The sequence below is a fragment of the Peromyscus maniculatus genome, chromosome 1, assembly GCF_049852395.1.
Source record: "Peromyscus maniculatus bairdii isolate BWxNUB_F1_BW_parent chromosome 1, HU_Pman_BW_mat_3.1, whole genome shotgun sequence".
Taxonomy (NCBI): domain Eukaryota; kingdom Metazoa; phylum Chordata; class Mammalia; order Rodentia; family Cricetidae; genus Peromyscus; species Peromyscus maniculatus.
The window spans coordinates 149,292,913-149,436,285 of record NC_134852.1 but is presented as its reverse complement, the minus strand read 5'-3'; the positions used below and the strand labels follow the sequence as shown (position 1 = coordinate 149,436,285).

At 45.5% G+C, this 143,373-nt stretch overlaps 3 protein-coding genes and 1 long non-coding RNA gene across 8 annotated transcripts; 2 read left to right on the top strand and 2 right to left on the bottom strand.

Moving 5' to 3' along the window:
* The first annotated feature begins 30,739 nt into the window (after nt 1–30,739).
* Bnip3 (BCL2 interacting protein 3) lies at nt 30,740–51,319 on the top strand. The gene is made up of 6 exons (XM_006987574.4): nt 30,740–30,895; nt 41,394–41,541; nt 42,149–42,230; nt 47,887–47,993; nt 48,068–48,217; nt 50,321–51,319. The coding sequence occupies exons 1-6, from the start codon at nt 30,865–30,867 to the stop codon at nt 50,364–50,366; spliced, it is 564 nt and encodes a 187-aa protein (XP_006987636.2). The 5' UTR covers nt 30,740–30,864; the 3' UTR covers nt 50,367–51,319.
* On the bottom strand, nt 51,164–53,628 carry LOC121832449 (uncharacterized). Its single transcript, XR_006076113.2, has 2 exons — nt 53,261–53,628; nt 51,164–52,534 (listed from the first exon to the last, which is right to left on the bottom strand). It is a non-coding gene; the product is annotated as an uncharacterized LOC121832449 (long non-coding RNA).
* A 7,147-nt stretch (nt 53,629–60,775) lies between these two features.
* Ppp2r2d (protein phosphatase 2 regulatory subunit Bdelta) lies at nt 60,776–97,313 on the bottom strand. 3 transcript variants are annotated; one of them, XM_006987573.4, is made up of 9 exons: nt 97,154–97,313; nt 96,979–97,071; nt 76,065–76,162; nt 74,149–74,314; nt 73,506–73,618; nt 70,933–71,110; nt 69,799–69,963; nt 67,797–68,058; nt 60,776–61,293 (listed from the first exon to the last, which is right to left on the bottom strand). In XM_006987573.4, the coding sequence occupies exons 1-9, from the start codon at nt 97,158–97,160 to the stop codon at nt 61,014–61,016; spliced, it is 1,362 nt and encodes a 453-aa protein (XP_006987635.1). In that variant the 5' UTR covers nt 97,161–97,313; the 3' UTR covers nt 60,776–61,013. The 3 variants fall into 3 exon arrangements, with proteins under 3 accessions (XP_006987635.1, XP_015861583.1, XP_076410635.1); XM_016006097.3 differs by lacking the exon at nt 73,506–73,618 and having other exon boundaries at nt 70,933–70,983; XM_076554520.1 differs by lacking the exons at nt 73,506–73,618; nt 97,154–97,313.
* Nucleotides 97,314–97,382: 69 nt separating this feature from the next.
* On the top strand, nt 97,383–110,696 carry LOC102910592 (MAPK-interacting and spindle-stabilizing protein-like). 3 transcript variants are annotated; one of them, XM_016006099.3, is made up of 2 exons: nt 97,383–97,711; nt 109,508–110,696. In XM_016006099.3, the coding sequence occupies exon 2, from the start codon at nt 109,597–109,599 to the stop codon at nt 110,656–110,658; it is 1,062 nt and encodes a 353-aa protein (XP_015861585.2). In that variant the 5' UTR covers nt 97,383–97,711; nt 109,508–109,596; the 3' UTR covers nt 110,659–110,696. The 3 variants fall into 3 exon arrangements, with proteins under 3 accessions (XP_015861585.2, XP_006987634.2, XP_015861586.2); XM_006987572.4 differs by having other exon boundaries at nt 97,383–98,655; XM_016006100.3 differs by having other exon boundaries at nt 97,387–97,473.
* Nucleotides 110,697–143,373: the final 32,677 nt, after the last annotated feature.

The following is a 143,373-nucleotide window of genomic DNA, read 5'->3' as shown; positions in this document are numbered from 1 at the left end:
CAGAAGGGAGGAGAGGGTGACTTTGGCTCACAGTTCAGAGGGGGACAGTCCATCTGGTGGGGAAAGTATGGTGGCTGAAGAGGCTCTTTTTTTGTAGAGGGAGAAACTTCAGGAATGGATTTTTATATCTTGGAGGATTAGAAAACAGAGTTCTGGCCAGAACTAGAGGTGACTATTACCTGCAGGACCACCGGAAGTTTCCATCTGCCTCTGAGACTCCATGTCCAAAGGTTCCACAAGCGCCTAAAGCATCGCCACCTGCTGGAGACAGGGTGTTCAAACGCTGTGGCCATCAGATCCCAACACAACACTGCCTCCCACAGTGAGCGCAGGTTCTGTTACACTGTGATGGGTGGTGAAAAGGGAACTTTCACTGCCTGATTCTAGGGTAGCTGCATAAAGAGAACACTGTTTGCTTTCAGATCAGAGAGAAAAATACCCAATCCTGGGTGCAAAGCAAGAGCAGTCCAGTCCTTAGAGGACAAGCAAGGGCAAGGCAGTTCATTCATGAAGAACTTACCTACATCTTATTTGCTTATTGTTTTATTTATTCATTCATGAGACACGGTCTCATGTAGCCCAGGCTGGCCCTAAACTTACACTCCTCCCACCTCCATCTCCTCAATGTTAGGATTACAAGCATGAATCACCATGCCCAACTACTCCAATTTCCTTTCTTCCCTTCCTCCCATCCTTCCTCCTTCTCTTTTTTCTTTTTGAAAGCATCTAGATAGAAAACAATGAGCATGCTTAGGAAACCAACAACTCACTAAGCAGAACACATGGAAGGCAGGAGGGACATAATCTTAGAATTCCAAAATACAGGAAGTCTCAGTGTTCACCATGGTAGCACTTTGCTACCAAAGTTGGGATGACACATGATTAGCATGGTCCATGTACAAGGAAAACATGAAACCTGTGAAGGTTGTGCATTTTAAAAGGAAAAAGAATTCTTGGGCCAGATGCCTACAATTCAGCACTTGGGAGACTAAGGCTGGAGAATTGCTGTGACTTCAAGGGCATCCTGGGTTACTGGAAGAAGAAAAAGTAGGAATCAGGGAGAGCTGTCAGAAATCTGCATCTAGAAAATCTCCCCTTCAGGAAAGGAAGTGAAGCAAAAGACTTTTTTTAGTTAGGCATGGTGACCCCTTCAATCTAAACACCCAGGAGGCAAAGGCAGGTGGATCTCTGCAAGTTCCAGGATAGCCAAGTTCTACACAGAGAAACCCTGTCTTGAAAAAACAAACAACAAGCAAAGAATAGAAAAAGTGTACTCAGCAATAAAGGCACATTCTAAAAAGTATTTATTTATTCATTTATTGGTTCGTGTGTGTGTGTGTGTGTGTGTGTGTGTGTGTGTGTGTGTGTGTGTGTGTGTGTGTTGTGTTGTTTTGTTTTGTTTTGTTTTGTTTTGTTTTTAGACAGGGTTTGTCTGTGTAGCCCTGGCTTTCCTGGAACTCACTATGTAGACTGGCCTCTGCCTCCCAAGTGCTGAAATTAAAGGCTTGCACCACCACTACCTGGCCTAAAATTTATTTTTTAAGATCTATTTTATTATTTTTATTTGTGGATATATGTGAATCTGTATAAATGTATGCCATGTGTGTGCAGTGCCCACAGAGGTCAGAAGAGGGCATCGGATCCCCTGGAGCTAGAGTTGCAGACAGTTGTGAATTGCTCAACATGGGCACTAGGAATTCAATTAAGTCCTCTGCAAGAGCAGCAAACACTCTTAACTAATGAACTTTCTCTCTCTCCAGCCCTACATTCTATTATTTTTAATTTTTAGGTTTATTTTTTATTTTCTATGTATAAGTGTTTTGCATGTATATCTGTGTACCACATGTATGCTATGCCTGGGCTACCAGAAGAGGGTATCAGATTCCCTTGAACAGAAGTTACAGATGGTTGTTAGCTGCCCATGTAGCTGCTCGAAATCAAACTGGGATTCTCCAGAAGAGTAGTCAGTGTTCTTAACTGCTGAGCCATCTCTCCAGCACGGTCCACACCGCTAAAACTTAAAAGCATCTTGAAAGTAAACGTGAATGAAACAGAGAAAACAAATTGTGGATAAATCCCCAACAATCCTGCCCTAAGGCAGGCATATCTATCTCACCATCTAACAAAATAGACTGAAGTCAACATGCATTTCCAGAAATAAAGATGACCACTCAGTACAAAGAATTCAACTCATTAGGAAGACATATGAATTTTCAATGTATATGTACATGAAGATATAACTGAAAACATAGAGCAAAATTTGACAGAAGTATTAAGAAAAATGCAAAACTCTATAATGATCATGAGAGAAATTAATGCCCCTGTTTCAATAATTATTAGTAGTTGGGCACAGTGGCACTTAGGAGACTGAGGCAGGAGGATCACTTGAGCTCAAGAATTCCAGAGCATTCTGGGCAGAATAGTGAGATCTTATATTTAAAAAAAAGTTATAAGGGGGCTAGAGAGGTGGCTCTATGATTAAGAGCACTGGCTGCTCTTCCAAAGGACCTTCATTTCTAGTACTCACATGGTAGCTCACAGCTACCTATAACTCCAGTCCTAGGGGATCCAAAGCCCTCTTCTGGCCTCCTCAGCCACCAAGCACACACATGGTGCACACATATATGTGCAGACAAAACACCTATGCATACAGAATAAAATAAAAATGAAAAAAACCCCAGATGAACAAATAAGTGAAGCCTAACCACACATAAATTCTGATTAGCATTAACAAACTGACCTGATAGACTCATCTAGAAAGCTGCTGTCAGTGACATAATGTTTTTAAACACAAGCAGAAATTCTGAATACCACCCATATTCTAAACAAGTTTTTTAAAAAATTCAAAGAATTAAAATCACATGGAGCATATTGTCTGACCATAATGCAATTAAGCTAGAAATCAGTAACAAGATAGCCAGAGTGAAGCCATATGCTTGGAAATAAAAAATACACTTTGAATAACACATTTTGGTCAAAGAATAAACATGATGTGTTAGAAAACGCTTTTAAAGATGCCCTGATGAGAACTGTAGTTATAGAGGCGAGATACTGTAAACACCACCCTTGGTGCTGCACAGCCCTAAATGACTACAGAGGGTACAACAAAGTATCCAAAGGCAAGAAAGGGGCTACACAGCCAAGGGCAGAGCTGCTGTTACAAGTGTACACATTTAAAATCCTGATGCCTAGACAGGAGTGGTGACACATGCCTGTCATCCCAGCACATGGTGGGTGAAGAAAGAAGGCGCAGAGATCAGGCCATCCTTCATGATGTACTGATTTTAAACTAGTCCAACCTACTTGAGACCCTATAAGAATGACAGTGATTAAGAAATCAAATGTAGGGGCTGGAGAGATGGCACAGTGGTTAGAAGTGCTTGCTGTTCTTCCTGAGGACCTGAGTTCAATTCCTGGCTCCAACCTTCAGCAGCAGCTCACAGTCTGCAACTCCAGCTCTAAGGTATGATGCCTCTTCTGGCCTCCATTGTTTCTCTTACACACACACACACACACACACACACACACACACACACACACACACGAAAATAAATATATATAAAAAAAGAAATCAAATGTAACCAGGCAGTAGTGGCACATGCCTTTAATCCCAGCACTTGGGAGGCAGAGCAAGGCAGACCTCTGTGAGTTCAAGGCCAGCCTGGTCTATAGAGTGAGTTCCTGGACAGCCAGGGCTACACAGAGAAACCCTGTTTTGAAAAAAAAAAAAGGAATGAGAAAAAAAAGAAAGAAAGAAATCAAATATTAGAGGAAGAGCAACCAAAGAGGTATCTGGATAGAGAGGGCCATTGTGGGGTTAGGGAGAATCTGGTGCCAGGGAAACTCCTGGAAATCTGCAAGGATGACCCCAGCTAAGACTCCTAGCAATAGTGGAGAGGGTGCCTGAACTAGCCTTCTCCTGTAATCAGATTGGTGACTACCCTAACTGTCATCATAGAAGCTTCATCCAGCATCTGGTGGAGGCAGATGCAGAGACCCACAGCCAAGCACTGGACTGAGCTCCTGGAGTCCAGTTGAAGAGAGGGAGGAGGGATTATATAAGTTGGGGAGTCAAGATCATGATGGGGAAACCCAGAGAGACAGATGACCTGAGCTGGGGAGAGCTCATGGTCTCTAGACTGACAGACAAGGAACCTACATGGTACCAAACTAGGCCCTCAGTAAGTGGATGACAGTTGTGTAGCTTGGTCTGTTTGGGGGTCCCTAGAAGTGTAATCAGGATCTGTCACTAGTGCATGAGCTGGCTCTTTAGAACCTATTCCCTATGATGGGATGCCTTGCTCACCCTTGATGCAGGGAGGAGAAGCTTGGTCCTGCCTCAACTTGATATGCCATGCTTTGTTGATTCCCATGGGAGACCTTACCCTTTCTGAGTAGTGGATGGGGGTGGTGGTGGAAAGGAGGTGGGGAGAGGGAACAGGAGGAGAGGAGGGAGGAGAAACTGATTGGTATGTAAAATAAATTTTTAAAAAATTAATTTTAGCTGGGTGGTGGTGGCACACGCCTTTAATCCCAGCACTCAGGAGGCAGAGCCAGGTGGATCTCTGTGAGTTCGAGGCCAGCCTGGGCTACCAAGTGAGTTCCAGGAAAAGCACAAAGCTACTCAGAGAAACCTTGTCTCGAAAAACCAAAAAAAAAATTAATTAAAAAAAAAGAAATCAAATGTTGCAGTGGTGGCACACGCTTTTAATCCCAGCACTCAGGAGGCAGAGGAGTTCCAAGACAGCCAGGACTACACAGAGAAACCCTGTCTCAAAAAACCAAAACCAAAACCAAAACAACAAGAGCAACAACAAAAAAACAACCAAACAAACAAACAAAAAAACCAAGAGTGGAATTATATTATTTACAGGCAAATAGATGTGAGTGGAGACAATCCTATTAAGTGAATTAGGTTACTCCAGAAAGAATAGGTTAGTCCAGAAATATCAAATGTCTTCTTTCCTATGTGGTTCCTAGATATTTAAAGACTTATTTTTATTTGTGTGTATCCTGAGTGTGAGTTTGTGCATGTAAGTGGGTTTGTGCATGTGAGTGCAGTGCCTAAAGAGACCAGAAGAGGGCACCAGACACCCTGGAGGTGGAGTTCAAGGTGACTGTGAGCTGCCTAATCTGGGTGCTGGGAACTGAGCTCTGGGTCTCTGAAAAAAGCAGCAAACACTCCTAACCTCTGAGCCATCCCTCCACTCACCCCAGCCACACGCCTGATTTTATATAAGATACAGAAAATATATACATGAAGTAGAAAGAAGTCTAGGAGAACAGGGGAGACTAATAGGTGGCTCCTGAGAGGTGAGAAAGGAGAGCGGAGAGCTCTAGAGAGTGTGCTCAAGGAGCATTATATGTCTACATGAAAATGTTCTTACATAGCACAGTACCACATACGATGAGGGTGTGCTAGTGGGAACACACACACACACACACACACACACACACACACACACACACATTGAGACAAGGTCTCTAATTTATTTTATTTTATTTTTTCTCAAGACAGGGTTTCTCTGTAGCCCTGGTTGTCCTGGAACTTACTGTGTAGACCACACTGGCCTCAAACTCACAGAGATCCACCTGCCTCTGCCTCCTGAATGCTGGGATTAAGGTATATGCCACCACTGCCTGGCTTGAGACAAGGTCTCTACATAGCTTGGTCTGTCCTGGAAGTTACTGTGTAGACCAGGCTGGCCTTCAGCTACAGAGATCCACCTGCCTCTGCTTCCCACGTTCTGGGATTAAAAGTGAGTACCACCACACCTGACCTTCTCAAATCTATTTTGTTAGCTAGTAGAATAGCAAGATGGTTTTTGGGGCAGGGCTGTTGGTACACCCAAGGATTTTTTTTCTATCTATTTTAGGAACTTAGAAAAATAACAAATCAAACTCAAATGAAATGAGAGGAGGAGTTAATAACTATAAGACAAATATAAATACAAATATTCATAATCATGAAATAGAAGGGAAAGGACAATAGAAAAACAAACTGAGCCAGGAGTCTACTCTAAAAATACCCATGGAGGCTCTATTTTCATGGCAGTCCATGAAGCTCAATATATTTTTCCCAGCCACTGGCTGTCAGACTCACCCAAGCGGAGGAAGAATGAAAGCTTTACACTTTCTGAGAAGTGCATGGCCACAGAAGTAGTTGCTGATGCCCTGGGTGAAGAGTGGAGGGTTATATAGTCCCAGTCAGTGGTGGGAACCACCAACAAGGTTTTCCCAGGAAGCAAGGCTCATGTCTCATGGTAGAGTGTGCCTGCTGTTGAGTAAGGGGCATTCTTGTGTTGTAGACCAAGAAAAACTACAGAGGAAGTGCAAGTCTGGTTATTCATTGTGGATGCTAATCTGAATGTTCTCAATGTGGTTATTGTTAGAAGAAGAAGAGGAGGAGGAGGAGGAGGAGGAGGAGGAGGAGGAGGAGGAGGAGGAGGAGGAAGAGGAAGAACAACTCCTGGACTGACAGATAACTATGGTGCCTTGGCAGCTGGGGCTGGAAGAAGCTATCAGAATCTGAAAGGTTTTCAATCTCTCTAAAGTTGATGTCTGCCGATACGTTGTCAGAAAGCCCTTCAAGAAGGTAAGAAGCCCAGGACCAAAGCATCCAAGGCTCAGTGTCCTGTTACTCCACATGCCCTGAAACACAAATGCCAATGTATTTCTCTGAGGAGACGACTCACTAAGAAAAATAAGGTGGAGTCTGTGTAATGTGTTAAAATTTCGGCCAAGAGAATGAAGGAAGCCAAAGAAAAATGCTAGCAACAGATGGACAAAAGACAGACAAAAGGCTGTCCTCGCCGAGAGCTTCTGCTTCTAAGTCCAGGCAAAAATAAGAATCTTTAAGAGTAACAAAGAAATAATCAGATCTTTAAAAACCCATAAAGGGCTTGGAAGGTGAAGAAGAGCTTGTTGTGTAAGAGTGTGGACCTGAGCTCAGACCCTCACACTCACATAAATCTGTAATGTGGGGCTTTAACACATGGGCTTCTTGGCTATCTAGCCAGGCAAAACCAGCAAGCTCAAGGTTCAGTGAGAGACCCTGTCTCAAAACACAAAGCAATAAAGGAAGACATTCGTTTTGGACCTCTGACCTCTACATGCAGGCATACACACGAGTGGGCACACTACACCCATGGGCAAGCAAATGCCCAAATGCATGCACGAAATACATACATACATACATACAAATATCATTCAATTCACAAATCTCAGATACATTTACTAAAATGTGTCAGATATTTTAAAATGAGAGGTTTTGTAAATTCTGTGCCAATAAATTCAAAAATTAAAGATAAAATGGAAAAACTCTGGAAACATAACAAAATTAGCTTTAAAAAAGATTTTTAGAGATATTGAATCAATGGATTAAAAAATCTTTCCCCAAATAAAATTCTAAGCACAGATGGCCTCATTGGCAGCTTCTACCAACCCAATGTGTAGGGGAGAAGATGAAAATCTGTGTGGGTTTGAGTTTTTTTGTTGTTAAATTTTTTTTATGTTTTGGAGATAGAGTCTCTCTATGTAGCTTAGGATGACCTAAATTCTACTGTTTAAGCCTTCTGAATGCTAGGATTATGGGCATATGCTATCATATGCAGTCCAAAAAGTTATTGAATGCAAAATGTGTACTAGTGTCAAAATACACAACAATGTCAAAAGAATTACACAACCTTGCAGGGGCTCCCAGCCTCTGTGGATAGTAAAAATGTTGAGCCAAGGACAAGGGTGATATGAGTCATGTAACTGGCACTTTAAAGGTCAGAGCTCACCACATGTATTATCTGTGTAACCACCAAGCATCCACTCATGGCAAATCTACTCTCTGAAGTACAACTCAGATCCACACAGCATAGATATGAAGCACAGATGGTACTTTTCTAGGTTGTATGTGCATAAAATTGTTAAAATGGCATGGGGCCTTGTATCAGTCACTTTTCTGTTGCTGTGATAGAGAATACAATTACAAAAAAAGCAACTTAAGGAAGATTGATCTTGGCTTACCATTTCAGAGTCCATAATGTCAGGGAAAGCCTGGCAACAGGCAGGCATGGCCACAGGAACAGGAAGCAGAGAGATACATCTCAACCACACACAGAAACCTGGAAATGGGGGGAGACTGTCAACTTTCCCTCAAAATAGAGACAACAACAGCAAAACCTTACTAACCAAAACAAAAACAAAACAACACCAAAAACACCCCACAAAGAATAACTGGAACAGCCAGGTGGTAGTGGGTGTGGTGGCCACTCCTTTAATCCCAGCAGAGGCAGGCGGATCGTGGAGTTAAGAGTCCAGCCTGGTCTAAAGAGTGAGTTCCAGAACAGCCAGGGCTACACAGAGAAACCCTGTCTCGAAAACAAAAAGACAAAAAACACAAAAAGAATAGCATGAATAGTAAATATGTTATGTTACGTATACCAGTAAACATAATGTATAAAAGTGAAGATATATAGCATTAGATCATATTAAATACAACCTAAAGCAATGCACTAGGTTGTGCAACCATGATTGGATACAAAGAGTGGAATAAGAAGCAGTGGAGAAGGGCTGGGATGCAAGTCAGTCAGTGGAGTGCTCGCCTAGCATACAACAAGCTCTGAGCATCGATCGGTGTGGTGGTGCATGGCAGTTGTCCTAGCACCGGGGAGGTGAAGGCTATGTATAGAGCTTCAGGCCAGCCTGGGTTAACCAAGATTTGTGTGTCCAAGTTTCATTTCAATTTCCGGATCAAATATCCTGATAAAAACAAATTTGAGGGAGAAAGGGCTTTTTCAGTTTATAATTCCAAGTTACATTCATCGTTATCAGGAAATCAAGGCAGGAATGTGAGCAACTGGTCACACCCACAGTCAAGAGCAGATGTGGAAACTGAGGCACACAACCTCTAGCCATCAAAAGCCGAGCTCAGTAAAGCTGATTGGTGTGCTTGTGAATCTATGAACCGGATGGCTGTGCTGAGTCTCCAAGTTCCGACAGTGCTATCCTGTGTGGCTAACTGAAGTCCTGGATGCGAGGCTCATCCTCCTCTAAGGTTTCTTTTTCTTTCTCTCTTTTCTCTTTCTTTCTTTCTTTCTTTCTTTCTTTCTTTCTTTCTTTCTTTCTTTCTTTCTTTCTTTCTTTCTTTCTTTCTTTCTTTCTTTCTTCCTTCCTTCCTTCCTTCCTTCCTTCCTTCCTTCCTTCCTTCCTTCCTTTCTTTCTTTCCTTCTTTCTTTTTTGTTTTTTGTTTTTTTGTTTTTCAAGACAGGGTTTCTCTGTGTAGCTTTGCACCTTTCCTGGAACTCGTTTGGGAGACCAGGCTGGCCTCAAACTCACAGAGAAGCGTGCCTCTGCTTCCCGAGTGCTGGGATTAAAGGCGTGCGCCACCACCGCCCGGCATAAGGTTTCATTTTTGATTTGCAGAGCAAGTGCTCTGTTGCTGAGACACCCCAGCAGTCATTTTCTCCTGTGAGTATTTCTGGTCCTCTGGCTTCCAGTGTGTCTCTCTCCAACCTAATCCACTCACTGCCTACATTTGCTAAGAAACTTAACGCACTTAAGAGCAGCTTCATTTGCTGTTTATTTGTCACTTATCCCTCCAACCTTCCATGTCTCCATCCCCTCATCCCTGCATCCCCTCTATCTCCCCATCTGTCCATCCCCTCCATTCCTCCATTCCCTTTATCCCTATCCCTATATCCCCTTCATCTTTCCATTTCTCCATTCCCTCATCTCTCATCCCTTCATCCCTTGTCCTCTCTATCCCTTCAACTCTCCATCCCCTTTATCCCTCATCCCATCCATTCATCCACCTCTCCATCCCTCCATCCCCTCCATTCCTATCATGATTTTTTCCTTGAGTGGCGTTTTATCAGGGTATTTTATTACAGCAAAAGGAAAATAAAGTAAAACACCGAGGATGTAGGTCAGTGCTCCAGAACTTCCTAGTATGTGTGAGGCCTTGGCTTCAATCCCAGCACTGAAAAAATAGACAAATACGATTTCTGAAAGATTTAGTTTTTAGTTTTGTTTTATTTCATGTATGTGGGTATCTTGCCTGCATGTAGGTCTGTGTACCACATGTGTGCCTGGTGCCTGTGGAGGCAGAAGAAAGAAGTCCCTGGGGCTGCAGTTACAGATGGTTTTGAGCAGCTATGTGGATGCTAGAACTTCCTAGGTCCTTTGGGAGAGCAATCAATGCTTTTAGCAGCTGAACCATCTCTTTAGCCCCCCCCTTTTTTTTCCGTGTGTGTGTGGTGTGTATGCGTGTGTGGTGTGTATGTGTGTGCTCTCGAATGCAGGTACCTACAAAGGCCAGAAGCATTGGATTCCTCCAGAAAGCCACCTGATGTGGGTGATTGAGCAGTATACACTTTCCTGCCCAGTTTTTAGTATTTTCAATCTGCCAGGAGTGTTGACACATACCTAGAATTCCATCACTGAAGAGTCTGAGGCAGGAGGATTGTCATGAGTTTGAGGGCAGCCTATCTGGGCTACAGACCAAGTACCAAGCCAGGGGAAGGGACGAAACAAGATCTTGTGTATTGTTAATTTCCTCATTACTTTGACACCAAATCTGATCAAAGCAGCTTAAGGAAGGGGTGATTTGTTTGGGCTCCCCATTCAAAGGGAAGTCCGTCATGGTGACAAAGGCTGCTGGCTGCAGTGTGCCCACAATCAGCAGGCAGAGAATGATGGAAATTTGTGCTCAGCTCACTTTCTCCCTATCAATCAGGACCCCAGTCTGTGGAATGATATTGACCACAATTACAGTGACTCCTCTCATCTCTGTTAACCTAATCTATATCACAGGCACACCTAGAGACTTGTCTTCTGGGTGATTCTAGAGCCTGTCTAGTTAACTATATTAATCACCACACTGTGTCTTCAACAAAACATAAATTTTCAGTTTGTGATTGATTCTCCCCCACTGATCTAGGGACCGAACCTAGGCCTTGTGCCCACTAGGCAAGCTCTCTACCATTGAGCCAATCCCCAACCCTGCAATCTGTGGTGGACTGGATCCATGGCTGCAGAACTAGCAGATATGGAGAGCTGGCATGTGATCATGCACATGCCAAACTGCTGCCTGCTTCTGTGGTTTGTTCCTATTTATTGATGGGTATTGTGGTTTGGACATAAACTATCCCCAAAGGCTCATGTGTTGAGGACATGCTCCCAGTTGATGAGTGGGCTGTAAGTTCACCAGCAGAGCAATCCTCTGACCAGTCTACAAAAGGATGGGCTAATTAGAGGAAGAAGGTCACGGGGACCTTGAAGAGGTTGTGTTGTTCTGGATATCTCCTCTCTGCCTTTCCTTCCTCACCCCCTTGTGATGAGCAGCTTTGCCCCACACACTTTATGATGCTGCACCTCTCAAGTCCAAAGCAATGGAGCAGGTTGACCAGGAGCCCAAATTCCTCTTTCTCCGGTATTTTGTCAAAGTGATGGAAAGTCGTAACACACTAGATATTATGCTGTTGTGTAGTTACCATTGTTTGCCAATTCTCCTGTGGAGAGACACCAAGTTACATTTTAGTTTGTGTCTGTTCTGAGTAAAATGCTATAGACATTTTTATAGACAGCTTCCAATCTTGGTCACTTTCTTGTGTTATTTTCAGGCTTCTGTGTCTTGGACAGCAGAGGGTGTCAGTGGACTAAAAAATGGCCTCCTGGAGAGCTTGGGGCTCAGATTTTCCCAGGAAGGCGTATCTGTGGTCCAATATTTGCTACCATCTTCTCAGTTCTGAAATTTAGGAAGAACTAAGTACATCAATATGAAGGAATTTTGACCACTATAATAATTTTAAATAATGTTCTTTATTCTTTGAAATTTTCATACATGTATACAATGTATTTTTTATTATATCCACCCCTACTTCCTGTTCTAACTTCTCTAATACCATCCCCCTTATACCCATTACCCTCCTCCTAACTTCATGTCCTGTTTCTTTCTTTCTCTCTGTCTCTGTCTCTGTCTCTGTCTCTGTCTGTCTCTCTCTCTCAGCCATTGAGTTCAGTCAGTGTTGCCCTTATGCTCACTGAGGCTTCCTACTTCAGCAGCTAAAATGCCGGTAGCTCCTCAGCTCAGGGTGGGTCCTCAGGAGCCCCTCCCCCATCCATGCTGAAATATTGCCTGGGTTAATCTTGTGCAGGTAACCACAGCTGCTGTGAGGTGATGTGTGCAGCAGCCATATCATGTCACAGTTCTTTCCTATACTCTCTAGCCCTTGGACAGCCCTCTTCTGAGAGGTCCCTAAGCCCTGGGTGTGGAGAGGTTGATATAAATGACCATCCACAGCCGAACACTCAGTTACTGTCAGAACTTGACCTGGTCATTTTCTTTATTTCTTTAACTTTTTTTGTTGTCTTTTTGTTGTTGTTGTTGTTTTGTTTTGTTTTTTGAGACAGGGTTCCTCTGTGTAGTTTTGGTGGTGCCTGTCCTGGATCTCTCACTCTGTAGACCAGGCTGGCCTCAAACTCACAGAGATCTGCTTGACTCTGCCTCCCGAGTGCTGGGATTAAAGGTGTGCGCCACCGCCCCATTACTTCTTTAACTTCTAATGTGCACTTATTTGCACTGAATGTATCCCTGGGCTGCAGGTTTTTTTGTCTCCTCAGGACACCTTTTTTCTCCCTCTTTAGTCACCAGCCCCTGACGTGGCAGGAGAGCTCTTATGTGGGTATACACATGAGCTCTGTAAGAGGGCTTCGAAATCTCAAGTGCTTTGCCCACCTGAATGTGTCTAATAACCAGAGAATAATCTATGCCTAAACCTGAAAGTCAGCATTACTCTCTGATTTTTCTTTTTTTTTTCAAAATAAATAAGTTTATTTCTAAAACTAATGTAAAGTTTAAAATATTTCTTAAATGTAATTACTAACAAATTGATTCAATTAATTGATTGATTTGACTATAAGTGCATGCTGCAAACAACAGAAATTATGTATTTCATCATCTACTAAATCTGCTTTTTCTTTTCCTCTTGAGACAGACTCTCATTAGGTAGCCCTGGCTGGCCTGGAACCTGCTATGTAGATCAGGCTAGCCTTGAACTCATAGAGATCATCCTGTCTCTGCTCTGGAATGTTGAGATTAAAGGAGTGAACCACCATGCCTGGTTAATCTGTATTTTTAAGCATATGAAGCTTAAATTTAGTGGGCTTTTTATTTTTTGCCAATGATCCATTCTAGCCCCAGTGTTTGGCCTGAGCACACCTACTCATAATGCTGTTACACCTCCAGAATGGCACATACTACTTCTGTAAAGTGACATCTTCAGAGACTTGATGGCTTTTCTGATGTGCAGACCCTTGATGGCCTGGGTAGTCCCATGGGTATTTATAAAGCAAACAAGAGGAACTGACCTCTTGATTTACATAATTTTGTGTTGTTTCTGGGCCAAAAGAGAAGTGAATCATTAACTTTCTAGGATCACTCAAGGTGCTTACAGAAAGATGAGCTGTCAGTGGCTCATCACTAGTGACTGTGCATGAAGTGTTTCATCCTTGGCCAGAGGACGCCCCCAAGGAGATGAGTACAGATGAATCCCTGTGAAGGTCCTCAGGCCCCTGGACTTCACATTGGCCAGCTGGGTCCTGTGTAGTTCTGTTCCATTAACGTCTTCCTCATAGAGGCTGCCGTGGTGCCACTCCTGGGGAGCTCTCAACTATGCTCTATCAGGTCACCCAGATTAAAGTCCTGGGAGACAAACTGCCTGGGCCACGGTGTTTCTCACATCAGATCTTCTTTGGGGCATTGTGTCCCCTGTCACTCCTGATTCCAGAGGCTGGAACGTATGAAGATGGCTTCAGCTGCAGAAAAGAAGACCTGGAGCTGACGGGTTTGACAGCAAGAGTGGAGCAGTGCCTGTGGGCCCAGGATCACCAAACCCTTACTGAAGACTTCTAGACTCTAGACCTGGGAATTTGTCATTTGAACATGTTCACCAGACAGTGGTGCTATGCAGCCAAGCTTGGTAGCTGCTGTTCTGCAGAAATGATAGGATAAAGGGGGAGATTATTGAATTTACTTTTTTTTCCTCAAGATTTAATTACTTTTTTATTTTTATTTTTTTATTTATTTAATGCCGAATGCTGTTTATTGAAGGATTGAATTTACTTTTAAACTAAAAAGCGACTAATAGTCTCAAATAATTTACATTGGTATGGATTTTTGTATATTGATACAAATGTAAGGTTATTTTTCTTATACATACTGTATATATGTTTCTATTCTTATTTCAGGTATTTTTGTAATGATACAAATTTAAGGTTATTTTTGTTATAACATACTGTATATATGTTTCTACTCTTATTTAAGGTATTGTACCTATGCAGCTCATTTAAAAATGTTCTAGTACTTGAAAGCTATTATTACAAACTATTTAGGACAGTTAAGAAATGTGGGTTAGTAGTTACTCATCTATAATAATCAAACTTGTCGTGTTAGGTATGTTTCAAGGTCAACCAGAGATGTAGTTTAGATAGAGATCTAAAATACACTTCAGAGAGCTACAGAATATGGTATTTAAGATGTTTTAGTAAGGCTTTTCATGACAATGAGATATGTCTGCTCCTTACAGCACCAATCTACTTCAGAGAAGATGATGGGAATTGAAGAACCTCTATATGAAGTTTGCTTTCATTGTGGCAAAGTTAGTCACTGGGCAAGAAACTGCCCTTGCCTCAACTGCTGACAGTATGCTGTCCAAATTGGACAATCAGGACACAGAAGAAGGCAACTGCTGAACTTTGCCAAGACAAGGTAGGACAGTCCTTCAGAATTCCTGCTTCACAGAAAAGTCTGTCAGATATTCTAGGCCTGTAGGCCAAAGATGAATGCCCCAATGTTGCAGAGGAAACCTTGGTGACTGTCCAGGCCTCCAGCTATCTCTGTCACTCCTACAGTTTTGGAAGTTTTTTGCTCTGCACTTACTGTTCACTCGGGATAATATATTATCCTTCTCTGATCTCTGATCTCTGATATGGGTTAAAGACTAGATAGTTATACCGTCTTCCTTGTTACTAAATTCAGAAAAGAAAGTTATGAAAGAGATGTAAAGGTTACAAGGTTGAGAGTCAGAAAAGCCTATGTGACTAACCTAAGAAAATGTTTTAAGGTATAAATATATTTTTAGGTTGGTAATACAAGTTATGATAGAAAGTGGTTTAGGTATAAAAATTAGGACTCACAAAGATAGGATAGATAATATTGTATTTTCTCTGAATTTTCCAAATACAAATGGACTGGACATTGTGAATTTAATTCTCACCTGATAATTGTTCTTATTGTTTATAGTTTTTTTTTAGTTACGAATTTATATTCTGCCAAGATAATATATACATATTTTTGTTTCTAAAATATTCACTTCCTGGGTAAAAGTGAAATAAACAGAACACTGTCTAAATCAATAACAAAGTTCTTAGAATTGTCCACAAGATGATATTTAGCATGACAGTGTGATGGAAAAATGGAGATGTGTTTTGATGAAGTAATCAGACATTTAGAAATGTTCTTTAGTTCAAGATGTAACTTTATCTCGTATACTTGTAGGTCTCATACACTTCTTGTCTCAGGACATAAGAAGAAAAGTACACAGTAAATATGTATGGTTTTTGCATGTTCAAGTTTAAGTGGTTAGTTTGTTGATGGTCAGTCTACTCTCGTTTCCTTTAATAACATGGTGTTGTACAATGCATGTACACATGCTGTTACCAGGCATCTGAGCAACTCCACATCTACTGACTTGTGATACTTATTAGGGAGACAAAGAAGAAAGAAGATCTAGCCCTTTCATGCAAGGAGCTGGAACTCTCTACATCTGTCTTCTAATCTGAAAAGCATACAACTTCCCTTACCATGGTCTCGGTCTGTTCAAAACCATTACATTATTTTTTCCTTTGGGCCTCGATCAGAAGGACTTGAGCCCCCCATGAGTGTTTATAGTTTTATTGTGTTAGAGTTAAACCCTTTCCTTTTTATTTAGACAAAAATAGGGAAATGTTGTGGGACAATCTTTGTACACTGTGAAGATATGTCTCTGCCAAGGCACCTTCTGATTGGTTTAATAAATAACTGAATGACCAATAGCTAGGCAAGAAGAATCTGGAGCAAGAATTTGGGGCGTGGCAGGGGGAGAGAATGACACAGACAGGGGATATATAATACAGAGGAGAGGTACGAGCCATGTGGCAGAATTTAGATTAATATAAATGGGTTAATTTAAGTTATAAGAGCTAGTTGGTAACAAGCCTAAGCTAAGGCTGAGCTTTCATAATTAATAAGAAGTCTCTGTGTCATTATTTGGGAGCTAGCAGTCAAAAGAAAAAAGTCTGGATACAGCTCTGTGTGCCTAGTCCATGTATTGGGGTGGGGGTCTCCCTAAAGGCTCAGGGTTCAGGTAGCTCCTATAGAAGTAGTCAGGAGAGTCCTGACTGGTGTTTTTGAGGGAGCTATACCTAAGCCAAGAAGTGGTCTATGGGGCTGATGTATGAAGAGAACAGAGGATAAATGTCAGAGTTAGTGACACAGCTGCCTTTTGTTCTGACATCCTCCACGTCCCTTCTATCACCTGTGGAATATTTCCTTACACTGTGAATATTCATTGCTATGGTTGGTTTAATAAAGAAACTGACTGGCCAATAGCTTAACAGAATAAAGTTAGGTAGAAGAGCGAAGCTGAGAATGATGGAAAGAAGGGTGGAGTGAGGAGAGTCACCAGCAGATGCAGAGAGAAGATGGGCATGTCTACTGAGAAAAGGTACCAAGCAGCCCGGCGGTGGTGGCACACGCCTTTAATCCCAGCACTCGGAGGCAGAGCCAGGTGGATCTCTGTGAGTTTGAGGCCAGCCTGGTCTACAGGGCGAGATCCAGGACAGGCTCCAAAGCTACACAGAGAAACCTTGTCTTGAAAAACCAAAAAAACAAACAAACAAACAAACAAAAAATGCCCCCCCCAAAAAATGCTGAAGGGGTTACAGTGTGCTTGGGAGAAAGAAGAGAAAGCGTATATAAAAATAGTTTAAGAATAATAAGGGCTGGAAATGTGGCTCAGAGGTTAAGAGCACTGGCTGTTCTTCCAGAGGTCCAGAGTTCAATCTCAGCAACCACATGGTGGCTCACTACCATCTATAATGAGACCTGGTGCCCTCTTCTGGCATGTAGATAGAACACTGTATATGTAATAAATAAATAAATAAATCTTAAAAAAAAAAAGAATAATAAACTGCCGGGCGGTGGTGGTGCTCGCCTTTAATCCCAGCACTTGGGAGGCAGAGGCAGGTGGATCTCTGTGAGTTCGAGGCCAGCCTGGTCTACTGAGTGAGATCCAGGAAAGGCGCAAAGCTACACAGAGAAACCCTGTCTCAGAAAAAAACAAACAAACAAACAAAAACAAAATCAAACAAACAAAAAAGGAATAATAAACTAAAGTCTTTAAAAAGGGAGTCAAGTATTATAAAAGAAAAAAAACATGTAAAGATGGAAAACACAGAGTCTGGATCCTGTATGTCATTGTGTTGTCTTTGAAATTTTTGGCTGCTAGGACACACTGGATTATGAGGGCTGTTAGATTAAATCAACCTATGTATTTTGAAAATGTCTTGAATTCAGAATTTAAGTCAAAAGGTGTATTGCTTTGGGGGAGAGGTTGTGCTTTTATTTCCACAGGAAATTAGAGGCTGTGTATTCATTTCCGGTTAAAGAAAATCAGGTTTGGCCGGGTGGTGGTGGCGGCGGCGGCGGCGGCGGCGGCGGCGGCGGCGGCGGCGGCGCACGCCTTTAATCCCAGCACTCGGGATGCAGAGGCAGGCGGATCTCTGTGAGTTCGAGGCCAGCCTGGGCTACAGAGCAAGTTCCAGGAAAGGTGCAAAGCTACACAGAGAAACCTGACTCAAAAAAAAAAAAAAAATGGAAAAAGAAAAAAAAAAAGAAAATCAGGTTTGATCAGGGAAGACTCCCTGAAATCTTGTCTACAGGCATTAAACAACAACAACAACAAAACAAAAACTAGAACTATAAAACACATGACATATATTTTACCTGCTCAAACTTAAAACAAAAAAAAATCATCTTTAACTGACTTGTGCACACCACATATTCCATACTTGTAATGCATGTTACCTTTAAAAGTTCACATATTTTCAGAATAAGAAGAAAAAATGCCAATAAAAACAGATGGCCCAGATTATCCAACATCTCAGAGTGCCTCTGTTACAATTTCCTCCAAATTCTGCATCCAGAACAGCTTCAAGTTTGATGGATGAGATAACCCAACCTCACAGACTACTCCAGCCAAGATTTAACAATTATCCTGATTTTCTCAAGATTCCCCCAAAGGTATCAGCATCTCCAAACAACAGGAAGTTGTCTAGAGAACGACACCCAAATTCCCAAAACATGGGTTATAGATGTTTATTATCACTTAACAGGGGTTGGTTATAAGTTGTTATTGGTTATAGTTAAAAAAAAAAAAAAAGCTTGCCGGGCGGTGGTGGTGCACGCCTTTAATCCCAGCACTCGGGATGCAGAGGCAGGCGGATCTCTGTGAGTTCGAGGCCAGCCTGGTCTCCAAAGCGAGTTCCAGGAAAGGAGCAAAGCTACACAGAGAAACCCTGTCTCAAAAAACCAAAAAAAAAAAAAAAAAAAGCTAAACAAAGGAGTTAAATTAAAAGATCTCTTTCTAAAGAAAAAAAAGGGGGATATGATATAGAAATGATGAGATAAAAGGGCAAATTATTGAATCTACTTTTAAACTAAAAAACTAACTTTAAAATATTTTACATTGGTATGGATTTTGGTTTATTGATACAAATTTAATTTTGTTATACTGTATTATGTTTCTACTCTTGTTTGGGGTATTATGTTTATTCAGCTCATTTAAAAATGTAATACATAATTTAAAAATACAGATTAATAGTCATCTATAATAGTCAAACTTACACTATGTTAGGTATGTTTTCAAGATCATACACAGATATATTTAGATAGATAGATGGTCTTCAAACGCTTGAAAGATCTACAGAATATGACATTTAATACATTTAATAACCTAAGGCTTTTCATGACAGTGACACTTGTCTGCTCCTGGAAAGACCAATTTACTTCAGAGAAGATGATGGGCATCGAAGAAATTCTGTATGGAGTTTGCTTTCTTTATGGAAAAAGCTAGCCATTTGGGCAAAGAAACTGCCCTTGCCTCAACTGCTGACAGTATACTGTCCAAACTGGACCAGCAGGATATAAAAAAAGCAACTGATAAACAAGGTAGGACAGTCTTTCAAATTTTCCTGCTTCTCAGAAATGTCTGTCAGATATACTAGGCCTGTAGGCCAACGTTGGATGCCCCAGTGTCACAGAAGAACTTAGGGTGACTGTCCAGGCAGCCAGATGTCCCTGTCATTAGTTAACATTTCACCCTTCTGGGGGATGAAGTTGAAGACTAGATAGTCAAAGTCTTCCTTAGTTATGATAAAAGGTAAATTAAGTATAAAGTTTTAGTGTCACAAAGATAAAATAGATAGATAATAGAGTATTATCTCTAATTTTGCCAAATACAAATGAACTAGATATTGTAACTATAATTCTTACTTGATAACTTTTTGTTGTATATAATCTTACTATGTTAAAATTAAAACTTTCCTTTTTAATTAGACAAAAAGGGGCAAATGTGGAATATTCCTTTACACTGGGTGAATATATGTTGCTGAGATTGGTTTAATAAAGAAGCTGACTGGCCAATAGCTCAACAGGATAAAGTTAGGCAGAAGAGCCAAACTGATACTGATGGGAAGAAGGACAGAGTCAGGAGAGTCACTGACAGATGCAGAGAGAAGCAAGATAGGCATACTGTTCTGAGAAAAGGTACTGAGCCATGTGGCAAAGTGCAGGTAAGAAATATGGATTAATTTAAAATGTAAGACTTAGCTAGTAACAAGCCTGAGCTATTGGCCGAGCATTTACAACCAATATTAAGTTTCTGAGCGATTATTTGGTAGTGTTCACCAGCACAAGAAAACTCTATCTACAATCATCTACTGTGCTCATACAGGAGTAAACAGCAGAGCAGCATGGTGATGTCTTTTTCTCTTGCTATCTCCACCCATGAGGCTATGCTATGGTTTCCATTTGAGATCTGGCAAACCTCTGCAGTGGCAGGCTCTCTATCTACCCTAAATCTAGCTGAAACACCAGCACTGGCAGCTACTTCCTTCTAGCTGGAGAGTATCCCCAATGCTCAAGGTGAGAGAATGTGTAATGGTATGAGTTGGGGGGAACCATGTGGTGTTTTTATATATTTTCATCATCAGCCACAGCTGCTGCTATTTGAAAAACAAACACTCTGTGAGTTCGAGGCCAGCCTGGGCTACAGAGTGAGTTCCAGGAAAGGCTCCAAAACTACACAGAGAAACCCTGTCTAGAAGAAGAAGAAGAAGAAGAAGAAGAAGAAGAAGAAGAAGAAGAAGAAGAAGAAGAAAACAAACAAAAAAACAAAGTGACATAGTGTTGCACACTTTTAATCCCAGCACTTGGGAGGCAGAGGCAGGTGTATCTCTGCGGTCTAGGCCAGCCTGGTCTACAGATCAAGTTCCTGGACAGTAAGAGCTACACAGAGAAACAACAACAAAAACCTATTGCAATACATAACCATCAGAAACCAGTACCTGTGTTTTTAAGATTTCTGGCCTGAGATTTGAAAAAGTCTGTCCTGTGAAGACTGCATCCTCTTAAGATAGCATATGCCCAGAAATGGAGCTAACAAGGGAATGATGCCAAGGAGTCAGGAGGAAATGCTTACTCTGTGTCTGGAGCAAGGCGCGTCCTGTCAGGAGAATGGGGCCAGACTGGGTGTTAGCAGAGCAGGACAGATGTGGGAGAGCTCAGAGGAGGGCTGGGGTGGAAGAGAAGAGACTGCATCCTCACAGAAGCCTGCACATTGGTGTTCATGGAGGCTGTGGTGGTAACAGCCAAAGCTGGAGAGCATGGAGGTATCCTTCAGTAGGTGAAGGAGTAAGTACTGTGCTCCGTCCAGACAATGGAAGGGTTTTCAAAAATGAGCTACTGAGCCAGGAAAAGGCATAGAGGACCCTTAAGAACAACTTCAGTAGAGCTGGAGAGGACCGGAGTTCAATGCCCAGCACCCACCTGGTGGCTCATTAATTGTCTGTAATTTCAATTCCAGATCTGATGCCTTCTTCTGGCTTTCTCAGGTACTGAATACATATGGGGCACAGATAGACATACATGCAGCCAAAACACCTATACACATTTAAAAAAAACTTAAAAAAACACATTTCTGGGCTTGGCATGGTGGCATACACCTTCAATCCCAGCACTGAGGAAGCAAAAGCAGTCCAATCTTTATAAGTTCAAGGCCAACCTGGTCTACCTAGTGAGCTCCAAGCCAGGCAGGACTACATAGTGAGACCCTTTTTGTAAAACAAACAAACAAACAAACAATACATTATGGAGAGAATCCAGTCTGAAAATGCTATGTTGTAGGCTCCAACCCATGGTATTCTGGAGAAGACAAGTCTGAGGAGACAGGAAAAAAAAAGGTGGGGGCTGCCAGGGGATGGGATGCTGAGGCAGAGGGTGGGGACTTAAATGGTAACCCATGCCATTCTGCACTTGTCAGATCCAGAACATGCACCTAAAACAGTATGAGCTGGAGGCAATGGGTGGCAACGGTGATTCTGTAGGGTTTTGGTTTAACAGAGACACCACCCTGGTGAGGATCCTGCTAGAGGAAGCCTGTGCGTGTGGGGGTGGGGTTGTCAAGGGCATTTTGGAAATCTCTGTACTTGATGCTCTGTTTTTCTGTGAAGCTGAAAAGGCTTTTTTTTTTTTTTTTTTTTTTTTTTTTCGTTTTTCGAGACAGGGTTTCTCTGTGTAGCTTTGTGCCTTTCCTGGAACTCACTTTGTAGACCAGGCTGGCCTCGAACTCACAGAGATCCATCTGCCTCTGCCTGCTGGAATTAAAGGCGTGTGCCACCACCACCTGGCAAAAGGCTTGTTTTTGTAAAATAAGCAGAGGATTGGGCTAGGAATGTGGTAGTATGCTGGAAACCAAGTATCCATAGAGCCCTAGATTTGATCCCTAGCGCCACACCTCTAATCCCAGTACTCAGGAATAGAGGGGTAGAGGTAAGAGGTTCAGTTCATGAGCACCCTCCACTATATTGTGAGTTTCAGGCCAGCTTGAGATACAAGAGACCCTGCCTCATTAAAAACAAACAAATAAAGGCAAGTGATTACTGTACCTGGTGTGGTGGGATCTTGGCACTCTGGAAGATGAAGCAAGAGGATTGACTGCTAGTTTGAGGCCAACTGGGTTACGTATTAATACTGTCACAAACAAACAAAAATCCAACCAAGCAAATAAACAAGTGTGAAAAAGAATGCTAGGAATTTGTCCCAAAAGATCAAGGTCAACTGAAATGTTTTGGGCAGAGAGAAAAAAAGAGACACACAGGGAGGAGAGAGGGTCTGGAAACTGCCCAGTGTCATTTTCCTGCTCACAGCCCCCTGGCACCTCCCTTCCTTCCCTATAAAAACCCTTTCTTCCTTAAGATAGTCGCCTCCCATTTCCTCACTCCATGGCCACCGTGTGGCCCTACAGAGATGGATGTGTGCCTTGAGCCACATGACAGATATGCGGTTGGGCACGTTTCGTCCTGAGACAGTCGTCAACATGTTGGTCTCAGGCCATCTGACTAGTTACTCCACTTCTGCAATCTCGGTGCAGCACGCCTGAAGTTATTGCCTCACCAAGCAAGGACAAATAAACAGCAGCGGCCGCAGCAGCCTAGCACTCCCTGATAGGTCCCCGGGGATACTGTTCAGCCTGGGTATGGCTGTGTCTGGCTTTCAGAGCCCGAGCTGCTTCCTGTTCTGAACATTCTCTGGCAAGTACAGTCCAGGCTTTTCTCAAAGAACACCCTTTCCTTCCCCAGGGATCTCACTTGGGAGCCACCTGGGACGCTGCACAAGTACAAACCTGGGACCTAAAGTGTGTGCATGTTGTTTACAATTCTGAATATTTCATCACGCCAGCTTCTAAAAATAACTTTGTGTGGCATAGGTGCCACTGTGAATTCCTGGAAAAGTGGGTGTTTTCCTGGCGGAGGGAAGGAGCCAGAACAAAGTGGTCAGTACGGCTTGATGCAGGAGAGTCCTGCCAGAAAGGTGGAAGACTCCCAGAAGGCTCCTTGGCGTTAAGCTACCCTTCCTATCTCCCACATCAGAGGCACATCTCTTGGAAACAGCCAGCAGGGCAGGATTCATTTCAGTTACCCACTTCTGATTCTGTACTATGGAGAAACAAACCCTTGTTATAATCCCTTTCTCCCAGTGCCCTGTGACTTCTCCCAGCTGGGTGAGAGTCACGTCTGTCACTTCTGCCACCTTTGGCTCATGCACCGTATCTTCTTTTTGCTTTGGGCTGTCACTATGGTAATTATTATGCCGTGGCCAGTGTGGCCATCCAAACCCTCAATTTTATTCTGGCTCTGTGCTCAGGAAAACTGTACTGTTTGCCAGAGAGGTCTTCTGTGATGGTTAGTTCTATTTTTTATTTATGTTTAAATTATTTATCTTTGTGTATGTCTGCGTAAGAGTCTGCCAGGTGTATGTAGGTACCATTGGGAGCCAGAAGAGAATGTGAGATCCCCTTGGATTAGAATTGCAGGTGGATGTGCCACTGGGAATCAAAACTGGGGTTCAGCAGCAAGTGCTCCAAGCTGCTGAGCCATTTCTCCAAGGCCCTTCCCTTAAAAAGATTTCTTTTTATTTTATGTGTGTAAGGGTGCTTTGCCTGTGTGTATGAATGCAGACCACAAATGTGTATTGCTTATGGAGGCCAGAAGAGGGCATCAATCTGGAACTGGAGTTACAGATGGTTGTGAGCTACCATGTGGGTACTGGGGATTAAACCCTGGTCCTGGAAGAGCACCCAGTCTTCTTAACCCCTGAGTCATCTCTCCAGCCCCAATGGTTAATTTTAATTGTCAACTTGACACACCCTAGAATTACCTGAGACCAGAATCTCAATGAGGAATTTTCTAGATGGGCTTGGCCTGTGTGGAATACCTCGGAGGGATTACCTTGATTGCCTTAGCTGCTATGGGAAGACCTGGCCTAAAGGTGCAAAGCACAATTTCTAGGTTTGGAGCCTTAGACCTTACAAGCATAGAGGAAGCAAGCAGAGTGTTAGGTGCACACCTTCTTTACTCATGACTGTGGCTATGGTGTGACAGAAGCACGGCCCCTGCTTGGACTTCCTGGCAGTGGTAGACCATAACCTGGGATTGTGATCTAAAATAAATCCTTTCTTTCAAAGCTACTTTTTATCAGCCTATTTTATCCAGCAACAGAACCAAAATTAAGGCATCACTCTCTTTCTACTTCCTGTGCCCAGAGTAGAAACAAGCTTCAGTATAAATTTAAGTGTGAGCATAAAGGGAGAGTGAGAAGAGGAGACTGTGGAAAGGATGGCACACCCCACATGTGAGCGTGGAGAGTCACCACTTAGCTTCCACCCTGATGTAGTCTGCATCCCAGTTGCTTGCTCTGGTTCAGACTGTAGACACTCCACGTAAAGGAAAACAGCTCACCTCAAGGCCAGATGTTGTGGTGCAGGACTGTAATCTGATAGGCAGCTCAAAATCATAGTGAATTTGAGGTCAGTCTGGGCTACATGAGACCCTATCTCAAAGCAAAATAAAACAGTCTCAAACATCAAACAAAAAAGATATGCTTGCCTTGGTTATAGGCAGAGCTTCCATAAAGAGGGACAGCCTAGTGGCCCCTCATTGATGTGTGTGTGGAGTTACTGAAGGGCATATAACGGGAATATTAAGGGTCTAGATAAGACTACCCTATGACAGATAACCTTACAACCACCTTAATCTTCCTATTAAATTTTCATTTGTTGTTGTTGTTTTTCAAGACAGGGTTTTTCTGTGTAGCCTTGGCTGTTCTGGAACTAGCTCTATAGACCAGGCTGGCCATGAACTTACAGAGATCCACCTGCCTCTGCCTCCTCAGTGATGGGATTAAAGGCATGCTCCCCCTGACACACACACACCAAGTTAGTTTAAAGATCTTAATTGGCATTGCTATTTTTGGTCCTGAGTCAGGCAACACTTCATGATAACATAGAATAAGTGTGCCAGGGAGCTGGGCAGAGGAGTTGATTTTAAAATGGATTGGAAGGATACAGAAGAAATAAAGCTGATCATGTCAGTTACTTCTTATACTTACTTTGCTACTGTTATGAATAAGGTAGAGAAAAAAAAAAAAAAAGGTCCGCAGGGGCCAGTGAGATGGACCAGCTGGTAAAAAAAAAAAAAAAAAAAAAAAAAAAAAAAAAAAATGCCTGGCTTGAGTTTGATTGCCTAGAACCTATGCACAGTGGAAGGAGAGAACAGAGTTCACCAAGTTGTCTTCTGACCTCCACATTCCATCCTGGCCCTGACAACTATACTGCCCCCCCCCCCCCCCCCCCGTTTTTAACAAAGTCCCTTGTTTTTAACTTACTGAGTTTGGTTTTGCCTTCATGTATGTCTGTATACCATTTGCTTGCCCGGTGCCCAAGGAGGCAAGAAGAGGGTGTGGGATCCCATTAAACTGGAGTTATTGTGATGAGCCTCTATGTTAGCAGTTCAAACCTGTGGGTCTCCACCCATTTGGGAGTTTGAATGACCCTTTCACAGGGGTTGAATATCAGATACCTTTTTTTTTTTTTTTCTGAGACAGGGTTTCTCTGTGTAGCTTTGCACCTTTTCTGGAACTCATTCTGTAGTCTAGGCTGGCCTTGAACTCACAGAAATCCGCTTGCCTCTGCCTACGAGTGCTGGGATTAAAGGCGTGCGCTACCTCCGCCTGGCAAATATCAGATATCTTACATATCACACATTTACATTACGATTGATAACAGTAGCAAAATTACAGTTATGAAGTAGCAACGAAAATAATTCTATATGGTTTGGGGGTCACCACAACATGAAGAACTGTATGAAAGGGTCGGCCCATTAGGAAGGTTGAGAACCCCTGCTCTATGCGGCTCTGGGAATTGAACCTGAGTTCTCTGTAAGAGCAGCCAGTGCTTTTCACCTCTGAGCCCTCTTCTCCAGCCCTCCAACTGCTATTTTCACACGTGTATTCCCTTAGGATAATGCTTTGTGAACTGAGGTCCGGGAGAAGCAGAACCTACGTTCAAGATCCTGGCAATGGCTGACCTTGGCTGAGAGCATGTTGACTTTGGAGATGGAAAGCTGTAAGTCAAGAGCCCAAATGGTCTCAGGCTATCGTTAGCTCCCTTTAGAAGGTATTCACTATCCACCCCAGGATCTGCCCTAACATCCTCTTAGCTAAGGGTAACACTCTTGGAATGGATAGCTCACCTTGCCTGCCTAGCCTCCCTGCCCTCAGGCTCAGAACTTGACACTGATGGCGTCTAAACCCAGATGTTCCCACCATCCTCTGATCTCCCCACCCTCACCTCCTGTCCCTCACCTATGCATTCTGTCAACACATTGATTCTTGGCTTTCTGTTTGGTGACTGTCAAAGTTTCTATAACCTTAAGTGGGTGTGGAAGAGCCATGTTGTAATCCTAGTGTCATGGAGGCTGAGACAGGAATATTGCCATCCATGAGCTGGAGTCCAGTCTTGGCTTCATAAAGAGACCTTGTCTCAAAAACATTAAATAAATAAATAAATAAATAAATAAATAAATGTGCTTTTTTTGTGGTAGAAAGTCATTTAGGATAATTTGATCCTTGTTTCTGGGCGGTTGTCACTCTGTTCTTTTTCTTTTTGTCAGTGTTAGAGATTGAGCCCAGGACCTCATACGTGCTAGGGAAGAAATCTACACTTAGCTATATCCCTAGTCTTCTTTCTTTTTTTCCCCCCAGACAGTCTCTTGTAACTCAGATTTTACTTTGAACAGAAGATCTTCCTGCCGCTACCTCTCACAGACTTCAATTACACGTGTGGGCCACCACTAGAAGATGTGGCCTTGTTGGAGTGGGTATGGCCTTGCTGGAGGAAGTGTGTCACTGTGGAAGTGGGTTTTGAGGTTTCCTATGCTCAGGATACCACCCAGTGTCTCAGACAACTTCCTCTTGCCCACAGGATGTACAACTCCGAGTTATTCCTCCATGCGTGCTGCCATGCTCCTTGCCATGATGATAACAGACTGAACCTCTGAAACTGTAAGCTAGTCCCCTCAATTAAATGTTTTCCTTATAAGAGTTGCTGTCATGGTGTCTTTTCACAGTAATAGAAAACCCTAATAAAGACAGTGTCCTATACGTGATCTTACTACATGGCTCAGGCTGTCCAGATGACTCATCTGGTAAGAGTGCCTGTCAGCAGGGACTCATGGTGTGGAAGGAGAGAACCAACTCTTTTAAGTTGTCCTCTGACCTCAATAAATGAGCACGGCATGAGCATTCCCACACATGCGTAAATAAATACATTTTAATGAATTTATGATCTTGTCTTGGCCACTAGAATGTGAAAATTATAGGTGTGAATTGCGACATACAGTCAACTATAATTTCTTTAAAGAATAAATTACTAGCCCAGTGTGGGGAACCATGCTTTTTAATCTCAGCACTAAGGAGGTGGAGGTAGAGGCAGGTGGATCTATCCTTGTTAACATAGTGAGTTCCAGGACACCCAGGGCTACACAGTGAGATCCATCTTTCTCTCTCTTTTTCTTTTCTTTTTTCTTTTTTTTTTTTTTTGAGACAGAGTTTCTCTGTGTAGCCCTGGCTGTCCTGGAACTCACTTTGTAGACCATGCTGGCCTTGAACTCACAGAGATCCACCTGCCTGACAATCCTATCTCAATAAATGAATAAAATAAAGAACTTAACATTTTCTGAGGTTTTTAATTTAAAAATATTTTTGCATTTATTATTTATTAACATGTGCATGTGCATGCTCTTGGTATAAGTGAAGGTCAGAGGATAACTTATGGGCATGAGATTTTTCCTTCTACCATGTGAATTCTGGGGATTGAACTCAGGTTGTTAGACTCAATGGCAAGGTCCTTTACCTGTTGAGCCATCTCCAAGGCCCTTGTTTTATTTATGTTATTTATTTATTTATCTACCTATTTATCGTGACAGCGTCTCATGTAGACCAGGCTAGCCTCAAACTCACTATGTTGGTAAAGCTCAGCCTGGAACTCTTTCTGGCCGACATCCCAAGTGCTGGGATTATAAGTACACCACAGCTGGCTAGAAGTTGTTAATAAATGTCCCAGATTTCTGAGCTACACTACTGGCACTATTTGTTTAGTCATGAATGGAGGTGAGTGTGTCTGGGGTATTGTGGCAGTTGAGGGAAGGATTCACTGAGACTTTCAATGGGTATGGGGTATGTAGTGGTTTGAAAGAATGTTGCCCCCAAGGGAGTGGCACTGTTAGGAGATGTGGCCTTGTTGGAGTAGGTGTGGTCTTGTTGGAGGAAATGTGTCACTGTGGAGGTGGGCTTTGAGGTCTCATATAGGCTCAAGCCATGCTCACTGTCTCAGATCACTTCCTGTTACCTGCAAGTCAAGATCTAAGGACTTTCAGCTACTTCTGCAGCACCATGTCTGCCCGCACACTACCTTGTTGAACCCTGTTCATAATGGACTAAACCTCTGAAAATGTAAGCCACCTCAATTAAATGTGTTTCCTTTCTAAGAGTTGCCATGGCCATGGTGTCTCTTCACAGCAATAGAAACCCTAACTAAGGGGTAAGTTGGGAATTTCACTCAGGAACTGTAAAGTTTTCCCAGATAGGTTTCTTTTCTTTTCTTTTGACAGGGATTCACCAAGTAACTTGGTTGGCCTGGAACTTACCATGTAGACCAGGTTGGCCTCTAATTCACAGAGATACACCACAAATGTTATTAATAATCATTATAATTAAAAAAATAAGTTATTAAAAAAAAACAAAACCCAAAGTTGGGAAAGACAAAGAGGCTAGACATAATATCTTCAAGAGAGTTTCTGCTACCTAGAACAGACCTTAGGAAATTTTGAGCCTTATTTATTAAATGTACCTAATTCATAAAAAATAATAAACATGTCTACTTATAACATTCCTAAACACTTCTAATCCACGTTTTTTCTATTTTCTTTTTTTAGTATACTGTGTAGAGAATTTCCAGGTCATTTTCTTTTTCCCTTTGTTATTCAGGCACACATAACTATGCAACTGGGGATTGAACCCAGGGCCTTGGGCATGCAAGACATGGTGAGTCTATAGCCAAGCAGCACCACGGCTCTTGTTTCTTTCTTGCATGGTGTGGAGGTATGCCTGTAATCCCAGCACTTCCAAGGTTGAGACAAAGCGGTTTGGTGCTGGAGCTCAGTAGTGGAGAATGTGTTTAGCAGCTGGAAGGCCCTAGGCTGGATCTCCAGCACTGTAAGAAAGAAAAATTTCGGTTGAGAGTGGTGGAGCTGTCTGTAACCCCAACACCTGGGGGGATGGGACACGAGGATGCAAAGTTTAAGACTAGCCTAGGTTACACAGTGAATCTGTCTGAAAACACATCCAACAAGGTCTGGTGACAGAGCTCAGGGGCAGTGTACTTGCCTAGCATGTGCTAGGCCCTGGGTATAATCTCAGCACTCCAAACAAAACAAAAAAGAAGTCAGAGCTGCACAGCTGTAATCCCAGAACTGGGAGGTGGAAGCAGGAATTCAAGGCTAGCTTTTGATACACAGACATTTCAAGACCAGCCTCCATCATGACACCCTGTCTGGAAAAGAAAAACCACCGAAGAAGTTGCTTCTTGTCTGCTGCTAACACTGCTTCTTTTAAGATTCACACTTCCCTTCTCTATCCCAGAACTGTATCGAGAGGGAATTCCAACCTCCAAGAACAGAGGATTGACTGGATAGGGTACAGGGACAGTGCAGAATCCTTCTCAACACTGTCCAACGGTCTCTCCAATTCTGTTCCCGTGCAAAAATGCTCTGTTCTTCCCCGCCTGCAGACTGCAGCTTGCCATGGCACTCCACAACTCGCCATCGTCGCTGCAGCAGAATGCTGGCAATGTTTTTTTTTTTTTTGCTTTGCTTTATTTTAGACAGCTTCACACTGTGCAGCCCAGCCTGGCCTCGAACCAGGGCTTGGACTACAGGCATACACAACCACTCCAGGATTGGGGGTGGTTTCTTAAAAGAAATAGTATCTGTAAGCGTGCACAGAGACAGCGAGACCACCGTGTGCTCCCGTCGCTGGCGCCCGCAGGTTCGGGAGCTAGGGGCACAGAGTGGGTCAACCGCGGGCAGCAGCGGTAGACTCCACACCTACGCCAGCCGCCCCAAAGCCTGGCGGTTGGTTCTCCACGCCACGCCCACCTCAGGGCCCGCCCGTGCCACGCCCACTTTAGCCCGGCTTCAGGCCCCTCCCCTAGCGCCTCTGCAAGGCACGCACCTCGGAGTCCCAACGCTCCGGCATCAGGCCTCGCCCCAAGCCTCTCCCCTACCCGCGCACGTCCTCGTCCCAATTGCTCGAGCCTCAGGCCCCGCCCCCAGCCCCCTCGGTTCCGGAGCTTAAAAAAACAGCCGCCCTACAGCGCACTCCGGCCCCAGGCCCCGCCCCTTGCCCACCCAGGCCCCGCCCTGCGCACGCGCCGCACGTGCCGCACGCGCCCCGCGTTCCTCCTCCACCTGCAAGCCCCGCCCCCCAGCCAATGGGCGCCGCCGCCGCGTGCGTCCCGCCCCGCCCCGCCCCTTGTCCCTCAGCCCCGCGTCGCCTGGCCTCAGAGCTGAGCAGGCTGCGGGTGGCCCTCGTAGCTCTCGGTGACCGCCGCTGAGGCCTGCCCTGCCGCAGTTGGGCTCGGGCTCTTTTGCCGAGCCACCATGTCGCAGAGCGGGGAGGAGAACCTGCAGGGTGAGGCTCTGGGCCGAGGGGGACCGCGGGGGCGGCAGGGTCGCGGGGCCGGGGTGCGGTGGCATGGAGGCCGCGATGCTGTGAGGTGCGGCCGGGGCTGGGCGATGAGCCTCGGTGCATCTTACAGACAGTCCCTTTACAGTCAGGCCGGGCCGAATCTTTCGTGGTCTGTTGTTCACACTGTCAGTCGTTCTGTGTCTTTACAGTCTCTTTCGGTCAGGCAAGCCCCGAACTCCCTGCGATCCCCTTTCTTCAGCTTCCTGAGTCAAGCTCACTTTATTACAGGCCTTCCGCTACCCCTACGCCTGGTTCAACATTGTTTAAGGGAGCCAGAGGTTTCAGGTTGAATTTTCAGTGCTTTGATTGAACCCATCAGTATTTATGGTCGTAGTGCCTCTCACTTTTCCTACTTGGTCCCGGCTATGGAACCAGGTCTGGATGTGCGAGGAAAGAGCTCAACCACCGAGCAACACTACCTGTTTTCATTTTATGCTTTAAAGACATAGTGGCTTTGAACTTGGAACCCTCCTGCCTCAGCCTCTGGAGTAGCTGGGATGAACAGTTCGCGCCCACCCCCATCTTTAGCCCTGGCTTGCTTTGTCATCTCTTCCTAATGGAAGAGGAGGATCTAAGGCTTCAGACCACTGTTACCTCTTAGAGTTAAAAGATTGTTACCTTGCCAGGCGGTGGTGTGGTGGCACACACCTTTAATCCCAGCACTCAGGAGGCAGAGGCACGCGGATCTCTGAGTTTGAGGCCAGCCTGGTTTACAGAGCGCGAGTTCCAGGACAGCCCGGGCTATACGGAGAAACCTGGAGGCGGACGGGCTGGGGTCGGGGTCGGGGGACACGACACGACAGAGAGAGACAGTAGGGCTGGGGTGCAGCTCAGCGTGGAAGAGCTACAAACAACACAAAAGTGGGGTAAAGCGCTTATAATTCTGCTCAGTAGGCTCACTGTAAGCGATGAAGTGATGTGTAGGTTTAGAAGATGGAAGCTAGGCTGGGTGTGGTGAGACATCTGAAATCCCATTATGGGGAGGGTGAGTCTTAGTCTTGACAAGTTCAAGGTTAGGCTGGACTACACAGCAATACCCTGCCTCACAAACAAACAACAAAAAGGCTCTCTTGGCACGAAGCCTTTACCAGACTAACAGCACTGAGCAGACAGCTGTTAGCTTTGCAAGGCCACCCTAGAGTGGTGTGTGCCATCATATATTTCTGAGAGCCACCTGGTGGATCTGAGTGAAGAGCTCAGCCTTAATCCTAAGGACCCAAGAACTGGAGGAGGATCCTGTTGACCTTTGTATTCTCTGAAGCAAGAGTTCACTAAGTAAAATGAGCCTGTAAATAAACATGAGAGAGCCATCTAAACCTTTAAAGTGAGTACTTTAACTTTTTTTCTAATACAGGGTCTCACTATTCCTGAATTGTCAGAACTCTGCCTCCCTAGTGCTGGGATTAAAGGCATGTGCTACCATACCCAACTTAGTGTGAAGATTGTTTTTTTTTTTTTTGTTTTCTATTTTTGAGACATGGTTTGTGTAGCTCTGGGTGTCTGAGAACTTGTGTAGACGAGGCTGTGTCAGACATCTACCTGCCTCTGTCTACTGGAGTGCTGGAATCAAATCGTACACCACCATGCTAGGTTGTGTTAAGAATTTTTAAAAAGCATTTATTAAGATTTAGTGATCTGCATTTATTACTCTAAATAAGATTTTAATACACCAGTTTAACCAGCCTAATACATTCTAGAATCTGTATTTTAAAACTACAACCACATTAGAAAAAAAATCTTGTAATTCAGGTTTTACTTACTCCTTAACGTCGAACAGTGGCAGTTTCTCCTTTGATAGACTGTCTTTTCTCTTAAAAATGAGATCAAGGGATGTTTTATAACATTTGCTGTAAAGTCATGTTTGTAGTTTTTGAGATTTTATTTCTAACACTGTTACTTAGGTTTCATCTCTGGAAGTTTCTGGGTACTCCTGAGAGGTCTCAGTTACCTTCTAATTCCTTGACATACACTTTAGACTGCTGAGTCACTGGCAAAGCGAGGCTGTCATTTGTCATTTCAGGGGTTAAGATGATTTTTGTTTTTCTGCTTTGCTTATTCTATAAAAAGATGGTTACCGTGTGGAAACTCACGCTAAGGATTTGGGCCATTGTTTGGGGTGTACGTGCAGCCCGGCACTGGCTCACCGTCTAGCCGGGGTAGGAGGGGTCATTGGAGTCACATGGTGTATCTCAGCTGCCCTATGAAATGTGAATCCCAGCTTGGAGTCTGAGCTCCTCTGCCTGCCTGTTCTGCTCACTTCTTGTTTACTTCTGAGGCTGAGAGCTGTGGAAGCCTTGTTGGTAGGTGGGACAGCAAATATTCCCCTTAGCAACCTCTGGGACTAGTTTTTCTGAAGGTGTTACCCACAAAATGGATTGATTCTGTTCCTTTTAACCTCTTGTCCATCTTATTGAAAGGCCTTTAAAAGCAGGGCTGGCTTTTTCCTCTTTGTATGACTTCTGGCATGCAGGAGGGCACATAAGCTTCGTGATACTTTTGTGCTTTATCTGCTACCTCTCCCTGAAAGACCCACTATATAGACTCTGTAACGTCTTCACTCAGCTGCCCTGTCTGCAACTGGTTCTGATAAGTGATTCTGTGATTACAGGCAGACTCAGGCAGGGTTGTATGACGAGGAAAACATTAGACTGAAGAGGTTCCTCCTAGGCTGTAGATGAATTCACCCCTGCAAGTAGTCATACTGAGATCCAGAGGTTAAGTGAAAATAGGGATGACTACTTGAATTAAGGACATGCCACAGATTGCTTAGTACCGGAGGGATACCTGGAGGCACCTGACTCAGGATGCATTAGACAGGCACTACCTGGCAATAGGCAGAGAGACAAGTTCACTAGTTAGTCTTAGAAGCCAGTAGCTTAACTGGACATGATGGGAGATGGAGGAAGATCAGCCTGGCTACACGAAGCATGGTCAATAAAACAAGTGTGTGTGACAGAAAAGGAAGCCAGTAGCCTGGATTGTCTACCAGGCAGATTCTGTTCAGAATCATTTGCCAGCCTAGTCTCTTGTTCCCCTCCTAAGTCAAGTGTTGAGACAGCAAAAGTCACTTCTGGAGAAGACCTGTGTGATTTGGGAGCATTGCTTCCCCCAGACTTGGTGCTCCCTTGCTTGGCTTTCTTGGAATGCTATAGTACTTGCATCATTCTCCTCTGGCATTATATTTCTGTTTCGAGCTTGTGTGCTTGCCTGCTCCTCTCTGAGGACCTCTAGCTCTGGTTGGATGCTGTCTCTGCTTGAGCTTGTTAGCATATTTGCTTGAATCTCTGAGTTTGTTTTCAAGTTGGGCTCAGTTTCTGGAAAACCATGGATTGAGTCCAGCCACTCCCAGGAAGTAGGGTGGCCTTGAGAATAGGGACCCTGTGTTTCCTCCACATAGGGGTCTGTTGGCTGTAGTTATTGTTAGGCATTGACAATCTAATTTTGCCTTGGGATATAGAGGGTAGTACACAGAGGGGATTACCTTCCCTGGATTGTCATTATATAAGCAGCCTGGAAGGCAGGCGGGGGTAGAGCAGCCCTGTAATTTCAGTACTCTAGTGGCTGACTAAGGTAGAGATAGCTTTTTTATTTAATTTTTTTTTTTTTGAGATGGTCTTGTATCCCAGGCTGGCCTTGAACTTAGTAAGTAGCCAAGGGTAACTTTAAACTTTTATTCTTCGCTCCACTTCTAGAGCACTAGGATTGCAGGCACATGCCAATACACCATTTATGTGGTGCCATAAAGCGACAGCTGTAAGTAAGCATGCTCTTTAAGTACTCTAGTCAGCTGAACTATACACTCAAGGAGGATCCTAACTTAGATGGCTGACCTAGTTTCACTTCTGACCAAAAACAGGAGAGGAAGGGTTAATTTGGCTTACTCTCCATTATTGAGGAAGTTGAGGGACCAGCTCAATGAAGCTAGTTACATCATACCCACAGTCAGGAGTGGAGAGGATCTGAGTGCACCCATGTTACCTGATAGCTAGTTTTCTATTTAGCTTTCTCTGACTTTTGAACTGTTCAGGACCCCTTGATGAGGGGTTGGATTGTCTTATATCAATTAAGACAAGTGTTCCCTGGATAGACCCATAGGCCAGCCTGATCTAAATAATTCTTCAGTTAGACTCACTTCCTATGAGGCTGGCCAGATAACTTATCAGGTAAAGGTACTTGCTGCCAAACCTGTTGATCTGATTTTGGTCCCTAGAAACCCACATAGTAGAAGGAAAGAACCAGTTCCTGCAAGTTCTAAGTTGTGTTAAGTTGACAAATTAAAACCAACTAACACAGTGGCCAGCCTGGTTTATATAGTGAGATTCTGTCTCCAAAACCAAATGAGGGATTGGTGAGATTGTAGCAGTTAAGAAGAGCACTTACTTGTTCACAGCCGCCAATAACTTCAGTTCCAGGGGAGCTGCTTCCTTGAGCACCAGGCACATACATGATGCACTAACATACATGCAGGCAAACCACTCTTACACATAGAGTAAGAGCATTTTCTTCTTAGGGAACTTGAGTTCACCTCCCAGCGGCTCTCGACGCAGGGCTTTTTTTTTTTTTTTTTTTTTTTTTTTTTGTTTTTGTTTTTGTTTTTCGAGACAGGGTTTCTCTGTGTAGCTTTGCGCCTTTCCTGGAACTCACTTGGTAGTCCAGGCTGGCCTCGAACTCACAGAGATCCACCTGCCTCTGCCTCCCAAGTGCTGGGATTAAAGGCGTGCGCCACCACCGCCCGGCAACGCAGGGCTTTTGGGCCCGCAGCACTGCTCTCTTTCTGTGTTGACTGAGGAAATTGTTTGTTAAAAAGCAATCCTGGCTGGGTAGTGGTGGCATGGGCCTTTAATCCCAGCAGAGGAGGCAGAGGCAGGCAGAACTCAGTGAGTCGGAGGCCAGCCTGGCCTACAGAGCAAGTTCTAGGACAGGCTCCAAAGCTGCAGAGAAGCCTTGTCTCAAAAAACCAAAAATGTTGTTAAGAAACAATCCTGTGCTCTTTTCCTTTTAAAAACGCTTTAAATTTTATTTATTTATTTTCTTGCTTATATAGCCTAGGCTGGCCTTAAACTTGCCCTCAACTTCCAAGTGTTCTGTTAGTATTATAGCTGCATACCCAATCTTTCCTGTTTAAAAAGATGGATGAATAACTGCAGGGTGTATGTAAATGAATAGTCTTCTCTGTTTTCCAGGACTTACACTTCCTATCCAGTCACAGGTTAATGATAAAACTCATTCCTTAGTAAATCATTCCCGGAGATGGAGCTTTTGGACCCAGGCTTTTGCAGCAGATCATTCTAAATGGGATTTCCCTCCCCCCTCGAAGGTGCTGGGCCTCCTGATGATTTTTGAAAGCACTGCAAGACATGAATCTGTCTCTTTGACAGTCGTCCAGTGCTACCAGTGTGAGGACTGCAGGACCAGTGCTCTGCTGCACTGTGATGAGCCCAAGTGAAAGGTCTTGTGCAGGGAACTGGCTTCCTCACAGACAGCAAAGGACTGGAGCTTGGGCTTGCACAACTGTGACGCAGCTGTGAGAAATGACTCCTGTATAAGTCTCTGTGGAGTCGGTTACAATAGTATAGACCAGGACAGAGACAGGGGCTCCCTGCATTGTCAGTTACCCCTGGTGCAGTAACTGCACACACATCTGGCTGTTGGCTCAGTTCCTCTCACAAGCTCCTAAACTTGTGGGATTCCTGAGTATCTGGTTTTTGTTTTTATATTTGGAGATAGGTCTTCCATTATGCACCAGCCTGGCCTGAACTCCTGGTACTCCCAGTGCTGAGACTGACATGAAACAAATCTCTTAGCTAGGGAGAATTTATTTGATCCTGTTACTCAGGTCCATTTTGTAAGGAGCCCCTAAGATTATGCTAGTGAGATGACTTACTGGGGACCCAGAATAGCTAGCCTCAGGCTACAGTTTGGTCACTAATAAGTTATCAGAGGGTGGAAATTTAGGGCCACCAGGGAGGGAGGGAGCTGGAGGATGGGCTGTTTAATATATAAGAAACTGCCACTACAGCCCAGCTTTGAGCCAGAGTGTTCATGGAGCTTTGGAGTTGGCAACAGGAAGGTGGTGTTCCCTGCCCTGTGTGTGTGTTTCATCTGGCTGCTTCTGAACTGTATCACAAACTAAGCAACATATTTTCTTGGGTTCTGAGCTCTAGCAAAGTATTAAATCTGAGGGGTCTGTGGGGATCCTGAATGAGTCTTTTAGTTTTTGTTTTTTTAATTTGTAATTGACTGAGCAGCAGTGTGGATAGCCTGTATTCTACTTGTGACTGGTGTCTGATATGCGGCATCCTTGTAGGTTTCAGCCTTTAATTTATGGGACTGGATACTAATTTTAGGAGATACTGTCAGAATAGTATTAAATCCTTGGACTCCTGATTGAAAAAGTCTATATTTGCCATCAGGGGTGGGTGCTGTGAAGAAGATAACACAACCTCAAACATTTATGTTAGATACCAGAAAAGGTTTGGATAACATTAAGCTTCATCAAATAAATTGGGACAGGCTCAGATTCTGAATACTAGATTGACCTAAACAAAAGGAACTGCCCATAGCTGAAGCTATGTACCCTTCAGTAGACTAGGTTTAGGAGCTTACACTGTAGTCCAGGATGGCTTTGAACTCAGAGTAACATTCCTGCCTTAGTGACTCAGAACTGCAGGGGTTCTGGGTATGAGCCACCATCCCTGGCTTCTGAGTGTCATCAGTCAGTGAAGGGAGGAAGGCCAGCAAATAACATTAGAGAGTCTGGAATTGGAATGTGGGGATTTGCAGATCTCAGAGGGCACTGGGGCCTCTGCCTGTGTGCAGCTGCTGAGAGGCTCTGGACTCTGCCCTTCTGAGTTGGTGTTATGCTTCATGTGGGCTAGACCTGCTTCTCCACGAGGCAATCTGAGAGGCTAATGAGGAAAATTGTGTTTATTTTCAGTTTTGGGTTGTATGATTTGTTAGCTTACTGAGAGGCTGTTGATGGTATAAACTATAAATCCAGTTTATTTCTGGGCCTTTGATTATTTTTTTTTTCCTGATTGATGTGATATTTTCTATAACAACTACACAGGCCAGGTTTCTGAGTGTTAAAACACCTCTTTTTGGTGTTCTGGAAAGTTGTATAGCTGTTCTTGCTCCCAGAGCACATGTATGTGTGTTTTGCTTTTGAGACTCACTGTGTACCTTTGGCTGGCCTGGAACTGGCTGGCCTCAAACTTGCAACAGTTCTGCTTCTTTCTCCTGAATTCTGGGATTGCAGGTATGCCCATCATACCTGGCTTTTTAAGGGGGAGTTTGTTGGTTTTAGAGGTCACGTGTAGCACAGGGCGCAGGCTTCCTTAAACTGGTAGCTGAAGGTGGCCCTGAACTCTTAAGTCCTATCTTTTTTGGATTATAGGTGTGTGACACCATGCATAGTTCCTTTTTCTTTTTGGAGATGTGTGTGTGGGGTGGTTTAGAAACAAAGTCTCAATGTAGACTAAGCTGGCCTTGAACTTGAAGTGACTCTTGCCTTTTCCCTTCCTCCCTTTTGGTATTGGAGATTGAAACTAGGGCTTCTTACAAGCTCTACTTCCCCAACTCAGTGAGTTGATTAGAAGTGGTTCCATTCCCTCCCTCCCTCCCTCCCTCCCTCCCTCCCTCCCTCCCTCCCTCCCTCCCTCCCTCCCATTGGTGTGTGTGTGTGTGTGTGTGTGTGTGTGTGTGTGTGAGAGAGAGAGAGAGAGAGAGAGAGAGAGACAGACAGACAGACAGACAGACAGACAGACAGACAGAGACTGACTGACTCACTGACTGACTGAGTTTCTCTGTTTAACAGTCCTAGCTGTCCTGAAACTGATTTGTAGACCAGGCTGGATTTAAACTCACAGAGATCCTCCTGCCTCTATTACCTGAGTGCTGGGATTAAAGGTGTGCCCCACCACTGCCTGGCCCATTTTTTGTTTTTCTAAGGTAGGGACTGTATATAGTCCTGGCTGTCCTTGAACTTGATGGGTAGACTAGGCTGGCCTCAAACAGATCCTCCTATCTCTGCCTCTCGAGTGTTAGAATTAAAGTCATGGACCACCATGCCCAGTCTACCTCTTATCTATTAAATGATTTTCTTTTTTGTTATTGCCTTGTGTGCGTGCATGTGTTCATGCAACAGGCACCTTTACCCACTGAACCATTTTAATGGCTCAACAAAAGATTTTCTATAAACAAATGGACCTGTGAATCAAAATAGAGAAATCAGCCTGGGCCCAGAATGAGGCTCACACTTAAACATACACTCAGATTCTGCCAAAGACAGACCAGGGGCCAGCAAGATAGAAGGGGCCTGCTGTCAAGCCTGACAACCTGAGTTCAATCCCCAGGGCCCAAATGATAGAAAGAGAGAACCCAACTGTTGTAGGTTGTTCTCTGACCTCCATTTGTATACCGTGCACAGGTGCCCACATATCGATACACAAACACTGAATAAGTAGAAAGCAAGCAAGCACTATAGGGTGGGAAGCAGAGGCAGTCTGCAATAAAAGACGCCCTTGTTGCCAAACATAGCATTCAAATCCAGGAGCATGAAAGTCAGACCAGTAATCAAGTGTTGGCACCGTGTGAAGTAGCACAAACTCATGCTGTGATTATGTATGTGCTGGTTCAACTGTGTCAGAAAGTAGTTTGTTAGCATTAATCTGTTAAAACACTGCATTTCACCCAGTAACCCCATTCATTAGATACATAGTAAAAATGACTATACAGACAGTTACAGGTGGGAGTGTGTGTGTGTGTGTGTGTGTGTGTGTACATATACACACACACATAATTTATTTTTTAAAGATGTATAGTGATATTTTATTTGTGCTGAAATGTGATTTTATTTGTATGTTAATAAATAAAATTGCCTGGGGATCAGAGCTAAGAGCAAGCTATTTAGCAGTGGTGGTGGTGCACACTCTTAATCCAATCACATGGCAGGCAGAGTCTCTGTGTGTTCAAGGACACAGCCAAGTGGTAACCTGAACCATAGAGACCTGGAGGTCTGTATAGACACAGTGATGAGGAAGTCATGTGGTTGGGTTTAGAACCAATGAGAAGGCAGAACAGAAAGTCAATAAAAAGACAGGACACAGGAAGAAGGTCTCTCTCTCAGGGGAAGGACAGCAGTGAGTGGAATGGTAAGATAAGGTGGTCTTAGCTCTTGGCTACTGCTCTGATCTCTGGGCTTTTAACTTTTTATTTGGCTCTGTTTCTTATTTAATAAGACTGTTTAGAATTACATCTCTAAAGATAGGGGTCTTTGTAGCACAAACTGATCTCAAGCTTGGCAGTCCTGCCTTAGCCTTGCTGAATATTTAAATGTGTACCACCATGTCCTGCTGAAAAATATACACATGCACACACACAAACATTTGGCAGTACTGGGCCTTCCTTATGATTTCAAGGCAAGTACGCTGTCACTGAGCTACAGCACTAGCCCTTGTTTTTTTATGGCGAGACAGGGTTTCTCTGTGTAGCTTTGGAGCCTTTCCTGGATCTCACTCTGTAGACCAGGCTGGCCTCAAACTCACAGAGATTCGCCTGGCTCTGCCTCCTGAGTGCTGGGGTTAAAGGCATGTGCCACCACTGCCTGTCTTAAAATATTTTTATAGATGCACTCAGCAGCCCAAACTGGAAGCAAGCCACTGATGTAACAGTACAAAGTGTTCTTTTATTTTTGTGGTGTTGGAAAACCAAACTGTACCCCTGGACTTCCATTTTTAATGTGTGTTATGCTGTACTTCTATAGTGTAAAAGATTTGTGTAAGTGAATACTTGAAAGGTAGATCCCTCTAGTGAGTGAAATGTAACCAGAAATTAACTTCTGTTTCAAAACTCACTAATCTGATTTCTGGTATAAATGCAGACCAACAGTCATAAATGTGAATTTCACAGAGCCTCAGGGCCATATGACCCTGGAATGTGAAAATAGTTTAAGTCTTTGGTAAGACATGTTGACCCATGACTGTAACCCACCTCACAGAAGGGGCCAGACCTCCAGTTCTTTTGCCAGCCTAAACAAGACCCCCCATCTTGGTCCCTGGTAAAGCAACAGGTTTGTAGAATACCTGCATGGAATAAAGGAATGTCAAGATACAGTGCAGTGTCTCAGCCTCAGGAACCTTGCCTACTGGACCTAAGGAGACCAGCAGACCAGAAATTCAAGTGTCTAAAGTGGGATTCAAGTAGGGCCTAGAGTGATGGCTCATCATGTGCCACCTTTGGGATTTCCTGGGAATGTGAGTGGGCAATGCATGCTCATTCTCTCACTCCCCCCCCCTTTTTTTTCTCTTTCTTTCTTGTTTTGGAAACAAGGTCTTACTATGTAGTCCTGGCTGGCCTTGAACTCAGAGTATCTGGACTAAGGTATACATCATCAAGTCCCATGAGTGGGCAGATTTCTAACTGCTTTTTTTGTTGTCTTCAGGTTCCTGGGTAGAATTGCACTTCAGCAATGGGAATGGGAGCAGTGTTCCAGCCTCCGTCTCTATTTATAATGGTGACATGGAAAAAATACTGCTGGATGCCCAGCATGAATCTGGACGAAGTAGCTCCAAGAGTTCTCACTGTGACAGGTAGGTTTTCTGGATGTCTCTTACAGTGTTGATATTCCTAGCAGATGAATAATCACAGTTGTGCATGCTTTTGTGGGTGGGCCTAAGGCCCACATTTGGAAGTAACTTCAGCGCCAATTCTGGTACAAGGAACCCTGGAGTCTGCTGGGAGGGAGTGATCTGGGGCTCAGTCTGGAGGGAACATATTAAACCTAGGGACAAATAACAAAGTCCATTAATATACCCCCCCCCCAATCTGTTCACTGTGAATACTGACTCTGAGCAGTTTCCTTCATGCCCCCCAGCTGGCTTGTTTCCTAGGTAGCACTACTAGGGCTTCAATCCAAGGTGTGTGGCTGAGAGTCAGTGATCGAAGGTCAGATGCTTCTGAGGGCTATGCAACAGATCATGCAGAAGGGTGGAGCTTCCCTCAGAGCTGTCTAGCTGGTTCCTGTATGTTCATTTGAAAAGACTGAGGAATTGTTTGGCCTGGTCTGGTGTTAGGCAGAAGGGAAGAGGCATGCTATTGAGGGCCCTCTCCATCCCCTTTATTGAGGCCCTGCTTGGAATTTATGCTTTTTATGACAGAATTAACATGCTGCTCTGTTTTGTCCATTTCCTAATCAAGCCCACCTCGCTCCCAGACACCACAAGATACCAACAGAGCTGAAATGGACACCCACAGCTTTGGAGAGAAAAACAGCACTCTGGTAAGCCATAGAGAAGAGGATGCTATAAGGTTTAGCACATCATCAGTCTGGTGACTTTTGCATAATATCTCTGTCTCACACACACACACACACACCCCACTACCTTTGCTTCCTCCTTAGTTTTTTAGGGTCTCTCATTGAACATGGAGTTTACCAGTTTGGTTAGACAAGCTGGCAAGTGAGCCCTGGTGATACTCCTACCTCTGCCTCCCAGGGCTGAGATTACAGAACTGTTCCACTGTGCCTGTCATTTTACAGGAGTGTTGGGGATCTGTGTTTTTCAAGTTTTATTTATGCATATATGTGTGTCTATGTGAGAGAATGCTATATATATGCAGGTGTCCAAGGAGTCCAGAAGAGGATATTAGATCCTCTGGACATGAAGTTATTGACAGCTATAAGCTGCCTGGTGTGGGTGGTGGGAACCAAATTCAAGACTTATGCATGAACAGTAGCATTTTTGTTGTTGTTTTTTGAGACAGGGTTTCTCTGTAGTTTTGGTGCCTGTCCTGGTTCTCGCTCTGTAGACCAGGCTGGCCTCGAACTCACAGAGATCCGCCTGGGTCTGCCTCCTGAGTGCTGGGGTTAAAGGCGCGCACCACCACTGCCCAGCACCACCACTGCCCAGCACCACCACTGCCCAGCACCACCACTGCCCAGCACCACCACTGCCCAGCACCACCACTGCCCAGCACCACCACTGCCCAGCACCACCACTGCCCAGCACCACCACTGCCCAGCACCACCACTGCCCAGCACCACCACTGCCCAGCACCACCACTGCCCAGCACCACCACTGCCCAGCACCACCACTGCCCAGCACCACCACTGCCCAGCACCACCACTGCCCAGCACCACCACTGCCCAGCACCACCACTGCCCAGCACCACCACTGCCCAGCACCACCACTGCCCAGCACCACCACTGCCCAGCACCACCACTGCCCAGCACCACCACTGCCCAGCTTTAATAGAGTTTTTAAAAAATTATTTTAAATTGTGTGTGTCTATGTCTGTATGGTATGTGCACATGACTGCAGGTGTCCAGAAGCCAAAGGAACTGGAATTATGGGCAGGAGTCAGCCATCTGGTCTGGGTGCTGCTGGGAACCGAATTTGGGTCCTCTGGAAGATGAGCAAGTACTCTTAACCACTGGGCCATCTTCCTAGCCCCACACAGCTTATATTTTTAAAACCGTCTTTTAAAAATTAGTTAATTTATTGGGAAATCCACTTTGCTAGTGCTGAACTGGTTATAGGTGTGTACAGCTACACTTGGCTTTTGTAGTGAGTGTGGGACTAGAACCTGGGACCTTGTGCATGCTGGGCAAGCATTCTGCAAACTGAGCTACATCCCAGTCCATGAACTCACTTTTCCAATATTAACAGAAACTTAAATGAGCTTTATATACGATGTCCTTAGCATTATTGTAGATAGAGCCTTAGTCAGTGTTCTATTTTTGTGAAGAGACACCATGATCACAGTAACTTTTTATAAAGACAGCATTTAATTTGGGCTTGCTTATAGTTTCAGAGGTTTAGTCCATTCTCATTATGGCAGGAAGCAGTCATGGTGCTGGAGAAGTAGCTGAAAGTTCTACATCTGGATCTGTAAGCAGCAGAAAGAGGAAGAACTATGGGCCTGGGCTGGGCTTTTGAAACCCACATCCACACCTAGTGACACACTTCCTCCAACAAGACCACACCCACTCCAACAAGACCACCTCTCCTAATCCCTCCCAAATAGTGGCATTCCTTGATGACTAGGCATTCAAATATGAGCCTGTGGGGGGCCATTCTTAATTAAACCACCACAGAACCTCAGAGTGAGACATGTAGATGGATTATTGCTTAAGCTGACTGTTCTTATCCATACCATTTCTATGTAGTAGTTTGAGGCAGTGGAATCTTGATCATTTTTATCTGGTAGTGCATAATGTTTAATATGGTGAAGATGAATAACATCTGTAATAGTTCAGCAGCTCTCTTAGGAAGCAAGGTCTCTACTAAAAGCATTGTTTCCTCCTGTGCCGATTTTTACCAGTATCCCATTACCAGAAACCGACTGTCTTTACCTCTAGCCTAGGCTTTCTTCGGGGAACTCTGTTTGGCCCCAGTCTGGGCTCCAAAGGGTTTTGGAACTCACTCAACCTACTATACACTTGAGTGCATGTCCAATTTTGGAGCAGTCATATTTTTAAACTTTTGTATTATTTTAAATACCTTCCACCCCCACTTAAGTACTCAGAATTTTAAGAACGCAAGAGAAAATTTCCTATTATCTCCTATTTTGAAGACCATCTTAATTAGTATTTTGTGCTGTTACATAATTTTTTAAATTTAGCTGAAATTGTAGTCTGCTTTTTCTCAAAAGCATATTTTAAACTAGCTTGTTATAATATTCCACTTACTTAGCCACACCTATTTGATTCATTTTAGAATGTTCTCATTTTCTTCTGCTAGAATAGGTTCTGGTGTTATCTAGGTCCTCATGACATTTCAACAATGTTTCTAGTATTCTGAGGTGGAGCCTTTCCTACTCTATAGCTTAGGCTGTACTTCAACTTCCCCTAGCCCTAGCCCTCCCAAGTGCAGAGACAGAAAGCACGTGCCACCGAACCCTGTTGATGTGGTGTTGGGAATGGAATACCCAGGACTCTTTGTACATGGTAGGTGGGTGCTTACCATGTTGCTAACTCAGCTACATCTCCAGTCCCTAAACCTACTACATTAGCAGATTGAGTAGGACTTGGACAAAGTGGGTGTGTCCATAAAGGACAGCTTGTGTGAGACAAGACTAGGTAACTGTACAGTGGGGGAAAGGGAATAACCAGATATTCTAGGATCTTTTGGATACTGGATATGAATTGATGTTGATTCCAGGAGACCCCAAGAAACATTGTGCTAGTTAAAGTAGGTGTTTATGGTGGCAGTTAATGGATTTTTGGCTGAAGTTTGACTCAGAGTAGGTCCAGTGGTACCTAAGCTCATCCTGTGGTTATTTCCCCAGTCCCAGAATGTTTACTTAGGATAGGTATACTTAGAAGTTGGCAGAATTCTGCCGGGCGGTGGTGGCGGCGCATGCCTTTAATCCCAGCACTTGGGAGGCAGAGACAGGTGGATCTCTGTGAGTTCGAGGCCAGCCTGGGCTACCAAGTGAGTTCCAGGAAAAGGCGCAAAGCTACACAGAGAAACCCTGTCTCGAAAAACAAAACAAAACCAAAAAAAAAAAGAAGAAGAAGAAGTTGGCAGAATTCTTTTTTTTTTTTTTAAGTTTTATTTATTTAATTAATTATTGGGGTTTTCCCTGCATGAATGTCTTTATGAGTGTGTCAGATCCCCTGGAACTAGAGTTATAGTTGTGAACTCTTGGCAGAATTCTTACATTGGTTCCCTGACTTGTGGAGTGAGGGCTGTTATGGTTGGAAAGACAAATTGAAGGCCTTTCAAGTTGCCTCTGCCAGGGAAAATAGTGAATCAGAAGTGGACAGCTACAACATTACAACCCCTTTCTGAGACAACCCTGAAAGACAACGCCAGAGAAGGGAAATCTTTACAATGGGCAAAAAAACTTTGGGCAGTATACATGGTCATACAGTTTGTTTAGAAAGAGAAATGACTGTTTACTGAATTCATAGGCTGTAGCCAATGGATTGGCTGGATGGTCAGGAGTTTGGAGGACATCTCAGGAAGGAGTATGTGTTACAGATTTCTCCAGATGGGAAAAGGATGTGAAAACACTTATGTTCCATGTAAATGCTCATTGAAAGGTGACTTTAGCTGAAGAGGAGTTCAGTAATCAAGTAGATAGGATGACCCATTCTGTGGAGAGTCAGTCTCTTTCCAGAGCCATTCCTGTCATTGCCCAGTGGGCCCATGAACAAAGTGGCCAAGGTGGCAGAGATGGCAGTTATGTGTGGGCTCGGCAACATGAATTGCCACTCACCAAGGCTGACTGGCTACAGCTTCTGCTGAGTGCCAGATCTGCCAACAGCAGAGACCAGCACTGAGCCCTAGACATGGATGGCACTGTCAGAGATCTAGTGGCAGGTTGACTACATGAACCACTTTCTCCATGGAAAGGACAACACTTTGTCCTTCCTGGAGTAGATTTTTATTCTAGTCATGGATTTGCCTTTCTTCTTGCACATAATGCTTCTGCCAAAACCACCATCAGTGGTCTTACAGAATACTTATCCACTACACAGCATTGCTTCTGACCAAAAAATTCACTTCACAGCCAGACAACTGTGACAGTAGGCCCATGATCATGGAATCCACTGGCATTACCATGTTCCCCACCATCTGAAGCAGCTGGCCTGATAGATGGATTAACCTTCTGTAGACACAGGGCCAATTAGGTTTCAGCAGCCTGGAGGGCATGCAAGGTTCTCCAGAAGGTGGTATACCCTTTAAATCAGTGCCCAGTATATGGTACTTTCTTCTATAACCAGGATCCATGGATCCAAAAATCAAGGGGTGGGAAAGGGAGTAGTTCCACCGGTGATTACTCCTAGGGAAGTTTTTTCTTTTGTTCTGTGACCTTAAGTTCTGCTGGTCTAGAATTTTTATTTTTATTTTTTTTTTTTTTTTGCGTGATGGTGGTGGGTGGTTCTGCCAGGAGACACAGCAAACATTCCATTGAACTGGAAGCTTATTTTGTGATTCCCCTTAAGCCAAGAAAGGCAAAATTCCAAGGCTAAGAAAGGAATAAAAGTGTTGGGAAGGGTGATTGATCCAGATTAGCAGGGGGAAATTGGATTGCTTCTCCACCGTGGAGCTAAGAAACATGTCTAGGATGCAGGGGATCCTTTAAAGCTACTATGTCCTGTGATTGAAGTCAATAGGAAACTACAGCAGTTTAATCTAGGCAGGATGACAAAGGGCACAGACTCTTCAGAATTGAAGGTATGGGTCACATATCCCTTCCCCCCCAGGAAAAGAACCAAGATTCCCTGACATACTCACTGAAGGTGGAGGAAATACAGAATGGGTAGTAGAGGAAGGTAGTTCTAAATTTCAGTTGCTAAGGCCATGTGACCAGTTGTAGAAATGAGGACTATAATTGACATGAATGTTTCTGTCATATTTTGTTAAAAATGTGTTTACAGATATTTGTTTCCTTTACTTGATTTAGTTATCATACAATGTAAGTTAAGAGAATGTCAGTGGTTATCATATTTTAGTTTGAGATACTAAGAATGTCCCTCAAAGGACATTGCTACCTAAATGTCTAAATTTATAATGCATTTGCAGTTGTACATGGGATAGTTAATACCATGTTAGGTGTAGTTATGGCCTGGTTATTGTTTTCATTTGGAAATTAAGCATGGCATAAGGAGACAGGATTGTGTGTTAAATTGAAAGGGGTGAAATTGTGATGACTATTCTTGGTTGTCAACTTGACAAATCTAGAATTAACTAAAACCCAAATGACTGGGCATAGCTGGGAGGGATTTTTTTCTTAATTAAATCATTGGAAGTTGCAAGACCCACTTTGAAGTTGGAAGATAAACCTTTCATCTAGATCCACCTTTAATCTGGACCACACCTTCTCCTGGCAGTCTGTAGAAAGGCCTCAACAAGGACATAAGAGACTATGGGTACTCTTGGTGTGAATGTGGGAAGCTCACTTGTTTTATTAATACTTTTCCTTAGTCTGAGGAAGATTACATTGAGAGAAGAAGAGAAGTTGAAAGCATCTTGAAGAAAAACTCAGATTGGATATGGGATTGGTCAAGTCGGCCAGAAAATATCCCCCCCAAGTAAGTGTTTTCAGTATCATGGGCTCTTCCCTTCACAAGAGGACATACTGAATGGTAGTTTCTTTCCACCCCAGGGAGTTCCTTTTTAAACACCCGAAGCGCACAGCTACTCTCAGCATGAGAAACACAAGTGTTATGAAGAAGGGAGGCATTTTCTCAGCAGACTTTCTGAAGGTTTTTCTTCCATCTCTGTTGCTGTCTCACCTGCTGGCCATTGGATTGGGGTAAGTGATACTTCTGTGAGTGCTAGCAGGGTGGGCCTTGGCAATTGTAGACCCCAGAATAGATGTTCTCATTGGTTATTGAGAGAGAGAGAGAGAGAGAGAGAGAGAGAGAGAGAGAGAGAGAGAGAGAGAGAGAGAGAGAGAGAGAGAGAGAGAGATCATAGCTTGGTGCATTTTCACAAACTTACTTCCAAGTCGCTGTTATGTCAAGAAGTACAGAAACTGCTGTGAAAGGCCCTTGCCCCTGTATCCAGCATGTCTTACACAGGAGTTCTCATGTCCAGCCTCTTTCTTGTGCCACCTCTATAGTGGGTGGATGGTTCTGTTGAATTCTTGGCAATAGTAGAATAAATAAGGCCTTCAGGCTTTCTGGTTTTGTATCAAGTTAGACTAAAATAGACCAGGGAATAGAGCTGTGGATTCTCTAGATGAGACCAGTGCTGAAGAGCCAGAGCAGGCTACCAAGGGGACACGAGGGACTGGGACAAATGGATTCCCAGTTGGCCTCACAAGGGTGAGATTAGGCTTCATTCTTCCTGTGTCTACCCCCTGAATGCTGGGATTATGGGCATGTGCCACCACACCTAATTTATATGGCCCTGGGGTTAAACTCAGGGCTTCATACATGGTGGCTAAGCACTCTGCCAAGTGAACTACATCCCCAGCCCTTACTTTCTTTAGGCCTACTGCTACCCTCTCCTCTATCCATATATAAAGACAGTGTGGTGTGGCTTTGAGTTATTGGAATGGCCTGGATGGCACTGTGGGCTTCTGGCCTCGGTTAGTTGGGGATATGTTTTGGGTTGAAGGCTCTGTTGTCTGCTTATTTATTCTTCCCCCTCCCCCAAGGCTGTTCATGTGGTTTATGACACCTGGTCTGTTTCATGTTTGACCTGTTGGGATTTTGTGGGTCTCAGGTATAGCCAATTCCAGTCCTCACTGCCCTTAACTCCTGTACTGCAGACCCACAGATGTATGGACCCTCCTATAGAAATGGCTTCCTGGGTGCCAGAGGCTCCTGAGCTTGCTGGGCTGGAATCCTACCTGCCTTCATCCCTTCCCCATGTGTAGTTCTCTCCTGGTACTTGGTCTCATGGTCAGGTGCATCCAATCACCTGGAACTTTTCTCAGAACTAACAAGTAGTAGGGTTCAGTGGCACTTGGGAGGCAGAGGCAGGGATCTCTGAATTCCAGGCCAGCCAGGGTTACTCACTGAGACCTTGTCTCAAAACACAAAAACAGAACAGAACCAGCAAGGTGTGTGGATTGGGTCTAGGAATCTACATGTTCAGTACCCAAGCTGAGTTTCTCTTCAGGAAATCCTTTCTGCATCCAGCTCCTACTACTGTCTCTGTCCTGCATCCTTCCCAGTCTCAGAGCTTGATGGTGCCACCCTACCTAAGATCTTTTAGCAACTTTCAGTCTTTTGAGATGAAAAGCTCACTGCCCACAGTCTTATTTCTCCCAACTCCGCCCAGACCTGGCCAGCTGGAATTCTTTCCTGTCTCCTTTCCTAGACTTTCACTCCCCTCTACTTGACTGGGAAGGGAGGCTTCATTACTTATTCCTGGGTTGGGCTTTGATGTTAGTAGTGATGTGGATGTGAAGCCACCTCTCTTGGGGGGTACAGCTGTGTAGCTCATTTTGCACACTGAAGGAACTGCGAAGCTCCATAGTGATAACATTTGTGGTTGTTTTGTACTTTGTGTGTGTGTGTGTGTGTGTGTGTGTGTGTGTGTGTGTGTGTGTGGGCGTGTGGGCGTGTGGGCGGGGTAGTCCTGGGGTTTAAACCTGTGTGTTAAGGCCCTTATAGGTACTTTGTCATTGAGTTTCAATCCTGTTATACTATTAGTTTCTTTTTGTACTTTCAGTCTTTTGTGCCATTAGAATATAATTTAAAAAAAAAAACAAAATTAAATTTTAATTTAAGAAAAATTAGACCAATATGAAATACACATTTGATGACTAAAACACTTGATAAAGATACAGATAATCATACTTTATTAAGTATAAGGTGGCTAGTTCCCTTCTGCAAGCTGTAATCACAGTGACCTGCCCTGAGAATTGTGAGACCTGATTGACTGCCATTCCTTTTCTGTCTAGGATCTACATTGGAAGGCGTCTGACAACGTCCACTAGCACCTTTTGATGAAGAACTGGAGCTGACTTTTGTTCACACAGTGAGGATTCATGTCTGAGCTGTGACAGATAACTGAAGAACTAGCATGATCCTTGGGTGTCTGCACTATGTGTGTTTATTTGTTCTGTAAATGCAGTGTTCCTGATTTAGTTAGACAGAATAGACTAATATCATGACCTATAATTATACCTATGGGATCAATTAATGAGCATGTCAGACTGATACCTATTGTAGCATTTATTAGTAAATTTTCTTTGAATATTAGATATAAATAGTATAAATAATTTTAATATAGTAGCAATGGTGTATTTAAAAATGATCTATAATCATAATCCAGTTAAGACACTTTACACTTCAAAAGAATGAGTAAGTGATATTAAAATCATTTAAGGGTTTGTCCCAAAGGAATATTGTGGCCTTATAATCCTATTACATAGTAGAAAATACAAATGTAGTTAATTAAACAGGTGTGTCTGTAAAGACCTCTTACTATGTGAATTAAACAGCCAGGCAAAGCTAAAATTATCCACAAACCCCACTGTGCAGCCTCATTGTCTGCCATCACCGCCTTGGGTTGTCAGTTTTGTTGCTGGCACCTTCACCACTCTGCTGCATTTAATCCCATTGTTTGTAGTTAAATTTTGTGTGCTTTTAAAATCAGCTGTATTGTAAGCAAATCTGTCTTACTTTAAAAGACTGGAAATGAAAAGAAAATACATCTTTGCCAAATCCTTTGGAGATTACTGGATTTGCATATGGGTTAATCAGTATCCAGAGCTTCTGTTAATTCAGGCATATTGTCAGTCTTCCTCTTTTCCATAGCATGTTTTTGAAAGGCTGCCTCCTTGACATGCTGTATATATCCATATAAATAAAAACATGTACTTGTTTCATTGTCCCACACTTAACTCAGGTGAGTTCAATAAAAGTAACATTTTAACAGTCTTTTGTTTATATTTAAATGATTACTGGAAATGGCTTTCATTTGGAGAAAGATGGTGGGATGGTATCTCTTTTTTTGAAATAGTATTACTGTGTAGCTCTGGATGACCTGGAACTCAGAGATCTGCCTGCCTCTGCTTCCCAAGTGCTAGAATTAAAGGCAAGCAGCATCACACTTGACTCCTGAATATTTTATTTTTATTTAAATGGTACACTAGCATATGAGTGCAGTGTCCTTTGAGGCCAGAGAGGGCACTGGATTCCCTGGAGCTGGAGGTGGTTGTGAGTCACCCTCTAGGGTGCTGGAAACTGAACCATCTCTCCTGCGGCACCCTCCTACTGCCTTTCTTTTTCTTTTCTTTTTAACCCATAGTTGCAAAAGGGCAGTTTTCTCATGCTTCAGCCTTCAGGCAGAATGACAGAAATATACTTCCAAATGGCTTTAGTGAAAAGATTTTTTCTTTTTTCTTTGCGATAGGAACTCTTTCTTTATATAGACCAGGCTGGTCTTGAACTCAAGAGAACTCTGCCTTCTGAGTGCTAGGATTAGTGGTATGAGCTACCTTGCCCTGCACACCTTTATGCTTCTAGTCTAGGTATGTATGTTTGTTTTGTGAGACAGTTACTAAGTAATCTAGAATCATTCTGCCTCTGGGATCACAGGCTTGTCCCACCACAACCAGCCTGCTTATATAAAAAAAATGACTGCCTGGGGGATTGAGAGCTGGCTCAGTGGTTGAGAGCACTGGCTGCTCTTCCTGAGAACCCGGGCTTCATTTCCAGCACCCACATGGGTGGTTCACAACCATGTGTAACTCCAGTCCCAGGTCTGATGCCCCTCTTCTAGCCTTTGCAGGCACCAGACACAGAAGTCTTACACAGATATGTATGCAGGCAAAACACTCATCCATTTAAACATAACTACTGCTGTTCAGTTACTGAATAACAAATTTGAAATGTAGCAAAATCCAATTGTTTTGATTCGAAAAACTGCTTTGGCCACTAATTAATGCGGTTGATGATGCAGAACTATACTGACTTGCAGGTTTGAGCTAACAGTGTAGAATGTGACATGGCAGAAGTACAGATGGTTACAACTGTGGAGAAGACCTGGGCAGTACCTTAAAACCCAGGGCAGGCTGGAGGGATGTTCAGTGGTTAAGAGCACTGGTGTAGAACTCTAGCTAGGAGATCTAACACCTTGGATCTTCATGCTTGTGGTATATTTCAAAGATCTGGAAAGAAAAAAAAGAAAAAAGAAAAAACAACAAAAACCCCATCAAGAAGCCAACATAAGCACTTTGTTTTGTATTGCCAGAACTTTCCCCTGAAGACCTTAAGAATTGCAAAATAAGCTCATGACTCCCTCTAATTCCAGCACTTGTGAGCTGAGGCAGAAGGACCACAACATTGAGGCCAGTGTGGCGTAGCAGGCCTTTTGGGACCACCAGACCCCAAATTATGACACAGAGACTTTAGTTATGAATGCTTAGCTTTATCTTATGCTTGTCCCACTAGCTCTTATGACTTAATTTAACCTGTTTTTCTTCATCTATGTTTTGCCTCAGGGCTTTTTACCTTTCGTTTTCTATGTCCTACTTTCCTGCTTCCTCCATGTCTGGCTGGCGGCTGGCGGCTGGCTGGCTGGCCCCTGGCTCTCCCTCTCTCCTTTGAGCCTAGATTCCCCCCACTTATTCTCTCTTCCAGCCCCGCCTATCCTTCTACTGTCTGGCTATTGGCCATTCAGCTTTTTATTAGACCAGTCAGATACCTTAGGCAAGGTGAAACAGCAACACATCTTCACATAGTTAAACAAATGCAGCACAAACAAATGCAACACACCTTTACATAGTTAATATTCTCCTACGGTCTGGCCTACATAGGAAAGTGCTATTAAACTATTAAACAGGTTCAAAATAAAAAAGCACAAGAATATGAACATATTTAAGCCTCTGAGGTACCTGTGCAGGATGAAAAGGCTGGTTCACAAAGCCATGGCACAAGGAGCATGCTGCTAAGATAGAAGGAACTGATTGATTCCTGTGACATAGCAAATAGAACATGAAAAGTGCAAGCAAAACATGACTGCTAAAAGGGTGCTGAAGATGAAGGTTTGATCTAGGAAATCTGATGGTTCTAAAGCAGGTCTACTCTGTAGTTTCTGATGGGTGTGTATGCTCCCTCCCCTGGAACTCTGGAAAAGTTGATGGGTAGGACAAGGACAAAGTGATGTAGCCTAGTTCCTGGGTCCATCCAGATTTAATGCAGGCAGCTGCACTTTTCTATTGGGGCACTTTCTCTTGGACCCCAGGCTCTATACTGGGAAGAAGTCAAAGGCTCGGAAGCTTGCTGGCCAGCTCACCCTGCTGCCACATTCTGACAGTCTTCCAGCTCCAGCTAATGGACCTGGAGTTGAGCCCACACACAGTACTGCTCAACCCAAAAGAAATCCTCATCTTGAGGAGAAAAGAGCTGAAGACAGTGGAGCACGCTTCCTCATTTGTGTAAAAATCTGAGATGAATAAGCCAGAAGTGAATGGGATGTGACGGATAGGAAGGAGTCGGGAGGGGGGAGGGGGAAGGGAAGACATAAGTACACAGGGGTACCTCACTGAATTACAAGTGAATCACAAAAGCATGCTGTCAGAGGGGCTGGGAGACAAGCAGGAGCCCAGTAGCTGGCAAGTAGTGTCTGGACATCATAGTAAACAGGTATTTTCTTGCCTGAGTAAAGTTTGCACTGTGAAACTAGGTTGTGTATATTAATACTGAGTAAAAAAGTAAGTTAAGGGTAATTAAAGCTCAGTCTTTCATCTGTTCTACAAAGAAATCAGGCTGGAGTAGGCTGCTTGAAGCCTATGGTGGGATCTAACTGGATGAAAGATGAAATGGGTCCAGCCAATTCTGCTTAGGGCATCTCGGACACAGTGACACTAAACAGATCCTACATTTAGTGTCACACTCTAACGAGAAAAGCCTGGCTCACTGAGGAAGTCAATAATTAGAGGAAGATAAGTCTGGAACTTGCCAGAAAGGAAGAGCTCAGATAGTAGCCACTGAAGTTGGAGATACCTGTGTGCCCATCCTGAAGGTTCTCAGCTGGCCATGTGAGTTGTGAGGTCATGATCACATACGCTTTTTTGCCCACAGCATAAAACAGGTACCCTTCAATCCATACGTTTGGCCAGGTAGCATTCTTCCTAACAGAATTCCAAGTTAATACAAAAGGAGGGGATGATGGGAATGGAAAATTACCATTAGGCAAACTACAGAACTGCAAGAAGAGATGTTCTGGGGCCAGCAGCATGGTTTAGGGGATAAAGGTGCTTGCTGCTAAGCCTGATGAGTCCTAGCCCTGGACCTGTGAGAACAGATTCCTACAAGTTGGTCTCTGACCTCCACACATGTACCCAGCTCCTGTCAGTTTTATAAAAAAAGATGGTCTCATCTTTTTCCCAATTGTTCCACAGAACAAGTAAATAGTGCCCTTTACTCACAGTGGTCCTGGGCTGGTAGCATCAGAACATTTCTGGAAGTGTAGATTCTGAGATACATGCCCTCTGGTCAGAGCTGTGGCCTTGACTGCTGTGGAGAGAATGGAGAACTGTGAAGTGACAGGTGGAGCTACCCTTACCTAAAACTGGGATGTCTAAAAATCTGAAAACACATTCAAGAAATACACAAGGGTCAGAAGCAGGGGAAGACCTTCCTTACTCCTTTGAGGACTTCAAAGTCTATACAGTACTTTTTAAATTTTAATTAAGAAAAAAACCCATTAGCCAGGTGGTGGTGGCGGCAGTACATGCTTTTAATCCCAGCATGGGGTTGGGGACATAGGCAGGCTGATCTCAAGAATTTGAGGCCAGCCTGGTCTACAGAATAAGTTCCAGGACAGCCAGGGTTACACAGAGAAGCCCTGTTTCAAAAAACAAAACAAACAAACAAAAAAGGTGGAGGAGAGGGAGAAAAGAAAAAACCGAATTTTGCTGGGCATGGTTTCATATGCCTTTAATCCCAGCATGTCAGAGATGCCAGGCAGATCTCTGTAAGTTTGAGGACAGCCAGGACTATAGAGAGACCCTGTCTCAAAAAAAAAAAAAAAAAAAAAAAAAAAACCAAGTCAGGACTATAAAGGAAGAAAGAAAAAAACATCTCTAAAACTGGGCAGTGTGGTGGCACCTGCCTGTAATCCCAGCACTTGGGATATGGAAATGGATCACAAGTTCAAGCCAGCTTGGGAAACACGGCAAGGTAAAACAAGAACTGGGTCATGTAGCTCAGCAGCTGACAAGAGTGCTCACCTGGCATTTGCAAAGCCCTAGGTTTGATCCCCAGTACCACAAACCGGGTGTGGTAACACTCCGGAGGTAGAGACAGGAGGTTCACAGTCATTCTTGGTTTACATAGTGAGTTTGTGGCCTGAGATAAAGAGATGAGTTTAAAGCATTTGTTTTGAGACGGGGTCTCTCTATGTAGCCCTGGCTGTCCTGGAACTCATTACATAGACGAGGCTGACCTCAAATTCACAGAGATCTGCCTGCCTCCACATCCTAGAGCGCTGGGATTAAAGATGTGCCTTCCTATCCCTCTCCCGCCCCGACCCTTTTTGAGGCATGATTTCATTGTATATCATGCCTCAGCCTCCCAAGTACAGGCATGCTTTACAACACCCAATTCACCTAATAACCTGAAAATAAGTACCACTGTGATGGTGGAATTTGGCCAACTCCCTGAAGCTCTGTTCTGTGACAATGCTGCCACCTCTCACTCTTGGCTGTGCCCCTCCCAGGGTGGCATTTGGGGTAGGGCCATTGTACAGTGCCCTCCAGCCACAAGAGCCAGGAGCCATGCTGCTCAGGCCATGGCGTGAGGTCTAAGTGGTGGACACGATTTTGTGCCTGAGTACTTGAACTGTGCAAGACCCAACGTCAGACCACAAGCTTTGCAAAAATCAAAAGCTTTCAAAAGTATTTTCAAACAACTGTTTGGACACTACGAACTGGACATGCTGCCTTCAGTCACTCATCAGCTCAGGATTGCCACCAAAGTCTCATTTCACTTAATCATCATCTCAAAACAGCCACAAAATTGAGTCCAAAAGCTTTCTTTAGAATAATGCCCCTGCACACCAAGATTTTGTTTTTCAACCTAACACTTGACTTCATGACACTTTCAGGAGTTCTAATCCCATCATTTTGATAGCTCAGGGTCCTGTCTGCTCTGGGTATATGTAGGTACTAGTTTCCATTTTTAAAATGTTAGTTTTTTTACTTGACATAAAACCCGTTGTGCAGGACCACTTTGGGGAGAGAGCTCCAGACCACACTGGCTCTTCCTGGACTGGAGACATCACCCTTCTGATCATTTCCTTGTTGCTTTGCCTCAAAAATCTTTCTGCTGGTCCTGAGTGACACATACCTCAGGAAATGCATGTGGGACTTGAGGCAGAACAAGTGATGAAATTACAGGCAGGAGCAGGCAGACCAGGTGGGAATGTCAGGTTTCTAGTTTTAGGGACAGGGTCTCTTTAAGTAGTCCAGGCTGTCCTAGAACTTGCTATGTAGATGAAGCTGGCCTTGAACTGCCTGAGAGCAGCAAGTCCCTGCAAGTGCTGCTGAGTCCCTAGAAGTGCTGCGACCCTGCACCATCCACGTCCCACTGTCACCTGGCAGACAGCTCCCCAGAATGGAATTTTGCCCGTTCTCTTCTCTAGCCATGCTGCGTGCAGAGAATGACCCCTTCGCAGCACCCTTGGGTATTTTCTCTATCTGCAATGTCCAGGGATTAGCAGCTAGCCATCACATTAGCCCACACAAGAACCTTGGCTCTTTAGACTTTAAAGGGATGGTAGCTGGGGCTGGGCCTAACAGCACCGGCACAGAATAATGATGCCAGGCACACAGCAGGCACCCACCATTCCTCCACTGGGTCTCACTATGAGCGGGGCTCCCACTGCAGGCCCTCAGCTGAGGAGAGCAGTGTGTGACATCTGACTAGAAGCCAGCTGCCACACTTAGCTCTGGACAAGAACTTTCCAGGCATGGTAAGTGGGACAGGACCTAAGAGTAACAGCACAGAACAGTGTCAGGCACCCCCATCCCTCCACTTTCGACAGCCGGGAAGGCTGTCCCGGGACCTCTGGGATAGTTTCTACTTGGCATCTGTTTTACTGCCACTGATGAATGCAACTATCAATAGCTTGTCAAATGACATGACTGGTACACAACTGCATCATGAAGAACAACTTTAGAAAAATTTAATTTTTTCAAGACAGGGTTTCTGTGTAGCTCTGGCCTGGCTGGCCTGAAATTTGCTCTGTAGACCAGGCTGTCCTCAAACTCAGAGATCCGCCTGCCTCTGCCTCCCAAGTGTTGGGATCAAAGGCGTGCACTACCACTTCTTGGCAGAAAAAAATTAAAAAAAAAAATTTAAAAAAGATCTCTTATTATCTGTGTATGAGTGGTTAGCCTGAGTTTATGCACATACATATGCCTGCCTGCCTGCCTGGTACTTCCAGGGCACTGAGTCCCCTGGAACTGGGAGTTACAGCAGGTTGTGAGCCACATGTTGGGTGCTGGGAAGTGAATTAAGGTCCTGTGCAAGAGTAGCGGGTGCTCTTAACTGCCGAGTTATTTCTTCAGCCTCTTTTAATTAATTAAAAAAAAAATTGAGACAGGGTCTCACTATGTAATCCTGGCTGGCTGAACTCAGAGATCTACCAGTCTCTGCCTCCTGTGTGCTGGCATCAAAGGTGTATGCCATCATGCTTAGGTATCCCTCCCCCAGGGTCTCATGTAGCCCAGGTTGGCTTAACTCATTATATCAGTGGATGACTTAATACTCCTGCTCCTCCTCCAATGTATTCGGATTGCATTCCTTTAGGCAAAAATGCATGTTTAAATTCAAATGTATAGGGTGCTTGTGGTGCTACATACCTTTGATCCCAGCACTGTGGAGGCAGAGGCAGGAGGATTTCTGAGCTTGAGGCCAACTTGGACTAAGCAGAGTTCTAGGCTCACTAGGGATCGAGACCCTGTCTCAAAATAAAAAATTCCACATGTATGCCAGTGGTGCACTCAGGAGGCAGAGGCACTTAAGGATGCTGTAGTTTGATGTCAGCCTGCTCCAGAGTTCCAGGCCAGTGCCACACAGTAAGACCTGTCTGCCTCTGCAAAACAAATCCACATGATTTTTCTTGTCTAGGTCCTCAGCCCAGAAGCACAGCAATGAAACATTTGACAGACACTGGTCTAGGGTTTCTCTATATAGCTTTGAAACCTGTCCTGGATCTCACTCTGTAGACCAGGCTGGCCTCGAACTCACAGAGATCCACCTGCCTCTGCCTCCTGACTGCTGGGATCAAAGGTGTGCACCACCACCTCTCAGACAGAAACTGCTTTCTTAAAGGCAATATTCTAGAGGAAGAAATGCTAGGCATTCCAAGTTTGAATATAATAAGACCAATTTAAACTTGAAAACTGGAGGATTCTTGCCTTCTTTAGGCTAGGCATGGTGACATGTACCTGGGAGACTGAAGCAGAGGGGTCTCAAGTTTGAGGCCAGCCTGGGCTGTAGCAGTTAAGAATCGTGTATGGAAACAAAACAGGCCTTCAGAGAGGCCTATTTGTCAGAAATGACTCTTTAGCCAACACTAGTAACTGCATCAAAAGCACCTGATAGCCTATACTACAGCAACGCAAAGAGTTCAGAGGTGGGAGAGCCTGGACTCCCTGAAGAGACCACGCAGGCTCAGGGCTGTGAGGGGACAGCTAAGCTCAGACAAGCTGCATGCTCACCTCTACTCTGCCTCCTCTACAAGTGGACGCCATGGAAAGTTTTCCAAATACCCCAGTGCAAATGCAGGTTAACATTGAAATGTATCAAACCTTTTGGCAGAACAGACAGCATACAGTCCTGCTATATTATATTAGGACTGTTTTTCCTTGGGTACTGGGACTGATGCTTATAACTTGGCTTTATCTCAGACACTGTAAGCTGCCACAATCAAGATCCAGGACACTTTTTTTTTTCCCCTTGACAGTCTCACTATACAGTCTTGATTGTCCTGGAACTATGTAGACCAGGCTGGCCTCAAACTCATCCAGATCTGCCTGCCTCTGCTCTCCCTAGTCCTGAGATAAAAGGCGTGTGCCACTTCACCTAGCTACTTTTATTCTTTGAGGCAGGGTCTCCATATGTACCCTTGGTTGGCCTGGTACTAGATATGTAGACCAGGCTGAACTGGAAAACCACAGAGATATGTCTGTTCCTGCCTCCTGCTTTTGGAATTAGGGGCATGTTCCACCACGCCTGGCAGAGAGTGTGATTACTTTTAGGTAAAAATACTTGTAGGTTTTCAATCTTGAACTCAGTGTGAAAGGGAGTGGTATTAACATTAGTTCTGTGATGGTGAGGTGTGCTGTCCAGGCACAGGCCCAGCTCCCCGACCTGCAGGAGCTCATTGGTTGACTTTAAAAAACACTAAGTGCTGATAGTAGACCAGGCTGGCCTTGAACTCAGAGATCTGCCTGCCTTTAACCCCTGCCTCTGTCTCCCAAGTGCTGAGATTAAAATCATTAGTCACCATTGCCAGACCAAGTGTTGGTAGTTTTACTTTTTTTTTTTTTTTAACTTTTTAATTTTTTAAAAAACTTTTATATTTTAACTTCTCCGTTTCTCTTTTTAACTTTTACATTTCTTGCCAGGAAATCTTGACCTGATTTCCAAGGTATTTTAAAATGAATCATAGGTACAGGTGGCATCATATCCCAACTACAGTTGTTGAGGTCTACTGAGATACAGTATGAAATCTAGCATGCATATAATCTTACCAATAATAAAAGTATATTTTCTTCAAAGAACTTAAAAAAAAAGTACATACACACTAAATGTCGTGACTCTGGGGTCTACTTTAAACCAGGTGTTAATCTGTTAGCAACAATTCTGTTGCTCTTTCATGTAATTTTCTTTATCAGAGGTGGACCCAATTATGGCTTCCCAAGATGAGAAACCAAGTGGCAATTTAGGATAGTTACATTTAGAATCTGTACGGACTCAACCATTCTGCCAAAGGCAAAAAGTGCTCAATTTGTTCCAAAGTGCAATATTCTGAATAATTTCATTATGTGCAACTGAAACAAAGAAAAAGGCTGCAATGGCGTTTGGGTTTAAAAACACTTCACAGTGTGTTGTGTTTATTAAGTAGCTCCACAGAGGTGTGATGGCAGGTACAGTGGGTGAGTAAAGCTGCCTGAGCCTGCTCGGGCGGATCCCTGCACCAGTGGTGATGCAGTCCACTGGGGCTCCAGGGCCAGAGAGGAACGTGGGCGGTGGCCACACCATGTCCAGGTTAAGGCCCAGGGATGGATGGCAGAGACAGAGGGGAGAGCTGGAGAGAGATGTGATGAGATTTTTTTCCTCTCAGATGTTAGTTTTTTGGTCTATAAACTGGAAAGGAAGGCTCAGACTTAAATAAATACATTTGAGTAACGGCCTTTATTGAACAAAGTCCACCAATTCAGCGTTGAGTAGGTTTTCCCTTCAGCAGCAGCACTCATCTCTCCCAAGACTCCAGCTGAGACCCTTCTTCTCCTGTGTCTATGAGGGAAGTGGAGGAGCGTCACTATTCTCAATGGAGAGGACAATGCCTTTTCTTTGATAGAAAACGACCGGCTTAACTATGCACGACAACACTTGGTCCTCCAGTCAGTTTCCTTAATTAATTTTGTCCTGGAATATATACAAGTTATTGGTGGCAGCTACAGCAATAATGCTCTCCATGGGGTGCCAGGCTGTGTGAAGGATCTTCTTATTGAAGTCCAAACTGTCCACGCTAATCTCGTCTTTCTTTCTCTTTCCCCCTGTACACACTTTCCGGGGCTTCAGGCTGGCTCGGGGTTTGCTGTTCTCTCTTGAGGCCTCCAGTGTAACATCCCTCCGAGTGTTTCTGTCAAACATTCTGAAGAAGTTGTTGTAGGACCCCGTCATAATGGCACTGTTTGGGAGAGAAAAGAGGAACACTGAGCACCCCGCAGAGCAAGAAGCACCCAGGACAATGGCATGAAGCATGGACGCTCCACGAGCCCCAATTTCTACACTATGAGGAAAGAAATGCAGTGCAGGTTCTCCAGTGAACTTCACAGATTTTCATGTCCAAGTAACAAGTCACGGGCCCATCATTTTAAATACACGCTTATGAAGGCCAGAAGGAAGTGTCAGAGCCCACACCCCCACCCCACCCCTGAGGGTCTTCCAGGAATCGTGAGCTGTCAGACATGGGGGCTGGGAACGGAACTCCTCCACTTCTCCTAATCAAACTAATGAACAGAAAGGGAGGGGAGAGGAGAGGCAGAGGGGGTGGAGTAGAATGTAGGGAGAGTAGGGTAGGGGAAGGAAAGAGAAGAGGAAGAGGAGGAAAATTAACTCTGTCCAAGTCACTTTTAGACTCAGCACTTGGGAGGCAGAGGCAGGCATATCTCTGTCAGTTTGAGGCCAAGCCTGGTCTATATAGAGAGGCCCAGGACACCAAGGTTTATGTAATAGAGACTGTCTCAAAAAAAACCAACCCCCCCCCCCAAACAACAACAACAAAAAAAACCCCATCTGTCTTAGTCAAGAACTGATAGTTTACCTTAAGCCTTAGTGTCTCATCAACAATTTAAGTCAAAGCTGGTCATATGCCAGTCATACTTCCCAATGGAGGTTAACTCATTTATCAAACAATGTGACTAATTTAATTTCTAAGTTTCTTTCAAAGCCTGGTTCAGTGGATGGTGCACATCTGTAATCCTACCTACCACTCAGACAGCTGAGGCAGGAGTCAGAGTAGCAATCTGATCCATGACTTGGAAAGAGTAATTTTTTAAATTTTGGAATGTGCATTTGGTTTGCAAGTCATTTAACTGTATATGTGCATACAGGCCAAGGCTGACAAGTTTCTTCCTTAATTGTTCTTCAAGTTACTTATTGAGACAGGGTTTCTCACTGAATTGGACTGCCCTGATTCTAACTAGTCTATCTGCCCAGGTTGCCCGTGATATTATGTGTCTGTTGTCCCAGTGGGAATTATGCTCCACTGATGGGATTACAAGCAGGTGCCATACAGGGAGGATTTTGTTTTGTGTTATAGAGATAAGATTTCATGTAGCTCATGCTGGCCTCCAACTTGCTATGTAGAGGAGCATGACCACAAACTCCTGATTTCCTGTAGGTGCAAAGAATACAGCTGTGTGCCAACACACCTACTTATACAGTGAATAGAGGCAAGCTTGGTCTACACAATACATAATACTATTTCAAAATCAAAAAACTACACTCCACATTGCCCTCTGACTTCCCTGGCAAGTGAAGACCAACCAACCACACCTGTCCTCTCCTTGGAAAACCTCAAGCTCTCCTACTCCAGGATTTCTTTGTGTAGCTTTGAAGCCTGTCCTGGAACTTGCTCTGTAAACCAGGCTGGCCTCAAACTCCTGCCTTAAAGGCGTGCGCACCACTGCCACCACCCAGCAGGAAGAAGTATCTTCTCATCAGCACGGGTGTGAAACAATAACCAGCAGGTGTCCTTTATGAGGACAGACAGTGCCTGCACTAAAGTAGGCATCTCCTGACCTTCCCAGCACCTGAGGGCAGCAAGAGATTCATGGTAGCAAGTGTCAGGTCTGCCCCTGCCCAGGGACCAAAACAAAGCAGATGGAGCAGAGCAAGGCAGTGCTTCATAGCAGCAGGGTACCAGGCACCGACAGCGACTGTACCAAAGACTACACTCCATTTCACTGGGACCCATGGAGAAGCTTCTGGGCAAGCAGATGGAGGAGAGACCCCCAGGAATGAATGGACTGAGCAAACATTACTAGAACTTTGCATAGTCTTGGGGATGTGTCATCTCTGAGATAGTTAAATTCTACTCTCTAGAAAGATACCTCCCACCGTTCCCAGAAAGGCAATTTCTCCGCAAAGCAAATGGATGTAACTTCCATGCAGATGTATTTTGAATAGTTACAGGTCTTTTTTTGTTGCTGGGATTCCAATTTCAGGACCTCTCCACATTCAGCAGGTGCTTTACCACTTAGCTATACCCTCAGTCCTGTTCCTAATTCTGTGATCCAGGCCACTCTGTTCACTGATGCCCAGTGCCTTTTATTATTACACATAGGTATTTTAGCTGTGTGTTCTCCAGAGGCCACTGAGCAGGCTGGTTGATAACATTTTCTTGTCTTTATATGCAAAATTCTTCCAGCACACTGCTGTTACCTGAGTACTACAGGAGGCAGGGTAATACCATTGGCCATCATTCCCACTTTGTTCTTCTAAAGCAAACTAGTAGTCATTATTATTTTCTGAGGCAGGTTCTTATAGTGTAGCTCTAATTGCCCTGGAGCTCACTATGTAGATCAGTGTGACCGTGAACTCAGAGATCTACCTACCTCTGTCTCCAAGGTGCTATTAAAGCCATGCACACCATACCTGGTGGTCACTCTTTTAAACTTGTAATTCTTCATATATTATGAACATTTATCTCCATGGCTACTATTTTTTATATTTATATGTGCACTTGTGTGTTGGTACATGTGCATGCACATGAACCTGGAGGTCTTTGGTTGATCTCATGTCTCTTTCTCAGTCACTTCATTAAAAATAAAAATTTCCTGTGGGTGCCTGTTCTGCATGTGAGTACATCTGTACATCAATTGTGTGCCTAGTGCCCCTAGAGACTGGAGGAGGGTTTCATTTCAGATCTCCCTAGAACTGAAGTTACAGTGAGCTACCATGTGGTGCTGGAACTGAACCTGGGTCCTCTGGGGAAAAAAAGATAGTGTTTTTAATTGCTGTGTTATTTCTCCAGCCCCACCATTTTACTGTCTTTAGACAGGGCACTGAATCCCAGATGCTGGAGCATCTGGGAAGCCAATGCACTTTAGTTATGTTCCCAGTGCTGAGAATCTAGCTATGCACTGCCATAGTTAGCTTTTAGGTGGTGCCGTGGATCCAAACTCAGATCCTCATGCTTGCACGGAAAGTACTTTACTAACTGAGCTATCGCCACAACAATGATTTTTTTTTTTTTGGTTGAGACAGGGTCTATGTAGCGCAGGCTATTCTTGAACTCACAAAAACCTTCCTGCCTCTGCCTCCTCAATGCTGGGACTGAAGAGGTGTACCACTATTCTTGGCTGGCTCTCCTTTTTATTTTTAAAGTATTTTATTGTTTTATATGTGTGTGTGCATCATACACATGCAGATGCCTGTAGAGAGGGAATTGGATTCCCAAGTACTTGAGTTTCAAGTGATTTTAAGCTGCCAAGTGGGTGCTGGGAACTGAACTAGTCTTCTGCAAGAGCTGTGAATCCTCTTAACCATTGAGCTATCTCTCTAGCCTGTGGCTATTATTTTTAATGCAGTTAAATTCTGTAATGTTTTCCCTCCAGACCTGGGCTTCTGAGGCCTTGTTTCCATCTCCAGACCCTGCAAATGTGCTCTCCTGAATTTTCTCCCCGTCTTTAAACACTCCGGCCTTATTTACTGCAGTGTGGGGAGGGCTCTGGTTTTTGCCTACCCAGGACAAGTTAATACCGTTTCGTCCATAGGGTCACAAGGCATCAACTTTACTTACAACTGGCATCCATGATCACCTAGATCTCTGTCCTGCTGAAGGACACCCTGTGGTGATTTTCTTCAGCTCTTACTCCAGAACTTTCACTAAGTGTACAATGGTTTTCTAACTCCTGAAGTCAGTTAGTTCTGTAGGAACAGAAAGTGAATCTGGCTTTGTTGGTTTTCTTGCGTCCTCTTGCCATGTGATCTCTTTCTCTCTCTGACACCTGTCATGTGATGCTCATTAGAGACTGAACAGATCAAACTATTTCATCTAGGACTTTCAGTCTCTAAAACTGTGGGCCAAACCAGAGGCTAAACAAACCTTTTCTTTATGAACTCACCAGGCTCTTGGATTCTGATGTCACACAGAACAGAGTTAGGCAGCTTCTGTGGAGAAGTATGTTTTCAGCCTCAACATCCACTCTGCATAGTGTGTGTTTTTTTAAGGCCACTTTTAATAAGTCTTTTTAAAAAAATACTTTTTTAAACTTTATTTTATGTACATTGGTATGAGGGTGTCAGATCCCCTGGAACTGGAGTTAGAGACAGTTGTTAGCTGCCATGTGGGTGACTGGGAATTGAACCTGGGTCCTCTGGAAGAGCAGCCAATGCTCTTAACTGCTGAGCCATCTCTCCAGCCCTACTTCCATATTTCTTAACTGTCATGTTTCCCAGCTCTTTGGGCTCTGGAGTTGTATTATGGGTAACTTCTGATCTTCCTTGTAGTTGATCAATCTTTAGTTAGACTGGGTTCTGTTGTATCTTTCATTTCTAGAAGTTGTTTGTGCTAGAAATCTCCTAGAACATTTTAATAGTCTTTTAGTTCTTTGTTCACCTTTTTGGTTCTGCCTTTCATCTGCACCTACTTCAGATCTGTAACCTACTTTATAATCTGTAACTTAGACTTAACTACATTTGAATTCTTAGGCGTTATGCCAAGTGTGGTAGTGGACACCTCTAATTCCATAACTCAGGAGGCTGAGGTAAAAGGATCGTGAGTTCAAGGCCTTCCAAGCTACAAAGCAAGAACCTGTGCCAAAAAGAAAAAAGGGCCGAGGACATAGTGATGTAATTTTGCTGGCAGAGTGTTTGCCTAGAATACATGAAACCCTGGGCTGGATTCCTAGTACCACATAAATTGGGCGAGGTAACACATCTATAATCCTAGCACGTGGGAGGTGAAGGCAGGAGGATCAAGAGTTCAAAGCCATCCTCAACTAAATCTTGAGTTTGAGGCAAGCCTGGGATATATCAGACCCTGTCAATCAAAGTAAAAACAAACAATAAAAAGAAGATTCCTAGAAACTCTATTGTTTCTGTTGCCTGTGACAGCATTTTCCTGAATACACTTGATAAATTTTCCCTGTGAGCTTAACTGATTTCATACTGGTAGAGTCCTGAGAGCTGGGGGTGGGGGGGTGGGGGAACACAACACACACTGTGAAGCGCCTTGCATGCTTTTCATTGAGTTTTAAAATATTCATTAATGCTTTCTACATTCATGAACCTCAAGGAAGAGGGTATTAAATAGAGTCTGCATGCTGTAAAAACAGTAACCAACCCACTTCTCCTCCAGCTCAGGATAAGTTGGCTGCAATGCCAGACTCAGTGCCTCAAGGTTTATGGCAGGCCCACAAGTCACTTTGGCAGCCATGCCAGCACGAAGCTCATGCTGCTTGTTCTAGCCTGATGACTGCAGTGCTTGGCCTCTGAACGTCTAAACTGGCATGCTAGTTAATCTGTGAGCAGTCCAAGAAAAGATTTGCCAAGGATGCTCAGCTCTGCCCCTGGGCAAGCATTTAGCTCTTCAGTGTGAGGTAGGTCTCCCATAACACACAGGTAGAACAGATCTCAAAGTTCTGCAAGGGTACAAAATAGAGACACATTGTAGGGATGAGCATTTGGGGCTGAGGCAGCAATTCTAGTGTGTGAGCTCAACTATTACTTAATGAAGTACTTGTACTGTAGCTAATGTTTCTAGGTATTTAGAGATCATTTTGAGACAGGGTCTTGCTGTATAGCCCAAGCTAGCTTTGAACTGGTGGTGGTCCTGCCTTAGTACAAAATGCTGTGATTCAGACTGTGTGCCACTACATCCCAGCCATTTATGTCGAAGGGCATTTCAGTGTCTAGTCACTTAAATTCTCAACAGAAATTCTATAAAATGATGATCTCAGAGAATCTAATTACATCATCTGCGACATGACTTCTTTTGGGATGATTTCAAAGACCTCTCAGCAGCACTAAAAACAGTTTGATCTGTACAGAATGTGTATGAGATAAATGATGCAGCCTAAGACTTCATTGAGGCAGCATGCCCCAGCAGTGTATAGGAGGGCTGTAGCCTTTTTTTTCCTTCTTTAAAGATTTATTTATTATGTATACAGTGTTCTGTCTGCATGTATGTGTGCAGGCCAGAAGAGGGCACCAGATCTCATTACTGATGGTCGTGAGCCACCATGTGGGTGCTGGGAATTGAACTCAGAACCTCTGGAAGAGCAGCCAGTGCTCTTAACCTCTGAGCCATCTCTCCAGCCCCAGTAGTAGCTTGTTTCTTAAACCCCTCTAAATAGAGGCAAACTGCAAGGTAGCCTTTTGGACTAATAGATGACTCTCCTTCCTTCCTTACCTTCCTTCCTTCCTTCTCCCCCTTCCACTTATCTGTGGAATCATTCACTGAGCACTCTACAACTATCATGAACCACGGTGCACTGTTGGTGAGGAAAGGTCTGCTCAAATGACTGGTTTTTCCAGAGATAGATCACAGAACAAATAAAGCGAGAACACAAACCCATCAGCAACCTGAAACTGACTAAGATGCCCTTCCTGGTAGCACTCAGTCTGAGGGGCTTGCTAGAGACCCTGAAAAGAACCAGCACGGTATGACACCGGCAGCCTCACCTGTCTGAACCATTCCAGCAGCATTCGAACTTGTCAAAGATGCAGTCGTTCTCATACAAGGAGCAGAGCTTGCTTCGTAGGTACTCATGTACCTGGTGGGTCTCCACAGGCCTGCCCTCCATGTTGAGGTCCCATACTTTCACTGACAGATAGTCTCTGGTCATCATGTACCGACCACTGTGGCTGAACTTGACGTCAGATATAGACGAGATAATTTCTGAGAAAAAGGATCTACTGCTGGGGTCTTCTGGCTCTTCAAAAACTGAAAAACAAAGCGAGCACTTTCAGCTACTGTGCTACATCAGAAGACTACCATCCTAAAGTCAGCAGGGGCTGCTCAGAGATAGATCCTGGGGGACTCGGTGTCACCCTCACTCCCTTAGCTTTCTGATTGTCTTTCATCTACCATCAGTGCCCACAGCAAGGTACAGGCCTTCAAATTCATGCAGACCCTGGACCACAGTCCTGTGGGGACCCAGCACCTTAGTATGCATGGGAACACAACTGCAAGTGTTTGAACCCTCAAGGCACTGGGCTGGGGACATGATGTGCTTCCTATTTGACCACACCACAGGAATATATGTAGCACACAAACACAGTGCTCTGGGCCCCTTCAAAGAGCCTGCTATGTGGAGGGCACAGAGCTTGCAGGACTGAGTGTCGCTTAACTTAAGCCAACATCGTGGCTAGGACCAGTCCAGAGAGCAAAGGAGTGTGTCTACTGCAGTGAGTGGCTTGTTCCACCATGATCTGAATGGAAGAGTATCATCGCTTCCTCCGTGGTACTAGCTTTGTCTGCAGCAGCTCGACAGTTCCCTGCACCTGGTACCCATAGCCGAGGGAAGTCTTCTACCCAAGCTACTGGGTCTCCCAGCACACAGCCATGCCCATGCCATATCATGCTTCAGGTTGGGAGATACATTTCCTTTACTTGAAGCTTCTCCAGAGTTTCCTTCATTCTTCTCTGTGTAGGAGTTTGTGATGTTTGCTGGCTCTGCGTGGGACACACAGACTGGAAGCCAGCTAGTGCCAACACTAAGCATTTACTCAATTAACCTAGTGCTGACAAGGTCAACTCTTCTTGGAACCTAAAGTTGTTCACTGAGGGAACCACGTCTGAAGACCCAAGCTACACATCCTGGCAGCGTTTCATTGCAGAACTGTAATAGGAACAGCATTCTATGATACACCTCGGCCTTAGGAGAAGCATTTCTCAACGGATACACTTTGTTTGTTAAGCACCCCTGGGTCTGCACACACTTCCCGGTGCCGCACTCCAGAGTAGCTGAGCAGGAGTTGCTTCCCTGTTTGCAAAAGTGCTCCAGTATGAGAGTGGGAAGCTCTACTGGACAGTTATACATGGTGGTTTTCTGAGATGGTGTACGAGAACAACACAGACCATGGTATGCTTTCAAGTTGGGTCTTACTATGTAGCCCTGGCTGAACTCACTCTATAGACAGTTTGCCTGGAAGTTTGCTTGCCTCTGCCTCTAGAGCACCTTTACTTGAAGCTCCTCCAGAAGGGCGTGGCTTTGTTTTTGCTGGAAAGCTGGAGTACAGGCAGTTGTAAGCCACTTGAAATGGGTAGTGGAAACCAAACTCAGGTCCTCTCTAAGAGCAGTACATACCTTAACAGGTGAGCCATCTCTCCAACCCTCCATCCCCACCCTCTAGTTAAGATCAAGTCTCTTCCTGGCCCTCAGGCATACAGCATTTTATCTCCTGGGCCAGTTCTTTAAAGCTACAGATAACAGAGGTGGAATGTACTCTTGATGGCTATGGCCCAAGTCCTGCCACACAAAAGAGGCCATGATGATGGTACTCCCCTGGATGGACCCAGGTCAGGGGGAACTCAGGGAAGATGCCAAGCTGAGGCAGAGCAGAGGAAAGCTGCTGGAGCAGCTCTTTATGAGCATGCTCCAGGTCTGCAGAGGACATGGAAGATGTCCACCAGTGCAAACAGCTAGTTTCTGGAAAACAAGGGTATTCCTAGGAGACTTACACTTGGCATGCCTGTCACACAGGGCAGAGGAGCGCATGTCACACAGTCTGATGGTCCCCTTGCTACTGCTGTAGACGAACACATTGCATTGGTGTGGGTGGAACTCAGCGGCAGTGATGACTTCTGTCAGCTCCTCCATGTTAGCTGGCTTGATGTCCACAATGTCTGGAGTGCGATGTTAAGGCATACTTGGCCATCCAAGGGAAATTTGACAGACAACTGTGCAGTGAGGCTTAAGGGAAGAGCTGCAGGAGACTGCCACAGAGAAGCCCATAGCAAGGGGCTTCAGGTGGACGCAGGACAGTGCCTGACTATGACAGAGCACATGGAATGACACCTACAAAGGCAAGCAGTGCCATCTACACATATTTCTATCTATAACTAATATAAAACATTATCAAATTACAAATGATTTTGCTTTCCTAATTATTTGACTTTAAGAGCTTGCTTAGGGTTGCCAGAGCAATACAAACACAGCAGAAGTCAATCATGGTGATCAGCCAATGGAAATTAAGAAAAACAAAATGCAATGTATGAGTCTATATTGTATCACTGGCTGCCACAATTAAGAGACAGGAAACCAGAGGGACTAGAGATAGTATGAGCCTCAAGCTGCCCAGTCAGTGTCACGCTGCTGAAGAGAGGGGATCCAGAGTCTGATGACACCCTCAAGTTAAGGAGATGGAAAGCTGACAGAGTTACAGGGTAAAGCACCAGAGAAGCAGCTGGGAGTCAAGGCTCTGAGACCTCACAGAAACTGTGTGATGAGACAGCAAGGCAGCCTGGGGCAAGAATAAGTACTGTGACCTCTACGGGGACAAGAACTACAGTGCTTAGAGCTCCGACAAACCCCTGATGGCAGAGCAGTCAGGCGGGACATGAATGGTTCACCTGAGTGCAAGAGGTGGGAGGCAGATGGCAGTAGCAGAGGCTAATCCAAGGAGACTGAAAGTTTCTCACACGAACGTTCAGGCAGAGATATGTATCTTTAGGAATACCCAGTCACAAAGATCTACTCTAGAACATACTGCATTCAAAAGGTCAGTGTCTGAGGGACCAGGATATAGCTGCCCATGAGAAGTAACTGCACAATAATGATGGAAACAAGAAGGGGCAGTACCTGGTAAAGGATACTGAAGCTTCTATCTGTGATTTCTAAATGCCAAAGGTTAATTCTCAGATCATCTGCAGAGAGATATGTTTCATGATCACTATTTACTGAAATGGAATTAATGTGATATGTATGAGCATTTGCAAAAATTCGTCGCGGACTTGCTTCTACCATAAGGTCCATGGGCTTCAATATTGGAACCTAAAAATGGAATGGAGAAAGGAATTCAAAACAACGGTCACAACAGCATAGCACATGGTATTTAGACAAGAAAAGGGATTAACAGAGGTTTACTAGAGCTGTGCAACACCTCAAACCAGGAGAGCTGCTACAGAGTATATATAGAGTGGAAAGCTATCTGTTCACAGCTATTCCTCCTTGTTCCCATTATAGAGGTAATATGGCCTTGTTGGAAACAGGAAGGTAAACTGCCCTAATCAATGTTCTCCAGGTCACCAAGGCACCATTCTCTTGGCAGTTCTCTGGTGACCAGAGCTGAGTCAGGAGACAGCAACACCTTGTCTTTATAGCTGAGTGCACAAATCTCTGCTCTCATAGCATTGGCAGTCTGCTTCATAGTGTCCACTCATGGGCCACAGAGGTGGGGTGTATGCATATGTAGGGATCAATACACAGCATGCAAGAGGTCCTCTGGGCTGAGAAGGCTCTACCTCCTGATGTAGGGCTCGCTACAGTCTGAATCCTTCATGTAAAGGTCTCAGTGCCACGGTCCCAGAGGCTTCTGGGGTATAAGCTGCTAGGTGCAAAGGGAGAGACAGGGAGAAAGATGGCCTGGCCAGAGCACTTGTGCCCAACACAGGCTTAAGAGTTAGTCTAAAGGAGCAGCACCACATGAGAGAAGAGAAAAAGGCTTCTATCTCTCTCTCATCCAGGGAAGGGAAGCCTAAGGTTCCAGTAAAAGTCAAATGCTAGAGTCATTTTTATTGCTGTAACTAGACACTAAGAAACTTAAAGGCTTAGAAGAACCTCTCAATTGAGTCTTCCCTGTCCAACTCTATAAAAGTGAGCCTGCCTAGGCAAATGTGTAGTGATGCTGTTCTCATTTTAGCCTAGGTTGGTGCTGGCCACACCCTGGGGTTCCCTAGAACACAAGACAGTTCTACAATGTGCAGGGCTAAGACACACACTGCCATGATCCTCTACTGTTTCCAGCTAACCAAAGCAGCAGCAACCGCAATCCTAATTGAAAGGGCTCTTTTAACCACAGTTAAAAGAACTAAAATAACAGGGAAAAAAATGCCTGAAAGACTAATGTCTCCATCTCTTGCTCAGGCCAGATGGTTCACTCTGAGCTCTGAGAAGCAGAAACTCCAATACAGACCTAAGAATATCACAGAATTGCCGGCCAATGATTCTGTCCTCACACTGTGCCAACGCAATATCACCTCTCTCATATGGTTCACTTTGGCCACCAATCAGACAGGTTTTATTCAGGTTAACTCTGTCAAAGAGGCCTGGAATAAAATCACACCGGACCTGGTAGGACCTGAGTTTTCTAAATAAGCACATGAGCTTATAGGCTATGCAGAGGTATGGAATGAGAGGATCTCAGTGTTTGTGAAGGGCTGTGTGCACAAGTGGGGTGGAGCTGGTGGCAGGGGAGGTAAGGCCAGAGTAGGGGTTTCAGAGAACTTGGCAGCAGCACCATACACCATGGGATATTTAAAACAAAATGTATCCACACTAAGTCAGACAGGCAAACACAGCACACTATGTCAAAACTGATCAATGGTATGGAAGAAGGTATCTGAGTTCCTAAGACTTAGACCTGAACAAACAGTGTCTCTTTTCTTGGCCTGGTATCAGACTAACTGTTAGAAGAGGAAAACTGTCCTGGATAATCAGCCCAGCTCTGGCCACCATCTTTGTGCAGGGACAGCCCTCATGGGGCTGTCACCACTCTCTAGCTTTCACAAGCATGTGGGACATCAGAGACTGCATACACTCCAGCTGCTGAGCCTGAGGCATCCTATTAGGAAAAAGGCTGCCACATATCAGCAGCACTGGAGACAGCTACTTTCAACCAACAAAGTCTTAAACCTCACTGAAGCACCTGTAATCCACCAATTTCCAAAACATAGCTGTGCTCTGCTCCTTCCCAGGTGCCACTGTTTGCACTGAGCCCACCATTAAAAGTATCAATGACCAGGTCTAAGAGGGGAAGAATTAAAATAAAAAAACCTACTAGTGTCCTACAGTTAGCTCAGAGGAAATTTCACCAGCTCCACTGGTAATGTCTTGCTGGGTCATTGGTCATCCTACCTACATTGTTAGTCCACCAGCAAGCACTCTGGATTCTACCACAGAAGCTCAGCTGGCCTGAGTCCTCCTTACTAGAAGCTCTGCCAGGAAACCAAACATGAGCCTTTCCCTCAGCACCACCGTATTTCTGAAGATTGTGACCTTGGTGACACTGACGAATGCCATTTTCAACAAGTACACAGCAAGGAGGGCCACTACTATTATTACAGATGAGCCAGGAAGGTAGAGCCTGTTACACTTCAACAGCTGATCTAACTGTTTTGGATTAATTTCTGAAAAGTGCTGGAAAGGTTAAAGAAAATACAGCATATACCCGTAGTGCCGTAATTCTAAATGGGTCTCGAAGTCGTCCATCTTCATCTTTCAAGTTATAACCTTCTGCTCTTTTATCCCGTTCACTTATTTTCCATAATTTAATAGTTTTATCTGAAAATAAAAACCTTATTCTTCATATTAAAAGAAAAACCACCAATAACATGTATCACTATCATTTGGCCGTTCTAGGACATTTTTACCTGCCTAAGCTGGTGTCTAAGCTTGGCACTGGGGAGGTGGCTCACTGGTTAAGAGCGGTTCCTTAGCAAGCATGAGACTCCAGGTTCAAATCCCTAGCCATGTCCCTATAACCCCAGCACTGTTTGGGGTTATTCAAAGGAATGATGGGAGAGTGATAGTGCAGGACATCCGATGGCCTCCAGAAGCATGTGTACATACGCATTCACCACATATGTGCACATACATCATACATATACAAGAACTAAATAAAGATGTAGACAAATATACAAATACTTCTTTTTGCAGAGTTTGAATTTCCTAGCTATTTTTTTCACCTTAGCTGACAATTCACTCTCTCGCAAGTTTAAAGCAGAGACAACCTCTAGAATTATCTGAAATAAGAATCCATCCACACTAAAATTAAAAATAAATTAAATCAAATAGCCTTTTACAATTCTCACCATTTGTAGAGAGTAGAAAATGAGCAGCATTCTGTTGCGGTAACCACCTGATTTTATTAATTTTTTCTTCAATTTCTAGACTTTTCAAATAGTCAAACTCTGGCTCATGACTCTGAAAGGTACTGTAAACATTGTACTCTCCCCTAGAGTGACCGCGGCCTTTATTCTGCAAGAAAACATGACAGCTTCTTTAATGAACACAGCACAATGCAGATACATCTTTACTACTATCAACATGAGCATTAAATGATCCCACATATTGTGAAGTTAATCAAGGTCTCAGTTCAAAACCTCTGAGGAAGCTTACATTAATGCACTGGAAGAAAACACAGAACGCTGCAGGCCTTTCACTGCACATTGTTGTGGAATATTATCTTAAGGTGTGTTACTTTTGTTTATGCTCTGGAACTTTTGTTTAATGATACAAAGATGTGTTACATTTATTTGATTAAATAAAATTCACCTGGGGCCAGGTGGCTGAGTCAGCAACTAGCTGACAGGAAGTGGCAGAGAGGAGCCAGGTGGAGAAGGGCTTTTAAGTGGGGGCAAGGAGGAGCACCAAGGCTTGAGAGGAGGTGAGCAACTTGCTATTCAACCTCTCTGAGGAACAGAATTCCACCTCAACCTGCAAATCTATTCATCCATCCATCCATCCATCCATCCATCCATCCATCCATCCATCCATCCATCCATCCATCCATCCATCCATCATCCATCCATCCAGGTTTTTTGAGACAGGGTTTCTTCTCTGTGTAGCTTTGGAGCCTGTCCTGGAATTCACTCTGTAGACGAGGCTGGAGAATCTTGAGTTCTTTAGAGGGACAGAGATTTAGTTAAGTTCTCTTCGTAGCTTTGAAAGAGTTGGAGGCTGAGACTCTTGCAGCCTCATTGCTGTAGCAGCGGGAGTTGCAGTTGCTGATTTGGACCTCTGTTCTTAAAAGGCAGCAACAATTCAATGAAAGAACAACGCCCAAGTCCTACCTATTGCAGTCCCTGCCAGCTAACCTTGGCCTCCAGTTCCAGTATGCCAGTACAAAAAGAAAGCAAGACAAACACAGGTTTTATGTGGCCACATCAGGGCCTAATGGCTAAAGGCTCATTTATAGGGATATGAGTTTTAAATAGAGAAAAAACTGGAATCAAAGCACAAGAGGTATGCGTAGCCTGGGAGTCTTGTTCACAGTGTTTTTATCTAGTTGTTTTCCATTCTGGTTCCTACTGCTTGTACTGGCTCTCAGGAGATGTTGCCTTCTGCTCCATGGTGCAGAAGCCTTGTCCTGTGGATAATTGCTCATGTCTGGGGTGTAGCCTGTTAACTCTGCTGCTCCCAGAATCCAAGGATAAAAGACAATGACTTGGGTGATGATGGCGCATGCCTTTAATCCCAGCACTTGGGAGGCAGAGCCAGGAGGATCTCTGTGAGTTTGAGGCCAGCCTGGTCTACAGAGCCAGATCCAGGACAGACACCAAAACTACACAGAGGAACCCTGTCTTGAAAAAAAAAAAAAAAAAAAAAAGACAATGACTTATCGTTGTGCTTTAATGTGCTTATAACACAGGAAAGCAGGTAACCCAAAGGATAGTAGTCAAATACAAGTGATCCAGAGATACCACATTTTCATACTCTCCAGCTGTCTTATGGACCCATGTAAGACAGGCATGCTTTTTTAACAAAAATATTTTCTAAGTACCTGTTGCAATAGGATGAAGGCATCGTCACCTTAGGAGTACTCACAGTGAGTAGTAGATTTCTTCTTCATATACCAGGGTAGTGTTTGAAAAAAAAGTTCTACACAGTTATTGCAACAGGACTGAGTGTCAAAGAAAGCCGATACTGAAAACTATGCTTCCTTTCTGGTAAGCAGTATGTGCAGGGTGTAGTGATGCCTTTGATTTGTGGACTGTAAAGCACTGACCTCTTGTTCCCGTTGGAAAATAACAACTCTGCCACCTTTGTCTCCCGTTGCAAGAAGGTCTCCAGAGTAGTTAAACTCAACGGTGGAGATGATGTCGGCTGTCAACAGAAGACAGAGTCAATCACAACTGACATTTTTTGTGAGGATCAAAAAATGAACACATACAAACTCTCTCCCCAGATAAAACAAACATTCCACGGTAAATATATATACACTTGTTGGCTGCGTTTTGGATCTAAGATAGAGACCACCAGTACACGTGAATTCTGAGGGTCTGATTTCACTGATTCAGTACCTGGTGCCCCTGGCATACACCAAACTTATCTAAATTGGGCTGCTTTTATTCGCAAAGTAGGGTAAGACTTTAGGAAATTATTACTTTAGTTACTTATTTAATGTACATGAGTGCTCTATCTGCATGAATGCCTTTAAGCCAGAAGAGGGCATCAGGTCCCACTATAGATGGTTGTGAGACACCATGTGGGTGCTGGGAACTAAACTCAGGTCCTCTGAAAGAGCAGCCAGTGCTCTTAACAGCTGAGCTATCTCTCTAGCCCCTGGCAATTAATTTTTAAAGGGAAACAACATAAAACACTTTGGTTGGTCTTAGAAGAATGGTGCCTAATTTTAAAATGTCAACTTTTAAAATAAATGATATTTTTTTAATGTGCATGAATGTTTGCCTACAGGTATACAGCAAAAATAAATAAATAAATAAAATAAAATAAAATAAAAAATTTAAAAAAAAGAAAGAAAGAAAAAGAAAAAGGTGTTATATTCCATGTGGGTGTTGGAAACTGAGCCCAGGTCCTCTGCAAGAGCAGTCAATGCTTTTAACCACTGAATCACCTCTCCAGCTTCCTATATGTGATTCTTACAAAATAATAGTAGGGCTGTTTTAATACAGGAAGTATGAGTATTAAAATATTTCTATTATTTTGCTAGCCTCTGTAAACACTACAGACAGTACATTTCAGTGTCCTGTACTTCACTGCCTGGATGAAGACCATTCATTATCAGTAGTTCACTTATATAGTGAGGCAGTGAGAATCCTCAAGATTTCTCAAGACATACACATACACCAAGATTTTAGGCATGAGTTTACCAGAAGTAAAGATCATGGGTTCAAAGAGCAACCAATATAAGCACTGAAAAAGTTCTTCAGGGCTTGTGGCAAGCCCTTAGGTTTAGAGAGAATAGGTTGTAGTTGGTTTATTTTTCCTACTCTTTAGGGGCCCGCCAACCCAGTTCCCAAATAAACACATGGAGGCTTATTCTTACTTATGAATTCCAGGCCTTAGCTTGGCTTGTTTCTAGCCAGCTTTTCTTAAATTATCCTATCTACCTTATGCCTCTGGGGTTTTACCTTATTCTATTTCTGTATGTCTTTTCTTTCCTTCTTATTCCATGTCTGGCTGTGTGGCTGGCTCCCAGCCTCCTCCTCACCTCTTCTCACTCCTCCCTCCTTTCTTCCCAGAATTCTCCTATGTATTCTCTCTGCCTGCCAGCCCCACATATCCTTTCTCCTGCCTCACTATTGGCAGTTCAGCTCATTATTAGACCAATTAGGTGTTTTAGACAGGAAAAGTAACAAAGCTTCACAGAGTTAAACAAACACAACATAAAAGAATGCAACACATCTTTGCTTCATTAAAATGTTCCACAGCGTATACAAATGTAACACATCTTAAACTAATATCCCACAGTAGGTCTGAACTTATAATACAGAATATTAGGTGAAGAAATACGATCCAAGGCCCAGCAGCTCCTGTGTCTATGTGGGTGTCCCTGAAGACACTAAGTTCACTGCAAGGCCTATATCAACATTGCCAGGGGTAGCACTGTTGGCCTGGTAGCCTAGCATCACACTCAACCCTGCAGACTCCACCCTCTGCCCTTGAAATAGTGGCCTGGGTTAGGCAGTACACATTCACTGTAGCTGCTGGTGGAGTCTGGCTTTGCCTCCTATGTCAGAAGTGGGAGATTCCCTGATACGTCAGAGGCTACGAGGGAGGCCTGACTCTGGGAGCTTACTCTTACAGCTAAGGGACTGCAGCCATGGGCTGTGTAAGCATAGACACCATGGCCACCCTGTTCAAGATTGGCAAACCGGAAGGCTATGAGCTCTTCCCCAGCTCCAAGGTGTGGGAAGAACCTCTGTAGCAAATAAATGGTATGTGTCCCTGTGGGGGCTAGGGAAGAAACATGCTCCATGCCTGTGAGTGGGGAAAACGCTGTCATCTTTTCCAGAAAAGGATCTAGGCTACTTCAGCTGTGTCACCTGCTGCCTAAATGAGAACAAGGCCCAGACACTCTCTGAGGCAGTCTGGGCATATCCTGTGGAGGGGACTGCAGTTCATGTGGCAGTAAGGACAGCTGATTTACAATACAGTTGCCTTGAGGCCAGTCATGTCGCAGATGGATCTCTGTGCTCCCCACACTATCTACTAAAGCAGGAAGTTTACAGAGATAAATACTATACAGCTTTTTAGGTCAGCTTCAGCTGTCAACTTGACAGAAAACTAGAATTACATGACAAGAGGGGAGTTCAACTAGAACTGCCTCAATGGGATTGGCCTGTGGCCAGTCTGTGAAGCATCTTTTCCTTTTTCTTGGTGGTGGCAGCAGTGGCGAGCAGGGTTGGGGTGGGTGTTGACAGGGTCTTTTCTTTGTAGTCTAGAGGACCTTGAGTTCATAGAGATCTGCCTGCCTCTGCCTCCCAAGTGCTGAGATTAATGGTGTGTGCCACTACCTGGTGAAACATTTTCTTAATTGCTAATTGATATTCAAGGGCAGAGTTCACTGTTGGCCCTGACTATAAGAAAGCTGGCTGAGCAAGTCAGAGGGAGTAAACAAGCAAGCAGCTTCCTTCCAAGGTCTCTGCCCTGGTTTCTTTCAACAACAAACTATAACCTGTAGGTGGAAATAACCTCAAATGAAACTTCCTCAAGTTTCATTTGGTCATGGTGTTTGTCACAACAGACAGGCAGACTGAGAGAAAGCTGCAAGCATCTTCTCCACAAAGGTTGAAATGACGGAAAGAACTCCCAAATGAATAGATGCAATTCCTAAGGGTTGTATGATGAGCTCAAACTGTGCCCTGCTCTAAGTTACTCCTTACTGTATAAAACAGTGATTTTTGAGAAACCTTGTCTCAAAAAACAAAATCAAAAAACTTATTTTTTTAGGATGCCCTGTCCCAAGAGACTCCATTTTATAAGCAGTATTTAATTCCATTCTGAGAATGTAGGTTAACTACACTTGGGTGGACACTAAACAAATGCCATCTGCCTGGTACTGCCCACAGACACAAGCTGGGTTGATAAAAAGTAGAAAGGGTGGCCATCCTGTAAATTTATCAAAGCAAATGAGAACTACAGGAGCACAAGAGCATATTCAAGTCATCACCAGGAAAGCCAAGTCTAGTATGTCCAGACTGGGGAAAAGGTGCAGCTCCCTCAAATGGAACCTATGCAGAGGTAGGCACCTAACACTGTAACGGCCATACTAATCTGTCATCTGACCACCTGGGTGTGCATCAAGGCACCAAAAGCAGAAAACTGACTGTCTCAGGGATTTCAGCTTGGCCTAGTCTATGATGTGATCTGCTCCAACTGCTCGCTCCATTCAACCCAGCACTCTGTCTGGACCTGCCATTCAACCATCTTCCCATAGTTACCTAGATGTGGTTTACACTTTGCCTCTCCAGCCTCTCCACATCTCACTTCTGTGGCTGAACTCTGACCCTCAGGTGGCAGCAGCATTTCCAGCAGGCCCCTGTTTGAATTCTGCTAAGGCCTCTTTAACCCCTTTGGCATTCTGCAGCCCACATACATGTACAGAGCTATTACTAGATGATGTATAATGTAGGATTTGAGTGTTAATATTAGTAATTACAATGGGAACAAAAGGACCAGTGTTTGTCTTAGCTGGCTGTCAAGGAAAACAGGACTATCTGGCAAATTACAACCAATAAAACTCCCACCCCTTGTGAATTTATTGTTATTCAATAAACTTGGACACAGTGGAAAGGCAGAAATTCATCTGCCAGTGTTTCTGAGAGAGCACTCTTAACACTGCACAGTGCACTAATCAAATAGTTGCCAGCAGTTTCTGCAGACATCTCAGAGCTGGCCTGACTGTACAGGTATTGTTTGCTGACCCCACTGTGGGGGATACTTTCCTCAGAATGCTTCAGTTGGATGTGGCATACTAGACCACATTTTCCCGTTTTTGAGAGGATTTCATGTAGCTCAGGCTGACCTTGAACTTCTGATCCTCTTGCCTTCACTTCCCAAGAACTGAGATTACAGGCATGAGCCTCATGATCACCTGGGCTCCTTTTTTCAAGGGTTTCTCTGTGTAGCTTTGGAGCCTGTCCTGGAACTCACTCTGTAGCCTGGGCTGGCCTCGAACTCACAGAGATCCTCCTGCCTCTGCCTCCCGAGCGCTGGGATTAAAGGCGTGCACCACTTTTTACTTTTATTAGCAGCACACACTCCACTCCTATGTAAAACCAGAGCCTCTTGTACACTAGGCAAGTGATCTACTACCGCTTAGCCACACCTCCAATCTATTACCCTTAAGTTACTCAAAATAATTTAATATGCTTCAATGAAATTAAAACTTTTTCTATTGGTCCAAAAAAAAAATCTATGTCATTTATACCCAGAGGATAGACAATATTACATAATTAATGATGTTTTAGCTGTCAATGATTTTTCAGTTTGATTTAATTAAAACAAACCGAATCTTTTAAGAGAGGAACTCCCAAGCCTATCAGTGCCGAGAAATAATTTTCCTTAAGTCACAAATCATGTATGGGCCTAAAGATGGAAATGCTCTTTGTAAAGCCTGGATAAGCTCTAAAGCTAAATGTACACATGAACTAATGTGAACAGATTGTAAAACCAAGAAAATTTAAATGATCAATCAACACCAATTCATTCTGCTGGATACCATTTTACAATAGGAGACTGATGTTAGCATAAACATGGTGTTGCCACAGGAACTGAATGATTTCTAAATTACCATGTATTAGTGTGTCCATCCAGAACTGGCTGCAACTTCACTGTGGTGGGGCAAAGGGGTCACTGAGGCTCTTTTCTGTGAAGTGGTGGTCCAGCTGATACAGAAGGTCTTGCGTGAATGCCTAGATCACCTCACTGAGACAATTCTAGCTAATCTGCCCCAAGGCCAGACAGTCCAGTTAGAGAAGTATTCCCTGGGGCTATTCCCATTTCTTGTTCCTGAGATGCTGGGTGATAGTCTAGCACCCCCACCCCAGGATACCACTCTGAAATGCTAAAGCCCAGAATGCAGACAGTTCTCCAAGGCCACTTGCTCACAAAACTGTCTTCATAGTGGCTCTACTTTTAAAACAAAATGCACAGCCCAGTATCTGCAGATGTGAGAAAAGTCAATCAAACAAAGCAGACACTTGGAGGAAAGCAGAAGTCCACTAATAAAGGATCACAAGTGACCACTAATGTCTGTAGCCCTGCTGTCTACTAACAGCACTCACCGTGCTAGTGTTACACCAAGCTCTTCCTGGGACACATACAACCTGTCTCACCTAGGATGTGCTTTAGGGCTGGGAAGCAGCTACAATCACCCCTGCCTGACTGAGAAGGCAGTTCTATCTGAAATGTAAGCAGCCTAAAAACTGCAAGGTACAATGGGCAACAAGAAGGAAAATACATCTGGAGGATGGGCTCCAGAGGTATATGGCCCAGTTGACAGTTCTGAGACAAGAGAAGGGTATCAGAGGGTTAGGACCAGAGTCTCCTAGGTACAAGAGTCTGCAGGCAGAAGGGCTGATGAGCCCACCACAACTGAGGCATAGGTGCAGAACAAGGACATCCTCACAGAGCAGCAGAGACTCCAACCTCACAAAAGGAAGAAGAATCTGATGGCCACCCAAGGTTGTAGAGAGAGGGATAAATACCATCCTTAAAACTCTAAGGAAAAACTAATTTCAACTTAAGATTCTATACAAAGTTAAGTTTTAATTAAGGTTGAAGAGAATAAAAATGCTTTTGAATATGTAAAAAGCCAAATCCATTTACAAGAAAGTGCTGGAAGCTACAAACTGGCTGGCCTGGAGAGATGGCTCATGTGGTTAAGACTGCTTGCTGCTTTTTCAGAGCACCAGAGTTTGATTCCCATGTGGAGTAGCTCACAGCTCACAGAAGCTTCAGCAGCAAAGGATCTGATACCCTGAAACTTTGTGGGCATGCTCATGCACGTGTACATACTCACATATATCCAAATAAGAATAAAATCTTAAAAAGTTACAATTTGGCCAAATGAGGGGGGGGGGAAACAAGAGAGAGATGGGGAACTGGTTTTGTATCAAAATGAGGCAATCATTAACTCCAGGAAAAATAAAACCATATAAGAAAACATACAAATTAGTTCAGTAACGAGAAACACATTGCAATAAAACTGATAGCCCATTAGCACAATTCTGCTGTTTTAGAGGTAGCTATGGGCTGAAGGTGATGTTACTAAAAAAAAAGCTAAGCCACCAGTAGTGCTTATTGCTCAAAAGCAGGAATCAGAAAGCATCTTACTTTGATAATGGGCTTCAGAAGAAGCCTCAAGGCCAGGAGGGGGCAGGGCAGAAGAGCAGCAGGTGGTAGGGAGCCAGTGACAGATGTGTACTGGGAGGACACACTAGGAAGGGAGGTCCTTGTGGCTGAGGAAAATGAGCAAGGTGATGGTATGCACAGCAGGACAGGACATGAACTGCAGGCCACACCACAGCTTGGTGCTAGCACTTAAGAACATACACATGCACCCACACAGGATTTCCTTTTATTTATGTGTGTGTATCCACAGATGCCAAAGGAAGGCTTCAGTTCTTTTAAGGTTGGAGTTACAGAATGTTATGAGCTACCCAATTCAGGTGCTGTGAATGGAACCCTGGTCCTCTGGAAGAACAGTATAGGCTCTAACCACTAGGCCACCTCTCCAGGCCATGCTTAATTTTTATTTTAACTAATTATTTTTGAGACAAGGTCTCTCCATATAGCTCTGGCTGTCTTTGAACTCACAGAGATCTGCTCTGCCTGCTGCTGAGTGATGGGATTAAAGGCTAATTTAAAGGCATTCACCACCAAGTCCTCTTACTCGATTTTTAAAATCAAAGATGCTGAGTGTGAACAATAAGGGCACAGGCAGTTTAGGGGAACAGATGTAAACCATCTTCCATTATCAGCACCCACCTGTCAGTGAAGTTTACTTTTTAAACTACAGACACTGTTGGGACCACTCTATGGCAGGTATGGCTCTGAGAACATGATGCTCAGGGCAAACCCTGCCTTCATGGGGCTTCCCTTTGGCATGAGAGCAAAGGCTGAGGAGTGGGGGCCCCATGAGCAAGAGGTAGCTAGCTTCCCAGGGCTAGTCAATCTCTGCTGAGATCATAGAACAGCCAGTACATTTAGAGTGAACGGAAAGTTCTCTCATGGTTTTAGAGGCCAAGAAGTCCAAAATCAAGGTGGCCCTACTGAGGCTCTTCTTTCTGTGTCCCTCAAATAGAGGGAACTGGAAGAGAAACAGTGACCAAATTTGCTTTACTTTAGACTCAGACTACTATAAGGACCGAGATTTCCTCATTAATGTAATAAAGTCATCATTTTGAGAACTGTACCAAAAGGAGAAATATCTCAGAATTTCAAGCTGGAATTCTAAACCTAACACAGGGCTGCTAATCCTTCCCAATAGCTTGCTTCTCATTCTCCATCTTCACTAGCATTCACTAGGAATATACACAACTCTGAAAGACTCTTCCTTATACTAAACACCAACATATGTTTAAATATATAGGTAGGAATTCAAAGCTCTCTAAATTGAAGAAACTGTATGACAGCTAAGTTTGCCAACTGATACACATTTGTTTGAAAATAAAAATTTAACAATAACAAGTACTAAAAACAGTGTTACAAAAAGGTAGGTTGAAAACCCATGCTTCAAAAGTCCTCATCAGATCCTGCCATGAAATGGGTAAATCTGAAGGAAGTGCTGATGCCCCCAGCATTGTGAGGGGCCTGGAATACAGAAGAGTTAGCAGAGACAGGTGGATGACTAGTGTGCTCCTACTTAACACACAGACTCCCTAAAGACTGAGTATGCTGGCAGCAGTGTAGCAAAGGGAGGAAGAGAATACTCACAGGCATAGGCTCTGGTGGGGATAATGAAAAACCACGAGGTACAGGCCATGCAAATGAGTACACATGCCTGAAATGCTGCACCCAAGAGGCTGATTTCAATTATGAGACCAGCCTGGGCTACACAGTGAGAGCTTGACTGAAACAAACACACACACACCCAAGTGGTAATTTAGCTCAAGACAGTGGCATGCACCCATAATTCCAGCTACTTGGGAGGCCAACAGGGCAATTAAGCAAGCCTTCTTAAAAAAAAAAAAAAAAGGCTTGAATGCTTGCCTAGTATGTCTGAGGCCCTGGGTTCAATCTCTAGTATCTGAAGAAAAGAAATGAAATGACAATGTACACAATGCTTACTTGTTCACCCATAAATTCTCCCCATTCGTAGTAGTATTTTACTTAGATTACAAAAACTGCACACAAACATACTCATGATGTAAACTGACTACTTTTTAAAAACCACTGAATTCTGGGGGCTGGAGAGATGGCTCAGCGGTTAAGAGCACTGGCTGTTCTTCCAGAGGTCCTGAGTTCAATTCCCAACAACCACATGGTGGCTCTCAGCCACCTGTAATGAGATCTGGTGCCCTCTTCTGGCCTGCAGGGACACATGCAGGCAGAACACTGTAACCATAATAAACAAATAAATCTTAACAAACAAACAAACAAACAAAAAAAACCCAAACAACAACAACAAAAACCCCAAAAACTAACCAACCAACCAAACCATTGAATTCTGAATTCTTTAACAAATGATTAAGTAAACTATAAACAGGGTAAATATTTTCTCAGTGTCTGTTTCACATGAATGTCACTATTTCATACCTGAATTTACCAGGGTTCTAAGGAGAGGACATTATTTCTTTCAAGGATGATCTCTGACATCCTGAATTCTTCTGACAACTGCCTCATGTCCTTTCTGGTATAATACACAGTGGCACAGTCCATACAGAGACATCAGGCACAGAATACACCATGTGGGTCAGAGTTAACAAGAGAGAAGATAAAGAAAGATGTAGGAAAAGGCATAGAGAAAGTGATCCTAGTCAGTCTGCTCAAGCAGAAACTATCTGTGCACCGACTCATCAACTCAGAGGTAGGGGCAAGCTGCACAATGGTCACAGCAGACATTGTTGCTGTGGACAAGGAGACAGAGGTGTACAACTGAGAAATTACGTGTATAGACTTCAACTCTAACTGTGGCTTTAATTTCTTAAAGAAATCCAAACAAGACCAAATGCTGAGGCAGAGGCATTGAGAATGTAGATGCCTGCATTATTCCCATCACTGCATCGCTACAGTGCTTTACTGTCAGATATATAGGGCATATCAAGATGTGACAAATGACCAGTACTCGAGCCCAGGTTCCTACATACAACAACGACGAAACTGAGAAGTTCTGTTTATGTAAGTAACTGAGCTTTTTTTTTTTTTTTTTTCCCCCGAGACAGGGTCTCTCTGTGTAGCCCTGGATGTTTTGGAACTAGCTTTGGAGACCACGCTGGCCTCAAACTCAGAGATCCACCTACCCCTACCTCCTAAGTGCTGTGATTAAAAGCATATGCCACCACTGCCAGGCCTAAAGGAGCTTTTATAAACAGCTGTTTTGTTGTTCTAGATACCCAGAGCAGGGCAATTAAAAGAGAAAAATAAAAACTTAAGTAATTTTAAACATGAAAAAGTAGTAGCCTAGAACAGTTTACAAAAGCCAGTGTGCCTTGGAAATGTGGACACAAAGATCTTCATGGGAGATCTGCCACCTCTTAGCTGTTACCAACGATCTGATTTCTCTGGCTGGTCTTTCCCTCCTTATCACTGTAAAAATGAAAGGCACTTTGGTGTGCAATAAAATAAAAGCAAAAGACCTCTTCAATGACAGTTCCATCTTCACCCACAGATGACACACATTAACTGCCAGTACCATCCTACCAGGCATTCATCACCTTTTATACAGGCTCACTGACTGGCAAGTGCTGTCACTCAGCAGGTCATGTTGCTTTCACCAAGCACAGACCCCTCTAACCAGTTATACACCATGACCCAGCTCACTGCTTCACTGCCCTGAGGCTCTATAACTGCAAAGCACCTCTTGGTGAAATGCCAGCACATTTCTGTAGGATTCCTACACATGGAACCATGGGGTCACATGTCTTTTATTTTATTTATTCATCTAATTATTTCTGTCCCCCTCCCCACAGACAGGGTTTCACTGTATAGCCCTGGTTGGCCTGGAATTCTCTGCAGACAAGGTTGACCTTGAATCAACTCATCAGTGAACTCTGACTGCCTCTGCTCCCTACAAGTGTTGGACTAAAGGCATGTGCTACCATGCCTGGCTGGGATCTCATCTCTTCAGACAGATGGCAATTGCCCTCTAAAACACAAGTAAAGAGAGACTCTAGAATGCTAAGCAAACTGAATTCTTACCATTTTTCATAGCTACTGATATGTGCCTACTTCTCAGTGGATGGAAGTCTAAAAGGTAGGCAGATGAATGGACAAGATTGTCCTGGGGCATCACTTTAGTACTAAGTACAGTCAGTATGATAGATGAGGGTACCTATTGTGGTAGTTTGAATGTAACTGGCCCCATAATCTCATAGGGAGTGGCACTACTAGAAGGTATGGCTTTGTTTAGAGTATGTATGGCCTTGTTGGAGGAAGTGTGTCATTCTGGGGGTGGGCTCTGAGGTTTCCTATGCTCAGAATACCACCCACTGTCTTAGTCAACTTTCTGTTGCCTGCAAGATATAGGGCTCTCATGTCAGCCTGCACGCCGCTACCATGCTCCCCACCATGATGATAATGGACTGAACTTCTGAAACTGTAAGCGAGACACACCAATTAAATGTTTTCTTTATAAGAAGAGTTGTTGTGGTTATGGTGTGTTTTCACAGCAATAGAAACCCTAACTAAGACACCTATATAAAAAACAGAATGCAGCTACCATGAAGGATGACTGGGAACCACAGATGAAGGTGATCTAGCACATCTGATCATAGACAGTGGGTATAACACACCTGGACAGAACTCTTGACTGGAACACCTGCAGCTCTGTAGCAGCCCAAAGTGACCTATTCACTCTTCCTGGGAATCAATTTCTTCACATGTGAAATGACCTTAATGCAGCAGTTACAGCTCAAGGGCCATGGCCAGGATATAAGGAGTCAAAGAGAAAACTTCCTAGCAAGGGATCTCAAACCATACACTAATAAGCAAGCCACAAACAGAATTTACAAGTCCAGGAGAGAAGCTGCTGCTTATAAATAAATTAAATCATAAAATATAAAGATAGATGAGTACAAAGAATGGCTGAGAACATACACACTGTTAATTACAGATGGGGACCTAGGAGGGATTCCAGGACAGTGGGAAAACCAAGAGAGGCTTCATTTTATAGCAGCTCTACCATTTGGTTTTCTATAAATATCACTGTATTTTTGTTTTGGGACAAAAACAATAAAATCTAGCAAGACAAAAAAAAATGTGGTTGTTCTTCAAACCTGCCTTGTCTTGGTCATTCCACTATTGATAGTTTCCTGCATGGCAGAGGTCCTCACAGTTTGGTCTGTGGAACCTTTAGGAACCCTTGGAGAACTCAAGGGTCAAAGCTGTATTGAAATAATGCAGATCTGTGCTCTGCTGGACCAATGTCATCCTCCGTGTGGATAAGTAGAGGCCACTGGCAGCCAGTCCAGCACTATGCTGCAGTAGCATCCTCAAATTCAGCAGGACATCCATGTGGCAAAAGAAAAGGCGAAGAGCCAGTTTTCCTTCGGACTGTCCCTGATCAACACCGGAATCACTGACTTGACTTGCTCCCCATCCTGTGACCAGGTTTTTCTGTGTTTTCACCAAGTTTGTCTGCTACTTCTTCATGCACATCTGTTTCCAGGAAAGGTACCTCCTTGCCATTGTTTTCATAGAATGCTCTCTTCATTTGGAAAGGCTTACCAAGGTTGGTCATTCAGACTTTGACATGTGGTAGATTTTTGAAAATGAGCAAAGTGAGCATCTTACTTTAGAGAAAATTATGAATAAAATCTATTGTCAATAATAAAATTCAGGTTTTCAAGAACACATTAGACTTTGGGGAGCCTGTATCTACTGTTGCTGCTGACCACTTACCCCTGCTGAGAAGTTTCTGAGGAAATCATTGGTAGCATTAACATAATTTTCTTGGGTCAAACATAATGAGAAAAAAAAAAAACTTCAAAAATCAGAATAGCGCCACACACAAATACTCCCACAAGAGTAAGAACTATGGAGTCTGGCCTGACAGGATATACAAGCTCCCCAATGGCCAGGCAGTAGAGGCAGGAGGATCTCTGTGAGTTCGAGGCTAGCCTGGTCTACGGAGCTAGTTCCAGGACATCCAGGGCTACAAAAAAAAACCCGTCTCAAAACAACAACAAAAAACAAAGCAACAACAACAACAAAACACACACACACACACACACACACACACACACACACACACACACACACACACACAAAACCCAAACAAAAAACCCGATGGTCCAGATCCCAACGTTTAGCTTAAGAACAAAGCCCCAACTAAGTAAAGAGCAGAACATCCACCACTCCCTGGAAAGAGTAATTGCTTCTCCATTTTCTAACTACAGTATGAGGCCAAATTTTCTTTGTGAACTTCAACAACCAACTATGACAGACCCAATCTGGGTACAGATCTGAGGATTAGCTGTCTCTTATTAAGCCATTTTTAAGGGAATTCCTAAGTGGAAGACAATAGAATTCTTTTCACTAAACCTGTTTCATAAAAATAGTTTTTCATTAATAGATTAACATATAGATTTATTTTACAGTAAAATTTTTTTTTAAAAATTAAAAATTAAGCTGTTCTAATTTCAAATATAGTAAATATTGAAAGGTCTAAGTCACATGGAAGTTTTCTGGGTCCCAAGTAAGATGCCTAAGAGTCAGGAAGGCCAGCAAGGTATACCTTGAAGGTTTGAGGTCAGCAGGTAAAAATTGGTACCAGTATCTCTGCACAATGCCTTTCCATGTGTCCCACCTTTCTTTACTCTAGACTGGCATCAGGCTGAAGAGACAGGTTTAACACTTGACATAGGGCAGTGGTGGCGCACCTTTAATCCCAGCACTCGGGAGACAGAGGCAGTCGGATCTCTGTGACCAGCCTGGTCTACAGAGCGAGATCCAGGACAGGTGCCAAAACTACACAGAGGAAACCCTGTCACCAAAAATAAAAATAAAAAAAAAAAAACCCAAACCAAACAAAAAACCCCAAAACACTTGACATAGGACACTGTCAAACCAAGTCACACCAAGTGAAAAGACAGTTCAGAGTGCAAAGTCTGAACTATTTGCCATTTGGCTCTGAGGAAAAGTGTACAAATTCCTGAGAGTTTGACTTCCTCCCTAGAACCTGTGCTCCTCTACCCAGTCATACCCCAGAGGCCATGGTGACCTTCATACAGTTAGAGTTCTTTTACTCTTGCTTAGGACCTTCAGATCACAGTCACTCATAGCACAACTCAAAGCCTTTGGCATGGGATTCAAGGTCTGTAGCATTATTACTAGCTGGGCTGGCCTGCCTCTCAGAGCATTCCTGCTTGCCAAAGGACCAAGTTGTGTGTTCTCATACTTCTCAGAAAGCCATGCTTCTTATACCTCTCCTCAAAGCACTCTTTACCTCACATTCTCTTCTTCCTTTCTTGTCATGCCCTGACTTCCTCCCTTCCACCTCTACCTCCTCTGTGCAGTGGTCACTCCTCTCTGGTTCTCCACATGTCCTACACCTAGCAGGGATGCAATGCTCTACCCACTGACCAAATTTCATTTCTGCACTTCTTAGGCCAAGCACGGGCAGCCCTTCAGTGCACTTCTTAAGCCTCATATCACTATTCCTTTTCCATGCCTCCCACAGCAGCACAGGGTCAGCTCCTCTAAGTTGTACCCTAGGTACCAGCTGTGTCCCTGCTTGCCAGAGCTTTCCAGTTTTCTCTGGAATTTCATCAACTCTGTAATAGTTGTAGGTAAAGTCCCCAATTTCTGGATGGGGAAATGGAATGTCCTGCTAAGCCAACACAAAGCTAGCAAGAGGGTAGAAACAGGGTTTGTACCTACATCTCTGCACACTGCCTTTCCATATAGCCTGCCTTTTTGTACTGATTGGCATCAAGCTGAAGAGACCTGCCTTAACACGTGACGTCAAGTCAAAGGACAGTCCTCAGTCAGGTGTGAAGAGCAGCTAGAGCAGGGATCTACCAACCAGGTGCAATCTGATGGAATGAGAAGGATCAGTGGCATGTTGAGAATAGACAGGAAGCAAAAAGAATAACCTTGAACAGGAAAGAAACAGGAGAAATGATGCAAAGATGGCAACATTGTAGGGTAACAGTGAAAAAAAATCAAGATGCCAGGTCCAGAAGACAGGATTCAGTAGACTGCAGAGGTATAAAGCAATCTCAGGTTAAATACAGCTAAAAGCGAACATTTCAAGTTGGTTATTTAACATCCAGATTAGTACTTTAACCAGTAACCAAAGTACTGCACCTTTTTTTTTTTTTTTATTATCATAAATCTTTTGGTGTGATTTCTAGACAATCAAGGGTCTGTAGGGGCCCTCACAACTGATAACTGCTGAATATACCCTGAACCGAGGATCTCCCTTCAAACAAGAAATCTTCACATCAAGGACTAAAAACACAGTGTTCATTTAATGCTAAGGACAATCTTGCAAACTACACCTAATTATGGAACTGTGACCAGGTCAACTCCCTGGTCATAGATCCAACTTCAAAGATGAAAGTGGCCAACGCAGTGAGGATGAAGAACTGCAGGGACCTTGGGAAGAGGCAGTGTCTGATTTCTCCTTCTCAGTTAGTTCCACTGCAAACTACTACTACTGGTTCACTTCACTGATGCTCTCCCTGACACACGTTCCTACAGACAAAATGAAAATGCTGCAACAGAGTGCAGAACTCAGATTGGAAATAATTCACCTTACCAAACACCCTGTGCCACTGAAAAAGAAAGAAGGGAAAGAAGTAGAAAGACCCGTGTTAAGCATCAATTTCCATATGTGGAATCAGTCCTAACACATAAAGACTATGACTAAATATCCCATCCCTGATACCACATTCCCCACATTTAACTGTCTATGAAATGAGATGTAATTTTTGTTTGTTTGTTTGTTTGCAGACAGGGTTCCTTTGCCTTAGCTGGCTTGGAACTCACAGAGATCTGCCTGCCTCTGCCTCCGAGTGCTGGGATTAAAGGTGTATGTCACCACTGCTGGGCTGAGATGCATTTTACATTCAGTGAATCCTAGTTACCTCCTGACTTTAGCCCAACTTCCACGCATTTTGTTACCTTCTGGAGTTTGCTTCTTTCAAAACACTCTGTGACCCAAAGGAGGGCTTATCTTTTTTCTTTTTTTAAATCTTTTTATTTATATGCCAGATACTCAGCTTGCCAGCTCACTTATATAATTCCCAAGGTGTACCCTGGAGTTAAGCACATAGACCTTTAGTTTGAGTTTGCATTATTTCCTTAGGTTAAAAAAGAAAAAGAAGTTAAAAGTTGAATTTAAAGCAATAAACTCCCTCATGGATTAATTAAGAAATGACAGGGTTGGCAAGATGGCTCAGTGGACAGGCGCTTGCTACCAAAACTGATGAACCAAGTTTAATCCCTGGAACCCACATAGATCACTCCCCTAAACTGTCTTCCGATGCCTGCTCTCTAATTATAAAAGTTAAGAACAACAACAGGTTATCCAATTCCAAGTGGTCAGTTCTAAACACACACACACACATAGCAACACTACTAAATAGACTCTATAGGTTGGATTTATTCTTCCTGTGTATGTGAGGTGTGTAACAGTAATAAAAGAGGTCAAGAATCTGAGTAGTAGTGGGGGACATAGGAGGAATTGGAAGGGGCTGAGGAAGGTATAGACATGATATAAATGAAGAAAAAGAATTATTACAACAAAATAAACAAAAAGACAAGGCATTTAATATTTTGAGTTCTGACATGAAGAAACTGGCTGTTATACACTGGCTGATCTTATGATACCAAGCTCAAAAACATCAAATTCAACATAAGACTCTCCATCAGTTCCCCTCATTTCTTCTGGAAAAGCAACGAACACAAAAAGGGAGAGTCCCCGAGGTTCCCTGTGAGTGAACTGACTCCAAGCTTGTTTTAAAAGTAGTAGGTGTCTGCCTTGTAGGGCTCCAGTTACAACTTGTCTGTGAGGCTTACTTTTTGATGTGAGGTTTGAGAAAACGACACTACACTTGAATGCTTTACTTCTGAGACTTCTGACTTTATCTGTTAAGTATCCCCCCACCCCACCCCTCTCTGGTTTTTTTCAAGACAAGGTTTCTCTGTGTAATTTTGGCTATTCTGGAACTCACTTTGTAGACCAGGCGGGCCTCAAAACTCAGAGATCCACCTGCCTCTGCCTCCCAGAGTGATGAGATCAAAGGCATGTTCTACCACTCCAGGTGATAAACATTCCTTTTTAAAGCATGCAGTTTTCCTGTGTTTTCAAAGGCATTTTAGTTCAACGGCTAGTGGGACAATTTCTGCTAACCAACAGATAGATTCTGCAAGGGGTTTCCCCAGGGCTGGCTAAAACTGGTTACTAGAGCAGCAAAGCACACACAGGCCTTGGAAACAGGCAGCCTCTGTTCTAATATGGCTATGGAGCTGAGGTGACCACTCTTTGTGCCTGTTTGTGCATCTGAAACTGGGAAGAACAGCCTCTCAGATGGGTAAAGGTAAAATTAACTGTCACAGGCAGTGCTCCCGCACAATTTCTGGCACACAAAGCACTCAATGTTAGCTATCACCGCTTTATGGCTGGATCCTGTGCAAGGCCTAGGAAACAAGCCTTTAGGCTTGAGGACTCAGTGTACCAAGTACAAACATGCAAAAGGTTGTAATGGCATGCAATATTCACCTGCAGGAAGAATGTTCAGGAATAGAGAGCAGGAGCTGGTGGTTGAATCACTGCACATCACAAAATCTGCCCAAATAATTAATCCCTAAAGCAGTGACTAAAGCCCAGTACTTGGAAGTCCCCTAGGTTTGCTATTTTGATTCTGGCTTCCTAGTCTACTCTCCAACAGGAGAAGGAGAAACAAACAATTACTAATCTCCCTGTGTGCCCAGCTTGCTCCCATTTGCAGGCATAAAGGACTCACCGACCACACAATGAAACCATAGTTTTGAGCAGAAATGGTAACTGGACTCACAGCAAAAATCTCATTCTTATATACATAAAAGTAATCAAAGTGTGCACAGTTCAATACTGTATCAGAGGCTATTAGGTTAAAAACAGGAAACAAAAGCCCTTTTCATCTTGCTCTGCCTGGCTTGTCTATTTACACCCTACCCTCTGTCCCCCATGATCTCTGGGTATTGTCTGCCAGGTCAGAAGACCTCAGACTTAACCTCTAGGACACATCTGACTGCCTATGCCCAGGACCAAAGAAAGACAAGCCAGGAGCAGGGCTACATGGAATTTTGCAGAGCTGAGCAAAAAGTCTCACCAGCTACAAGTTTCAACAGATAAATTTTGCCATATCTTAAGTTCTCAAATCCAAGCATCAGCACATGAAATAAACCCCTTGAAATGCCACCTTTAATTATCTCTCACCAACATTTCTTCAAGCTTGAGTTTGGATAGGACTGGGGCACTGATTCTTGTTGTTACAAGTCCTAGTTGCCAATGACTACCTTTGCCTTTTTAAACCATCACTGATAAATCAAACAATACCACAGCTCTGTCTGACAAAAAGCGATGAAATTATAAATGATGAATTAAGAAGTATGTGTGTTAAAACAGAAAACTGTGAACACATACAATTAAAAAGAAAAATACAGGTAATTATCACAATATTATACACACATACAAAAGACTTGCTAACTAAGATTTTAGATGTACTCAAAGTTTTACTATAATACAAAGGATGGGCAGAGGTGGTGTGCACACGCCTTTAGTCTCAACACAACCTTTTTTTTTGGTTTTTTTTTGAGACAGGGTTTCTTTGTGTAGCTTTGCGCCTTTCCTGGAGCTCACTTGGTAGCCCAGGCTGGCCTCGAACTCACAGAGATCCGCCTGCCTCTGCCTCCCGAGTGCTGGGATTAAAGGCGTGCGCCACCAACACCCGCCCGGCTATCAACACAACCTTTTATGGTGGGAGGTGGAAGCAAGCAGATCTCTGAGTTCAAGGCCAGTCTGGTCTACAGAGTTCCAGAACAGTCAAAGCTACATGGAGAAACCCTGTCTAAAAAAACAAAAAAACCAAAATTTAAAACAAAACACAAGAAGTTCTAATCAGTTTAACACAAGCAACAAAATACTTCTGTCAAGATTTATAAAGGAAAGAACACCATTTTCCAAAGTATAAAGTCAGTTTACTTTCATTTAACTTACCAATGGAAACCAAACCAAACCATACAGAAACCAGAAATTAAGGCCAACCCACCTTCTTACCACCATTATTCCCATAGCTACAATAATCACAGAAGTAAGGCTGACCTGTCACCTACTTGGCACATGCAAAATGAAACACAGTAATACATTTTATGCCAACACAGAAGAAACAAAATCAATAAACTACTTCACATAAAAGTCATCTGGCTTCAATCTCAAACCACGTATCTCTGCAACTTTTCGGAGAGCAGTTTTACCTGGTCTGGTCTTGTCTGTCCCCTGGGACCACAGACCTCCAGATGTTCTCAAGGGTCATGAGTCAGGCCAGACATTGGCAGGAAGAGACAGGGTGAAGGGGGAAACAAGAAGCAGGACAAGACATCTGAGAAGAGGCTGCTAGTGGCAAGGAAGGTGGGTGGGGTGAACAGACTTCTTTTAAAAGAAAGGGAAAGGTCCATGTTTATTAGATCGCTGAACAAGTTTCAATGGTTCTACTATAAAATGCTGATGCTCCAGTCTCTAAGAATCGATTCCACAACCCTCAAGCTCTCTTAGTTCCTTGTCTACTAACCTTCAGCCACAGCACATTTAAAGCTGGGATTAGGGGAAAGACAAAGCAACAGTCTTACAGAAAGCAGGGCATTGTGGTGAAGAGAATTCAAGGCCAAAGCCGGGTGTGGTGGTGTACGCCTTTATCCCTAGCATTCCTGACATCCCACCTTTAATTCCAGGCAGAGGCAGGCGGATCTCTATGAGTTTGAGGGCAGCCTGGTGTACAGAGCTGATTCCAAAACAGCCAGGGCTGTCACACAGAGAAATCCACCTTAAGAAACAAAAACAAAAAGAATTCAAGGCCTACCTCAGCTACACAAGGGGTTTGAGGTTAATCTTGGCTACAAGAAATCCTGTCTCAAAAACAAAACAAAACAAACAAACAAAAACACCCCAAAATACGTAAACAAATTTTAAGGAATAAGTGAGGAGGGGGGCTGGTCAGATGGCTCAGCAGGTAAAGTCACCTGCTGTTAAGCCTGATGACCCGAGTTCAATCCCTGGGACTCATAAGGTGAAAAGAATCAACTCCGACAAGTTGTCCTTTAACCCTGACCTGTGCAGGGTAAAGTACACACACCACACACACACACACACACACACACACACACACACACACACACACACTATAAATAAATAAAAGCGTAGAAAAGAAAGCTAAGTGTGTGCTTGACATCCCAGCACTTGGGCAGGATGGGGCAGACTCGACGGCCTTGGAGTTCAAGGCCGGCCGGGGCTACAAAACCAAGAACTTTTCTCAACCAACCAACCAACCAACCAACCAACACAAACCCCAAAAACCCGAGAACGAAGTCTGGAGGGGTGACTCTGAAAGAGCAGCAGAGGAAGAGAAGACACTCAGCAGTGGAATGCCACCACTGCAGAGCCTCACGACCAAGAAAGACATGGAAGCCCAGGGCTGACCAGTGTCTCTGGCTTGAGATCGGACTGGGCAGACCAGCACACCTACGTCCACTGAGGAGGGCACCCGGAGCACACAATGTCTCAAGAGTTCAGTCTCACGAATGGGCCCCAGAGACCAAAAGCCTTGCATGGATCTCCTTTTCCCTTGTACAGGCCCCAAAGGGACCAGAGTCCACGGTCCCCTTTTATACCACACGGGCCCCGACATCAGTGTGTGAGACATGATTTACCCCACAGGGCCTCAAGACCAACGGCCATGACCCTCCACCCCCCAACATATGGGCCTCCTATCTTACCCTACAGTACCAACTCTTAGCTCAATCCCAGGGCCACGGTCAGAGACCAGTGTCTACAGCCCTGCCTCCCTACAGATTCTGGGGGCCGCATTTAAGACAGTTGTACACCCTAGACTCCAGAGACTGTGGCCACAGACCTACCTACTTTACCCCGCACGGTTTGATGTGTGTCTCCCGCCTTACCTCAAGACTTCCCACAGCCTTCCGAGGCTGGCGTCCACGGCCATCTGCCCACTGACCCCCCGAGGCTGGGCTCCACGGCCATCTGCCCACTGACCCCCCGAGGCTGGCGTCCACGGCCATCCCCCCCAGAGCCTCCCAAGGCTAGCGTCCACTGCCGCCTCCCCAGCAGATCCCCGAGGCGGGCCTCCGCCGCAGTCTCTCCCCACGCAGGCTCCCTACAGCCGCCCCTCCCTCTCTTCGACCGAGGGTCTCACAGGACAGCACCGGCCAGGAGGGCACCGGCGGCCGCAATCGGGCCGTCGGCGGAGCGTGACCTTGCTCCCGGGGCTCGGGGGTCGGTCGGGTCTCACCTTCCGCCACGTCCTCGTCGACAGCGCCCTTCACCTGCGAGAAGCACCACTGGAAGTCGTTGCCGCCCGCCGGGCAGCCGCCTCCTCCGGCTCCTGCAACAGAGCGCGCCGTCAGGCCGGCCCCGCCCCGTCCCACCACCGTCCGTCCACCCGCCCGCTCGCGCACGGCTCTTACCTGCCATGGCGCGGGCGGGACGCGCCCAGCTGAGCGCGGCCGACCGAGGCGCTACGAGCGCTCAGCCTCGGCCGCCGCCGCCGCTCCCGCCGCCGCCGCCGCCGCCGGGGAGGGAATTTTTTCCCTTTTCAAAATGGCGCCCAATGCCCGTCGCCCCGCTGGATGACGTCATCCCCCTCCGCCTCCTCCGACGGCCGGTGCCGCGGGGCCTGCCGGGAGCGCACCGCGCGCCGACTGCGTCTGCGCGAGCCGTCTTGAGCTTGGACACGCGTAGCCGCTGCAGGCCGTGGAAAGAACGCCTCGGAATAGTCCACCGGCAGGTACAGGTGGCCTTCTCGAATCGTGTTGAAGGCTAGGACGCGACGCCCCCAGGCCTGCGTCTTTAAGACCTTCAGACTTGCATCTGCAGCCGGCTGGACTCGCTGCCCGTAGGCCCAGACCCTTCCCCACAGCTGAGCCAACGGAGACGCGGTACCTCCGTGAATCTGCAGATAGAGAGCGCTCGGCAGTGGGCAGGCGGGGCCTCTGAGCCACCAGCATCTGGAGCCCAGCACCTGAGTGCGTAACTTTGCCCATCTCCCACGCTCTCTTGCCCCAGTATCTTTCTTAGCCTCTGCGCACCGTTAGCATCAGAATGCTACTTCAGAGGGGTCCTTGATCTCTTAGTATAGCCCTAGGGAGCTGTTGTCGATTTTTGCTTTTATTGTGGGTGTTTTTTTATTTTTCATTTTTTTTTTTAAAGCATAAAGAGGGATTATTCGCTGGTGGGTTTGACGTATTGGAAATCAACTTTCATAGATACTGTGAAGTTGGCAGTGGGCGTATTGTACCACTAGAGGGCAGTTGTTCCAAACCACAGCATTCCCCACTCCACAAATGCTGGTCTGCCTTTTAGCAGGCTACTGCCTGTTCTCAGTCTTGGCTGGAACGCTGCGTATGTAGAGTTGATTTCATCTGTCCTGGTGGAGGTTACTCCTCAATGGAGAAGAGACAATAAGAAAAACATGGCAGAGAAGGAGGGAAAGGAGGAGGAGGAGCAGGAGCGTTGGCATCTTAAGAGAGCGATTGGAGGAGACAAGAGTGCAAGCCCTGCGAAGTCTTGGGCAGCTGGTAGAAGTGGGAACAGCCAGTGCACACGCAGGTCCACCCAGGCCTTTTCTTTTTTCGTTCTTTGAATTTATTCTTTTGCAATTACACACACACACACACACACACACACACACACACACACACACACACACAAACACGCACTCTTGGTCAGGGTTTTGGCATGTGATCCGAGGCTGCCCTCCACCACACCTAGCTTCCTGATTTCTTTAAGGGGCAGCAAGAAACCAGAGAAAATGGCCGAGGAAGGCTAGTAGTAGGGGCAGGAAGCCATTTTCAGGAGGGTGGACTCTAATGAGACGGCTGGCCGTGGCCACGAGTGGGGAGAGTCATGATGGAACAGTGCCTTCCATCAGCAGCACCCAGGTTTGCTTCGGAAAGAAACTGTCTCTGCGGTAAGTAGGAGGATAAAATGAGGTGCAGGTGTCTGGGTGTGTGAGACTAATGGAGAAGAATAAGAGGGAGACACGGGCATTGAAGGTGTGGGAGTAGTGACGGGTGACGCCCCAGAGCTTCAGGATTGTTAAGAGCACATGCATAATCGTGGGAGCACATGCTGGGGAGGAGCTGACCCTGGGCAGCCAAAGAGACTTGAAGAAGGAATTCCAGGCCTTGGAAGGAGCATTCTGAGACTGCTTGCAGAACTGGGGTCTAAGTTAAGTTTATTTGAACTCCATATAGAGCATAGGTATCTCAAGTAACACCAGGTTAAATATTCCATTCTGCCAAATTGTAGCTGCATGTCTACATGAACAAAATGGCTCTCACTGTCAGATGTGTGTCCGTGTGCACTGGGATGCATCTGTATGAAGAATAGTAGTCTGAATGTGAGTAGCTGCCCTAATAACTAGTGATGGGCAGTGTGTATCAGAAAATGAACTCTTGAGTAAAAAGAAGAGGGAGGAGAAGGATCAAGGAGGAAAGGGGGGCCGTGAGCACCTGGAGGAGGAGATAGCCATCACTACCACCCTTATTGCAACCAACCTGACATCACTGAAGTGAAGAATGGGGAATCACTCAGTTTCTGACGCTGGCACACGTGGCTTCTGCACATTCTATCTGAAGCATTTGGAAAGCAGGCTCTTGCTGCTCTGTGCATCAGCTCTAGCTCTGTCTTGGATGCAGCACTGTGACAATGAGCAGAGATTAAGATCCAGACAGACTGAATGTCACATCTCAGAACCTCAACTTCCTTACCTCTTAAATGGACTGTCCTTACGCACCTCTCAGAGTCCCCTCTGCATAGCTTCACTGTGATCATTGGTGTAGTCACAAATCATTAGATGTTGAAGAATAAGACTTTAATGCTGAACTGGCTCTTGTGGCTTATTTTGAAGTACTGGGTCACAGTTTGACCTCTGTGTTGCCACTGTCTGGGGCTAGAATCCTTTTTTTTTCTTTTTCCTTTTTTTTGTTTTTTTTTGAGACAGAGTTTCTCCATGTAGCTTTGGAGCCTGTCCTGGAACTCAGTCTGTAGACCAGGCTGGCCTCAGAGATCCACCTGCCTTACCTCCTGAGTGCTAAGACTAAAGGTGTGCACCACCACCACCTGGCTTACTAGAACCCTTCTTACAGTGATTTTGGATGAGTTTGACTTTGATGATTTTATTTTCTTTTTAAAAGGCAGTTTAAATTTTTTTTCATTGTTTTGTTTGTTTGAGACGAGAACTTACCATGTAGCCTTGGTTGTCTTGGAACTCTATGTAGACCAGGTTGGCCTCACTCAGAAACTCCTCTACCTTTTCCTCCTGAGTGTTGGGATTAAAGGCTTGGACCACTGTTCTAGTTAGGGTTACTATTGCTATGATAAACACCATGATCTTTGGGGTTGGGAGTTACTTAACTTCCACATTATAGTCCATCATTGAAGGAAGTCATGGCAGGAAATCAAACAGGGCAGGAACCTGGAAGCAGGAGCTGATGCAGAGATCATGGAGGGGTGCTGCATATTGATTTGCTCCTCATGACTTGGTCAGCCTGCTTCCTTATAGAACCCAGGACCACCAGCCCAGAGGTGGCCACACCCACAATGGACTGGACCCTTCCCTATCAATCACTAATTAAGAAAATGCCTAACAGGTTTGCCTACAGCCAGATTTTTTTTTTTTATTTTTTTAAAATTACACTCATGATATTAATTACACTCATGATATTAATCACATTTGTGGTATTCATAGATTACATTCGCAGTATTCATTCAATTATATATATATTAATATATATATATTAAATTTTAAATGCCTAATGTCATTTCTTGAAGGGGGAGGAGGTCTTAAATACAGGCTTACAGCACAATGGGAGGACCCTGGAGGGCAGAAGTTCGCCACTGATGTTTTACAATCTTGCATCTAAGCTGTTAACACCCATTATTCAGGATACACAGACAAGGGACTTCCCTTAAGCATTCAGGAGGGTGAAACCTGGCAGGGAATTAGCATAGGTCAAGGTCCCCAAGCAAGACAACAGTTACCCAAAACGGGGGCCAGGGCCCTACAGGTCCCTCTTTTATTAAAAAATAAGCTTCTGACTTGGGTTGTGTGGGACGTCAGCAGGTCACCTTACCCATCATGGAGACGCCTGCCCAGGCCACACAGGTGCTCTGTCTTAGTTTGGTGAGTGCCCCCCAGGTATTACCCATCTCTGAATACTCATTATCATACAGGCTCAATCGTGTGTGTGTGTGTGTGTGTGTGTGTGTGTGTGTGTGTGTGTGTGTGTGTGTGTGTGCTGCATAGTTAATTGCTGCCAAAGATCTCAAAGTGGCCCTTGGCTTGCAATCTATGTGTTCAATACAGAAAATACCAACAGAGATCCTATCTCACCCATAGCCAGTAGGCTAAAGGCAACTGAGCCATTCCCTTCCTTAACGAGCCATACTGTACGTTGAAGTCCTTGTAAGATAGCATCCCAAAAGCAACTGGAACTTGAGTTTATAAATTTATAATTTTCAAAGCCAATCGAGATGTATATATAACTACTGAATTAAATTTATCGTGCCCAATAGAATGAAAGATTAACTAACGGTGGTAGCTACTTTTGTTGCCAGGGTCTCTACCTACAGCCAGATCTTAAGGAGACATTTTCTCAATTGAGGTTCCCTCCTCTCAGATGACTTTACCCTGTATCAACTTGACATAAAATGAGCCAGCACAGGCCAAATTTATTATTATTTTTTAATGTATGCATTTCTGTGCTAAGGCCAGAAGTTGTGTTGGATCCTCTAGTATTGGGAGTTACAGGAAGTTGTAATTCGCCTGGCATGGGTGCTAGGAACCAAATCAGGACCTATGGAAGAGCGGCAGAGCCATCTCAAGCCTCATCATTTTTTACTGCTTACTTTAATATGGAGTAGGATAGTACCTGCCTGTGTTCCCCACCTCCACTCTATCCCCACTTGCTTCTCTTGTCTCTGTTGTCCTCCTCTAAGTGTGTGGTCCTGTCCTCATGTAAACTCCTGTGGGTCATTCTTTAGAGACCTTAAGTTACTGTGCTTAAGGTCTCTAAAGAATGGCCCATAGGAGTTCTGGCCCCTTTGGTCTTAAGGTCTCCACAGCAATAGTAAGTAATGATAAAACAAATACTGTCTGTTGAGGGAGACTGATTTAGTCTCTGTGCACAGGAGCTCAGAGTCCATTAGGAGCAGGTCATCTTTGAGTCATATCTGTCTGCTGTGTAAGGAGGGGGACAGGAGGGAGTCTGAGAGCTCAGCAAAAAGTAGGGATCTGGGCTTTAGCCAGAAAGGTGGGTGCTGAGGCTATTGGGAGAGCATCAGTGAGCTTGATGGGATAAGGGTTGAGGAAGCAATGAGATGACAGAGAGGGTGCGGGAAGTTCAGTGTCTTTGAAGTGGGAGTGGAATGTCATTCAGATGAGACTTATCTTCTTTGGGGAGCAACATGGAGACCTAAGGAACTGGATCCACCCACACATGCAGGGGAGCATCCTCCAAGAGGCTTCTGCTGCAGGAAATGGGACCTCAGGAGAAGCTATGGATTGTTCTGGTGGTGCTCACCCTGTATTCTCTTCAAGCTCTCCTGTACCATAAATCCAAGGAGCCTGAGAACCTTGAACCTGGAGAAGAAGTCCAGGCCTCTGCAGCACACGTGTCTTGTAGAGGGTGAAACATCAGGGCTGCTACCACTTTGGGCTGTGATACAGACCTTGAGTCCCTATACTGGGTAGTCAGGTAGCCAGTGCAGGTCAGCCACGAGGACCATGGTTAACAGGAGTCTCCAGTTTCTTAAAAGGTTCTGTTTCCAAAGCTCTTTGACTCTGTTAATAGGAATTCAATGGGAGTAGTAGTATTGTCAATCATGGCCTAATCTGGTAAGACTAGAGAAACTTGGTTGACTCATGTAGCTATATGCCAGCACTAACTTTAATTCAGACTTTGGAGCTCCTTGGGGCTGGGCAGGAACCTGGGGGAGAAGGCAGGTGAGCACAGAGAAGCCCTGGGGACAGGCAGGAGCAGGAGTCCTGGGACAATTATACTTTGCTGTATTTGCCTACCCAGTTGCCAGCCTCCTTGCCTGGAATCCCTGAGATTGCTCTTGGCCAGATTCCAGTGGCACTTCTGGAATCTCTAGGGTGTCACCCAAGGTATCAGAAGCAGGTGCATTACCTAATATGTACCCATTGGATTTGGAAGATGTTCCTGGTATCTGTGCATGTGTGTCATTGGCAATTCAGAGGCCATTGAAGAGCTTAGTGTATGAATCAGGCACTTACTGCTAATCTCTCCCCACACTCTAGACATAGCATCCTGCCTAGGAGTGGAGACTCAGCACCAAGTTCATGACTTTCAGGATCCTCAAGTCCTGGTGTCAGTAGAAAGCACTTGCCTTACCACTTACCTGCGTTAGTTCAGGAACTCCGGAGGCTATGATGTTAACCTATGGGAGTGCATCAGCTCCATCTGCTGCCCTCCATGGTGCTGTTCCTCCCATTTCTAAAGGGGAGGCAGAGGTAGAAGCAGAGGGCTAAGACCTGCTGTCCTTGTTGACATAGGGTGCAGCTTGGTTTGTTCATCTTGAGCTGATACACAGATATTCAGGCACGTCTCTGTTCTACATTTTGGAGCAACACAGCAGGCCCTAAATTAAAAGCAGAGCAGACTTCACTGAATCCATGCACAGCAGGTCTCTGGCGTAGAGGCTTGTGAAAACTTTTCCTCTCTAAATTTGGTAGATACCTGTGCATTTTCTATTTTTTTTTAAACTGTCAGCTATTTGATTTTTTTTTTTTTTTGAATTTTTGACTCACATATTTTAAAGTGAGAGAAAAACACTTGCTCATTTTGAGTGCTTTTCTGAAAAGAAAAATTCACAGATGGGGATAACTTCATTTCAAAAATAAAAATACAGCTTCCCAATATTCTGCAATATGGCTTTGTTCTCTAAATTACAAAATCAAGGCAGCTTGAGAGCAGTGCAGAGCCGGAATGGCAGCAGAAGGCATGGAACTGGAGGCACACTCAGCTCAGCGACTTGCAGTTTTTCTTCACTGGGAACCTATTGGAACTTAAATTATGCACAATAAATGTCACATCTTCCCCCATTTATCTTAGTAACTTAGGAATCCTGTATATTGGGAAAAGCTCTTTGTACATCAAAGCTCCTTAACAATGTGAGTTGTCTCATCTTCTCGTGGGAGGAAATGTCAGCTTGATTGATGTGATCTGGGGAGTGAAGGCTGCTCTGAGGAGAGCCCCAGTGCACAGTCTTCTCTCTTCTGCCTCAACTCTGATTGCTTGCTCTGTGGAAAGCCCTTTTAGGGCAGTCTCTTCATATTAGCACCTGACATTAACCCCATGAGTCACTGTTAGAAACACACCACCACCAGGAACAGAACCCACATGAAGCCTAGTGACTCATTGTAGCTGAATCTCCTGCCCATCCAGAACAAGGAAGGGACAGGTATGCAAAAATATGTTCTTCAAAACTTAACCCAAGGTGACCCCATGTCCTGTCCTCTGATCCCTTAGAACTAACACAGGAGCTTGGCCTTAGGAACTTGACAGTAGCTGCTGGGACTTACCCTAATGTGAGTGTCCAGCTGGAGCAGCGCTCCCCACCACCACACTCCAGTGCAGGAGCTAGGTGAATATAGAGGGTGTCACCCTAATGGCCAAGGCCAGAAGCCCAACAAAGTCAGGAACCAAAGCTTCTGCTCCACCAGATTGGAAGACCCACCTCCCTCCCTCTCTTTCTTGTAAGTCTCATGTGGGCCAGTCTGACCTTGGTCTCTATGTAGTCCAGGATGATGTTGAACTCCTGGGCCTTCTTGCCTCTGTATTCCTAATGCTGGGATCACAGGTGTGCACACAGGTATATACTGACAAGTGTGTACCACCAATGCTTCTCTGAACTAGTTTCTTCATCATCAATAGTTAGGAGTAACAGTTCCTAGCTTAGCATAGGGAGTTAGGAGGGTACCAGAAAGTAAACTAAAATTCTACATCAACCTTATTTGTGGCCTCAATGAGAGATATTTTTGTTAGTGAGCTTCAGAGAGGTGGGAATCATTTATGGGTCCTAGTCCACACACACACACACACACACACACACACACACACACACACACACACACACACACCACACCACACCACCACCCCTCCCCCCCCCCACACACACCCCACACATACACAATATATATCCATAGAAGTACCAGATGCCTGATCCAGCCCTTCTTGGAGGAGCTTCCCTAAGCACAAAGCTGGCAGCTGGTGCTTTCTTCATCAGGGAGCTGCTGCCCTCTGCTGGTTGAGACAGTCGAAGCAGCTCAGTGCCAACCTTGGAAGTCCTGGAAGAGACCAAGGTGATGGGGAGGTGATTGGAATTCTGTTTTCACAAAAGCATTCTGGAAGCAGAAATCTCTTGAGATCAGAAACTGAGCCCTACCCCTATAAGCTGACAGAATCTTTACACACTCGCAAACCCACTGTAAAATCCTGGACAGAAACCTCTTATCAGCCTTTTGAGTGGGGGGGGGGGGTGAGGTCATTAGGATGCTTAGACATGCCCTGTCCCTGACCTTTAGCCTTGTCTCTCACCTGCTGCCAGAGATGGGGGAGTGGGAGGAAGAAGAAGGGAGAGCAGGAAATAGTGAATGGAAACAGGGCAGGTGTGTGGTTTTTTTTTTTTTTTTTTTTTGTGTGTGTGTGTGTGTGTGTGTGTGTATGTACAAGTTTGTATTTCTTGACAGACCTGGCCCAGTCACCCTCACAAAGCAGAACAGGTTTTTCTGCCCTATGGGGTTCTGAGGAAAATGCAATGGCTGCCTGTAAGGCATGGCTGATTGTTCTGTGTCTGGCTCAAGGGTGAGACTTTTGGGCTCAGGTCTTCACAGGAGACCCATCTGGCCTTCAGCCAGACATCTTGTTTGTGACTGTGAAGTTTTGATAAACATGACCCTTGGCAAAACATATCCATGTACTCCTTGTGGTTTATTACTATTTTGATGTAGAAATCAAGTCTTAACTTAGAGGAGAAGCAATAGTGTCTGTCCCCTGTACTGGTGAAGCAGGAAACTTAGGCTGACCAAGGCTTTTGGTCTGAGCACGTGGCTATGTCTGCCCTCAGGGCCCTCAGGTCTGAGCTGCCTTGGTTCTCCCAGGGCAGAAGCCAAGCCCACAAGTTCTTTTGGGAGACAGACTCGATCTGGCAGCTTCTGCCCTAGCTTCTCTCTGAGCTGGAATGTCCGGCTGACCCTTCTTCAGTGATCTCTGTCCCCCTCAGCCCTTCTGTCAACCATCTGCAGGAGTCATCATAAGAACCTAGCAGAGGCAGGCAGATCCGAGTTTGAGGGGAGGTTGGTCTATAGAGTGAGTTCCAGGACAGCCAAGGTTACACATAGAAAAATCAAAACGAAAACAAAAAATGCCAGCATCTGTCTGATGCTACTCTTAGTGAAACTTCCCATGATTCCTCTCGAAATGTGAGAGCCTCTCTAAACCTTACCTAGGTGCTGAAGCCAGCCAGGGGGCCTGAGGCCCCCTTATGCCTCCGTGTGATCTCATGCCATTTCTCCTTAGACTAACCCTTTCCCGTGCTGACTGTTGAGGCTGATGTATCTATGCTTCCATTCCCTGAACTGTGAGTGAAGCCTCATTGGGACATGAGGTTTTGGATATAATCAAGCTGAGAGGCTTTTAAAATTATTTATTTATTATGTGTATGGGTATTTTGTTTGCATTATGTCTGTATCACCTATGTGTCTAGTGCTTGTAGGGCAGCCAGGGTTCAGTTAACTGCTGAGCCATCTCTCCAGTCCCTAGTTAAGGATCTTGAGATGATAACATGGTTATCTGGAGCCCCTGATAGCGTGGACAGTAATTTTGTTGAGGTAAAGGGAGAAAAACAGAGGAGCAGATGAGATGGAGACTGAGGGGGCCGCTGCAGTGATGTCCTCTCGTCTCGTTGTCTGCCTCTGAGGCTAGAAGGAAGAAGGAAGGACCTTAGAACTTCTGGAAGGTGCCTAGCTGAGCCCACAGTGAGGCTGGTTGTGAACATCTGGTATCCTGAGCTGAGGGAGAATACACTTCTGTTGCTGAAAGTCATGAAGTCTGGCAATTGGTTACAGTAGCTGGATGACCAGTATACCAACCAGCCCTCTTTCTCTGGGTGCCTCTGTGTTTTTTGACACTGGCTCTTTACCAGAGATATTTTTTTATTTCATTTTTGAGATTATAAAAATTATAACATTTCTCCTTTCCCTTTCCTCCCTCAAACCCTCCCATGTACTCCTCCCCGCTCTTCTTCAAATTTATGGCCTCCTTTTTAACTGTTATTGCATATATATATATGTATGTATGTATGTATATATGTGTATAAATATATTCCTAAATATAACCTGTTCAGTCTGTATAATGCTACCTTTTTATATGTTTTCAGGGCTGACCGTTTGGCACTGGACAACCAATTAGTGTGCCCTTCCCTAGGGAAGACAGTCTCTCCCATTCCCAGCTTTCCTTAGTTGCCTATAGTTCCTTGTGTAGGGTTGAGGCCTTGTGGGCTTTTCTCTGTCCACTACGGCATGTCCATTGGTGCTGTCCTTGTTTAGCTCATGTTTGGGAACTCATGTTGGTGAGACTTTATGGATGTAGCTTCTGATATTACCAGGAGGCACACTCTTACAGCCAACTAAGTTCCTAGTCATCTGGCTCTTACAGTCTTTCTGTCCCCTCTTCCACAATGTTCTCTGTGCCTTGGGTGCAGGAATGTTTTTACATGTATCCACTGGCGGGAGGCTCTACAACTGCATTTTCATTGGTTGTGGTTTTCTGTCTGTTGCAAAGGGAAGTTTCCTTGATGATGGATATAAGGACAGACAGTTGTTTCAATTATTGTTAGAGAGTATGATGGTTTAGTAAATACGTGGTTATAGATTTTCCTCCAGTATCTATAACTTCACTAGCACTTGAGTAGTTAGCTAGGCTTCCAGTACCAGGCATCATTTCCTTGTTTTTGAATGGGTCTCAAGTCCAATTAGAGACCTATTGGTTACTGCCAAGGTATGTGTGCCACTGCTGCACCCTTAGGGTTATCGTGCCATGCTGGGTCGGACTGTTGGTTAACGTCCCTTCTTTAGAAGCTTGCATGGTGTCTTTTTGTACCATGAAAGCTAGCCCTCAAGGAGGGGGTATTTAGGTCAATTCTAGCTCAGGGGTCTCTGGGCCCAGTTTCTGAACAGGTATCTTTAGTTCATGGTATCTTTAGCAGTAGGGACTTAGGTGCCACTTCTGGGGAGTGGTGATAACCAAGGACAACAGGAATACACCGTGTATTTGGGGAGTCTCTTGGACAGCCCTACCAGGGATATTTTGAGACCATTTCTTTCAATCTGACAGGTTTTCACATAGTAGAAGCTTTACATTTTAGAGAAACCCAGCTTAGTTTTTCTTCCACAATTTTGGTTTTGGTATTGTGTCTAAAAACTCATTGCCAAACCTGAGGTCACAAAGGTCTTGCCTTTTTTTTTTTTTTTTTTTTTTTTTTTTTTGTAGTATTATGTGTTTTATTATGCCTTGTCTTTAGGTCTATAATCCATTTGAGCTACTTTTTTGAGAAGAGTCCATCTTTGGCTGAGTTACTTGTTTTGGCTTGTGGACATTTGGGTATTTCAGCACCTTTTGTGGAATAGACTTTCTTTGTACCATTGTCATGTCAAAGATCTGTTGAAACTTGTGTAGACCTGTTTCCAGACTAGCTTTTCCATCCCATTGTTTTTATTTATTTACTTATTCCAAGTATAATGCTGTCTTGTTTTTTTGTCACTCTACGAACTTATTTGAAGTTAGGTAGTGTCGATTCTTTGACTTTGCTCTGTTTTGATGATTCTGGAATTCTGATATTAATTCTTTTGGTGCTTATGCACTTTTTTTAAAAAAAAGATTTATTTATTTATTATGTATACAGTGTTCTGTCTGCATATGTGCCTACAGGACAGAAGAGGGCATCAGATCTGATTATGGATGGTTCTGAGCTACCATGTGGTTACTGGGAATTGAACTCAGGACCTCTGGAAGAGCAGCCAGTGCCCTTAACCACTAAGCCATCTCTCCAGCCCGCTTATGCACTCTTGTAGGGCTGGTACACAGGAAAGAATTGGGCTTTTGTGTGGTGACTCTGTCCTGCAGCCTGGCTGTGATCACTTATATCTTCCAGGAGGTATTTTTGTTGTGGTCCATTCATTGGAATTTTTCACGTAGACAGTCGAATAATTGGAACAGAGACTTGTTTCCTTTGTTCATCTACCTCCATGGTCTTTCCCTTGCTGTAGTCTTTGTCTCCCATTAACTGGGCCTTCTCTCTGATGCTGGCCGAGTAGGAGTGGTGAAATGGGCACCCCAGCCTTGTACTTCCTGATTGTAAGTGGAAACAATCTACTTTCTCACCATTAAGGAAGAAGTCAACTTTAGTTTTTTGTAAATGTTCTTTCTCAATTTGGGTATTTTCAGTCTACTAGAATTTTTCTAATATACAACTATCCCTTTTAAAATCAGTTTACAAGACTATTTTCCAAAAACAACAGTGGAAACATTTCTAGAACCATCTCTTTTCACACTGCTGCTCTTTACATGCTCTCCTTACCCCCATTCCCTGCATGCTGGCCCCTCTTGTCTCTGTCCCCAACCACCCAGTCTCTACCACTTGAATCTTCCCAGGCCTTCTTTTCATTTTGCAGAAGTGACCAGACCACTAAAGGTTCAAAATGGGATCTGATCAACCAGTTGTTTTGTTTTGTTTAGGGCACAATTTCCTTTATGAAGCAGACTTAAAGCAGTCAGCTTGCTCAGGCTGGTTCTCCGTTGCCTGTCTCTTTGGATTCATCACCACTATGCGTCATGCCACAGGTTCAGATCTTGCCAGGAAAATGTCAGATGAATTTTTGTTGGCGTATGTGCTACCTGAACAGTCCCCTGCCAGAACCTCTGCTGTGAGCAATGCAAAAGCTGGCCACCATCCTCAAGGCTGGCCAGGCTCCGGCCCTCGGAGTATCATAAGTGCTCCCCCTGCTGTGCTAGCTGGACTCCCACCAAGTATAGCACCCTCCGCTGTATCTTTTGGACCAGCACCAACAGGGATGTATCCGTCCATCCCTCCAACTGGACCACCACCAGAATCTCCAGCATCCCTTCTTCTTTCTGGACCTTCATGTCTCCAACCTAGTGGCCCTTATTCAGCCCCTGCTGTACGAGGCCCTGGTCCCACAGGGCCTTATGCCACACCAAATATACCCTTTCCAGAGCTACCCAAGCCGTATGGTACACCCGCAGATCCAGCTGCAGCTGGTGCTTTAGGTACACGGGGATCCATGTCTTCTGGACTTTGGGCACCAGGAATAGGAGGGCAGCATCCTAATATGCCATATTCATCTCCAGGACCACATCCCACTGCTCTTCCTCCAGTGTCAGGAGCACCGCCTGTTCCATGGGGCACTGTGCCACCGGGAGCCTGGGGACCACCAGCATCATATCCTGCCCCTGCAGGATCATATCCCGTGCCAGGACCCCATTCTGCTCCGAATAATCCTTACCAAGTGATGGAGCCTTCAGGACCTTCTGGTGCTCCATCAGTGCCTGGTGGCCCACAGAAAACGAACGAAGTCCCAGGTGGCTCCCGTCCTGATGCATCCAACCAGGAGAGCAGCCCGGAGAGCACCCCGGAGACCACCGGACAAATGAAGCAGCTGAAAGTCGATGACAAACCCATCAAGAGGAGACGTTCTAAGAGGAAGAGGAAGCCAGTAACTTGGGGAGACATCAAAACTTTAACTCATGAAGCTGAGACCTTGGGGAAACAACAAGGACACAATACTACTGACCCCAAAATGATGCTGTTATGTTTAATGACTATATTACATGTTAATTCTCAGCGTGTCAGTTCAGAATCTGAATGACTCTTGTCAGTGGGGATAAAAGGCACACTTGTAATAAACAGTATGATGTTGTTTTGACAAAAACAAAAACAAAAAAACCACACCACTACTTTTTTGTTCTGGGCCTTGTCCAGCTTTGCAGGCTTGGTTGTTTTTAGTGGGGTCCCTTCGAGGGACAGCTGGGTCCTCAGGTTTCACCAGTATACCAACCAGCATCAAGTTCTGGCCTCTCTAGTGCAGAAGTCACAGAAGCAGTGGCAGCTAAAGGCTTCCCAGGAGCCCTAGCTCTCCATTAGGATCTGCCCACACCCTTCCAGATCAGTGGTCAGGGCCGCAACACTGCAGGGTTGGTGGTGAAGACCAGACCTACACCACTGAGGACTGTGGCGTACCAGGGATGAAGCTTGCCCTGAAGCTTGGCACCTGCCTCTTGTGGGGTGTGTGGGGGAGTCAGCCTCTGAGACCCCTCACCCTAGTCTGCCTTCACCAGGTTTCCTTGGTTGGGGTGGCAGGGTTACCTCAGTGAGGCTCCCCTTCTCAGATGCCACATGTACCTTCTGGGTTACATGTGCTACTGCAGGTGTTCACACACATGACCTTGTTAGAAGGAAAGTACAGAACATGGTAGGAAACGTATAGACAGACGTGAAAGAGACTCACCACAGGGTGGTGCTCTTGTATCTCATTTTAAGGGGATTTTTTTCCCCCAAGGTAACAATTTGTTTTTAAACTAATTTGTAAAATGAACAAGAAGAGGCCTGAAGTGAGATAAGTACTGTTGGGATTCCTTGGGACTTTCGGGCTTGTCTTCCTCTTCCTCCTCACCAGAGCCATCTTCTCTCTTTAGCATCCACTGTTTCAGGTGTAAGTCATTGGGCTGTCCCCTGCAAGAAAGAAGGAAGCAAGATGCTCACTGCTCATTGGATTGGTTGGGTGCTGAGATTTTCTGCTCAGCTGCAGAAAGGGCACACAGTTCTGCACTGGGAAATGACCTGGGAACCCCGAACAGTGAACTATGTTGCCAATCCCCACTGCTGTGACCTCTAAGGAACCACTAAACTATACTGTCTGGGTTCCATTTTTTTTTTTTTTTTTAAAGGAATCAGGTTTCCTCTAGAGTTCCTAGATAGACAGAAATGTGCCACTAGTGAGTTTTCTAAAAGGCTTTGTAACAAAAGGCTTAGAAGTTTTCTTTCACCTTGGTGCTAGAGAACCTGTCCATTAAGAGGAAAGAAGCTATGGGAAGAGGGGGCCTTGGCAGCTCACAAGGCCCTGTCACTCCAGCTCCAGAAGATCCAATGCATCTGGCTTCCGTGGACATCTGGACTCAGGTACATATTCACATGCAGAGACTTGCACATATACACATGAGTATAAATAATAAACATGTAAAAAAGAAGCTATTGGCCATGCTGTAGCTCAGTTACTAGAGTGCTTGCTTAGTATAATCACATCACATAAACCGGGCATGATGTTGCACATCTGTTATCCCAGCACTCAGAGGTAGAAACAGGAGGATCAGGAGTTCAAAGCTATCCTCGATGCATAGTGAGTTTGAGGCCCTTGAGTTACACCAGACTCTGTCAAACAAACAAAGCAGATTTACCACATTGCAGGTGTAATTGATATAATTGATAGAATTATAGGTGTAACCGAGGGTCTTTTGAGCACTGCCATAGTTCTCAGGGCCCTTCCATGGTGCAAAGTTGCAGGTGCAGGACTAGATCCTTCATTAGGACCAAAAGTGGGCTTGAAGAGTCCTGAGGTCTTGGGACATCTTGCAGCCTGAGGGAGCACCAGATGACCAATTCCAGGGTGAGGCCACAGTGGGTAAGTACTATCTAGATTGTAGCACCTAAGAGACACTGAAGGAAAAAGAAGGAAGATCCAGAGCAAGGGACATCTTCCTTTTGGGCAGAGTGGTGGGGACCCCCTGCTCTCATCTGCAGGATTGGATTGTGCACTGGGTCTCCCTCCCCTAGCACTGAGCCTAGCCCAGGCACCTGGTCCTTAGCCCATGCTCCTGGCCTCTAGGAAGCTCTGCTCCTGAAAACAGGCTTCTTACTTCTGTGGCCTTGGGCTGAGTGTTTCCAAGACTGGAGCAACCTCCTATTTCAAAGCCGGCATTAGGGGAGTGCCTGCAGGAGATGACCTGGCTGCAGCAGAATATGTTCACAATGAGTCCCAGTCCTTTAGATCTCTGCTTAGTGCTGCTAGGGATCTGGGCTGGATGGTGCTTGCAGCAGCTAGGAGCAAAGTGATTGCTCAGTCCTACACCACTAGTCTCATACAGCCTGCCTGCCGTGTGTAGTACCATCATTTGCTCAGGAAATTATTTTGAGACAGCCTTGTATGAGGGAACTTTGGTGGACCTGAACACATCAGGGACCATGGAGACCCTAGCCTCCCCATGACTGGCTAGTGGCCCTGGCTGCTTTGAAAAGCTACAGATATTCTGTCCCTCAGGGCAGCAAAGCCAACTTGGGTGAGTTTGACACATTCTTGAGTAAAAAATGAATGTCCTCTTAAGACCAGAACTGAAAAGCCCCAGGCCACCTTTTTTTATGGCCCTTTGGCACCTGGCCCATGTGGATTTCCTACTCTTGGTTGTGGACTGATGGATTTGTTTAAATTTCTTTCCAGCATGCTTCTGGGAACCCTCTACACCCACAGGCAGGCCAGCTGTCCCCTAGTGTGCCATCAGTCAGTGAATCTGAAGTCCCCATGTCTCTCCAGGGCTACAAATGTCTCAGAACATAGGTCAGACCCTTTGGGAATCCTGGGTCAGAGGCTGTCCTGGGAACTGAGAAAGACTTTTTTGAGTCACCGGCCAGGTCACCCGAGTTACCCCTGGTTAAATGTGGCCAATGAACAGTTGAAAAGCCTGTAGCTAGAAACAGGCAGTGTTCATGGTGTGGGCACACAAGGTCCTCTCCTCCCTGGGTACTTGACAGTCTGAGCAGCCTTCCTGTGACAGAAACTATTTTAAGAAACATGAGGCCGTAACTCATTAAATTCCACTAACCCTCTCCATTATTTGACGTTTTAAATACGCATACTTCAAATGGCTTTCTGGACATTTCTATCGCCACATCTGAAGATTCACATCTCTTTAATTCGGAGCTCATTTTGTGTTGAATGTTGCAACACTTGTCATTTCAAACTAATATATTAGAGTCAGGGGAGAATAATTTACTTGGAAAATCGAGACTCCATAAATAAAATAAATAACAATACATAAGCAATTTGAGTACATTTACAGAATACTGAAGTGGAATGTCAGCCTAGAGTTTTGCATACTCTCATTAACAACACAGGACTCATGCTGACCTGTGCTGGAGGTAGAGGATTTTTAGAGGCCCCACCTCTCCCCCTCCCTCCCTTATAGCTCTTGGGCCATATAGCTGATGGCAGAGTATTGGTGAAATTATTAATGCCACTCCACGTAGTTAAAAGGGAGGTTTATTTTGTAGGGTAACTTACAAGTGAAGGGATCGGTTGCAGAGTCTGGGAAAGATGTAGCGCAGTCCGGCGGTGTTCTTTGGAGAACTCTGCTCGGTCTACCTTCAGCGTCCTGGGGTCCAGGAACCAAGAGAGCCAGTGCATCTCGGGTCTTCAGGGTCCTCTCGGCCCCACCTTGTAGGCATGACAGTTACCGAAGCCTCAATGGGGGTTGGAACTTCCAGATCAAAACTGGAGTGGCTACCCACTACAGCAGAGGTGTTTGTCTCTCACTTTAGGGAGGGATGAGAGGTCCAGTACAGGTGTGGAAGCTTCCTGGGCCTGGTTAATGGCACCTCTAGGGCTGTTGTGAAATGAAGTTGGCAGGAGAAGATTTGTGCTCGGCGTTAACTCCCCCTGCTGGGCAGAGCTTAGTCACACCTCTCCAAGTGGATGCTCTGTGTTCTGTTGTCTCAGAAACATACAATGTCCTAGAGAAAAATGATGAGCTTCCCTGAACACTGATTTTACTCCACAAGAACTTGCTCACCTATTTTTAGCATGGTGGCTCATGCTGTTCCTTATCTCAGCACTTGGGAGGCTGAGGCAGGAGGATGGTGAGTTCAGGGCCAGCCTGGGCTGCATATTGAAACTGTTTCAAAATAAAATTAAACAGAGACCCCATTAACCAGTGACAGAATTAAGGACTTTGTTATGTATCACAAAATAGTGACATTTACAAAGAAAACAACTAAGCTGTATTTTTTCGTATGAGTGTCAACTGCAGGCCACACCCCCAGTGCCTGTTAAAGTGTATCCAGTTGTCCCTCTGTGCAGAAGCTCCACAGCCCTGGCCTCTTATTGGGCATGTGGTGTCATCATCTGTGTTCCCCTTCCCCCCAAGACCCTCCCATTCTCTTAAGGCAAGTTGCTCAGTGTTAGGAAGCCCCACCAGTTGAGTGTGGCACCCATCCCTGGGCAGGCCTGTGTCTGGTATTCCTTACCCCCAGCCTGGAGCCAGCCACTCTGGTTTATTTCGTTTTTCCTTGGTGTTGGAGATGGAACCTAGGGCCAGCTTTTGTAGTGAAGGGGAATCTTCCAGGGTTTTCAAGTGTAAACGGAGGCAGAGTTTTCTGTCCTGACTTTTTGGTCCCAAATAAACACAAAAGCTTATATTAATTACACAATGTTCAGCCATAGTTCATTACTAACTTGTTCTTACATTTAAATTAACCCATTTCTATTAATCTATGTACTGTCACGTGGCTCGTGGCCTTACCTGTCCTTTAGCATCTTGCTTCTTGGGTAGCTCACTGGTGTCTCCCGTGACTCTGCCCCTCTTCATCTGAGTCCTCACTGTGATTGTTCCACCTAACCTCCTGCCTTGCCATAGGTCAAACAGCTTTATTGCTAACCAATGAGTAATACATATTCACAGTGTACAGAAGGACCATCTGTAGCAGGAATCTTAAAAGTTCTTATTAATAAAATCAAACCCGGGGCCAGTTATTGGGGTGAATACTGGAAGGTCAGAGAGACAGAACAAGCCACAGCTATCTCACCTCACCAGTTCCTCAGCTGGTCCTGTTTCCTCAGACTGGAAGCTTCTGTGTCCTCATCCCAATGGCTCTTAGCTGAACTGCTGCTCGAAAGCCTGAAGCTTAACCAGCCAAATGCTTAACCAGCCAATTGCTTCTAGTTTCTGGTCTTCACGCCTTATATACCTTTCTGCTTTCTACCATCACTCCCTAGGATTAAAGGCTTGCTTCCTGGGATTAAAGGCGTGAGTTACCATGCCTGGCTGTTTCCAATGTGGCCTTGAACTCACAGAGATCCCAGCTGGATTTCTGCCTCTGGAATGCTAGGATTAAAGGTGTGTGCTATCACTGCCTAACTAGTGGCTTTTCTGTTCTCTGACCCCAGATAAGTTTATTAAGGTACACAGTATTTTGGGGAATACAATACCACCACAACCATCCCACAGCACTTGGGCTAGGTTAGCACTCTTCCACTGAGCTACTACACCCTGGACTGACCTTGTGCTGTGTTGGGGCTGAAACCCAGCGTCTTGTATATGCTAGTTGCTTTTGGTTACTTTTCTCATAGCTATGATAAAATGCCCAAACAAAGCAACGTACGGAAGGCAGGCTTTATTTTTACTCAGTTTGGGAGTGCAGTTCACCATGACAGATAAGGCATGGCAGCAGGAAAGAGGAAGCTGGCCACACTGCACTTATTGTCAAGGAGAGGAGAGACAAGTGCTCCTGCTCAGATTCCTTTCTCCCTCTCCTCCTGCTCCTCTTGCTCCTCAACTCTTGCTCTTCCTCCTGCTCTTCCTCTTTTTGTTTCTGTTTTTGTTTTTGTTTTTCAAGACAGGGTTTCTCTGTGTAGCTTTTCACCTTTCCTGGAACTCACGCTGTAGCCCAGGCTGGCCTTGAGCTCACAGAGATCCACCTGGCTTTGCCGCCTTCTCCTTCTGCTCCTTCTGCTCCTGCTTCTCCTTCTGCTCCTCCTCCTCCTCCTGCTTCTCTTGCTGCTCCTCCTTCTGCTCCTCCTTCACCTGCTCTTGCTCCTCCTCCTTCTCCTCCTGCTCCTCCTCCTACTTCTCATTCTCCTCCTCCTGTTCCTCCTCCTGCTCCTCTTGAGACAAGGTCTCACTCTGGAGCCCTGGCTGGCCTGGAGCTTGCTCTGTAGACCAGGCTGATTTCAAACTCACAGAGGTCCTCCTGCCTCTGCCTCCCAAGTGTGAAGATTTAAGGTGTATGCCACCATGCCTAGACTAGCTTTCTTTTTATTCAGCCTGGGACCCCAGCCCATGGGATATGATGGTACAACCCGCATTTAGGGTGGGTTTTGCCATTCTGTGAGACCTCTCTGGAAACACCCTGACCTGCACAGCTTGGGCTGTGTTCCCTGTGTAATTCTAAATCCAGTCAAGTTGACAATGAAGATTAACCATCACACTGGGCAAGCTCTCTGCTACTGGGCTACTTACCCAGTCTCCAACCGTGGTCTCTCTCTCTCTCTCTCTCTCTCTCTCTCTCTCTCTCTCTCTCTCTCTCTCTCTCTCTTCTCTCTCTCTCTGTGAGCTCGATGTATGCCTGTGTATGCACCTGTGCATAAGTACCTGCCCATCTGTGTGTGCACATACAGAAGCCAGAGGTTCATGTTGAGTGTCTTCATCTATTACTCTCTGCCTTATTTTTTAAAGACAGTGTTGCTCACCAAGCCCAGAGCTCGCCATTTTAGCTGCATTAGAGAGCAAGCTCTGGGGTCCTCCTGTCTCTGTCTCCCCCGCATTGGGATTATAGATGTACATCACCATACCCAGCTTTGACATGAGTGCTGGGGATCTGAACTCAGTGCACAATAAGCACTCCACCCCTTAAGTCTCCCCAGCTCTTCAACTTCGGCCCTTGGATCTCTTCATTAAAGATGTGGCAGGCCAAGTATGTTAGACCGTTGGTCTGGGGGTCCATTTGGATTTTACTCTCAAGGCACATCTCTACCATATTTGGGGGAAGACAGGGGTAGAATGGTTGAGAATGAGATGAGCTTCACAGAGTGCTGGCAGGAAGTGTGCAGAGCTGCATGGCTCCCATGGAGCTTACCCACACAAGCATCTGTCAGGGGCTTTTATTTATTATTGTTGCTGTTGTCTGTACCTGTGGTATTTGTATGTGTGTGCATGGGTGTGCCCTGCAGCTGTGTGCATACTCCTGCAGAGGCCAGAGAAGGATGTCAGCTGTCTTGCTTTATCATTCTCTGTGTTAATCCTTTGACTGAATCCTAGGTTGGCTGTCAGTAAGCCCCGGCTATCTTCCTATTTCTGCCACCCTCCCCAGCAAACTGCTGGGGTTACAGGCTGCACACCTGGCCATGCTCAACCTTTTGCATGGCCACTGGGATGCAAACTCATGTCTTCCTGTTGTGAAGCTTTCTTACCCGCTGAGCCCTCTCACCAGCTCTTGCCAGGCAGGGGCTTTTAAAATGCTGCTTCACGCCAGACAGTGGTGGCGCACGCCTTTAATCCCAGCACTCGGGAGGCAGAGGCAGGCGGATCCCTGTGAGTTCGAGGCCAGCCTGGGCTACAGAGTGAGTTCCAGGCTCCAAAGCTACACAGAGAAACCTTGTCTCAAAACAGCAATAACAACAAAAAATGCTGCTTCTCAGGTTAGTGTGGTGGTACATGACTATCATTCCAACACTCTGGAAGCAGGCATAGGAGGAGCAGACATTCAAGGTCATCTTTGCCTACAGAGCAAACTCAAGACTAGCCTGGGCTACATGAGGCACCCCCTTCCCACCTTACACACATACACACAAAGGGGGTTTCTCATCTGAATTTGGAGTGTAAATAAGAAGGAGACACCATGGACCAGGGAACCAAGAAGCTCCTAGAAGCCTTCTGCCAAATGCATTTTGCTGGCTGCTCCTGCCTTCTTGTGGTCCTTCCTCCCAGGGCTCTTCAGGGAATGGCCTCCTGTTTGTCACCATAAATTAAGCATGCTAATTTTGGACAGCATTAACATGTTCATCAGCTCTGACTTTTAAAATATTTAAGTTCACAGCAGTTCAATTTTCCCCCTAAATGGACTAAGAACCAGTGTTGATTTATTTAGCCTATTCAACATAATTGTGAGGTAAGGTCTTAACTGCAGCTTATTAACACTTTTAATAGGGTGCAAAAAAAGAAACTTTCAACTGAGATAAAATTCTGGCATAATAATAAAAGCAATTATGAAGGCTTTAGGAGGAGAAAGGTCAATGGTAGGCCTTATGTGGGTGAGACTGGTGGTTTAATCACTAAACATGGATTTATGTCATCTGAGATTCCTCACCAGGAGAACAGCAGTGCCGTTCTCTCTAGCCAGCCTTAGGAACTGCCTTTCTCTCACTTTCCCGGGAGACCAACATGGTGGAGACCCAGTTTGCTGCTTCCAAGTGGGTGCATTCCAGGAGCCCGCCCCTGAGCAGGAGGGTGACTCTCCTGTGTTGCTTCCCGCCTTTGGGACTCCTCAGTGCCCTAGAACTGCTGAGGAGACCTGAACCCACCTCTTCTCCAGATGCCCTTGAAGCACAGGCTGGGAGCATCTGATCCCAAGGGCTGGAAGGCCCCATGAAGGAACTGCATGCTGGGAGAGTTCTGTGTGCAGCTCAGTATCTGCTGCTAGCCATACACAGCTGGTGAGGACTTGAAACAAGACTCTTGAGACTGGGTTAAAGACTATTTTATTTATCTGTAATTTGTTTGAATCAAAATGAAGTGGCCATATGTAGCCAGGGGTTACTATTGGAATGTGCAGTTCTAGCGGGAGGCTTGGAGTGGATCTCTCTTTATATCTGGTCTGGTTTCTCCTAAGGAAGACCCAGGCTGCCATTGTGCATGCTGGGAAAATCCGCTGCCCTAAAGGACCACAGAGAGGCTAGTATTTGAATGACAACTGTCTCTGTCATGGCAAGTCCACCCTTTGACCATACTTCTGATTCTTCTAACGAACCAACTTCCTGTTATCTCCACTGATGTATATTTAATATCATATTTGTTTGATTTTTATGACCAATTGTTATGGTTTGAGGATACAGTGTTCCCAACAGGTACATTTGCCAAGGCTTGGTGACCAGCAGGTGGCGCTGTTGAAAGGCGATTGCCTCAGGAGGGTGTAGATTTTATCCGGGATGAACACACTGAGTTGAACACACTGAGTTCAGAGCTGGATACATTAGGAAGTCGGGCCTGGCTGGAGGAAGAGGTTTGATGGGGCTTGCCTTTGAAGGGTGTACCTTGCTTGCCCTTGGTCTCTTTGGTTCTCTGATTTCTCTTTCCTGGCCACCGTGAGGTGAGCTGCTCTGCTTCACCCCATGCGGCCCACCGTGAGGCTCTGTCTGACCACAACCCAGAAACAATGGATCCAAGTGACTGTGGATTGACCCTCTGAAGCTGTGAGTGCAGTCTTTTCTCTCAAGCTATTTGCTTAAGTTCTTTGTCACAGCAGCAAAAGCCCAACTAACATACCAGTCTCTGGTGACTCGTGACCCCATTTGTTCTTAGCTTTTTGAGAAATCTGGAGCTATCTCTTCCCAGGCCCTTGCAGCAACAGGGCATGTATCAGTGAGGGCAGGACTTGAACACCACATCACTTGAACGGTGTGGTTCTAGGACTCCTGGAACTTAAGTGGCATCGGGCAGTTTTTAATAACAACGGTCGTAGTTGAGGAGACTACCTTTCTTGGGTGTACGTCACTCAGCATTGTATCTTCCAGGTTCCATTTTAAGGCTGCCTGATGTTACATTGCGTGGATAGGGCAGGGTATATACAGTTATATAAAGGCCTGAGTGTTGGTGTCACCCTGAGACCTGATCCCCAGTGCACTAGGATTCAGAGATTGAGACTTCAGGAGGCAGCTAGGCCACAAGGACCAAGGCCTGGTGAATGTGGTTTGTGCCCTTGTAAAAGAGGTCTCTTCCATCATTTAAAACTCATTTGTGTCTTCCACCATGGGAAGACAGAGTGAGAAAGTGCCACCCGTGAGGCAGACAGCAGGCCCACTAGATGTTGAATGTGTTGGTGGCTTGACCTTGGACTTCTCAGCCTCCAGAGCTGCTGTTTATAAGCTACTGAATTTATGCCATTTTGTTATGGCAATCTGAACAGATCAAAGCAACATATTCCTTATCTATTTGCCTGTTACTTACCTACTGATGGGTACTTGGCCTGTGAATGACAGTGCTGTTCACAAGGTTTACAAAATGTGGTTCAATCTGTTTTCAATTCTTTTTTTTTTCTTCAGAATTGGGGATTTGAATCAAGGTTCTCATTCAAGTCAAGCAAGTGCTCTAACGATTGCGCAATACCCCTAGTCCTACTTTCGATTTTTTGGGGTGTCTAACCAGAAGTAGACTTTCTGGATCATAAAGTAGTTGTGTTTTCAATGTGTGTGTGCTGGGGGTGGGTGTGCCTATGTATGTGTGCACGTGCTCACATGTGCACGTGTAGAGGCCAGGGGCTGACATCAAGTGTTGTCCTTCATTGCACCCCACCTTAGTTTTTGAGCAAGGTCTCTCACTGATTGGCTAGACTGGCTGGCCCTCAATCCTCAGGGATCCTTCTGTCTCCATTCCTCAACTGGGATCACAGATATGTGTCATGGCTGACTTTTTTTGTGGGTACTGGGGATCTGAACTCAGGTTCTTATGTTTGGACAGCAAACTCTACCCACTGAGCCACTTCCAAGCCCTGTCTTTAATTTTCTGAAGGGTTGTATTGTTTTCCACACGGGCCATACCATTTCCTTTCCCAGCAGTACACAGGTTTCACTTTCTCTTCGTCTTCATTCATACTTGCTGTGTCCCACCTTTGGCTGTGACCATCTGACAGTGGGAGGCAGTACTTCACTGTGGTTTTGATTGGCGTTTCTCTGGAGGCTGGTGGTCTGGGATGTCTCTCATGTACTCATTCACCATTTGTGCAACCTTCTTTGCCAAATGAGATGCTCAGGTCCTTTGCCCGTATTTGAATTGGGTTGTTATTATTTACAAATACTGCGTTTGTAAATAATTCATATTTGTACCTGTAAGAAATTAGGGCTGGCTTTTCTAATCCAGGCCAGGAAACACTCAGAAGCCAGGCCAGGGACTGTGAAGGGTGACTTGTTAAACACTAGTTGGATGACCAGCTGGGGCTAATGCAGAGGCAGGGTTATAGGCAGACCCCAGAACAGGGCTCCATGGCTATCGGTGGGGGCATCTCAAACCACCCCAAACTTCAAGATGAGAACTCTGCTGACAGAATGGGTTCATTAGTGTCCTTTAACTGCAGGGAAGATCAAATCCCAACCTAATTATTTATAGAAGTGCAGTTTCCTCTCCCATGAAAGCTACAAGCTTTAAAAAAAAAAAGGCATGAGAGGCATCTGCCTGGAGAGAGACCAAAGGTGATTTGGTGACATCTGCCAGGTCAGTCAGCACCCACAGCAACAGACACATCCAAAGATGGGATGCCTCAGGTTGGTGGTGTCATGAAAGCGGGGAACACCTAAAATGAGTGATCCCTGGTCATTATTTAATCAGGGGAGAGACTAGGGAGCTAATACCAGCTCCCAGGAATAGGATTTAATGAGGGAAGAACGGGGCAAAAATTAATGCAGAGGTCAGCAAAAGACATGGAATCGCCTGGAATTCCTAATGAGCCCCGGCGTCCAGATCTGTTTTGCTCAGGAGTACTTGGCAATTAGAGAACACAGGTGGGTAACTTGGCAAGAAATAACAACTCCAGCATTTATTTAGTTCTTGACATTTGACAAAGCCTTTGCACACTCTGGCTTGGTTTCTTGCCAAACCTTTACATGGGGATCCTTGGCCTGGAGCCCAGGGCCCGAGTGGTCAGACCTTGGTGACTTCTCAGCATATCATCTCCAGCTCCTATGTCCTTGCTAAGCCTCACTGTCACAAACAAGGTGAGTCGAGCTTGCTCTAGACCACCTGCAGAGTGAGAGGCAGAACCATGGCCTCTTTCCAGGTCATCCCCATTCTCCTGACCCCTGAGCTCACTGAGGGTAATTGGTTAGACTGCACTGGCAGTGTCTGGTTGTCTCTTTCAGATATCACCAGGATCTGGCAGTTGGAAAGGGCTCAGCTGGCTGCAGAGCTTCTGGCAGGTGGGGGTGGGACAGCAGTGCCTTGTGTGAGTGTCAAAGCTGACTTGCAGTCGGGGGCTGCAGTCTGCCCTGAGTACCATCCCGATGGATGTACTCAGTGTTTGTGTCATTCCAGCTGGAGCGTGCCTATTGACAGGAACCTAGGAAGGCCCACACTCACGGCTTCCCAGAAGGCCCCAGCCCCAGAAGGCCCTGGAATGGCAGGCAGGGCCCCCGGAAGCCCAGGCAGGTACAGGCCTTTCCCCAGCATGGGTTAAGACGTCTACCCCTGTAGGGCTGTACACCTCCAGCTTGGACAGTGGCTCTTCATTTTGCTTGGCTTCAGATGACTGTCCAGCATTTAGTGGGTGCTGGCCTGGGATGCAGAGTGACCTGTGTGGCGTTTGATGTATTAAAGTGGCAAACAAACAAGGGTGGGTTTTTGCTAACCCTGGAGCACAGGTCTACAGCCATAGGAAAAGTGACTAAGCCCTCCTTTTTACGTTTCAGGGCACCAGCTCCTGACTCCTGTACCACACCTCTTCACCAGCTTCACCTTGACCTCTAACCTGGGGTCACTTTGTTGTTGTGTGGCTACTGCATTCCCAGAAGTGCAGGGCAGGAACTGTGTCCATGGGTGCTGTTGCCAGTTTCTTAAATCTCCTTTGAATTTAAAACTTGCTTGCACTTTACTGTCAGGTGACAGGGGAGGTAGGATCACTCAGACCTGGGGAAATAGGAGAGGAAGGGGGTTCTCAGGTTGGCCAGCGGGGAAACTTTCTTCCCTGACCACGGTACAAAGTCACTCTGTACTCCACTTCCATTCATGGACTACTTATGGGGAGGCAAGGTGAAGGTGTGGTGTCTGTGTGTGTGTGTGTGTGTGTGTGTGTGTGTGTGTGTGTGTGTGTGTGTGTGGTGCTGGGTGAAGCTGCACCACCCCAGCATCTCCCCTCCACATCTGCCTCAGCCCTGCAGGTCCTGGGGGAAGGCACGGTGTATGGTGCTTGGTGCTCAGGCTCCTGGGGCTTTGCAAGGGTCCTGCTTGGGCAAGGTGGCTGGCCTGTGCTGGCCCCCGTGGGACACACGGGGCTCTGCTCTTGGGGATTTCTGGGAGGAAGGGTTCCCCACGGGCTGGCCAGCTCCACTGAGGGAGGCAGGAGGAGCAGTACTGTTTGCTCTAATGTCCACAGGGGGCAGTGTCCCAACGCAGATCACAGGCTGCTCTGAGACTCTCCAGAGTAGCTAGCCCAGGAAGACACGTGCACTTTCAATTTGTTATCTGTTGGAGATCAAAGACGGCTGTCCCTGTGGGCCCTGTGGCTATCCTAGGCTCTGTGAAAGTCTGAGCTGGGGATAGGGTCCCATGGGGTCCTGGAGTGTCAGGCACAGTGAATTTCAGGTCTGTTTCAGGACACCCTCAATGCTGGTAAAGCCCAGTGCTTTCTGCCTTCAGTGGGGAGGGAGAGTGGTGGTTTATTTTTATTTTTATTTATTTTATTTATTTATTTATTTTTCTAAATTTTAAGTTTTTGAGACAGGTCTATTGTAGCCCTGGATGACCTTGAATTTCTGATCCTCCTGCCTGCTCCTTCTGAGTGCCATGCTTACAGGCTTACATTACCACACCTGGTTTAAGTGATGCGGAGGGTGCAGTCCAGGTCTTTGTGCATGCTAGGCAAGCACTCTACCAACTGAGCTTCATCCTCGATCCGAGGTGGTGGTTTCTGATCCTTTCTCCATTTGCCTAAGACCAGACCCAGTTCCCCAACACCTCACAAATTCCAGAATTTCCCTGAAGGAGACTGGACCCTCTGTCAGGGTCCCCTAGGGGTGGTGGTTCCTACTGTGGGACAGTTTCTCAGGGATGTAAATCGAACATATCCTTAGAAATAGCTTTCAGTTTCAGAAGTCATGTATTATATTATAAAAAGTGGAGACCAGGAAAATACCAAGAGACTGGTGAAATTTGCCTCTAGTTCCCCAGAGACAGCTGCTGCTGTGCTGTGTCAAGTGGAGATTTAAGTCATCCATAGCACTCAGTAGGAAGATTGTGGTTGTCTCATTGCACATGTGGCCTTCCATCTAGGGATCAGTTTCCAGAGTGGGGCTGTGGGCCAAGGGCAGATTCTGTGTGAGGACATCAGCACTTGGGGGAACCTCACCAGCTGGGTGTAAAGCAAGATTTGGTGACCTGCTGTGAGACTCTGACCTCCAGGTGCTCAGTGGGGATGGACATTCCTGATCTGTGAGTTACAAGTTGGATCCTGACCCACATGATGTTCAAAGACCCACAATCAACCTGTCCTTAAGGATGCAATGGTTGGGACTGGGCGGAATGATCAGTATCTCAGGTCTGAGAATTGTCCCTGGGAAGATGACAAGTGCCATGAGGCAGAGGACAGGGAGAGGGAAGCCCTGCCCAGAGGATTTCCATGGATTCTGCTTAAGGGATTCCAAAATCCTAATAATAACAAGCATATTTAAGTTACAATGGCTCCTGGGACAGACCCCTTCCCTGCCCCAGGATATTGTGAAATGCACAGGGTTATGCCTATGATTGGATATTTAAGCTACCTTTTACAAACTGCTAACCCTATAGTGATCGTGTTTTATAGATGTCCTTGTGAATGTCCATCCTACTTTAAAAAATGATTTCAACAGACATATATATATATGTGTATGTGTATATGTATGTATGTATATATATACATATACATATATATATATATATATATTACTTTATAGATATATAAGCAATACTTCTGCAGAGCAAATTGGGATTCAGGTTGAACCAAGTTCCTAAGAATAACCTGAGACCAGTCATACCCATAGATCTCAACTACGAGATTCCTTTGCCCATTCTCACCTTTTCTTTCCTGAATAATGTCTTTCAGATATGGCTCAAGGTAGAATTCATCCTCCTTGTATTTTGTCCCCTGTTCCTTAGACAAGAGCTGATGCCTTGTAGTCGGGTCCAGGGCTCTCTTGATGCAGGACAGTCTGTCATTATAAAGCTCTCAGAAAGACTCTTATGCCCTCCCTCTTTATCCTCATATGTTGTATTGTCTTGCAAGAAGCCCCGTTTGTTGAGTCCTGCAGCACTCACTGGAAAACCCTTTTCAAATTCCCTCCAGCCACTGGCTTGAGGCCACCACAGCAAGCCTGCCCGCCGTTTTGACCCGAGTCCATTCTACTTAAATTTACCCTTAATTTTTTAACCAAAGCATATTTAGAAAAACGGCACCACATTCTAAAGGCAACAGACAAGTCTCAGATCCTTACCCAGCCAGTGGCCTCCCAGGGAAAACAAGCTCTTTGGAGCCTCCCTCTAGTGTTTGGGAGGCCTATGTGTGTTTTATTTGGTTGAGGCTTCTTTTCTGAGTTCTTCAGCTCCTGCTCCAACCTGGCTCTTGCCTGAGGAAGTTCCCCATCCCCACCTTTCTGGATTTTTTTTCTTCTCTCCCATGTCTGACACTTCACTGACTCCATCCCCCCCCAGCCCCCGACTTCATTCCTCATTTTGATGGACTGTGTCTTCCAGAACTTTCTAGTAAATGTGTACATCAGGTAAGCCAGTGGGTCCTTCTGTGTGCAGCTTCTTCATTCTTCAGCTGTCACAGCTGGAGTTTGTCCAGATGTGGAATGCTCGATAGAATCACCCATCAGTAAGGGAAGGGCCGTGAGGGTGGGTGTCTGCAGAGGACAGCCCCTCCTGAGCTCTGCTCTATGCTGCTTGCTGGCTCTGGCACTGCAGCTTTAAAGGGAGGCAGATGCTCTACTGTGGCATGAGCGAGCACATGGTGCCTGGGCTTATTTTCACTTTCTGTCGCCTGGTTTTTGGGGGCTCACCAGTGGGCAGCCCTTCAGACAAGGGCTCGTGAGGAGCAGTGGATGAGTGGTAGGTAATTCCAGCGTGTCTTGACCCCTGCTGCTTCTCAAGAGCACCTGTTTTAGGGAGGCACATGTGATCAGGTTAGACCAAACACCCCAGGTGGGCAGTAATCTGAGGTTGGGAAGTAGAACTGCTTCCTCCTGTTTCCAGTGGCTGACTTACATGTAGCTTGAGTGCTTGATGTGGGGAAGTGGCAAGCCCCACTTCTTCCCAGGAAAACTCCTTTCATACTTCTGCTGGGGGCAGCAGCCATGCCAGGGGCCTCAGGTCACAGACACAGTGGGGGTGTATGGTAGAAGGTGGCTAGTCCCAGGCTGGCCAGTTATCTGTGGTTTCCACTCTGGTCAGGTTGTCTTATGTAATAGAGATGGAAAGCTGTAGGTTTTTGTCAACTTGATACAAGCTGGAGTCATCTGGGAAGGGGGAACCTTAAGTGAGGGCATATCTCCATCAGACTGGCCTTTAGGCAAATCTGTGGGCCATTTTCTTGATTGATGTTTGATGTGAGAGGGCCAATCCCACTGTGGGAAGTGATATCCCTTGGAAGGTGGTCCTGAGTTGTAATAAAAACCAACTCAAGAAAACCATGGAGAGCAAATCAGTAAGGAACATTCATCCATGGCCTCTGCTTCAGTTCTGGCCTTCAGATTCCTGCCTTGAGTTTCTGCCCTGACTTCCCTTCATGATGAACTGTAAGCTATAATGAAATAAACCCTTTCCTCCTCATGTTTCTTTTGGTCACACAATAGAAAAATAATTAAAACAAAAGCCCTGTGAGGAGCCCAGGCCAGAACCAGGGCAGTGTTTACAGGGAAAGCCCTAGGACTGGAGCCCATGTAGGAGAAAGGGTAACTTGGGAAGAGGGAGACTGGAGTGGCCTGGTCCTGAAACGACAGTGCTGAAGCTATCCATAGCCAAAGCTGCCCAGCCCAGAACCTGGGCATTCTTTGCAGCAAGGTGTGTGCTTGGTTCTCCGCTGGAGCTGGCTAAGATGGCTGTCTCCCTGGTGGCTCACCAAGATGGGCCGAGCAGGGACAGGAGGAGCTGCTTCTCCAGGCACCCTTGCAAAGCACAGTCCAAATCCTGGGGCCATCTTGGAATGTCTAGAGCTAGTGTGTTTGTGTGCATGTGCATGTATGTGCACGCACACATGCGCGTGAGTGTGTGTGTGTGTGCATGCAGGCATGAGAAGGCCAGAGGTTGACATTAGATATCTTCTTCAATTGTTCTCTTCTTTGTTATATGAGACAGGGTCTCTCCCGGGACCTGCAGCTCACCAGATTGACTAAATAGGCTGGCCAGAAGGCTCTGGGGCTCCTCCTGCCTCTGCCTCTCCAGTGCTAGAAGTACAGGTATGCAAGAGCACGTGTTTTTTTTTTTTATGTGGGTTCCGGGTATTGAACTCAGGTCTCACGCTTCCGTGGTAAACACTTTACCAACAGAGCTATCTCTCCAGTGGGTGTGTTTTGAGACCCCTGCATCTACATGAGCAATTTGTGCAGACACTGGGGTCCTGAGATTGGCCAGAAGATCCCTGTGTTTGCTACAGTGTAATTCTTAGGTTATACTTAGAGCAACCTGACCTCACATTATGGAGGAAGGTGACCACCAAGCTTTGTCCTCTCCCCTTCCTGTCCTACACGGGGGTGGCATTCCCCATGATTCTGCTCTAGGCATCCTTCGTTCTAAAACAAGAGTGACAGCTACCTCCACCCCCTCATTTTCTCAGGTACAAGACACATTCCTAATTGATCCTCCCCTGTGGTTTGAGCATTTGTGTGCAGCGTGCATGTCTGAAAGCCAGGCTGTGCTTTCTGTGGTAAATAGGCCTGTCTTCTAAAACATCCCCTGAGCCTGCCACACCTCCAGGTGCCAGATGGGGAAGGAAGGCGAGGGTGGCCTGAGGCACCCAGATGTGTAGACAAATGTAACATCTAGCTTTAAGAGGTATTATTGCTCCTGCCCAGGACAGGTCCTGCTGGAAGCAGCTGGCTGTAGCATCCCCTGGTGTCCTTAGAGCCTGAGGAGAAGTAGCTCAGTTACTCCAGCTCATCCTGGCTCTGGGCCCAACAAGATACTCTCCCTCTGTCCATGATTTTTCACTTGGCTGTCTCATGCTGGAAGTCAGCGTGGCATCCAGGTTTCCGGAGTGTGCCCAACTTCTGAAGGAAGGTGAGAGGGTGGCGGATCTGCCCAAATCCCTGTATTGTTTATATTTTGTTTTATTTATTACTATTTTTAAAATGTGTTTTAGACATGGTTTTGGTATGTAGCTCAGGCTGACCACAAACTCAAGATATTACTGCCCCCACCTCCCTAGCGCTGGGGTTACAGGCTTGTCCCTCCGTGCCTGCCCCTTGACCCCTTTAGTATATACATCTTGAAAGTACTGGGCTTACATCCCTGCTTCCCAAGAGAGGCGTTGGCCTCTTGAGGCTAATCTATGTCTCCAGTACTAGTTCCTGGGAAGCTTCAAGGAACGCTTGACATCTCTGGCCAGCACAGGACTGGCCAGATCGGGGTTGGAAGGAGAGAGGGCTGATGCAGTCAGCTGTGCTCAGGGTCACTTTCTGCCCTGAGTGTTAACTCTGTGGAAGTTTTATGTGTTTGTCCTTTGGTCTCTCTGACCAGGGAGGCAGGGGTGGGGTGGGGGCTCTTCTCTTGTCTCTGCTGGTTGTGAGCTGCCATGTGGGTGCTGGAAACTGAGTCTGGATCCTCTACAAGAGGATCACGTGTTCTTAACTGCTAAGCCATCTCTCAAGTCCCTCATCCTATTTTCTGGAGGTACACAGGGGCCCAAGCAGAACATGGTTTCTGATGGGGTTGGTACCATTTTACACCTTCCAATGCCAAATATTTTAACACCAGACAGCATTATTTTTAACCCAAGAGAAGGCATCACCATGGCTCACTTTGGTGACAAGGTGACCGTGGGGTTGTCCCGAGAGCCCTATGGGGCTGGACAGTGGCAGGGGGCCCTGCAGGTGTGATGCCCTTCCAAACCCTGCCGGGAGTGGGATGAATTACCTCACCTGTCATAAAATCCAGAGGTTTTGGTGACATATGCCTTCTCTTCATGCCTGTGCTAGGCTGTGTATTTAGGATACACAACAAGGAGCCTCAGGGCCTCTTGTTATATTGGGGTACAGGCTAGACACTTCATCTGGCTTGTCTGTGGCTTGGATGCATCCACATGCACTGAAAGCTGACTGGTGACATCTCCACAGCAGCTTCTCCACCTATGCCCTGAACTGATGTTGAGCGAGTATCCAGTGCCAGGCACCTAGGGTCTACACGAGACCAGGCTCTCCTCTGGTGGCCTGAATCATGAGCTCTAGTGACCCCATGTTGTTGAGTGTCTTCCCAAGGTTTTTGTCTGTGGGATTCAGTGTTGCTGTGAGTCATCAGAAGCCACACTAATGTCTAGAGAAGGGTGTTACCTGCTCCCCATATTGGGCTCTGTGGGGATTTCCCCAGCAGCCCATGCTTGCTCCTGTTGACTTCATTGGGGGAGAAAATAACCACATTTAGATATAAGTGCAGGGTTCAGGGTCATGCATGTAAAAACCTCCCTGGAATGGGTTAGGGTGATGGGGTGGTGTTGCCCAAAGTCCTGGTTGTATCAGGAGGACTCATGGCTGCCTTACGTGCTGTTCAGGGGGGGGGGCAGTGGCAGAGCAGCCATTCTGTGATATCCCTTTGTGCCAGGGCAGGTATGCCTGGAGGTCAGAATGTCGCTGCTGGGCCACACCCCTTCTTTCTTCTCTCCCTTCAGCCTGCTCTGACTGACAACCATAGCCCTCTTCCACGGACCATCACAGTTCCCAAGTCTTTACCTTCCTGGTTCCCAACACCCGGCAAGCCTCTCTGTGCCTGGATTGCTCACTCAGTGGCCCTCACTGCTCAGTGTTGGTCCAGAGTGTCACCTGACAAGCAGGTAGTGGAGTGGGTGTCTCTGTGACTGGAGCTAGTGAGGTTCTGGAACCATCCTTTTCCTTCCACTTGGGGAAGCATCAGGTAGCAAATGTCATGTATGCAAGTGCCAGAAGAGGCTTTCCTGGGAGGGAGGCCCAGAGTGGAGGCCACAGGCAACACCCAAAGTCACCAGCTCGAAGTGGACAGTCAAGATCGATTGAACCATCAGCAGACTGTAGTGGTCAGAGTTGGAAGCTTCCTGGAGGTTTGGTGAGGCTCACAAGTCTCAGACTCCGGGATAAAGGAGGAATGTTCCACTTGGACATTTGGGCCAGAGTTCATCCCAGCCCTGCCGAGAGCAGAGGATGGTGTTGGAGGTGGCTGGGGTGCCTATTACTATCACTGACACATTCTGATGTAGGTAACTCTGCTGGCAATCTGCATGAATGAATGAAAACCTGTGCCCGCAGCAGGTGTCTGTCCCAGGATCCTGGGCAGAGACTGGCACAGAGAGAGAGATCCCCTAACGCCAAGAATGAATGTCACACAGGCTGTTAGAAAAGAAAAGTAGGTCTCAGAAAAATGTACTGGCCTGGTTCTTATTTCCTAGAATCAACATGGAAGAAGCCCCTCTAAATGTGCATCTGCCCGAATAGTCGCACACTCATGTTGGAAGGACTGTGACAATTTATATGCCACTTCTACCAAGGGCTCCCTGGGGGAGGTGAGAGGCCGGCAGGGATGGAGGGAGAAGCAACAGGAAGGAGAAGTGGGTGTGTAAGACAGTAGGGAAGAGAAAGACAGACTTGATGTCGTATTGTGTTGTAGACACACAGGTGCACTCGGGCCAAATGATACCTCTGTGGATGTAAATATAAAGACATTTAAAAACTTACATTGCCGTTGGATTTCATATCCCGGTTAATCAAGTGTAAAGCCAAGGCTTGTGCTTGGCGGGGGAGAAGGTTGGCTATTACTCTCTGGACCCAGAGAGTGCCTGCCTGGCTTCTCCACTTCGGCCGTCTCTTGGTTGTGGTTCAGCCTTGTTTCCACCATGTGGAGGCCATTGACTGGCCATGTCACATCATTGCCGCGCTGGAGTTTTAAGGAGGGGAGGCTCCCCATCGAGGGGGACTTGAGGAGGGGAACCAGAGGGAGGGTGGACATGTTACTGACAGGGATGCTCTCAGGGGCCATGGTGAGCGTGGAGGCTGCCCCAGGCCTCAGGCTTTGGAAGCACAGGGCAGAATCCTGTTTTTCCTGGAGTGTGTCGTGCACTACTTTCTAAGGAGCGGGCGATAATGGAATCAGGCAAAGACAGAAAGTTGGCTTCTGTTCCCAGATGCTTAAATGAAAACTTATGAAAGGAGAAGCTACACAACACAAAACAAAACATCTTCCATTTCCTAGTAATTAAATGCTTAAGCATTTAGATCATCCATATCTTATTATGCTTATCAAATTGCAAGTAGCCTTAAGGCTGTAAAAACACGTGTCTCCCAAGCTTCCCAGATGTTTCATGGCTGTGCAATGGCAAATCTCAAGTTGTCAATTAAACCCTCACGATGGAACAGCACCACAAATGCAAACATTAACTGCAGCATGCTGCAAGGCCTAGCTGCACCAGGGTCTCCATTATTAAGAAAGTAAATCTTCCTCTGCTACAGTAAAGACATAACTACCATGTATCTTTTTTTTTCTAGGGGAAAAAAAAACTGATGTGGGAAGATGGCCTCTAGAGATTGCCTGTCAAACAGCCTTGAAGAAACATCTCCATGTTATTACAATAAGCGTCCTCTAAATGGAGCGCCTGCTGATGCTGCTATGTTAAATGCTTCGAGCGCCCCCTTCCCCACGCTGAATTAAGGCCCAACTTTCAGAAACAGACTTAGCTTGTCGATATGAAACTGCCTAAGGCAGCCACAGGGAAGGAGGGGAAAGAGGACGAGAATCCCAGGAAACCCACTGAGGCTGCTGAGTTGTCACCCAGCAGCCTGAGAACTGACACAAGCTCAGATCGGCTTTCAGTGCGTGGAACAGGACCACTCACCTGCCTGTCCTGGCCAGGCTGCGAGCTTTGGCGGCTCCCCCTGCAGGCCTCCGCTGGCCTCTCCTCTTTTGCAGTAGGGAGGAAGGGAGCTGTGCTGCCATCGCCGGCTCATGTTGGGAAAGTCCAGCCACGTTGGCGCAAGAGAACCAAACCTTGTTAAGATGACTTCTCCAGCCTCTCATCCAAAGCACCGTCCCTCAGTCACAGAAGGAAAGACAGAACAGTCGCTGTGGCAGGCTGTGGGGCAGTAGCAGCTGCTTTGTAACAAATTGCCCACACCCGTAGCCATTATTTTATGATGCTTTCTGGTTCACCAGAAACACTGGGGATGGGAGGTCTCTGCTGCACCGTGGCTGATGCCTGTGCTGCTGGGAAGACTTGAAGCTTGATAAAGGGCCACACGTGGTTCTGTCATAGGAGGAACACGAGGGACACTTTTACTCAATTGCTCAAGTGTGACTGGTCCACTGGACAGGATAGCAGCAATATCATGTCACGAGGCCCGGTTCAGAAGTCACCCTGTGTCACCTCTGCCTCCTGTAACGGACTGCACCAGCCTGTTTCTAGACTGGAAAAGGTAGTCTCAGGAGACACAGCTGTAGTTTTCACAGACGGCAACAGTGACCTGGAGGCCAGTTCTCAGGGTCTCTCCTGCTCTTGTGAGTACTTTTCCCCCTAGGGTAGGAGGCAGTGTTGGGGTCCCCAGGATCAACCCCTGACAAGAACCTTACTGAGTCTGGGGACTCCAGTGGAGGCACTGGTGGAATAGGGGAGAGTAATTGTTTGGAGGTTTAAGTGAGATAGTATGTGGAGTCTTTGCTGGCCTTTTCTCATAAATGGCTTCATAAGGGGAGGTCAGCTCACACCACAGAGCCTTGAACTTGATGTGTTTTTATATCTCAAGGGGACTCCAGGAAGGAAATGACTATGTCAGCTGAGACTGACAAGTATTAGAACACAGCATGAAAAGCTGGACAGGACAGAATTGGGCAAACTGTCCCTGGTGCGGGCTGATGAGTTCTCCCAAAGATCACTCCACATGGCTGAGAGAATATGCACGCTCATACAGCAGAGGTCATGTTCAAAGTTACTAGGCTTTGATCTTACAGGGGGGCTGCTTGACAACCAAAACAGATGAAGCATTGTGTGCCCCAGCCAACATCAATTTTGCAAATAGCTGAGTGAGCCCCAGGGTACCACACAGGGGTAGGAGTAGAGTGCCTGTGCCAGCATGTGTCCAGATACCACCTTGCCCTGTGGGCAGCCAGTCCATTTTGTCTGGCTGTGAGCATCCATGGCTGGCTGTGATCTAATGTTACACAGTACCAAGGGGTGCCCCAAGCCCATCGTGTTCTAGTCTTGAGAGGAGGCAGGGGGAGTCGTGAGGCTGAGAAATGTCATGAAGAGGAGGTTGTGCTAGCCCATAGTCCGAGATGGTGTCACTTCTGGTCAGCTGCAGTGTTGAGCCTATATGGCTGAGCTCTGTCCTCCAACGGCATGATCATAGGGCCTCTATGCCTTTAATAGCAGGTGCCACCTGGGAGTGAGGAGTGAGGAGTGAGGAGTGAGGAGAGAGAGAGTGAGAGTGAGAGTGAGAGTGGAGAGAGAGAGAGAGAGAGAGAGAGAGAGAGAGAGAGAGAGAGAGAGAGAGAGAGAGAGAGAGAGATATCAGAGCATAAAGTATGCAGTGAGTGGCAATGCCAGTTCAGTGTTCAGTGCCCAGGGCAGGAGTGAGATGACAGGAGGGTCACCCAGGATAAGCACGTTCTCAGTTCACAGCCAGGGGAATGTTAAACACCCAGGGTGTGGAGTGTCCATAGGGCCGTACACTGTGAAAGGGACAGCACACAGAAAGCATGTTGCCCCTCCAGGCTCTGTCCTCCCCTTGCAGGCTCCCAGTTTGTGAGTGTGTTGAGAGCTAAGGAGCTCAGGTCAGGGTCCGAGATTCTTGTGAGACCACAAGCCAACCACGTCCACCTTCATGAGGACAATACCACTGCTACTTTCATGCACCCAGCTGTAGGCTTTGCCCAGGAGCAGACCGATACTAGATGTCAGGTCCGAAGAGGTGAGAGAGGGCCGGGACTGGAGAAGTCGTGGCTTCTCTTAGCAGGAGGGGCAGCCCCTGCTACACTGCAGCACAGTGTGTGTGTGTGTGTGTGTGTGTGTTGTGTGTGTGTATGTGTGTGTGTGTGTGTGTTGTGTGTGTGTATGTGTGTGTGGTGTGTGTGGTATGTGTGTGGTGTATGTGTGTGTGGTGTGTGTGTGTGTGTGGTGTGTGTGTGTGTGTGCATATGTGTATGTGGTGTGTGTGTGTGTGTGTGTGTGTGTGTGTGTGAGAGAGAGAGAGAGAGAGAGAGAGAGAGAGAGAGAGAGAGAGAGAGAGAGAGAGAGAGAGAGAGTGTTTACAGGTTGCCCATGGTCTGGGCAGAGATGATGGGGGCTTACTGAGTACAGAAAAGGCTGGCCAGATCCTGGCTTCGCACCCCCAGGTGGCTTCATGGAGAACAGGGAGCCCAAACCAGAGTACACTATGATTGAGGTCCCCAAGTCTGCTGCAAAGCGTCTCTATGACAGCTGATGGTGGAGACAGGGAGAAGCCAAATTGAACCGGAGTGTCCGGGAGCCGTTACCAGGGTGCCTTTCCCTAAGTGTGTGACAGTAAGGACAGGTTCAGAAAGCCTGTGTCCTCCCGCTGCCTTTTATAACCTTGGCCTTACTGCTAACTCACCTGACCAAAGTTCATAAATCGGCAGAGAAAAGGCCAAGGAGGGCAGCGCTGCTGTGGGCTCTGAAGAGCATGCCAAGCTGTGCACAGCTCAGCCCGTGAACCGGACTCACTGTGACTCTGGCCCTCACGACAGCTGGGAAGAGCTTCCCAACGGAGACAGACCTGAGAAACATTGGGACCAGGAAGTGATGCCAGGGCGGGCACTGCCTGGAGGGCTCAGCGGGTTCCAGGGAAAGAGCAGGCTCAGCCATGCATTTGTGGTGCCATCTGTACATCTTCTCTGGGAAGCTGTCTATGGAACCCTTCTGTCATTGAAGAAGAGGTAGGTGGTCTGGGGAGATGGCTGGATTGGTAAAGTGCCTGCTGCATAAATGAGGGCCCAAGGTCGGATCCCTAGAATCTGTGTAAAAGATTAGGCATGGTGGTGTGTAGCACAGCCTGTAACCCCAGCACTTGAGAGGTGAGAAGACAGGAAGACTCCCTGAAACTCTTTGGACAGAGAGCCTAACCAAGTCAATGAGCTTCAAGCTCAGTGAGAGACCCTGTCTCAAAACATAAAGGTGGAGAGTTATCCAGAAAAGATATACAATATCTACTCTGACCTCTACACCTATATATGAACACACCTACACACACACACACACACACACACACACACACACACACACACACACACACGAGAAAAAAAAGAAGCTGGGTGGCTAGATGGCTAGATTTCTTCTTTTTCTTTCTTTCTTTCTTTTTTTTTTTGTTGGACAAGGTTTCTCTGCGTAGCCCTCCCTGGCTGTCCTAGAACTTGCTTTGTAGATCAGGCTGGTCTCAAACTCAGAAATTTGCCTGCCTCTGCCTCCTGAGTGCTGGGAATAAAGGCATGCGCCACCACCAGCTAGCAGTGGGTAGATTTCTTATGACTGAGTCCTTTATCAAATGTGCTAAGTATGAACATTTCTTGCTGTCTGTGACTTGTCTTTTTCTTCTCTTATGTGCCTTTCAGTTATTATTTTGTTATTTTATGTGTATGAGTGTTTTGCCTGGCTGCATGTATTTGCACCACATGTGTGCCTGATGCCCACAAAGGCCATAAGAGGGCATTGGACCCCATGGACCTGGAGTTACAGATGATTGTCAGATGCTGTGTGGGTGCAAGGAATTGAGCCTGGGTCCTCTGGAAGAGAAGCCAGTGCTGCTACCCAGTGAGCATCTCCAGCCTCTCTTATATGCCTTTTAGAAGTTAGATATTCCTAATTTTATGTTCTACTGGTCATCAACTTTGTAGGGATGAGGAGTTTGGGGTCTCATTCAATAACTGTTTGTTAACATAAAGATTATATTTTTCTCCTGTGTTCTTTTGAAACTTTCATAGTTTCTAATTTAAGCCTATAGCCTAATTAGATGCTTTATTTTTATTTTTACATTTAATTGTGTGTGTGTGTGTGTGTGTGTGTGTGTGTGTGTGTGTGTGTGTATGTACAAGCATGTGTGAGCACATCCTCAGTCTTGGCAATAGGCACCTTCGCTTGCTGAGCCAACTTTCCTGACTTTGGTTTCGTATAAAGTGTAAAGTAGGTTGGGTCCCATAGTTTTTCTTGTGTGTGGATGGTCTAATTATTTCAGAAACATCTGCTGAAAAGATTGTCCTTTCCCATTGTATCAGCTTTGCACTTTTGTCAAGATTAATTGATCATCTCTGTGCCAGTCTGTTTGATCTGTGTCTTCATTCCTTCCTTCCTTCCTTCCTTCCTTCCTTCCTTCCTTCCTTCCTTCCTTCCTTCCTTCCTTCCTTCCTTCCTTCCTTCCTTCCTTCCTTCCTTCCTCCCTCCCTCCCTCCCTCCCTCCCTCCCTCCCTCCCTCCCTCCCTCCCTCCCTCCCTCCCTTCCTTTTTTTTTTTTTGGTTTTTTTGAGACAGGTGTTCTCTGTGTAGTTTTGATGCCTGGATCTTGCTCTGTAGATCAGGCTGGCCTCAAACTCACAGAGATCCGCCTGGCTCTGCTTCCTGAGTGCTGGAATTAAAGGCATGCGCCGCCACCGCCGCCGTCGCCGCCGCCGCCGCCGCCGCCGCCGCCGCCGCCGCCGCCGCCGCCGCCGCCGCCACCACCACCACCACCACCACCTGGCCTTTTTTTTTTCTTTTTAAGATTTGTTTATTTATTATATATACAGTGTATGCCTGCATGCCAGAAGAGGATACTGGGTCTCATTCTAGGTGGTTGTGAGTCACCATGTGTTTGCTGGGAACTGAACTCAGGACCTCTGGAAGAGCAACCAGTGCTCTTAACCTCTGAGTCATCTCTCCAGCCCCTGATCTGTGTCTTTCACAATGTGATGTAATCTTAATCATTATGGCTTTGTGGTAAATCAGAATTTGACAACACACGTCTGCCAACTTTGTTTTCTTTTTCCAAAAATATTTTGCTCTGCCATAATACATATTTTAGTATGGCATCAGTACAACTGCAAGATCTGTATGTCTACAGGAAGCAGTGCTGGAAATTTATTTGGAGTTGTGTTAAATTTACAGGTCACTTTGGAGAAAGTTGGCATCTCAACTAAATTTGGTGTCCTAAGCCATGGCTGTGGTGTGCTTTTCTATTTATGTAGGTCTTCTTTGATTTCTTTCACAAGAATTTTATAGTTCTTGGCGTATAGATCTTTTATTTATTTTGCTAGATTTATGCTGACCTATTTCATTTTCTTGAGATATAGCACTTTCTCTCAGGCCCCTCCACCTGGTCTCTGGCCGGAAAGCCAGCATTTCCACCTCCCCGTGATATTGAATATGCTCTCACTTGGGTGTGCCTCAGAGAGTGTGGTGACTCTGGTCTATGCTACCCCGTGGGACTGGCATTTCTACCTGGGGCATGATGGCAGAGGGATGGCAGCCCTGGCCATCTGGCCTCAGGCTGTGAGTCTCTATTGGCTGAACTTGCTGTGTAGCCTGGGGATTTGGGCCACCCTGAGAATAACCAGGAGATGGGAGGAAGCAAGGCAGGACACTCACTGCTGTGTGGCATACACCGTGTTTTATCTCTGCCATCATTTGCAGGTTTTCAGTGTTTACCAGGCTTCGGGCTGCTGCTCTGTCAGCTGTGCTGAGGATTTAGCTGTAGTCAGTGGGACAAATGGTGTCGTTGGCTCCTGTCTGACACCAAGTAGAGGCTTCTTATGCTTCATCACTGTAAAGAACTGTCACATTTACCATTGACTTGGATGCTAACTTTCACTCTTCCTTTGTGCATTTTTGAGTCAGGGTCTTGTTATGTAGCCCAGGATAGCCTCAAACTCATGATCCTCTGACCTGTGTCTCCTAGGAACTAAAAGCCTGAACCGCTATACCCAGCTTGACTGGGTTCCCTTTGTAAGCTGATTTCCACCAAGCATTATAGGCAAAGAACATGTGCCCTTGTTCAGTGTCATCACTCATGACCCTTTGCCTCCAGCTTCCTCTGAACTTACAGCCAGATGCAGTGGGCTTCTCCTGGAGCATCCATATCCCAGCCCCACTTGGCTCAGCAGGTTCCTGGTCCAGGATGCTCCTGCACTAGAGATGCAGGGCTTTGAGACAGGCTTCCTTTGGGATGCTCCGCAGCTGAAGCTTGCTGTTGCCCTCCCAGTCTCTGACTTGTCTGTCACCATGGTTTCCAACACACCCTGGGCTTGAACTTCTCTCTCCCTTTCATGTTTCTTTTCTAACAATGTGAATTGAAAGGCTAGGGGTGTTGTGCTAATGGCGTCATCTGAACTGAAGTGTGGACCTCAAGAGATGTGGGTGTTGGCCTTGTGAATGGCGGAGGAGGTTTCCTCAACTTCTAACAGGAGCAGAATAGCCTGTGAAGAAAAGAATTCAGAACCAAGGCCCCAAGAGACTCAATTACCAAGTGTCATTTCTTATTCTCTCTCCGCAGCATTGTCAATGCCTGGGAACGAACAGCTCTCATTAGGAGAATTTGAACACTGGGTGGGGCTGCCTTAGGAGTGCCTCAGATCGCTGGGAAGGGCTGATAAAGGGGCTCTCCAGAGACTAGCTGATGGAGGGCAGGGCCCACAGACTGGTCCAGCTGATGCTGTCCAGTTTCCAAGTCTTGTGGACCTCACATAGTAGCTGAAGAGGGACATCTCTGTGTCCTCCAGTCCCAGGCCAATGTTCACCCTTTCCTCTCTCTCATCCTTGGAGGTTATGGCTCAGGACCAGCAGCAGGATCCAGTGAGGCTCTTTGGAGGCTCCACATTGCATAGGCCAATTGTGCATCTGGGATCTGGGCTTGGGGAGCTCTGGAGCCATCAGCCAACCACCCCCAATGCAGTGAATATTTATCAAGTACCTATACCCCTATCATCTGAAGTCCATCCTTTGCCATTGGGTAATTTCTGATCACCTGCTAAGGACCAGGTGGGTGCTAAGACACTGAAGACTCAGCATTGATCTGGGGAATACTTCATTCACTGTCACAGACATCCTAGGCATTTGGTCCCTATTCTAAAGGCCATATCAGAATCTTCCATGATGTGGTAGTTTGAATAAGAATGGCTTCCATAGGCTTATACATTTGAATGCTTAGTCATCAGGGAGTAACACTATTTGAGAAGGATTAAGAGGTGTGGTCTCCTTGGACTAGGTGTGACCTTATTGGAGGCAGCATGTGCTGGGGGTGGGCTTGTTTCAAAAGCCCACATCCAGCCTAGTGTTCCCCCCCTCTCTCAGTGCTCCTGCCATGCCCCCACCATGAGGATAATGGACTAACTCTCTGAAAGAGTAAGTAATCCTCCAATCGAATGCTTTCTTTTCTAAGAGTTGCTTTGGTCATGGTGTTCCTTTACAGCAATTGGACGGTGACATCTGGGGAGCATAGCATACAGACTCTGCCCTATCTTTCCTTATTCCAACACAGCAGGGCTTGAATGAGGCCAGAGCTCTGACACTCTTCCCAGGATAACTGTCCACTCCAGGCATGGCTCTACCGTCCTGTTGCCATTTAGAGGGGCTTCTCTGACCTTTGACCCCCTTCCTTTGCCCATGATCTTCAGTTCATGTGCCTATCTGCCATGGTCTCAGAGGGAAGGAGGCTGCTGCCCAGCTCTGGCCTGAGCTATCAAGTACTTTAGCTTCCTGCCTTTGGTAAGCACTCAGGCTGTCCTGAGTTGCCCGGGAGATGGGGGGATGCTGACCCTGCTGTGCTTCACCATGGGATAGAGGGAGGCTGGGTAGCAAGCGTCCAGAATAGCTGCTGGGAGTGGAGATGTCTCAGAGTCTCCTGCTATGGTAGAGATGTTCTGGAAGCCCTCCCTGTAATCCACAGTGCAGTTCATATCCCAGTCTTCACTCTCTGGTGAGTCAGGAGGAGAACCAAAGTTTAAGAAATGTCAGCTCTTGTTCCAGCCCTTCACTAGTAGGAATACCAGGCTCCTGGGCAAGGCAGAAGCAGGGCTGGAGATCCCACCTAAGTGAAGCTTGGGCACTGTGGTGGTTTGAAAGAAAATGGACCCCAAAGGGAGTGGCACTATAGGGAGATGTGGCTTTGTTGGAATTGGTGTGGTCTTATTGGAGAAAGTGTGTCACTGTGGAGGCGGGCTTTGAGTTCTCATATATGTTCAAGAGGCCACCAGTGTCTCAGACCACTTCCTGTTGCCTGCAAGATGTAGGACTTTCAGCTACTTCTCCAGCACCATGTCTGCCTGCATACCACTGTGTCCCACCATGATAATAATGGACTGAACTTCTGAAACTGTAAGCCACCCCAATTGAATGTTTTCTTTTGTAAGTGTTGCCATGGTCATAGTGTCTCTTTCCAACAATAGAAACCCCAAGACCCTTTGCTTCTTTTGTCCGAGCATGTACTTTTCTTGTTGTCCAGCTGTTTGAAAGTGGCCCACAGCACAATTCTTTTCTAGATATATCGTTGTCTGTGTCTTCTGAAGATGATAGTGTCTTCCCAGAGAATCTCAATTCTGTTAATCTCCATAACAAAATTAACAGTAAATAAGATCATAGACGGCCATACTCACATCACCCCCAGAGCAGATCCATAGTTTATGGATCTTTCCATTGAACCAGGACCCAGCTGGGGCTGGTGTATTTTATTCAGCATTTGTGTCTTTGGTTCCATTCCTCACCCTGTTGGTGACTCGGGCTTTCTGAACTCTGTTGGTTCATGGGTGCTTGCTCTCTTGTCTCAGTCTCTGAGTTGTAGACAGTAAGCTGGGCTTATCATGACTTGGTTTTCAGGAGGTTGTCCTCTGACTCCATCATCCCTCATTACCCTACTGGGGTCTGCTCCCCTTGCTCTCCATGTGTCCTTTGCCTTCTCTCCCCACCCCATCTTCTCAGAAGCATAGTCCATCTCTGCACAAGGGTGACACTGGGTACCTAGGATCAGCCTCCTAGCAGATGCTGTGCCGACTTTGGGGTCATTTTTCCTGGCCTCTTGCTGGGGAGTCCCTTCATGGGGGCCTGTATAGGCTGAGGGTCTGTATGTCACTGTGGACTGAGGAACCCCTCTGGGGCTCTGTACAGAGTGAAAGCCTGCATGTCACTGAGGAGTGATGGTTGGGAGGCAGCAGGTGAAATCTAGAATGAAGAGGTCAAGGATCCAGGCCAACCTCTGAGTTCTTCTGCAGGAATGGTCTCTTCTGCTGCCCTAGGAGGCCGTAGTCTCTAGATTTGCTCTGCTAAACTGAACTTGAATCTGGGTCTCGAAGGGATGTGTCAGAACTGTAGGTGTAAGGAATTAAGTTCATAGGAGGAAATAAAACATGAAAATTCAGACTGACCTCTACAAGAACAGACTGACTTTGTAACAGGATTGAGAGAGTGCAAAATACACAGTGCGTGCGTGCGTGCGTGCGTGCGTGCGTGCGTGCGTGCGTGCGTGTGTGTGTGTGTGTGTGTGTGTGTGTGTTATAGCTAAGGAAGGAGGAGGAGGGGGGCCAGGTTTTGTTTGAGGTAGAAGAGGAAGAAGAGGAGAAGTAAGCTGTCTTCTAGATAAGTTGCTTTTAGAACAGCAGCAGCAGGGGTTGGTCTGTTGCCTGTTTGTTTTTGTTTGTGCATCTGTTTTTTGTTTTTGCAATCACAGGTTGTCTGGGGCTGTGGTCAGCCACTTTTTCTTCCACAACCTTCAAGAGTTGTACAAGTGACTTCCAGGAACGTTGGGGCCCGGGCTTTAAGGGGGATTGGGGTGGGGATTTTCCTTTAGTTGGTGGGTGGGGCTTACCGTGCATTTGCAGACCTCTCTGGCCCACGGTTTTGTACTGCAGCCTCCGTGCAGCACTCTGCCTTGGTGTGTGCCTGTGGGGGGATCTGAGATGCCTCTGCAGAACAGCCTGGCAGTTTGGTTTTCAATCCCAAATCTCAACAGTCTTTCTTTCTTTTTTTGTTGTTTTTTGAGACAGGATCTCACTTATGTAGGCCTGGCTGTCATGGAACGGACTATGTGACCTTGCTGGCCTCGAACTCACAGAGATCTACCTGCCTCTGGCCCCTGAGTTCTGGGATTAAACTACACACAGCTTTCTTTTTCTCATTCTTATTTCTCCGGCTTCTCATTATTTTCCTGCCATGGCTTGAAGGAAAGATAAGAAAATCAGGGACTAGGGAGCTGCTGCTGTCTCAGAATGAGAACCTATCTGTGGGTAGTAAACCCACAAGCTTCTCCCTACCCAGGAGAAACAGTTCCTCTGATGTGGAAGTTCATTGAACCGGCTGGGAAAGTGTCAAATATACCCTCTGATGAAGGCCCTACGGTCATCTCCCTTTTATGGAGGGGGTAACAGGCACAGAGTGACCTCAGAGTCTGGATTCTAGTTAGATTATTAGCTGCCTATACTGTCTGCCTCTAGAATGCCTTCTTCTTCATGGAAGATGCCCAGCTTGGGCAGTCAGAGAGATGCCTAGAACAGGAGTAGCCCAGGTGGCCAAGGTGTCTCATCTTCTCCTTCAATGTTGTCGTGGTCGACATTCAAAGCAGCAATACTACACTTTTGGGGCTGGTCAAGGGAATGCTTCTTGTAGCTGGTGGCCCATATGACTTTGGAGGACAAAGTTCCCAGGACTCAGAGGTTCCCACCTGCTCCTGG

Coding starts and splice junctions, on each gene's coding strand:
- Bnip3 (XM_006987574.4), top strand. CDS start 30,865: ATGTCGCAGAGCGGGGAGGAGAACCTGCAGG. Junction 41,542..42,148: donor AAGAGTTCTCACTGTGACAG/GTAGGTTTTCTG, acceptor TTCCTAATCAAG/CCCACCTCGCTCCCAGACAC. Junction 47,994..48,067: donor CCAGAAAATATCCCCCCCAA/GTAAGTGTTTTC, acceptor TTTCCACCCCAG/GGAGTTCCTTTTTAAACACC.
- Ppp2r2d (XM_006987573.4), bottom strand. Junction 71,111..73,505: donor TTAGAATTACGGCACTACGG/GTATATGCTGTA, acceptor TTCCATTTTTAG/GTTCCAATATTGAAGCCCAT. Junction 61,294..67,796: donor TGCTGGAATGGTTCAGACAG/GTGAGGCTGCCG, acceptor TCTCCCAAACAG/TGCCATTATGACGGGGTCCT.
- LOC102910592 (XM_006987572.4), top strand. CDS start 98,592: ATGATGGAACAGTGCCTTCCATCAGCAGCACCCAGGTTTGCTTCGGAA. Junction 98,656..109,507: donor GGAAAGAAACTGTCTCTGCG/GTAAGTAGGAGG, acceptor TGTTTTGTTTAG/GGCACAATTTCCTTTATGAA.